The sequence below is a fragment of the Odocoileus virginianus genome, chromosome 23 (assembly GCF_023699985.2).
Source record: "Odocoileus virginianus isolate 20LAN1187 ecotype Illinois chromosome 23, Ovbor_1.2, whole genome shotgun sequence".
Classification (NCBI taxonomy): Eukaryota; Metazoa; Chordata; class Mammalia; order Artiodactyla; family Cervidae; genus Odocoileus; species Odocoileus virginianus.
The window spans coordinates 6,978,190-7,085,055 of NC_069696.1; the positions used below are offsets into that span (position 1 = coordinate 6,978,190).

Sequence of the window (106,866 nt, forward strand, 5' to 3'; positions counted from 1 at the left end):
GAATGAGCCCACCATTATGAACGAGGCCTGCAGTGTGATTCAGGCTGTGGCCTACAACCCCATTCCTCACTGGGGACGTGTGATCACAAATGTCTGCCCTGGGCAAGAGGGAATAGAGGGAGGGTGTGGCTTGGCCCATCACATACTGAGAGTATGCAGACATTATTACACAGCGAACAGTGCAAAGAGCACTGGACCAGGATTCTGATGATGAGTGTTCAGTGGACCATGAAGCCTGGCTGCTCTTCCCAGGTAGTGTCCCCTGCCCTCAAAGGCCTAAGTAAGCCTGCTGGAACTTGACCTAGGGGGTCATTAACTCCTATCCCAGAAAGGAGAAAGTCTAACCTTGTCCTCAGCTCCAGCTCCAAGGTTCTGACTGGAGGGATCCCAGCCCCCCAGCTCAGACCCCTGGGCCACTGAGTGAAAAGAACCTCCAGCAAATTCTAGTTCAAAGGGTTCACTGTAATATATATGTCTTTGCTTCTATGTGCATAGACTATCTCTTGAAGTTTCCAGAAGAAAAATGTTTATGATCACCCTTTCTTTAATATACAAAGAACACCTGGAAATCAGTAAGGAAAAAACCAAACAATATAACATAAAAATGACTAAGAATACGGAAAGACTGTTCACAGAAAAGGAAATGCAAAGATTTCAGAAACTTAGAAAAGATGGCGGCCTCATTCAAACTAAGAAAAATGCAAATTAAATCTACACAGAGATTCCACTCTCACCTATCAAGTTGAGAAAGATACTGAATTTTGTTAACACACTGATGACAAGGCTCTGGGGAAACAGACCCCTTCATCCCTAGGAGAGTAAACAAGTACAGTTCTAGAGGAGAGCAATGATGACACTCATCAAAATGATGACTGCACATTTCCCTTGCCCTCAGAATTCCAAATCCAGATATTTATCTTACTATTGTCACACAGGAGGGAATTAGCTTCCGAAAAGGGTTGTTAGGGGACTTTCCTGGTGGTCCAATGGTTAGAACTTCACCTTCCAGCGCAGGAGGTGGTGTGGGTTCCATCCCTGATTGGAGAGCTAAGATTCTACATACTTGGAGGCAAAAAAAAAAATCAAAACCTAAAACAGAAGCACTATTGTAACAAATTCAATTGTTATTGTTGTTGTTCAGTTGCTGAGTCGAACCTCACTCTTTGTGACCCCGTAAACTGCAGTACACCAGGCTCCCCTGTCCTTCACTATCTCCCAGAGTTTACTCAAATTCATGTCCCTTGAGTCAGTGATGTTATCTAACCATCTGATCCTCTGCCACCTCCTTCTCCTTTTGCCTTCAATCTTTCCCAGCATCAGGATCTTTTCCAATGAGTCGGTTCTTTGCATCAAGTGGCCGAAGTATTGGAGCTTCAACTTTGCATCAGTCCTTCCAAAGAATTCAATAAAGACTTTTTTAAAAAAATGGTCTATGTGAAAAAAAAAGGGAGTTATTTATAGCTGTGAATGTGTGTATGTTGGAAATTTATGTCCATCAATAAGGATCTGAGCCTGGCAGGCTGCAGTTCATAGGGTCGCAAGAGAGTCAGTCATGACTTAGCAACTCTAACAACAGAAAAGATCATAGAACATTCATCCAGTGGACCATAATGAGGTCACATAAATGAATGAGGAAGTATTTTTATGCACAAATGGGGAAAGATCTATTAATACATGAAGTATTGTTCAGTAGGGGAAAAAAAAACACAAGTTTCCGATTACAGTATGTAGTTTGTTATTATGTAAAAAGACAGCAAGGAGAAAGAATGTGCATTTGTCTTTTTCTATCTATCTATCCATCATCTTTTTTTTAGCCATGATTTGAGATGTTTGGGGTCTTAGTTCCTTAACCAGGGATCGAACCCATGCCCCCTTGCAGTGGGAGCACAGGATCTTAACCTCTGGACAGTCAGGGAAGTCCCTCTTTGTATATTATATGAGTATCTCTGGCTGGCAATATTTGAGGCTGATGCTGTCGGGGGCTTCTCCAGGAGAAGAAATGGTGACTGTGGGAAAAGACATGGGAAGGAGACTTTTACTGTATCTTCCTTGGTAACTTTAGAATTTTGATTCGTGTGAAAATATTTTCCATTTCAAAGACTACATTAAATTAAAAATTTAAGAGTCCATTTTACAGAAAGGGAAACTCCATGGGTCAACAGAGTTTGCAGGTTGCTCTCCTACGATGCCCCGGGTGAAGAAGGGAATGAGGGAAGAAGGGTGCTCTCGCCTTGGTTTCCTGTTTGAATCCTCACAGCTACCTCCCCATTTTTCAGATGTGAATACTGAGGCTCAGAGCTGGAGAAAGACTCCCTAAGGGCAGAAGGCTGGGGTGCAGGGGGCAGCCAACATCCCACTCACATCTATGACTCCTGCCCTCCCCCTGACCATCCCAACACCATGTCACCCCAGCTGGCCAGTAGGCGTGACAAATTTCTCATTTAACTGGCGCCGGCCATCTTCATCCTGAACTTTCTGGTTATTTGACCAAAGTGGACTATTGTTTGCCTGAATTACACTTTATTAAAAAAAAAAAAAGGAAAGAAAGAAAAGGATAAGCTGGTTGCTTGAGCAGTCATAGGACTGGAATGACTCCGGGCTAGATTTATCAGGGATTTGACTGGACTGGCCTGTTTATTAAATTATTTGAGAGTTTACTTTAAATTTAGCAGCATTTGGATTCACTGACTTTTTGAATAGGCCTGCATTTGGAAAGAAATTCAATTAAGTGGTTCTCTGACTCAATTAATGGGATTCTTTTTTCTGATTGAATTATGGCAGTTTCTTTCAAGACTTGATTTGCCTCCTCTCTGAGGCTTTTTGAGACCTTACCAGGGAGTTCTGGGGGAGATGGAGACTCTGACCACTTCAGGTTCACTCTGAGACCCCCTCTAGGACCCCCTCTACATCCCCCTCCCACTTGACAGCAGTCACGCCTCCTTGTTTGTCTCCCTGGTTCACACTGGTGATGGGGAAGGGTTTCTAGAACTGTTAGCCCATCAGGCTCTCAGCCCTTTGGGGACAGAGTCTGTGGATTCACCTGGTCCCAGTACTTGGCACCGGTCTTGGCCCAAAGCAGGGCCTCAGGCCAATCAGGAATGGATGATTCAACGGAAGGGACCGCAGGTCTTCTGACTCTAAGGCCACAGGACACAAGCCTCCCTCCCACTTAGGCCTTCTGAGAGAAGGGGGGGCTTTCTGACCCAACCTACGATGGGGTTATATCCCAAAGCGCCCCACCACTGCAATCACATTCCAGCCGGCATCTAATGTCCGTTAACACAGAGCTCTGAAGTGCACCAACCTTTCCAGTTTACAAAGAGCTCCCCACCCCCTCTTTTCAATCTCAGAGGAATGCACTGAGATGTGGGTTCTTCTCCTCCTTTTAGGCCTGCCATCCCAGGGACTCAGAGAGGGGCAGGGCCTTGCCTAAGGTCACACAGCCAGCGGGTAGGGGATGTCAGGACTCCAGGCTCCTGGAGGGTGGGGCTGAGGTCGGGAAGTGTGCAGGGCAGAGGAGAGACTGTAGGGACAGTCCCCCTCCTGTGCTTGAAGGGTGGAGGGAGGAGGGTTGGGGAGGTCTGCAGAGCCTAAGGCCTGAGCTGTGAGATGAGGCAGCAGAAGGTCAGGGAAGATTCCACAAAGTCCTGGGGGGTGAGGAGGTGGCTGGCAGTCGTGGGAGGAGGAAATGGATGTGGACTCACCCATTCTATCATCAGTAGACCTGCCAGTGTTAGCCCTGGGCTGGGCCTGGGAGGCGGGGAGGGCCCTGGCAGGACACTGCCACCCACCACGCTCAGGAGGGGCACGGGCTGCCATGAGGAGGTGCAGGGGGGTAACTGTCCCTCACCTTGGAGGATAAGAAAAGCTCCCAAGGAGGGAGAGAACAGCTTGGCCTGGGAGGGTAGTTGGCGAGGAGGAGGAAGAGGAGTTGGCCTGGCAGGGAAATGTTAATCCTGCTGGCCTAGGCTTATCAGTACCCTGCTCGGGCTCTGACCCGGAACTCACGCCAACGTGGGAGTGGGTGCTATTAGCATTGCCAGTTAATGGCTGGAGAACTCTGATGTTGAGGGCGGTGACATGCTCAAGGGCACATGGTTGGAAAGAGCCAGAGCTGGCTTTGAACGCGGGCAGGACAGCTCCTGAGCCTGGCTCCCAACACACTGCATAGGCTCGCAGCACATGGGATCGCCGGGCCGGGGGAATGAGCAAACTGCCGGTGAAAAGACTTGAGTCTGAGCACACCCCGCCTCATGCACTCATATCCCTGCAACCTCTGAGCCGCCGCTTCAGATGGGGAAAGAGTTCCGCCCTGACGCTTATGGAGCTAGAGCCCTGTGCCAAGCACACACCGGGTCCTCAGTAAAGTGGGGTCCCCTCCCTCCCTTGCACCCCTGAGGAGGTCAGGGACAAAGAGTCATGGGGACTTCCCTCCAGCCCCCCTCCCAGGGGTCTAAAGAAGCCTTCTGGTCCAGCCCATTGTGTGTACAGAGAGCAGGCTTGTCTCCAGCCAGAGATGGGCCCTCCAGAGAAGGAAATTCTTTCCACTTCTTGATGATGACAGGGATGATGGTGGTAATGAAGATGACGGTAGTGATGAAGAGCCTGATGGCGGCAGTGATGGAGCTCTGGCCCCTCCCTAGCACTCAGCCCAGGGCGGGTTCAGCTAAGTGCTGGGCATAGCTCGGGTAGGGGTGGGGTATGAGCATCCCCTCCGCCATGGGGATGACGGCCTTGGCCCTGTCAATAAGGTCATGGCCCTTGATGATTCTGCCTGCGCTGCCCTTATGGCTCTCAGACGGAGCGAGTTCCATGGAACTGACTTCCCAGGAGGCCACATTTCCTAAAAGGCTGTAACCAAAGTCCAGAGAGGAGACACACTTGCCTGGAGGTCACAAAGCAAGTCTCAGGGCAGGAACCCCAGGCTCCTGACACTTGACTCTCTACCAGTCCCACTCGCTCCCACTGAATTAAGAGGGTGGACAGGAAAGCTGCTTTAAACCAGTCCTTCAGCGCATTTCACCTGAGCCACTTCTGTGCGCTGGCTCCAGGAAGGGCCTGGAGTCGGTGGAGACTCAACCCTGCCCTGTGGCTCTCCAGGGAAGGTTCCCCAGCAAGCCAGACAGGAGGCACTCAGAAGATGAAGCCAGGTCACCCCTGGAGGATGAGGGGAGGACGTTCCCAGGGGAGCAGTGCCAGGGCAGGGGATGAGGGAGGGAGCAGGACTTCCAGAACGAGGGGCTCCTATGGGGCCACTCCAGGAGGTGGGTGCTGGGGCCCACAAGGTGGGTACAGGGTCCGGTGCATCACCCCAAGGAGTGATGGCAGAGGTCTCCTGGAACCGGGAGACTTGAGTGCCAGATCAAAGCTTCTGAATAGTATCTTGTAGATTGTGGGGGTCCCAGGAGGTTTTTAGAAGACCAACCTGAGGGTCTTCTCAGAGGGCATAGCTGTGTATGATAGCTGAGGCGGGAGGTCCATAAGATGCTAGGATTCCTTGAGTTCAGTTACACTTTTTTTTTTATGAAAATTAAAAAAAAAAACAAAAAGCTGTTCCCCTTGCTGGTTTCTGGGGTCACATGTGGAAGCAGCTTGCAGGGCCCCTGTGCAGGAGACAGGTCAGACCCTAGCCTCCATGCTAGGGGTGGGAGCCAAGCTGACCTGGCTTCAAACCCCAGCCTGTGCTCCCTCCTGTTGGCCGGGGCTCAGGGCTCACGTGTAAGCCAGGAGGTGCTATGGCGCCACTTCTCAGAGCAGCTGAAACATCCAGTGATGCAAAATCCGGGCCAGGCTCCAGGCAGAGTCTCAGCAGATATCCCCTCTGCCCTCCTTTCCTGAGGGGGGCAGGGGGCAGCTCAGAGGTATAGCCAGCCCAGAGAGAGGGAGGTTCGAGTCCTGGCCCCACCTCTGACCCACTCTGAACATCAGTATCTTCTTCAGCCTGTCCGGGCTGCTATCTGTGCTCGTGAGAAGGGCCATGCTCGGGGGCTGCGAAGGCCACCCCTGGCTTCCTCCTCCCTCTTGAGGGAGATGGAAGGGCCTGTGTGGGGTTGGCCCCGAAGCGACATTTCGAAGAGGGCCAAGTGGCAACAAGTCCTGGCAGCCGGGTCAGGCTCCTGGTGGCAGACCCTCAGGAGGCAGTGAGTGGGGGCGGTTCGCTGCGTCCGGGAGCTTCCACGGAGCCTCCCCTTCTCTGGCCGTACACAGGGAGGGAGCTGCCAGTTCTTGTTCTCTTTAATGTTTTTCAAGTCAAGGTGAGGGGTAGGAGTGGGGCCGCTGAGTTCTTAGGCCTCCAGGGAGTCAGCGGGGCGAGCGCTGGGCAGAGGGAGACTCAGTGCTGCCCTGTCCTGGCGATAGAGCAGGCAGGTCCCCTCCCCTCTGGGGGCCGACTGCACACGGGGATCCCACGGGTGGGGGGCCGCGCTTGGAGTCAGGAGGGACCTCAGGGCCCTCGCCTCCCTCTCCTGGCTCCTTTTCCCCACCTGGGCCTGAGGGGTTTCAGTCAGACCAAGGCCAGACTCTGTTCTGTGAGCAGGGATACCAGGCATAGAAGTCACTCTCCATTTGTTACTAAACCTTGCTCAGGGATTGAAAGTGAAAGTCTCTCAGTCGTGTCTGACTCTGCCACCCCCCTGACTATATAGTTCATGGAATTCTCCAGGCCAGATACTGGAGTGGGTAGTCTTCCCCTTCTGCAGGGGATCTTCCCAACCCAGGGATCCAACCCAGGTCTACCGCATCGCGGGCAGATTCTTTACCAGCTGAGACATCAGGCAAGCCCAAGAATACTGGAGTGGGTAGCCTATCCCTTCTCCAGGGGATCTTCCCAACCCAGGAATCGAACCGAGGTCTCCTGCATTGCAGGCGGATTCTTGACCAACTGAGCTACCAGGGGAGCCCTGAGCTCAGGGATTACCAGGGTCAAAAACGCCCTTGCAGGGACTTCCAGGGGGCACAATGGGTAAGACTCTGCTCCCAGTACAGGGCGTCTGGGTCCTATCCCTGGTCGGGGAACTAGATCCTGAATGAAAACCAACTAAGAAGCCCTCATGCTGCAACTAAGACCCAGGGCAGTCAAAGAAGTAAATAAATAGACAATATATAGTCACATTTTTTTTTTAAGGCCCTTGCAGATGGCATAGTCCATTAGCTTGATGGGAAAAGTGAGGCTCCGTAGGGGGGCGTCTAGGTCCGCGGGGGGAGTCATGGCCAGGCCAGACCCAGGTCCAGATCCCCTCCACCCCGCGACCCGCCTTTCCCCTCGCCCACCCCGGAAGCTTTTTCTCCCGCCTCATCCCAGGCTGCCTCCCGGCGCTAGAACTCGGGCGGCGGGTAGGAGCGCGGTACAGAGGGCGCTCACCTGCTGCCCCCAAGTGGCCACCACGGGCGCTGCAGGCGGGTTGCGGTGGGGCCGCTGGGTCTGGGTCAGGCGGAGAGCAGGTGCTCGTTGGGGCCAAGCATGGGGCGACGCGAGGGCCACGGGCAGAGAGAAAACAGGCCTTGACCGCCCTGAAACTCCCAGGCCTGAGACTGCGACCCCGAGAAGTGCCCTGAACGCGTTCACGTACAACTGGGAAATTAGGGATGCTTCTGGGAGTCGATGTCATTTGAACCGGTGGCCCTGAGGGCCGGTGCCCATTTTTCTGCCTTGGAGGGGTCCGCCAAGAATCTGCCTGAATGATGTGCTGGCCTGAAAATCGTGAGGCTTTGCAACCTGAAAGAGAGGGTTCCCGGAGCTCAGTGGCTCAGACTAAGGCTCTGGCTGGGGCACACTCTTGAAGAGCTTGCAACTTTGCAAGAGTGGAAGCCTCCTGAGCTCTTTGCTGGGAGAAGCTAGAATTTAGTGACTGTGTTTGAGGGCAAGGAAGAGGCAATGTCCAGGGACAGCTCAGGATTCTGGTCCGGGAGATGGGGGTTGTGGGACTGGGTGCCTGAGAGAAGGCCAGATCAGGGTGCTGAGCTTGTTGGGGCCTTCTGAGCTGGAGGAATTGGGGAAGGCAGGGGGAGGAGCCCAGGATGGACTGTAATCACAGACATCCTTCCCGTGACAGGTGAGGTAATCTACCCATTTGACAGATGAGATCATTGAGGCCTAGAGCAAGGAGGAGAGAGGTCAGATCAGCCAGGGTTGCTGGATGCTGAGTGTCTGAGCTACAGGAACTCAGCCATCTCAGCCCCTCCATAGTCCCTGGATCTTTACTTTCAGGAGGTTCAGGATCTTGGGGAAGAGTCCCAAGGAGAGTACAGGGGAGGTTCAGAGCCCCCATGGAGACAAATAGTTGGCTGCTGATTCCCTGTGTGGCCTTGAGTATGTCTCTTCACCTCCCCAAATCTCAGCTGTGTCTAGTTGTGTCAGACTCTGCAACCCCATGGACTGTGGCCTGCCAAGCTCCTCTGTCCATGGGACTCTCCAGGTAAGAATACTGGAGTGGGTTGCCATGCCCTTCTCCAGGGAATCTTCCCGACCCAGGGATCAAACCTTTGTCTCATACCTCTCCTGCATTTGCAGATGGGTAGGGCTTCCCTCATAGCTCAGTTGGTAAAGAATCTGCCTGCAATGCAGGAGATCCCGGTTTGATTCCTGGGTTGGGAAGATCCACTGGAGAAGGGATAGGCTACCCACTCCAGTATTTGGCTTCCCTTGTGGCTCAGCTGGTAAAGAATCCACCTGCAATGTGGGAGACCTGGGTTGGATCCTGGGGTTGGGAAGATCCCCTGGAGAAGGGAAAGGCTACCCACTCTAGTATTCTGGCCTGGAGAATTCCATGGACTGTATAGTCCATGGGGTCGCAGAGTCGGACATGACTGAGCGACCTTCACTTTCACTTCTTGACCACTAGTACCACCCGGGAAGCCCCAGTCTCAGCTGTTCATCTGTGAAATGATATGAAATAGCTTCCTTTAGAAGGGTTGGGAAGATTTAGATTTAAAGAAGTATGAAAGTGCCAGACCGAGCGGCAGGCGGCTTGTAAGCCTGGCAGGAAATGAGGACCCATTCCCTTTCCCCTTCTGATTGGAACAGCCTGGAGGAGGCATACCTTGAAGGTAAGGACTGATTCAGAGAGATCCAGAGTGAGTTGCTTGGCTCCCTTACCACCAGGGGTCCCTGAATACAAGACCAAAAGATGCTGTACTTACAGCTGCTCTCTCAGGCCCCAGAGCACCCCAAACCCCAGCCTGGAGAGATCTCTGCCTGAGACAGAAGAGAGATAACAAAGCCCCCTTCCCACTCTCAATTCCTTCCTATTGGCCCGGAGCCCGGCCTGTCTATGTTGGAAAAGTCTCCCTGTTCCCGTTGTGTCTGCTCCTGGCAAGGACTTGTCTTCTGGAAGGAAATGAGCATTTATTAAAGAGGCTGCTCTGTCCCCATCATTACTCTTTTTTTTTTTCCCCCTTTTTTAATCTTTTGGCCACACTACATGGCACATAGAATCCTATTTCCCCAACCAGGGATCAAACCCGCATGCCTGCATTGGAAGCGTGGGGTCTTCACGCCTGGACCACCAGGGAGGTCCCTCCCATCATTACTCTTGACACACAGCATCGCTGCCCTGAGTGCCAGGTACCGTTACTATCTGATACAGTTGGGGATATGGAGGCTCAGGGAGGGAGGATCTTGTTGAAACAGGCATCTTGACTCCCGAGGTGGGAGCTAACCGTTGGGCAGTGCTGCCTTGGCAAATGGCTCCCCATTTTGTCTGAGCTCCTGGGGGCAGGGCGGTGCCTGGCGTGGACCCTGCAGGTTCTTAGTGAAGTTTGAGTGCGTGAACAGAGATGCGAATGAGTGACAGTTTGGTCTGTGAATGACCCAGAGCCATCACCTTAAGACTCCAAGATGCAGATCTGAAAGGTCGGAGGGAATGACCTGAGAATGTGTGGACTAGCTTCCAGAAGGACACAGAGGAACAGGTACTGGTGCTTACCTCTTCGTAAGGGGGTGGAGAATGAGGAAAGGAGATTTACTTTTCTGTTTGAATGTTTATCTTCTCTATTATAATGTGTTATAATTATAATGCACTATGCACATGTTTAATACATGAGTTCAGAAATAATCACCAGGGAAGCCCCTTAAACATGTTAGATGCCTGGGCCGCAACTCCAAAGGATGGAAGCGGTGGGTCTGGAGGTGATGGGGGACTAGGATAAGTTCCCCAGGTGATTCTGTTACAGGTGGCCCTGGGCCACACCACGGGGACAAAATCACCAGCTGGGTCTTCTTCCACTGGCCACCAGCCAGGCTAATTTGCATGGTCTTTTGCATTTATTTGCATGATGGCTCTGGTTCCAAATGAAACCTGTGTCAGCCCTCATTCTGAGGGAAGCCTCTTCCCTCCCCACCTCATTCCCCCCTCGCTGCCCCCATCCTCAGACCTGGCCAGCCTGGACAGGCACCTTCCTCCTCATCCCCTATTCACTAGTCAAATATGTCATTCTTTTACCCCATCCCCACATTCTCCCCGTCCCCCAAGGCCTGGCACACACACATTCCCCAGAAGCCCTCCCCATCCCCAGCTGAGTGTTCCCAGCCCCACACTCTCTATCCCCCTCCTCTGGAATCCAAGACTCGTCCCTCTCTTATGTGCGTTTCTGCGTACCCAACACTCACGGTGGGCCCAGGCCTGAGTCAGGCCCTTCACCCGTCTCATCCCCACCCAGTCCTCCTGAGATCCTATGAGACCAGACCCCATGAGGCCCATCTTACAGATGAGGAAACTGAGCCTTGGGGAAATCGAATGACTCACCAGAAAGTGACCGCTCCTCCCATTCCATGGGCCTGCCTCCTGAAATGCGCTTGTGGCATATTCACTTTTCTCATGGCATGGCAACCCAGTCCAGCATTCTAGCCTGGAGAAACCCCAAGGACAGAGGAGCCTGTGAGGTTACAATCCATGGGGTCACAAAGAGTCGGACACAACTGCGCGACTAAGCACACATGTTAATTGCATTTGGGTATTGTCTTGTTTCCGTTGCTTTTTGTTGGGTCTTTAATATCACTTGGGTCATACACACTTACTGTAAAACCATGCAGACAACCAAGCAATATTTTTATAAAGTGTGAATCCCTCCCTACCCCACCCCAGCATGACACTGAGCTGCTGTGAACAGTCTGGCATCTCCTTCCAACTTTCATGTATTTCCATACAGATGTGATACAGGCAAATACATAGTGATAGCATTTTTATTGTAACATATACATGTGAAAGATATACAATTAAAGAAAAACAATACAGACACCCATGTGAAAGTGAAAGTCGGTCAGTCGTGTCCGTCTCTTTGCGAGCCCATGGACAGTGTAGTCCATGGAATCCTCCAGGCCAGATTACTGGAGTGGGTGGCCTATCCCTACTCCAGTGGATCTTCCCAACCCAGGAATCGAACTGGGTCTCCCACATTGCAGGCGGATTCTTTACCAACTGAGCTATGAGGGAAGCCCAGACACGCATGTACTCACCACCCATAAAAATTTCCGGCACCTTAGAAACACATCTTAGTGCCCCTTGGAAGCTGTACACGCCTTCCTCCTCTGACTTTCCTTACAGGTTGGTCACATATATATGTTCTCTTATATAACAAAATTAGGATGAGAACAGTTCAATTATTGTGTGTGCAACATGTTCAACTTTATCAGGCAAAGCTAAACTATTTTCCAAGGAGACTGAACCAAGTTTTACTCCCACCCAGAGGGAAAGAGAGTCCCCACTGAGCCATATCCTTGCCAAATGTGGAACTGTTCAACTTTGTAATTTTTGCCAAGCTAGTGGGAGTACACTTCCACCTTGTTATGGCTTTAATGTAATACCCCTGTTTGCTAATGGTATTTAATGTCTTCTTAGATGTCTTCCATATCCTTAGTGTTTCTTTTATCTTCTTGATATATCAGCCATTGAAAGAATTGTGATAAAAATCTCTAATTTTGATAATGGATTCATTTAATTCTCTTTGCCTTGTTTTATACGTTTTGAGGTGTGTTATCAGGTACATAAGAATTTAGAATTGTTACATCTTCTTGGAGTTAAATATTCCTTGTTTCTAATAATGCTTTCGTCTTAACTGTCTAAATAATAATAAATCTTTTGATTTTGATCTTTTTACAGGTAAAGAAGGACTATTCACTTTCCTTTTTCTTCTTACCTGAGCCAGATCACTTCCAAACTACCTCTCTCTTCTTAGTGAGAGGTGATTTGACTTCTTATTTTGAAAATATTTGTATTATGGAAACTTTTTGACATTTATACATAAGTACAGGATTTATAAAATGATCTCTCATGTAACCATCAACCAGTTTAGACATGTACCAAATCAACATAAATATTTATCCCCACCAGCTCTGCCACCCCATATTATTTTGAAGCAAGTCTCATATGTCATATAAATTAGTGCTTAAATATTTGTATATATATCTTTAAAAGAAAAGGACTTTAAAAAACACAAATCCCATTATCATCCTGTAACAAAAATTTCCTAAAATCATCAAATATGATTTTTTAGTTTGTTTGAGTCAAGACCTAAATACGGACTATGAGAGTGTATCATTGATCAATGTCTCCTAACTCTCATTCAATGTACAGGTTCCCACTGTCTTTTATTTTCCTTGCAACTTGTTTGTTGAAGAAATCAGGCACTTGTCCTTTATATAAAAATATTTTGTTTGATGGGGTTATATGGATAATGTTCTTTAGCAATATATATTGGCCATATTTTTTTTCAGACTATGTAAGTCAATTTTGAGTTTTTAACTGATATTTAGAACTCCATAGTTACTGTTTTTTGAAAACGTCTTATCTCCTCTACTTACCTACTGTATGTACTGGATGAGATAATGCACATGACAAACATTTTATGAGCACCTACTACATGTGAATATCAGGCCACCTTACCTGCCTCTTGAGAAATCTGTATGCAGGTCAAGAAGCAACAGTTAGAAGTGAATGTGGAACAACAGGCTGGTTCCAAATCGGGAAAGGAGTACATCAAGGCTGTATATTGTCACCATTCTTATTTAACTTATATGCAGAGTACACCAAGAGAAATACCAGGCTGGTGAAGCAGAAGCTGGAATCAAGATTGCCAGGAGAAATATCAATAACTTCAGACATGCAGATGACACCACCCTTATGGCAGAAAGTGAAAAGGAACTAAAGAGCCTCTTGATGAAAGTGAAAGAGGAGAGTGAAAAAGTTGGCTTAAAGCTCAACATTCAGAAAACTAAGATCATGGCATCTGGTCCCATCAATTCATGGCAAATAGATGGGAAAACAATGAAAACAGTGATAAACTTTATTTTTTGGGCTCCAAAATCACTGCAGATGGTGACTGCAGCCATGAACTTAAAAGACGCTTCCTCCTTGGAAGAAAAGCTATGACCAATCTAGACAGCATATTAAAACGCAGAGACATTACTTTGCAAATAAAGGTCCGTCTAGTCAAGGCTATGGTTTTTCCAGTTGTCATGTATGGATGTGAGAGTTGGACTATAAAGAAAGCTGAGCACTGAATAACTGATGCTTTAGAACTGTGGTGTTGGAGAAGACTCTTGAGAGTCCCTTGGACTGCAAGGAGACCAAACCAGTCAACCCTAAAGAAAATCAGTCCTGAATATTCATTGGAAGGACTGATGTTGAAGCTGAAACTCCTATACTTTGGCCACCTGATGCAAAGAACTGACTCATTGTAAAAGACCCTGATGCTGGGAAAGATTGAAGGCGAGAGGAGAAGGGGGCGGCAGGATGAGATGGTTGAATGTTATCACCGACTCAATGGACATGAGTTTGAGCAAGCTCTGGGAGTTGGTGATGGACGGGGAAGCCTGGCGTGCTGCAGTCCGTGGGGTCACAAAGAGTGGGACATGACTGAGAGACTGGACTGAACTGAACTCCATGTCATGCCCTATGCCAGATTCTGAGAAATATAACCACGGACAAGCTGGAAACTAAGCCTGGAGCTTCAACTAAAACGTTGGTGGTCTGCAGAACCCCTGAAGGGACTTTGTTAACATGCAGGTCCCTGGGTCCCATCCCAGACAGGGTGTCAGGGGTCTAACATGGGACACAGGAACGGGCACTTTTTGTCAAGTGCTATCCTATGGAAATAAGTGAAAGTATTCGTTGCTCAGTCCTGTCCCACTCTTGGTGACCCCATGGACTGCAGCACGCCAGGCTTCCCTGTTCATGGAACTCTCCAGGCAAGAATACTGGAGTGGGTACATAGGAGCCACAAATACAAGCCCATTTGTCAATTTAAATTTTCTAGTACTAATCATATAATAAGGTGAAAAGAAACAGGTGAAATATTCCTTACAGAAAATTTTAATTATTTTAATACATAAAATATATTTAATATAGAAATAAAATACTTTAATTACATATTTTATCTAACCCAATATAGTCAAGGTATAATTCTTAATATGTAATCAACCATAAAAAAATTATAAATGAGATATTTTGTTTTCTTTTTCTAGGTACTAAGTCCTCGAAAGCGGGTGTATGTTTCACAGTCACAGCGCTTCTCAGCTCCAAGTGTCAAGGGCTCGCTGTGGATCACGTCTACTACACCGGACAGGGCTGTCGTGGCCTAAGCTGGATGCCTGGGGCCACAGGGGGAGCAACGCTGGACTGGATAATGTCTGCGAAGAGCTCTTAGCAGACTCTGGTGCCCCAAATAAAACTTGCGGACAAAGACACCTGAGCTCAGATCCCGCCTCCAACCTTCTGCCCCCTCCTCGCTGCTTGACCTTGACAGTGGCTTCTCCTTCCGGGCTTAGATCTCTGAGCCTAGAATGGGCCAATAGTCCTTCCTCGCGGTGGTGGAGGAGGGCGTAAGCAGCCGGGGTGCGGCGCCCTCTCAGTGTTGGTGAAAGGGAGGCGTGAAGGATGTGGACAGGTTTGGGGATGGAGAAAGGGCGGAGCAGGACTCCAGGGAGAGACCCAGGGAGCGATGGGCGGGGACTCCCCCACCCTGGGGATTGGAGTGAGGGTTCAAGTTCGTCGGGTGCACTCAGACTGCAGTCCCTGAGGCCACCACGGGGCGGCGCTGTGGGACAGGGACCCTGGGGATGGCGCAGGGACCCCTGGGGCTGGCATGCGGCCAGCGAAGAGGAGGCGAGAACTAAGTTATTAGTAATCACTTCCCCGGGGAGGGGAGGATGGGATCATTCTGGTTCCCTCTGCAGCAGGAGGGGAAACTGAGGCAAGGACCAGTTCCTTCCCTCACCTTTTGAAAGTCAACCAGCAGCTGCTGTGATGGAAGGAACTCGGACTTGAGAGTATTGGTCTCAAGCCGACGTCCCGGCTCTGACTCGTCGAGGAACCTTGAATCGCAGGCTGTTCGAGCTGCCAGGACTGTTTTAACACCTGTAAGACCATAGAGGTGTTGTATTGTCACACCTGTATGGTCTTACAGGTGTGAAGCCAGTACCTCCCAGCGGAGGAGCAGGGCCACTGCAGGTGATGGCTAGAAAGGGGCTTTGCCAACTACCTGGTAGGGATCCAGGGTCAACACCTGCACAGGGGTTAAAAGGGGAACTTCAAAGGATGAGGGTAAAAAGAACCGCCATGAGCTAAATGCTTAATCTCCTTTCCTTTCTTTTAACAGCCCATGAGGTCGGTACCACTATAGCACCCATGTTACAGATGAGAAAGTTGAGTCTCAGAGACATGGTGTGATTTGTCTGGGGTCACACAGCCAGCAGAACCTGTCCCCTGACTCCTGGATTCTGTGCTCACATCTGACCAGACATTAGCTGAGGCTGGAGAGGGGGGATCTCTTCCTGCCCAGCTATTGTCCTTCATCTCTGGCTCCTGGCTTCCTTCCTCCCTTCTCAGCCTCTCTGGCCTTGCCTTACCCCTCCCCCGCCCCAGGTTACCTGTCCCCTGACTAAAGCAAGGAGCTTCTCTGTGCCCACAACTCATGTCTACAATCAGAGTGGTCCATGCCCCTGGCCGCAGTGGTGGGCTCAGAGGTGGGCATGTGTCTCAAGCCTGGCCAGTGAGGCTGGATTCTGGGAGGACTGGAACTATTGGAAGAGGGACTCCATGCTTTGCCTGCTGGGCAGTTGTGAGCCTGGGCTTCTGGAAAGGTTGCTTGAGCCTCTGATGTTACTTTTAACCCAGAGGAGCCGACTGACCCGTGGGCTCGTGCACTGGGATGCAGCTGAACCGTCTCCAGCCTTCTGCCCGCCCCACCCTGCCTCCACCTCCCACTTATCTCCACCGCCTCCCCACCACCGACTCACTAGACCTGGGACCTGAGGTGTGGGTCCCCCAACCCCCAACCTCCACAGGGAAAGTTCTCAGGGCCACACTGACAGGAGAGGCAGGTGTGCTGAGCGAAATATGCGAAGATGCACAGCGGGAGAGCAGGGGGCCCATGGGCTGGAATCCCATCAAGGCTTCCATTCTCTTCCGGTCTAACAAACCTCCTGAGCCTCTGCTCAGAGGCCAGTTAAGAGGGTTCAGTGTATGGCGCTGGGGACAGACTCCACACACACGCCTCCACCCCAGGCTCAGATTCCAGCTTCCTCACTTAAAAGTGATCCTGAGCAAATCATTTCACTTCTTTGTGCCTGTTGTCTGCCAAACAAGGGAAACAGTGAAGTTCCTTCGTGCCTCCAGAAACCCTTGCCCGTTGGCCACAGTCCCCTCTTTCATGAGACCATGCTTTGCTCCTGCCATCCCTCTGCTTAGATCTCCTTCCAGAGTGACCATGGTGGGGCTAAAATTGTGTCTTCTGGGCACAGGCCATCTGGCACCCAGTCCCATCTGAAGATGAAGGAGAAAGGCATTCTGGTCAGGGGAACGCAGGTACAAAGGCCCTGAGGTAGGAAACTGTGGCCCCACAGGATATTAGCCCCACACAAGAGTAAGCTGTGTGTCTGCACTGCTGACCCAGCATCCCGTCTCCCTCGTTTGCCTGCATGAGAACTTCTGCTCCCCCTAAGATAGGACTGTGGACACAGGGACCGGCCTGAGGGCCCTGGGGGGCCTCATTTGAAAAATGCAATGGAAAACAGAGAGGTCCTGATTTGCATGATGCGCCTCTGGGAGAAATGGCATTTAGGTGACACTGAGACCCTCAAATTGAACTGGAATAATTGGAACTGAGCCAGGAGGAGCAGACAGCCCAGCCTCAGGGGAGGGCCTTGGGTGCCCGGGACAGGGGGAAGTTAGCAGGAGGCAGGAGAGGCCCACCCAAGGGCACAGCTTGGCCGTGCCTGGCAGGATGGGGGAGGGGTGGGAGGTTGGTGCATGCCCTCGGCAGCCAAACACCCTCGCATGGCGCTCTGGGCCTCTCCACGGAGGAGCTGGAAGCTAAAATAGGACTCTATTTTGGGGGCCCGAGGCGAGCTGGAATCACTTCCCTGCCAGACGGGAGAGGTTGCCGCAGTCTCTCCGAGGCCAGGCTCTCTGCCCAGCAGGAGTGGCGAGGTGGTGGTGGGGGGCTCAGGCTGAGAAGAGGGAGAAGGCAGTGCTGTTCCGGAGCCTGAAGCATTCATTTTCTCTCTCTGTCCTCCCGGCTGCCTTGGGAGAGGGAGCTGGGGCGCTCCCCATTTCTCTGAAGAACAGACTGAGGTTCAAAGAGGCCACGTAGCTTGTGCCAGGTCACTCAGTGGCAGTGCCAGGGTCCCGGATGCCACCCAACGCTGTGTGCTAACCTCAGCGGTGTGCCCGAGCGTGACCTCAACACGCAGAAGGCGAAACCATGTCCTGAGCACCAACTGCGCGTCAACGCCTCTCGCATGCTAGCTCGGTGACCCCCTGAGCCACCCCCGGGGAAGGAAGCCCCTGTGACCCCCCACTTCACAGATAGACCTGAGGAGCAGAAGCAGGCCTGGGCTGCCCAGGCCCCAGCTGGGGTCTCTGAATGACTGCCCGACACGACACGACACGGCCAATCCCCTCTCCTGTCCTGGCCTCAGTCTCCCCATCTGTTCATTTGAAGAGATGGGCTCAAGGTCTGTGTCTCCCAGGGAGGCTGACAGGGAGCGGGGCTGGGGGGCTGGAGGCAGTTTTCCAAGCCTAGCCTCTGCTAGCCTCTGCCACTTCCCGTAAACCCAATTCCGGCCCTGCAGTTCAGGCCCACCTGTCTCTGAGGAGAGAGGAATACGGGGAATGATTTTTATCAGGTTGCTCTTACAGATGAAGCCCAGGGAGGGCGAGCAGATGGGCCAGGACAACCCAAAGAGGAAGGGGCACCGCTGGCCCCTCGCCAAGCCTGCCGGCTCCCATCCCTGCCCTCTCTGCCGCTCCTTCCTGATGCCACCGAGAGCCAGGGCCTTCCTCAGCCAAAGGCTGTGCCCTTGCCTGACCCCAGCCAGGGTTCTTGGTTGCCGGGGAGGGGGGTGGCAGCAAGGCCATTTGCGGGCCCCTTCTCACCCCCATCTCCCCTGCAGAGACCTGGCCAGAAATAGCCCTGTCCATCCTCGCCACGGGTTCCCACCTTGGCCGCCTGCCGTGCTCAATTGCGCGTGTCCTCTCCCCTCTCACCTGTCGGGGAGAGGGCCGGAGCCACGCACGCCATGTCTCCCATTTCCCCGTCAGTCACCTGTCCTGTCACCCCCCCCACCCCCCATCCCTTGCTGATACTCCTCCGGCAGCACCCAGGGTTCCTGCCCATCTCGTTGCTGAGCCCAGAAAGCTGCCGCATCAGGTCCCAATGCCCCGGACAGCTTCCTTCGCCAGCCCGAGGAGAAGCTGACAGGCTGCACCGAGGCCGGACCCCCTCAGGGCTGCCGCCCGTCCCCCCGGGCCTGCGGTGCCATCTCCCTGCCCACTTCCCACCCCGGGCACACTGGCATCCATGTTCAGCCCTCCAAAGGCCTCTTCCATCTCTCTCACTCCTCTGCTGCTGGACCACCCAGGTCTCCCCATTCCCTGCAGGGAGAGACCCCTCATCTGCTGAACTCTCCTCCTCGCCTGGCCCAGCCACCCCCCCAACCCCGAAGTAGCTGACTCCCCCCACGTGCACGCCCCCGCCCCATCTCGCCCTCCTCTCAGCCCGTGTCCACCATGTGCGGCTCAGGGCCTGAAACACCGTCAACTGTGAGGCCAGAAAGCCTGGGGTGAAGCCCCGAGTTGCTGCGTGACCATGGGTAAGACACGGGGCCTCCCTGAGCCACCTTATCTGTGAAAGGGGGATAATAATAGCATTGCCCTTCCAGGGCTGATGGGGGGGGGGTGGGTGTCTGTCAAATGAGAAATCAGAGGTTAAGAGGCTCTGTAACCTATAAAGCACAGGCATTTCATGGTGAGAGGTTGTTGAGATTAACTTCAAGTTGTGAAGGGTGTGTGTGTGTGCTGGGCATGACAGGCAGATTCATGGCTGGGAACGGAGTTGCCCCAACCCTAGCCACAGGCTTCAGGGACCAGCATCCGTGTTCCCTGTCTTGATGGTCAGGGAAGGGGCTGGAGGTCACACAGCTGCTAAACAGGGGTTGGCACCAGGCTTGTCCCCAGCACAGCAGCTGGGAGTGGGTTTCTTTGTCCCCTCTGGCCTTCTCCTCATCTCCAGCTTGGGTTTTACTGGCCTCATAGTCCAGCCCCTGCAGGCCCTCAGCAGGGAGTCCAGCGATACAGGGGACCCCAAACTGCCCCCTCACCGGTGCACAGGGCTCTTCATCAGCTGCTCTGTTGGTCAGGCTGCCTTGGTCTTTTCCATGGAACTGCCCCTCCAAGGCTTCTCCTTGAGAACGCCCTCGGGGAGGGGGTCTCCGCTGGCCTCTCTGCCTCACTGGATGCAGGCCTGGGGTTTCTCCATCTGGGGGCCCCAGAGCATCCAGTTCCTTCCCCGCAGACACACCAGGCCTCATGTGTGGGGGAGGCCACCGTCTGCGCCTCCCCTCCCCCAATATCTGTGCCCCCCACCCCCAACACATCCCTGCCCTCCACTCGGACTGAGTGAGGGTCTCTCCGCCAAGCTGGACTCCATGCGGCTCTCTGCTTGGTCGTCTGAGTTGCCCTCTGCCTCCCTTGGGCTTGCTCAGAACCCCCGTCCTCCCGCAAGCCACCTCCCTCGCCCGCCATCCCCGTGTTTCTCCGTCTCTGACTCTGTCACTGGCTCTGTCTGTCTCTCCACCTCCCCCACTGCTGTCAGAGCCGCTCTGACTGTGTCACCTGCTCCCACATTGCTGTATAATATGCCCTCCAAACTGTCCACACGCCCTGAGCCCTCCCCCACGTTCCTGGACCCCTCCTTTGGCCCCTTGGCCCAGGTGTTGGCAGGGAGGTCCAGGAGGAGGAGAGGAAGGAGAGGCTTAGACAGCCTGGAAAGAGTTGAGGAGGGAGACAGCCAGCTGAATCTCTGCTCTGCCAGGCAAGGAAGGTCCCGGAAGCACGAGGCACAGGTGCTGGCCTCCGGACCCTCATTCCAGGGAGGCCACCTCCCAGGAGGAGGTAATCCTAGTGACAGGTGGGGGGTCAGGGGTCTGATTCTGGATTTGGGGCTCTGCACCTGCCTCTCTGTATGACCTCTCAACCCCCACCCCCGGGGCCTGTCTTCCCCCGCCCTGGGGACCAGGGGTCCCTCTTGACTTCCTCCCCATCGTGGGCACTGTTAGAGCTGAAGCCAGCCCTCAGCCAGCAGGGGCTCTGGCCTACCTGCCCTGTTGCTATGGTACCTGCAGCGCAGTGGACAGCTATGGCGACTGTAACCAAGCATCCCTGGCTGGTGTCCCAAGCTTGAGCTTGGAGTGTCGGGAATTGCCCAAGGTCCCATTTGGCATTGGTAGCAGCGCCAAGGCTAGAGGCCTCAGGACTCCCAGCCCGGACCTCTCTTCCAGGGCCACAGCCCAAGACTGAAAGGCAGCGGGCCTGGGCCCCAGCACCATCTTTCCTGTTTGGTTCAGTGCTAAATCCCTTCTCCTAGATCAGGCTCTTCCATTCTCACAGCAGGTGCTCAACAAATGTTTGTTCCATGAAGAAACGGGTGAATGACACAGAAGCCCTCAGAAATCTGCAATGGGTGGGGCTGATGGCCAGGACCCGGGCAAATGCCTCTGGTTGGGATCCCAAAGGACTGATGTAGGGATCTTATAACAGATTTGAGGCAGTGAGTGGAGTGAGTTCGGGGGTGGGGGGCATTGGAGGTTACCAGTAATTGGAGGAGGGGGCCAAACTAGACTTGGGCATCCTCCCAATTTTGCCACGTGTCAGTTCTGTCCTTCCCCACCGTGTCCCCAAGACCTTCAGATGTTCTGAAGGATGTCGGAACAGAGCCCTAGGTTGTCAGACGTGTCAGGGCCCTGGAGGTCAATAAGTGCAGTGTTTAACTGTGAAGATGAGGGGAATGAGTTTCAGAAAATGGAAGAGATTAGCCAGGATCACACAGTAATTCGGAACCCAAACTCCCTCTCTAGCCTCCCAGTCCTCATATACCGAGAGCTAAGTGAGCTATCAGGCTTCCCTTTTGTTATGGCCGCCAGGAAGCTCAGAGATCAGTTTTGCAAACTGTGTCTCGTGTGGTCAGCCCATCAGAATCCTGACTGGAAGGCAGTTCACATGATTTGGATCCAACAATATGCCCAAGACCATGCTGGGCCTGGTCACGTATGAGATCTTATTTAATCCAAACTGCAAAGCATGTGACATAGATACGAATGGCCCTTTTTAACAGATGAGGAAACAGGTTCAGAGACATAAATCAACTTGACCAAAGTCACACAGCTGGTAACTGGTAGAGACAGAATTCAAAGCTAGGACCCCCTAGTTCTCATACTCACAATCTTCATAAATATTGGCATAAATGCCATGGCTCTTGGCTCTGTGCCCTGGTGCCAGCGCTGCATGCATTGCCAGTCAGTCTTCCTCATCTACTCCCAGCTTGTCCACAGGGAGCCCCTTGAGGAGCTTGTGGAGGTGGGGCTTGGTTTTGAAACTTCTCCCCTTTCCAATCCTGGGAGCCCCAGCCCTACACTGTCCTTGTGGAAAGATTCAGGTGCTGGGGGTTTGCATTTTTAGAAAGTCTGGCAAACACAGTCCAGAATTCTGTTAGTGCTTAGCCTAAGCAAACAGTCATAAGAAGGGCAAAAAAGTTAAAAATCAAACAAAAAAGGCACAAAGATGTTGATCACAGCGTTGTGTATCTTGGAGAAATACTGGAATTCACCCACGTACAGGAGGGAAAGGGAGCCTTGGAAGAAAAGCTGTTGACAAACCTAGACAGAGTATTAAAAAGCAGAGACATCACTTTGCCAACAAAGGTCCATATAGTTAAAGCTGGTTTTTCCAGTAGTCATGTATTAATGTGAGGGTTGGACCATAAAGAAGGCTGAGCACAAAAGAATTGATGCTTTTGAACTGCAGTGTTGGAGAAGATTCTTGAGAGTCCCTTGGACAGCAAGGAGATCAAACCAGTCAATCCTAAAGGAAATCAACCCTGTATATACATTGGAAGGACTGATGCTGAAGCTGAAGCTCCAATACTTTGGCCACCTGATGGGAAGAACTGACTCATTGGAAAAGACCCTGAAACTGGGAAAGACTGAAGACAGAAGATGGGGATGACAGAGGATGAGGTGGTTGGATGGCATCACCGACTCGATGGACATGACTTTGAGCACGCTCCATGAGCTGGTGATGGACAGGGAGGCCTGGCGTGCTGTAGTCCATGGGGTTGCCAAGGGTCAGACGCGACTGAGCGACTGAACAACAACAAAACCTGTGGTTAGGATTCTTCACTTTTGCTGCTGAGGCCCAACGTTCAATCCCTGGTCAAGGAACCAAGATCCTGTAGACTGCACATTGCAGTCGAAATAAATAGATAAAGAAATAAAACCACCAGTATCATCAACTACCCCCTCATCCCTGCTAGGGGTTTTCTCAGCAGTGCTGGGCCACAGGGACTCTGTATTAAAAAAAAAAAAAAAAGAAGGAAAATGTGTAGAATCCATCAATACCAATAAAAACCACAAAAAGCTACAGTGAGAAAAGCCAGATCCAGGAAGAAGGGGCCAGGGTCACAGCCGCAGGAGCTAACTAAGGCCTAACACAGATAGGGTGAGGATTTGATGGGGTGAAACAGCTGAGTTGAATGCCTTCTAGATTCTTTTCTATTTCTCTTTAAGCAGTGTGAGTTCATAAGGAAAATGAGGTTTTTTTTTTTTTTTTTTTGGAAGCTGGCAGGAAGGAAGCAAGCAAAGATGAACCTACAAGCCCCAGTGGTGGGGCTTTTATTTGGGATGCGGGCGGCTGTCAGCTGCATGAGTGGCACCCTCTTACACCTTGGCCCCCACCTTAGTCTCCCTTCCTCCCACTTGATGTCCCGCCGGGGCTGTGACTGAAAGAGGGTAAAGAGGGGAGAGGCAGGGTCCCCACTCCCTGGCCCCACAGGAGAGAGAGAGGGGTGGGAACCGAGGAAGGGCTTGACGGCTCCTCCAAGGCCCCTTCTGTGACTATGAGCTCGTGATATCTAATGTTCTTACACCCCCAGATTCAGTGATCTACCCCCCCACCCCCATTTCAGGGCTGCCAGGAGCCGGGAGTGAAGGAGTGAAGCGAGAGATCAGAGGAGCTGCCTGCCGGGGAGCAGGGGAGGGGAAGGCAGGTGGGAGGGCTGTGAAGGGAGCAGGTGGGAGAGCCAAGGTGAGTCAGCAGCGATGGAGCAGCAGGCTTGCAGCCTTGGAGCCTCCCTGCAGCTGTGTGCTCGCCTCTGAGCTCTGGGCTGGCTCCGCTGCGCGCCCCACCCCCCGCCACCAAGTCCTGGTGCTCCCCACCCCAGTGTCCTCCACTCTGATACCCCAGAAAGTCCTTGCTGAGGGCTCTTGTCAAAACTTGCCTACCCTGTATCACATGCACATCTCAACAGTGACAGAGACCTTTCTTAAGGAGCCGCTGTCACGAGTGTCTGAGCAAAGTGGCCAACCAGTGACGAGGAAGGTGTTTAGGAGGGATCTTGAGGTACCCCCGTATCACTCTGGATGGCAGGCCCGCTTAGGGTGGGCTGCACACTCTGTCCCCTGGTCCCTACGGGTGGAGGGCCGGACAACCTCTACCATGTGTTCCAGGCGGAAGGTACCTGAGTCTGAGGTCCTCTTTAGCTACTGCTGGCTGCCCTGGGTACCAGAGCATCACTGAGCTGAAGCAGGCAGGAGGGGATGAGGTCAGTGAGTCCTCCCAGGGGCCTGCAGGGCTGGATGGAGGGACGTCACTGGGGTGAGGGAATGAGACCCTGGGGTGCACCCATCCCAAGGCCCTTCTGAGAACATGGGCAGGTGAGCAGCCGCACTTGTGTCTGGCTGAGTGGCCCCTGTAGGCCCCTTCAAGGCCCCCAAAGGTCACAGGTGCACTCTGGGAAATCTGGATAGGGACAAAGGAGGAAGAGAGGAAGCCCCTTCCGCCCTTTCTTAGCCCCGACCTCAGGGAGAATGGAGTGAAGGGGAAGCCGGCCCCTGGGCCTCTGACTGTTCTCACCTTGGTTCAGGCCAGCCCCTTAGTTCTCTGGGCCTCCATTTCCTCTCTGAGACCAAATCCTTGTCCACCTACCTTGAAAGCTGTTATGCAAATAATAAGAGACATTGTGATGAGTTCTTGGGCGCTTGGCCCCCTTTCTCCAGGAAAGAGGCCTTGGGTTATTTTCTTAAACTGTTAGAGCATGTGTAATGCACCATGATTTACCCACATGGCCAATATGAAATGTGGACCTTCAGAAAGCAGCCAATGGCACTTCACAGCAGCTGAGCCTGCCTCCAGGTTCCCTGTGTTTCCTGAGAGGATGGGCATCTGTGTAGCAGATTCCTGGGAACAAGGAGGGTGTCCTCTGCTTCCTTGTACCCCGAATGTTGGGTACACTGTTGGCCCATACAATAGACTTAGAGCTGGAAGGAAACCCCAACTCAAAGATTCTGGGACAGACTAGTAAGGATGGCCACAGGTCCACCTGGTGTGTATACCCTTTGCCAAGGGACTTGACCATGCTCCCAGAGGATGGAGTCAACTTCCTGCCCTTTGAATCGTGACCTGGATTAGCGAATAAAATCCATGGAAGTGACGTTATACAAGTTCAAGTTTAGGCTCAGAGACCTTGCAGCTTCTGCCTTCAGCCTCTTTGACTGCTGCCCCAGACACTGTGAAGGGATCTGGTGTAGCCTGTTGGAGGAAGAGAGCCCAATGGAGGAGAACTGAGGCCCCCAGGCTGGCAGTGAGCCCTACTGCCCGACGTGCAAGTGAGTGAGGACCTTATGGCCTGGCTGACCTCCATGCTAAGCAAGGCTGCTAGAGTGAGCCCAGAGAAACCGGCGGGGAGCTCCCGCCAGGCCACCCACACAACCTTAGAAAGAATAAACCAGTGTTGTCTACGTTTAGGGTGGCCTGGTACACAGCACAAGCTAACTGAAGCCTGCAGAAGGGAAGAGACCCATCCAAGGACCCACAGAGAGGCAGAGACCAAGTCCAACTATGACCGCGTTTCCCAGCTGCCCCAGATCCCTTCCCACCGCAGTGTCCTGCGGTCAAGTTCATCACCCCGGCCCCGTGTGTGTGTGTGTTTGTGAGGGTGTAAACCAAGCAGGCCCTTGCCAATTCTCCCTGAGTTACAAAGGGTTGGCTGACCTCCACACAGGATGTCATCATCCCTGGAAAGGAGGTGTGGTTCATTCCATTCTACAGAGAGTGAAACTGAGGCCGGGAGTTGATGGGCGACTGGCTGACAGCCACACAGCCTGTTAACAGCAGAAGTCTGACTCAGACCCGCTCAGGCCTCCTGCGCCCATTTAGGGTCCTTTCCACTGACCCAGAAAGGAGACCAGCGGGTAATAAAGTTCTTTCCAAGGGTCAGTCTCTCAGAGAAGGGCACACACACACACAACAATACAATACGCACACACATACCACACACATACATACACACCATACATACACACATATCACACATATACAATACGCACACACATACCACACACATACATACACACCATACATACACACATATCACACATATACAATACACACACACATACACACCATACACACATACATACCACACATACACAATACACAGATACATACAACACACACACACATAGACCCCATATACACATACATAACACACACACCACGCTTACACACACACACGACACATACATGCACACACCCATACGCACATACATACCACACATATATACAACACACACATACATACACACCATACACACATGCATATCACACATACGTACACACATATACAGCGCACACACATACCACACTTACATACGCTTCATACACACCGACATACGACACATACATACACACACACCCCATACACACATACTTACCACACTTACACACACACATATACAATACACACATACATACCACACTTACATACACACATATATATGACATATACATACACACACACCCCATACACACATACATACCACACATACACAGTACACAGATACATACAACACACACATACATAGACCCCATATACACATACATAACACACACACCACGCTTACACACACACGACACATACATACGCACATACATACCACACATATATACAACACACACACACATACACACCATACACACATACATACCACACATACACAATACACAGACACATACAACACACACATACATAGACCCCATGTACACATACATAACACACACACCACGCTTACACACACACACGACACATACATGCACACACCCATATGCACATACATACCACACATATATACAACACACACACATACACACCATACACACATACATATCACACATACGTACACACATATACAGCGCGCACATACATACCACACTTACATATGCTTCATACACACCGACATACGACACATACATACACACACACCCCATACACACATACTTACCACACTTACACACACACACACATATGACACATACATACACACACCCCATACGCACATACATACCACACACAGACACACATCATGTTGGTCTCTCTGTCCCTCTTTTACTCTGTCTCTTCTTCCCAACCCTCCATCTTCAACCAGCCCACCCCTAACGGACCATATACTTTATTAAAAATATATAGTTACAATCTCCATTGTCAATCTGGGCTGGGCCGACGGGCCTAGAGGGACCGCAGGGAGGGACGACCCTTATCCTGCTCCTTGGGGCCCCACTTCTGCACCCACACCCAACACTATCCAAGGGCCAAGACAGCTGGCTCCAAGGGCCTCGAGGGACCAGCCGGCTGGATGGGGAGGGGGCGGGGTGCCCGGAGAGGGCCTGCACCGCCTGGTCCTGTGGGTACACATGGCAGAAGGTGGATTCGGTGCCTCCATCTTTCCATTTATAGATATTTACAAAAGAAAGTCATGAGCAACAGACCACAGTCATGCAGAAGAAACGCACCCCCCTCCCACCCTCCCAAACTAGCCACCGGCCCACCCCAGAACCCCGAGATGCCCACCCCCCCCAACAGTCCAGGCACCTTCCCCAAGGTTCTGAGAGCAAACGGGGAATGTCCTTGAAGGGTCGGTGGGGAAAGGGTGGGGGGGTCTGAGGCTCCTGAGCCCGCCAGTGGGTAGGTGCTGGGGAATCGGGCCGACCGGACCAAGGGTGTCCTGGCCCTGTCCCAGGCCTGGGTTCTGGAGTCAGTAGGAAGGGCTCTCCCAGTCGTTGAAGCCCCCACATCCCTCCAGAAGGTCCGGAGCCAGGGTGAGTTCTGTCCTGAGTGTGGAGGGGGTGTCCTGGCAGCCCACCCCCCAGCGAGGCTCCTGTGGGAAGCGAGAGGGCGGGCTCGGAGGTCAGATGGCAGACTCCCTGCGGTAGGAGATGTTGTCCAGCGGGAGGGTGGCTTGCATGCGCTCCAGATCCAGGTGGCTGCCAAACTCCAGCATCCGGATGATGCCCGCCTCCTCCTTGGAGCCCGCCTCCAGGCCCAGGCCCGCGGCCACGGCGGCAGCGGCCGCAGCCTCCTCCTCCATCTCCTCTTCCTCCTGGCTCATGAGGGCCAGCTCGTTCTCGTAGCAGAAGGCACTGGGCGGGGGCGGTGGGGCGGGCAGCACGGTGATCTTGCTCTCCTGCAGCTCCCGGGCAGAGCAGCAGGGTGTACCGGCCACCTCGTAGGTCTTGTGGAAGCGCGAGTAGTCCACCTTGTAGTGGCTCTTCTCCTCGAAGACCACGGGCTCGAAGCGGTGGCCCCACAGGATCTCGCTGGCCAGGTAGGAGCTGCGGGCCTGGGTGGTCATGGCCGTGGCCTCCACCATACCCTCCAGGATGACCACGATCTCAAAGTCCTCCGACTCCAGCTCCTCCTTGCCCATGCCATAGAGTGGGCTGTCCTCGTCGATCTCGTGGACAATGATGATGGGCGAGACCAGGAAGATGCGGTCCAGGCCGATGTCGTAGCCCACGTTGAGGTCCCGCTGATCCAGCGGCAGGTACTCGCCCTCCTGGGTCATGTAGGGCTTGATGAGCTGGGCCCGCACGTGGGCCTCCACGATGTGGCTCTTGCGTAGGTTGCCCACGCGCCACATGAGGCAGAGCTTGCCGTCGCGCACCGAGATGACGGCATGGTGACTGAACAGCAACGTCTGCGCCCGCTTCTTGGGCCGGGCCATCTTGGCCATGATGGTGCCAATCATGAAGGAGTCGATGACGCAGCCCACGATGGACTGGACCACTACGGCGATGACCGCCAGCGGGCACTCCTCCGTCACGCACCGGAATCCATAACCGATGGTCGTCTGCGTCTCCACTGAGAAGAGGAAGGCGCCCAGGAAGCCGTTCACGTGCATGATGCAGGGCTTGGGGGCCACCGGTGCCGCCCCCCCACCTCCTGCCGGGGCCCCCGCCGCGGCCCCCGCTGGGCCGGCCTCCAGGTCACCATGGAAGAAGGCGATGCACCAGAAGAGGAGGCCGAAAAAGAGCCAGGAGACAAGAAAGGCCGCAGAGAAGATCATGAGCATGTAGCGCCAGCGCGTGTCCACGCAGGTGGTGAAGATGTCCGCCATGTAGCGCTGCGACTTGTTGCTCAGGTTGGCGAAGTAGACGTTGCATTGGCCGTTCTTCTTGACAAAGCGGTTGCGGCGCTTCCGCCGGGGCACGTGGGCCTGCCCGTTTCGGCTGTGCCCGTGCATGTCCTGAAGCCGGCGTGGTCACCTGGGAAGACGCAGGGCCTGCGGGGGAGAAGCCAGACACGTGAGGTGCCAGGGAGCGAGTGGGTACTGTGGGGGACGGCGCTCCAAATGCCCCCAGGGACCCAGGTTCCAGGGTGGCAAGGAACCTGCCCAAAGATGCCCAGGAGGGGAAAAGCCTGGACTAGGACCCAAGGCTTCCTCCACCCCTCGGGCAGAATGTGAAGATGGTTCTGACAACAGCAAGGAAGTGCCTCTGTGGCCAGCCCAGCTCCAGGGTTGGGGCCTGCCAGACCAGGAGCTGAGGCCACTGGGATTCAGGTCCAAGTCCCAGCCCCTCATGCTGCACCCTCTGCCCATCATCCCCCCACCAGAACCTCCTTTGATTGCTCTTCCCTTCCCTCCCAGAAGCTTCCTGATGCCCATCTCAGCACCGCCCCCCACCGATCATCCCACTGGCCCTGAACAGAGGCTGTTGTGAATGCTCTGGGCCCCGCTCCCCTCCCTGTGTTCAGCCTCTGCCCTTTGGGTCTCTCGAGGGCTGGACATTCCCCTGTGCTGTCCAGGTCAGCAGCCACTGGCCACCTGTGCCTCTTACGTTCAGTTAAAATTAAATAAAATGTCAGCTTCAGTTCCCCAGTTGCACTAGCCACATTTCAAGGGCTCAGTAGCCACATGTGGCTAATGGCTCCCATGCCGTACAGAGCAGGTTCAGGACAGTCCCCTCATGGCAGAAGGTTCTGTTGGGCAGCACTGGGATCCACAGCCCCACCTCAGTTCCTGTCCTGTCCCCAGACTTGTCGGGAGCTGCGGTGGATGAAGACTCCAAAGTGGCAGTCAAGATGGAGGGAAGGGAAGCTCTGAGTTTTGACTCCCGGGTCGGCATCCCTACTTCCTATCACAGGTGAGGGAATGGGGGCTTAGAGAGGGAAAGTGATCTATCCAAGGCCTCACAGTGGGCCAGTGGGTCCAAATTCAGGAGTGTCTAGCTCTTAGCTCCCAGGTGCTGTCAGTATGACTGAGTTCACTGTGTGGAGACCTGGGGCGGGGTGGGGGGAGGCGGGAGGCAGACATACTACTACTATCTAGCTATGTATGTAAGTGCAAACAACTCATTTCTCCTCTCTGAGCCTCAGTTTCCTCATCTGTAAAATGGGGATGAAACCCCTACCTCACAGGAACCCAAGGAGACCATAGGTGCTCTGTGAAAGCCAGTGCCTCCTGCCTTCCTTCCTGCTTCCCAGGGAGCAGGAGGAATCTCATGAGAGGTAGGATTTGCCTGTCAGCATCCCCAGCTGTTTCAGTGGAGGTGGCCTCTCATCCTGCTGGGTGGCAGGTATACAAGCTGGGACCACAGAGGGCAGACCCCCCTATCACCCCTGCCTTCCATGGGGTCCCCAAGAGAGAGAGATGGTGCTGTCCAGGGCCCCAGCTGTCTGGCAGGGTTGGGGCTGGGCCCAGGCCCGGGTTCCTAGTAACGTTTTGGCCCAGAATTATATAAGGCTGGAAGTTTCTATTTTCTGTTCTATTCTTCTTCCTGATCTAATTGTGCATCTGTGGCAATGTTTATACACTTCCCCGGTTCAGGACAACTCGGTTGCCGCAGCAACCGGTGCGCGCCAACGCTGTAATTTAGAGATCAACGGCTTCAGCGCCTGCCTCTTCCCAGGAGAAACTCCCTCTCTCAGCCCAGGGAGAGCGAGCCCTGCCCACCCCCCTCCTCCCCCACAGTCACCCCACCCTGACTCTGGGTTCATCTCCCTTTCCCCCCTTAAAATGAGCTCCCTGGATGCCCCTAGTCCTGGAAGTCCCAGATCCACCATGTAACTTGGGCAAGTTACTTGATGGCTCTGAACCTCAGTTTCTTCATCTGTAAAATGGGACCAGTGAGACCCATTGGTCTGAAGATCTAACAGGTAATGAATGGGGGTGGACAATGCCAGCCCTTAAGAGGTCCTGTTCTTAGTTGCGAGTCAGGCCCTCTCTGCTACCTCCCCTAGCCTCCCAATGGCCAGGGCTCTGGGTGGTAGCTCTAAAGGGATTGGGGGCCAGATGTACCTTCTTGGCTATAAATGGCTTTCAGGGAGGTCTTCCTTCACTAAATAGGTCCCTTTTCGCTTTGTCTCATCATCACCAATGCCTCCGTGAGCACCACAGAAAGAACCAGTGCCTGAATGAAGGGTTTCAAGATGAGTGATTTCGAGTCCCTCATTTTGGGGTTTCCCTGGTGGCTCAGTGGTAGAGAATCCACCCGCCAGTGCAGGAAACTCAGGTTTGATCCTTGGTCCAGGAAGATCCCACATGCCTCGGAGCAACTAAGACCATGTACCTCAACTACTAAGCCTGTGCTCTGGAGCCCAGAAACTGCAGTTACTGAGCCCTCACGCCACAACTACTGGAGCCCGTGCACCCTGGAGCCCAGGCTCCGAAACAAGAGAAGCCACTGCAATGAGAAGCTGAGCACTGCAACTCAAAGTCGCCCCTGCTCATCACAACTAGAGAAAAGCTGGGTAGCGAGCAGCAATGAAGACCCAGCACAGCAACCCCCTCAAAAAAAGACCCTCATTTTACATCTGAGGCCAAGGAAGCTCAGAGCTGGGATGAACTTGCTAAGGGTCCCAGAGCAGCTGGGCCAGCCCTGGATGATCACCTCACTCCCACTCCTGGAAGGTCAAGGTGCTCCTGGAAAGAGGAGCGTCCTCCCTGGAGGGGGTTGGGGTAGGATATGGGGCGTGGGAAGAGAGGGCCCCAGTCCAGCCAGGCAGGCCCTGGACCTAATGGCCGCGGCTTTGCAGGATAGAGATAGAGGGGACTGAGTGCAGTGACCTGGGCCTTTGGTGGCTGAGGATGGTGAGGCCCAGAGAGAGTGAGAGCCCCGCCCAAGGCCACACAGGGGCCCGCGGAGCTGCGGGCCTTGTCTGCTGCCCAAGGGACTGGCCCTGACCCTGGGGGTTCCTCTGGTGCTGCAGGAGAGGGTTCTCCACGGTGCTCCCTGCACCAGCGCTGCCCGCTGTTTCCCATCCCTGATTGGAAGTGACAGGAGTGTCAGCCAAGCCTCAGGAAGAGGCTCCGCATGTCCCTGCCGCCCTGCTCCCCACCCTCTACACTCACACCGTCCACTTCAACGCTGCCCCAGCCCCGCCCTCCAATAAGCCCCGCCCTCCAACAAGCCCCGCCCTCCCATCAGCCTGGTCCCTCAGCCCCAGCCCCACACGGTAGCCCGGTGGGGACTCAGCTCATCTCCAGGCCTCACGCCTCCTCTCTCCGTTACAGCACCCCATTTCCCGAGCCCCTGCCCTGCGCCAGGCCCTGGGCCACCCCCACCGGGTGCATCAACTCGGGATCAGAAACTTCCACTCCTGGGCGGCTGGGAAAGCAGTCACCGAGCGCAGGTGCTGCCCCCGGGCCCGTCACCCTCCACCTCCGCGCGTGCCCCTGAAGACCCTGGGCTGGTGAAAGGCCCAGCCCCTCATCTGCTGTGACTCGTCCAGATACACCACTGCCCCATCACCGCAGCGAGGCGGGGCGGGGGCTCGGCTGCCGGCACCAGGATGACCGCAAAGTGAGGAGTCCGGCGCTCGCCGAGTGCTCCTGGGTCACTGCGGCCAGGAGATGGCCAGCTTTTCTGTCCCTCGCTTGTCACACGGGTCTTCCTGGCGAAGGCACAAGGGCCTGAGGGAAAAAGTATGAAAGAGAAAGGGCCACAGATCATGGGATAGAGGCGACGGACATTGACAATTGGGTACCAGCCCCCTCTGAATATAGATGCTTTATTAAAAGAGAGAGAGCAAGAGTGCCCTGTGTTCAGGTGCCTGCACCATGGCCACAGTTAAGTATACTTTTCTGGAAGGCAGGGAGCTGGTCTCACCCCGCTTGCACCAAATGTGCCTTGTTCGCCTGGAGAACAGGGTTTCCACGGTGGGGGGCGCTGAGGGCTGGCCCCCTGGCTGCCTCCCTGGGTGACCTGGGACAAGCCCATCCCCTCCCCGCTGGGTGCTCCCTGCTGTCCCTGTTCTTTATTCTAAGACTGCAGCCTGCAACATCTTTCATAGTGAATGTTCTTGATTCTGGGGAAATGATGGGGATGGGAGATGCCAGTTGCTTTTTTAAAAATGTAATGTCCTAAAAAAAAATAATAATAAAAATAAATAAATAAATAAAATTTTAAAAATGTAATGTCCTTTCTTGGTCAAGTGAAGCATCGACAATGCTGTGCAAGTTACTTTTTTTTTTGGTTTTTAATTTCGCTGTGCTGTGAACATCTGGATCCTAGACAACTAGGGAAACTGAGGCCGAGAACAGGGCAGCAGCACGCGAGTCGGCAGCGGGCGGACACCTGAACCTCTGGGAGGGAGTGAAGGTGACCAGCAGGGCTGTCGGCTTGCTCTCCTGCCCCTTCCTAGGGAGTTAAGGAGAGCTGGACCCTGCCTGCCAGGGGGTCCGGAGAGGCAGGAGAACCACATGTGTCCTTTTAGGCTTTCCTTATGATTTTATGACACTGAAGGCTCCCTCCTTGCCCACAACTCCTTTTGCAAAAAAAAAAGAAGCTGATAAAGCGGCAGCAGCTCCTGCAGGCTCCAGCACCCCGGGCGGGCTGTGGGGTGAGTCTCCCCACAAGCACCCTGTCCCTTGTGGGAGTCACAATGGTGTCTGTAAGCACATCACGCAGGACCTCTGGCTCCAGACAGCAGCAGCAGTGGGTCCTGAGACCCAGGGAGGGCAGGCGCACTCGGCCCAGAGATGCAGGATGGAGGTGGGGGACAGAAGCCCGGATATAGGGAGCTCTTAGCCCAGCGGCAGGCCTTCGGGCTTCCCTTTGGTGTCAGTGGGGCAACAGGGAGGTGAAGGCACCGGCCTGTGGTCACACAGCTCAGTGTGGGCCCTGCTCCACCTGCCATCCCTCTCGGTGGCCGCCCTCAGAGAAGGAACACTCTGGAAGTGCCAGCTCTATGCCAGGAGCTGCCTGGTCTCTCTCGCTGAAGCATCACTGCAACTCTTTGTTAATTTAACAAGTATTTATTAAGTACCTACCACAGCAACAAGCAGGGTTATTATTTCTCTTCCCAGCTGAAGAATCACAGGCTGGGGGTGGGGTGGGGGTGGGGGAGCAGAGATGGGGGTCACACAGCAGACGAGGCAAAAGCAGAATTCTGACTCAGGCCTGCTGGCTGCAGGCCCCGGCTCACCCTGGTTCCCAGCCTTCCCTTCACCTCTCACGATGCCCTATGCAACCCAGAACCCTCGCGCCTCTCCCCAGCCCTCCAGGCTCAGCCCGAGCCCCCCTGTTCTCTGAAGTCTTCCGAGGCTGCACTGCCAGCTGCCAGCCCTGCTTCCTCGCAGCCCCTTGCCCGTCACTCAACTCCTCTTCAACTCTATGAAAACATGGGCTGGTTAAAGCCTCACATTTGGGGCTTTAACCAGCACGTTAGGCTCTTGGGCTCAGTTCTGTCAACCTTCTAGCATGTCCTCTGTGGACCTCACTTTCCTCATCTGCAAAGTGGACATGATGCTAACAATGCCTACCTCACCTATATAATAGAAAAATAGGCTGAGAGGTCAACAGGGCATTGCAGGTAAAACGCAAAGAATGAGATGAGATGAAAATGGTGATGATGAAGATGAAGAGGATGAGATAAGAACACTGGCCTGGAAGTCCAGAAACCCAGCTTCAAGACCTGGCTCCACCACTAACAGTTCCAGCCAGGGGCTCCTTCTCGCCATCTCTAAGATGGGGGACCTTCATAGCTCTCTGGCAGGGGAGTGGGGAAGAAGGAAGTAGAATGAAAGAAGGGCCCAGCACAGTGTCTGTAATTAGGCAGGCGATCGGGTGGGTGCTTCTAAGTCTAAGCAGCCTCCCCCTGACATGAGCCCCTCTGGGGCCTGGAGGGGAGACTGACTTCTCCAGAGGGTGAACCCATGGGGCAATGTGGGTGGTGCAGGGCCGGGGTGGGAGGTATGATTTCCCTGGGCAGGTGGGAGGAATTAACACCACTGGCCCACTTTCCAGCCGTCTGAGGAGCACAGAGCCTCCTCTACCCCAGCTCTGACTGAGGCCTCTCAGGCTTGGACTATCTGGTTGGGGGACGGGGGGATTGTCCTTTCATCATATACACCCGGGGGTTTGGAGGAGGAAAAGGACTTAATGCAGGCAGCTGAGCTCAGCACCTCAAAAAGTAAGAGGCAGCTGGGGGTGGATCTAGCCACAAGGATGTCCCGTCCTGCCCACGGCCCTCTGCAGGCCCCTGTCCTGCTCTTCAGGCCCCCGAGAGGTTGAACTACCTTCTCTTGACAAGTCTCGAGATCCCACACCTTCCCCTTCCCAGGGCGGTGACTGATTCTGGAGTCTCTGCCATTTTCCAACTGTGTGACCTTGGGCAAGTTACTTAACCTCTCTGGTCCCTGCGAGCCACATCCTTAGGTGGGATGAATAGTATGCCTCACTGAGGAGTAAATGGGATCATGCACATGTGCCCAGCACAGAGTAAGAGGTTGATAAGTGATACAAACAGTCCTTTCCTGAAACTCCTTCCCTGGATTTCAGATGTCCTGCCCTGCAGCCCACCCTGCACCATCACGTGGCCCCATCCAACTTTTCTTCCACCAGCACGAGGGAGCAGGTGAGTAACAGCAGTGGCCTCAGACTCTCACAGAGCCGGGCAGGAAGCAGGCTCAGTCCTGTCTGGCACCAGCAGGATCCTTGACCTCTAAGCTTCAGTGTCTTCATTTGTAAAGGAACATAGTAACGCCTACCTTGCAGGGTGGTGTCGTACCTTGCAGGGTGGTGTCCTGAGGGCCAGAAGCAGATTGTCAACTGTCCTAAACGTTCAGGCCACACTGTGGGGACTCAAGAAACGCTCGTCCTCCCCCACACCTTCTTTGGTACCCCGAAATCCCACTGCACGCGCAGTCCCTCCCTCACTGGGCACGGTGTGACGGAGCAAAATGCACACAGCAGTTAGTATGCACTTGCTCTGGGCGGGCTCTGTTCTGAGTGCTTTACACTGATCAATTCCTGCCGTCCTCACCGTGACCTCAGAGGAAGTTTCCATTTTCAGCCCTACTTTATTTTTTAAATTTTTTTGTTTTGGCCACACCTTGTGGCTTGCGGGCTCATAGATCCCCAACTAGGAATCAAATCTGTGTCCCCTGCAGTGAAAGTGTGAGTCCTAACCACTGGGCCGCCAGGAAATTCCCGATCCCTGCTTTAGAAGAAAGAAAACCAAGGCACAGAAAGTTCCGCAAGTTGCCGAGGGTCACACAGCTCACAAGTAGTAGAGCCAGGATTTGGACCCAAGCACTTGATGCCAGCGCACATTGGTTAGGCAGTCTGCTCTCCTGGCCTTGGAGTAATGCTGTCACATCAAAAGTCTCTTCCACTTAGTAAGCATTTATCACGTCTGCCCTTCTACATGCTGAGTTCTATCCAGTTCAATCTTATTGGGAAAGGAGAAACTGAGTCAGAGGGCAAGCTGGAGCCAAGATCTGGGTCCCTGACTTCAGGCCTGGCCAGGTCTGAGCAGTGTGGGGTGAACTGGCTCCTTCCTCCAGCTCCACACCCCACATTTCCCTCCAACCATTCAGCCAACCAGTGAGCAGGTTTTGAAAGTGAATTCCCCAGAAAGTCCAGATGGGCCTTCCGGTCATGGCCAAGTGGCAGGAGGACCCAAGGGCCCAGCTCTAACCTTCAGGGATGCCCTCTGCTGAACTGCCGAGGCCTGGCCCCTGCCTTGACTGATGGCAGGTCCTTACCCCCAAAGGAACCCCTTCTATTGGCCAGACAGCCCCACTAAAGAGGCCCCCTCAAACACTTTGTCCTCTTCCTTATAGGAATTTGAAGGCAGATCCCCAAAGGCTTCTCCTTCCCAGAACAACCTCAGCTCCCTCACTAGTTGGGGAGCCACAGTCGTGCTGTGGTTTCTAGGGACCCTCACTGCCGTGTGCTCGTCCCTCAAGGGCACTCACTCAGCGCCTACTGCACACTTGCCTTGGGTCGGGCACCAGTGTGGACTCACCCAGCTTCTACGTAACACATAACAAGCATTTCCTAGGCAGCAGTCATGGACTGTAGCGAGCTGCTTGAAGGAAAAGTATGGGGTGATGTGAAAGAGAAGACAACGGGCCCTGGTTTGATGGGGGTCCCCGCAGGTCTCGTTGAGAAAATGGCGTTTAAAACTGAAAGCTGAGCAATAGGTGGGAGTCAAGACAATCCGGAGAGTTGTGTGTCTATGTGAAAGGTGGGTGTAGAACATTCCAGAAAGAGAATCTACAGCAAGACCAGAGAGTAGGAATGAAGTGAGCCAGAGGGAGGAGAGTTGCCCCAGAGGAGGCCCTGGGGAGGGGGCGCAGGGTTGTGGAATTCACCCTCATGGTTATGGGAAGCGGCATGTGGTCAGGTTCTGCCTGGTTTGATCCTTTAAATTTCCACATGACATCTTTAAGATAACTAGGAATAAGCAGTCATTATAATAGATCCTTGTGTATCCAGCACTGGGCTTCAGAAATAAAACATCCTCAATATGGCCCCAGTGGTATCCCTGCCCTTGTCTGGCCTCAGAGGCCACCGCTGCCTGAGCGTGCCTGCTTACTGGGGGATGAGATGTGCCAGGATGCTGTGTGGGGCACAGCAGAAGCTAGAGGTTGGCAAGAGGGCTACTGCTGCTGCCCAGGCGGGCGATGATGGGCGGTTTGGAGCTGCCAGGGTGGTGGCAGTGTTGTTCAAGAGAAGTAAAGAGACTGGGGACACATTCTGGACAAAGAGCCCCCAGGCTGTGGGGGTGGGCTAGGTGGAGGGTAGGGAAGAGGGGTGTCAGGAATAGGTGATGGTGAGATGCTGAAAGAGGACCAGGTCTAAGGAACAGCAGTTCCCAGTGTGCAGTGGCCTTGGAATGGCCACATGGGGAAGTCCAGGAGACTCATCTGATGGGCACCCCTGGGGGAGGTTGTAAGGTGTGAAAGTGGATGAGATCTCCCGGGCAGGAATGCTGGATGAGAAGAGAGAGGGGCCTGAGACCCAGCCCCGAGCATCTCCTGCATGTCCATGAGAACCTGGCTCAGCAGATGGCGGCCAAGCAGCAGGGGGAGGGGATTGTGAGGACAGTGGGGCCCCTGAAGCTGGAAGAAGGGGGGAGGTGAGCAGAGTTAACCAGTTGACCAGATCAGCCCAGCCGACCAAAGCCAGTGGCCCTATATGACTTCCCTATTGGGACACATTCTCTCTCCCCAACCAAAAATGGGTGAAGACTCCTCATGGGTAGCGGAGAAGGCAAGGTGCTGGGCAGAGCTGGGGGAGGAGGGGAAGGCAGGGGGCAGGAGCAGAGGTGACCTTAGGACAGCCCACAACTGCCCTCCCCACCCCAGCTCCCCAGCCAGGGGTGGCAGTGGAGATCCTGGCCAGCCCCTCCCTGCATTGTCCCCATGACCAGCCCCTTTCCCATTGTCCCATCCTTGGCTGCTTAACAAACACATCTCCAGGAGCTGGGGCTGGGCAGGTAGGTCTCTCAGACTTGGGGGAGTCGGGGCTGAGGCCTCTGGCTCACACAGGATTCCCTGGATTCTCCACGGGGCTCACAGGCCAAACCTGAAAAGAGTTGTGGGTAGTGGGGGTGGATAAGGGGGTCAGAGTTGAGTGCCAAGGGTAATTCAGCAGTGGGCACCCCGGGTGGCTTCAGAGAGCCATGGGTCTGCCTCTGACACTTGTGTGGGCTCCTGGGACCGGGGCCTGCAGACAGTCACGCACTCGAGGAACCAGAGGCCGGGTGTGCCCGACCCAGACTGGAAGCAGCCCAAACAGGATGGTGCGCCACGGAGCCAGGGAAAAAGGAGGGGGAGGCCGGTCAGGAGCCGTGTGGGTCTCCAAGATGTGTTTTTAAGTGAAAAGAAAAGGCAGCCGTGGGGAACACTGAGTATAGTATCTACCGTTTGTACAAAAAAGGAGACGGAAGAAATTTATAGATACACATATTTGCTTGTCTGGGCTTGTCTGTGGATGGAGACCCAGGAAACTGGTGACACGGGATGCCTCCGGGGAGGGGAAGCAGCTGGCTGGGGAAGGGGTGGGAGGAAGAACTCTCACTGTATTCCCATTTGTGCCTTTTTAATTTTAGAACCATTTGAATATATCACCTACAACAACAACAACAACAACAAAAGACACATAGAAAAGTTTCAAATTAGTGTGTACATATGTGTATTTTCTGACAAGGGTCATAGCATTCATAAGGTCCTCAAAAGGGACTGTGATCCCGGAAGGGAAGCAAACAAACAATTCACTTAGGTGCTGACTGGCCGTGGAAAAATGTCTTAACCTCTCTGAATTGCTTCCATGGAAAGGGGAGGGATAACATCCACTTCAGGGGCATGTTGCAAAGATGAAAAGTGACCTTGGGGGAGGGGGGTTCAGGATGGGGAACACATGCAAATCCATGGCTGATTCATGTCAATGTATGGCAAAAACCACTACAATATTGTAAAGTAATTAGCCTCCAACTAATAAAAATAAATGGAAAAAAAAGAAAAGTGACCTTGGAGGGTAAAGGGTTATTAACTGTGCATAGACGCTTCTTGAAGGGGATGACTTGTCATCCAGCTCTCTCCACAGCCCCTCCAAGGCTCCTGTGAGCCCACGGTCCTCCCAGCAGTTCTCACGGAGGCCGCTGGCTCGCCCCTGCCTCCCTCCTCGAGTCCTCCAGGTCTGAGGGCCTCTCTCCGGGTCACCCCTCTCCCAGCCTCTCTGTTCAGAACGCACTCAGTGTCCAGGCTCAGCCTCCACTTAAGATACCACCCGGCCCCGATCGCCCTCCCAAGACAAGCAGATTCAGCTCCCGCTCCGGGGTCGGCTGGGCATCTAAGAGGCATCGTGAACCCAGCCCAGCCAAGATGGGAGGATCACCCCTCCCCTGCCTTCCCTATCTCAGTATGTGACCCCCCGGGGGCCGCTCAGGCATCACACCTTCAACCCTCCCCAAACCCAAGCATCAGGATAACAGCACAATAACCAACATTTAGTGTTTACTCTCCCTGGAGAAGAAAACCATGGACAGAGGGGCCTGGCGGACTGCAGTCCCTGGGGTTGCAAAGAGTTGGACACAACTGAGCGATTAAAACAAGTGTTTACTCTGGGCCAAGCTCCGGAGGCTCCTTTGACCCTCATGATATCCCAGAGTTGGGTGCTGTTATTTTCATTCCCCACTGCCCCCGCCGGGAGTTCAGGATCTTCCCCCAGCGGGTGAACCGAGGGACTGAGACCTGGACTCAGGCCCCACGCTGAGTCCATCCAGCCTGCAGCGCCCTCCCTGCTGCCAGCCACACCCCCGCCAGCAACTCCGAGGGGTCCTCGCTGAGCCTCCTGCCTCCATCCCCCATGCAGTCCAGTCTCCGCAAAGGCTGAGGACCCACGTCACTCCTCAGCGTGGAGCTCTGCTTCCCACCGAGCCCTCCTGCCCTCTGACCTCCCCTCTCCACTCCCACCCTGACCCCCCGGCCATGCGGCCTTCCTTCTTGCCCCTCTGGGTCTGTACATCGGCCGCCCCTCCTGGATAAGATCCTCTGAGACTGCCCGGCTCGTACCTTCCTACCATGCCAGTCTTGACTCAAAGGCTGCCTCCTCCCAGAGGCCCCCCAGGTGCTCTCTGTCTGCGTCCCGATCTTCCACACAGCGGTTGACTGATCCAAACCTATTTCACCCACAATCTCTGCAAGTGCCGGGACCTCCACCCTCAGCTTCACCCCGAACCCCAGTGCCTAGCACACAGGGACACTTTATAAACATCCAACGACTGCCAAAACCAAGATAATTTCAGCTCGTCATAATTCCCGTAAAGGACCTAAGGAGGGTGATGTGACAGAACGTGACCAGGAGGAGCTATTTTTGTCACCAGAGTCAGGGAGAACCTCTCAGTGGAGGTGGCCTCTGAGCGGGGACCAGAAGGAGACCTTCTGCGGTGCTGGAGCGGGCAGGACTTTTGGGGCCTTGGGCCTGCACCTCATGCTCTCATGGAGCACTGGCTTCTTCGCAGGTGTCCCCAGGTGTCTCCCAGTGAGGTGCCCAAGGTCCTAGGCCCAGAAGAGAAGCTCTAAGAACAGGAGGGGGCAGTGGTAGTGTGGGCCACAGGCAGGGCCAGCAGGAGAAAGCGGCAGACAGGCCTCAGAAGGGCCAGAGACAGCAGTAGGAACAGTCCTGCTCACCCACGGCTGTGAGGGACTGTCGTTATCAGAATGCCTACTATGTGCAGGCAAAGAGCTACAAGCTCACGCGTCATCTTTGACCATCTGAGCTGGCTCCTGAGGCCAGACTCTCAGACTCCATTCAGTCATTCCTTCATGACCCTAAAAACATGCTGAGCTGGAATGGCAACTGCCTTCCTGCCTGATGCTAAAGCTGAAGCTCCAATACTTTGGCCACCTGATATAAGAGCCAACTCATTGGAAAAGACCTTGATGCTGGGAAAGATTGAAGGCAGGAGAAGGAGACAGTTGGATGGCATCATTGACTCAATGGACCTGAGTTTGGGCAAGCTCTGGGAGATGGTGAAGGACGGGGAAACCTGGCGTGCTGCAGTCCATGGGGTCACAAAGAGTCGGACACGACTCAGTGACTCAACAACAACTCCTGCCTGGTGTGTGTTCAACACAGTTCAGTGCCTTCCCTCGGAGGGCACTCTGTAGATTACTGTGGAGTGGATAAACATTTATTGAGCACCTACTGTGTGCGGAGAGAAAAAAATGAATACGACAGCACTCTCCTTTGCTGAGTTCTCTGTACAAGTATCTGCAGACAGGAGGAAAGGGTCCTCACGGCCAGAGGGCTTAGAAAGAAGGTCCTCAGAAAGACATGGAGCAAAAGACATTCCCCAAAGGGGAAGCACGGCTGGGCAGGGCAGCAAGTGGGACCTAGGCCCCAGGGTGGAGTGGTTGACCAGGAGGCTCAGGGGCCTGGAGCTAAGTGGGCAAAGTCAGTGAGGTCTGAGGAGAGAAAAGCAGCAATTCTCGGCACTTACATTCCCAGAAACCAAACATCCCAGAAAAAAAGAATCTGGACACTCAGGCCTCTCTCAGTGGCGCCTCCAAAACGTCTTCATGGAGGAGAAGCTTCCCAACTTTCTGATCAGACCCAGAGTAAAAGCAAACATACTGTACATTGGTACTTGTTATACAATATGGTCCACATACTTTAAAAGCTGAAATAGGAGCCTCATTCTTTTCACTCAGTCGGTGAAGAGTCTGACTGCAATGCAGGAGACCTGGGTTTGATCTCTGGGTAGGGATGATCCCCTGGAGAAGGAAATGGTAACCCACTCTGGTATTCTTGCCTGGAGAATCCCATGGACAGAGGAGCCTGGAGGGCTATAGTCTATGGGGTCGCAAGACTCAGACAAGGCTGAGTGACTAAGCGCGCGCACAGGAGCATCACAAAGTAAAATTTTTTGTTTCATTATAAAGAAAAAAACGTAAGTAGTGGACCCACAAACTCAATTTCATAACCACTAATGGGTCAGGACCGGGACGCAGGTTGAAAAGCACAGACCTTCGTGGTGCTTAGGAGCTGTGAATGGTTTGAGATGGGATCTAGGGCTTATTTTGAAGCTGCGAGTGACTGTTCTTGGATTGTGGGCTTTTTTGGGGGGGGGCACAAATGTGGGGTGAGTTGTTGGAGGCCAAGGGGGAATATTTGGACCAGACTGTCAGATCCTCAGGGTCATAGGACCACCACGCTGTGGCCCAGACAGGAGGGACTTGAGGTTCTGGGTTAGAACCCACTGCTGTCCCCTACAACAGATGCCAGAGCAGTTGCTTGCCCACCTCCCATGATAGGGATCTCAGCCCCTTATCAGCAGCTCTCTCGAGTATGGGGAGTGAGGCTGTGCCAAGCTATTAAGGCAGCTGATGACTGGAAGTCCTTCCCAGGGCTGACTGTCTGTTCTCGCTATCCCCTTGCCTGTTATCTCGGGGATTCGGGCCAGCTTGAGCACGAGGCCATGGCCTGCTCTCTGCCCCACTTGGGTCCCTCTCCTCCCTGTGACCCGGCTCCTGCCCCGTGTCTAGGGGGTGGCCCTGGGGCCCAGCCAGAGAGAGGCTCTTTCCAAGGTCAGCTGGCCTCAGGATCTGCAGCTGCACAGCCCGGCCCTGGTGCTCAGCCAGCCCTGCACCCCCGCCCAGCAGGTCTGGAGGGCTCAGCAGAGAGGTCAGGTGCCGACACTCAACACAGCCAGAGCAGCAGAGCCTGAAGGTGATGGCCGAGGACCTGGAAGTCTGCCAAGAGTGGCCGCTGAGTGGCCGGGACACACAGAAGCCCATGTCTACAACAGGCCAGGTTACACTCCCAGGCTCACGAGATCTCCCCAGCGACCCGCAGGCACAGGGGCACTAGCCACCCAACGGGTCAGGGGATGGAGGCTTGGAGGGGTGGAAAGGCTGCTTAAGGCCACACAGCTGCTCAGGGGTGCAGTTGGACTCAAACCCAGATTTTCTGTCCCTCACTCACAGGGACCACGGAGGCCAAAGGAACACAGCCTCGGGGGAGCAGGGGAGAGCTGGTCTGCCTCTGGGAGGGGAACAGGCTGGAGTCCTCGGGCCCCAGAGTCAGAGCTAAGGCCATAGGGCCAGACAGGTAGCAATTAGCTGAACCTTCCAGACACAAGTGGGCTGCCCCAGGAGGTGGGGAGCTCCCCCTGAAAAGGGTGCGGGGGAGGGAGGGCTCTGATGCCCATGGGTGAGTGACTGCAGCCGTGCCTGCCCACCTCCACGTTGCCCACAGCAGGGCCCCTCTAGCTCTGGGCCTGCCACCTCCCTTGGGTGGCCTCATGGAGTTCCCAAATTTCTGACCCCGATCCCATCTGTGCCCCAGGCTGAGTGGCACCTTAGCGCTTCCAGGCTGGGGAGGGAGGGCTAAACTTCTGAGGGCTGCAGTGGAGAAGGGAGGCTTCTACAGGAATGTGGAGGGGGGAGGTGGTTAGAGAGGAGTTTCCGGGTGGGGTGGGGAAAAGACTTCACTGGGGCGTCCCAGACGCCAGACAGTAAAACTTGGCGCCGATTCTGCCTCCGAGACAAGGTTGGGTGAATGCCCCTCGGGGGGCCTCAATCTCCCCATCAGTAAAATGGGGTCATCCCCTCATGGTGGACGTAGCCCTGCCTCCTTGGCCTCGCGAAGGTCCTCTCCCATCCTAGGAGCCCAGGTGGGGCTGGGATGGGCTCTGAGAACGGATGCGGGAGCAAAAGGAAAAAGCCAGGCTCTTCCCCCCACCCCGAACCCCATCACCATAAGTTGTCCCTTTACACAGAGGAGCAAAGAGAGGTTCCCAGGGGACGTTGACCTGGTGAATGTCACTGGGAACAAGTAAGTGATCCAATCCCAGGCCTACCTGACTTGGGCAAACTTCTTCACTCAGCTGCACCCACTGTGACAAGGGGGGCTACTGCCCCTGCCCCTCTCTCCCAGCTAGGGGTTTTCCCAAAAGATCAGCTCATCCCCCGTGTAGATACAGGGAGCATGTCACGAGACAGGGGGTGTCGGCAGCCCTGGGGGGGGACAGGCAAAGGAATCAGAAGGAGTCCTGGGCTTTGGTCTAGCCCCAACTCTGTCACCCTCGCTGTGTGACCTTGGGCAAATCACTGTGGTCTCTGGGCTTCCAGCAGAGTGCTAGAGAAAAAGCAGACACAGGAGCAGACCAAGGCTTCAGGGTGAAGGTGGGGAGAGTGGCCTCCATTGTCCAGGGGCTGTTTCTGCCCAGTTGCACCCATACTCCACCGCATCTTGCCCCTGCCCTTCTGAAGTCCCTCCGACCCCACACCAGGCCCACCCAAGCAGGCCTCCACCCAAGCTGCTGGGTGATGGGTCACCATGGCAACACCGACTCCCCACACAGCTCCAGCTGGGGTCTGGACCACCGAGGCCCACCTTTCTTGGTAGCCCCGTTCCTTGACCTGCCAGTGCCCCTCATGGGTGCCTCCCCCTGCTCATGGACCAGATGTTCCAGCATCTGGAGTAGGGCTGATCAACAACTGGCCAGGTAGCCACAGGCGCAGAGTGGGGAGGGGATGGGCGCAAGGAGAGGAAGGAGAGCCCTGGCTGGACGGGGTGCACCGTCCTTCCCTCAGGGGGCCAAATGGAGGGGTGAAGGATGCCTAGAACTGGGGCTGGGTGCATTCCCAGCAGGACAAATGACACATGACTCTCTCTACCTGTCGGACCTGGAGCAGACTCTTCCTTCTAACTGAGCCTCAGTTTTCTCATCTGGGAAGTGGGAAGTGGTAGCCTTCACGGGGTGCTGCAGAGGATTAAGTGAGATCACGAACATAAAGTCCAGTGTAGAGCCTGGCACATCAGACCGTGTCCCACTCCTGCAACTAGACCTCTGGGAAAACCTCTGTCGCCCCAGCCGCCATCCATCAGAGCCATTCACATGTATGAGTGTGTGAGTGAATGGATGTGAGTGTGTGCAAGTGTGTGAGAGAAAGTGTGTGTGACAGTGGGCCAGAGAGCGCAGGAGTTAGAGGGGGTGTGTGTTTGTTGGGAGGAGGTGAGACTGGAGAGGCATGGCCCCTGGGGGCCGCACCCCAGCACTGCTCCCACCCATTTGCCTGGCCTGCGAGTCCTGAACAGAAGCGGTGGTCTTGGAGCCTGGCAAACCTCTTCGGTCTCAAACCGAGTCTGGTCACTTTCCATTTGTGTCCAGTCGGCCCCGGCCCCTCCCCCTCGCCGAACCCTAGTTTCCCCCTCTGTGAATAGACAGAATCATCGACGCCCAAGTCAGGTTCAGCATGGGGACCAGACGGCGGGCTTTGGGAAGGGAGGGTTGGGGCGGGGGGGGGGTGGGGGGGGGTGGGGGGGGCGGCGAGAACCAGTGCTAGCTGGAGCGTGAGCTCTCCCGCCCCCTGGCTGCACCCCACCCACCACCCCGGCAGTCCCTTGTGCGCGCGCCTGCAGGAGCGCGCGCACGCGCGCGCGCGCGTGTGTGACTCAAGGTCTATTCATAGCTGAGCTCCACCAGCTGCAGCGTCACAAGCAGAGGGGCCTCAGCCCATATTATTATTTCAATTACCATCTGAATTAAAAGTTTGAGCAGCGATCAGCCCACGTAGCGAGGAGAAGAGGGAGCAGGAGAAAAATAAAGATGAAAAAGAGAAGAAGGGCTGTGCTCCGAGATCCCCCCCAACACCCTAAGGAGGACTGAGTTGCTGAGGAGGCTTAAAGGTTATGCCAGCCCCCAGGATTCCTGCCTGCCCCTCGCCCCGGGGCCCAGGGTCCTCGTGGGAATGGGAGGAGCACTTCGAGAGGACAGCCCAACCGCAGCTACGCTGTGGACACAAATCGCTCAGTCCAGATTCTTGACCACACGGATGGGCATACCAAGCTCAGAGAGGGTGAGGAACTGATCTAATGTCACACAGGGAACCACACCCGCGGCTCCTGGCTCCCAGACCCTCTCTCTTACCAGACAGGTCCCACCCACGGTCTTTCCAGACCTCACGTGTTGTATGACAGTGACACCTGTGGGCGGCCCTAGGGCAGGACCAGGGAGGACAGAGGTGGACCTGACATCCTCATTGGTTTCTCTTCCTGCTCCCTTCTCCCTGTTCCCAAAGCTGGCTCCCCTAGCCCAGAACCACGCACGCAGCTCTCTGCCAAACCACCCGCAGTCTGCACCCCCTGCCCCAGACCTAACTCTACCATCAGCCCAAAGACCCCTCCTTGCCACCAGTGCAGAGGACGGAGCCCTGGCCCAAATCTAACCGTCCAGTCACATTTGGGCAGGCCATTTGTTGTCTCTGAGCCTCCGTCTTCCCCTTTGTAAAATGAGTTTTCCTCCTAGGTGCATGTCTATTTCTATGTCTTCAGAACGGAGCTCTCAGAGGATCTCTGAGGGGGTGTCATGTTATGGGGGCGACACGCCATCTCTTGCCAAGCCCCAGCCCAGGGGAGGGACATTTTCCACTCTTCCTCAAGGAAGTCCCAGGGACAGCCCCAGAGAATCGGACTGGCCCGCACTCAAATCCAGGCTCCTCCACTTCCCTGCTGTGTGACCTTGGACAAATCACAGAGACTCTCTGAGCCGTGGCTCCCCCATCTGTAACACGGGGACCTCAGTTCGACAATGTGGGGTTGCTGGGAGGGTTAAATGAGAAGGCTTTTTACAAAGGCTCCTAGCCTGATGTCTGGTGCGACGCTGTTTCTTTCTGAAAGTCGGTAAGTGACAGGGTTGCCTCCCAGCCCCTCCTGGGGACAGCAGAGACCCTGGAGATCTTGGAGATGAGGATGTTATCAACCTCATCCAAAAAGCAGGAGTCACCAGCTCAGGCCCCTGGCAGGTACTCATCTGGTTCTGTCTGAATAACTCCTGGAATGAAGAGCTCATTACTTCACAAAACATCCACAGAAGCACCTCCAGCTCTGGGAATCTTCTAGAAGGGGCCAGAATCTTCTATCTTAACCCCCAATCCAGCCTGTCTCTGACAGGGACTGCCTGAAACTGGCTTGAAAATGAGCCTGAAAGACAGCGCTTCAAATAGACTAAGCAAGGGATGAGATTAATGGTCAGGGAGGTGGGGGGTGGGGCAACCAAGAAGCAAACAGGGAGGTGGGAGGGACCAAGGGTCTCTCAGAGCCCCTCAGAGCTCCTGGGTCCTGTCTGGGCTGGGCTCAGCCTTCCACAGGAGGCGTGTGTGTGCCTGTCTGTCTCTCTGCTTGCAGCTGGGGCTGGGAGCCAGGAGCTCTGGGTTCAGGTCCCAGCTCTGCTTCTTCCAACTCCAAACCATCACTGTGACCTTGGCGGAGGGTCTACTTCCCTCTCTGGGCTTAAGCTTCCACTTTTGCAAAATAAATAAATAAATAAATCAGACCATCAGATCCGTGAGGTAAGTGCCAACCCTTCTGTCTGAATTGAAACCCGGTTTTGTCAGTGGCTGCTCAGCTTGCACCCCACCTCCAGGCCGGCGTGCCAGGAGCCACGGGGTCTCTGAGTGTCTGCTTTCAAGCCAGAGACCTGTCTCTTCCCCCATACTCCTCTTTCGTGTCTAGTACCTTTTCCACATCTAGTGCTTTTGAGGGCTCTATCAGCCAGCCCTATTTTACAGGTGAGGAGATGGAGGCCTAGGGAAGTGAAATCACTTGCTCAAGGTCACAGAGAGCCAAAGTTCAGAACTCCTACTCTGTGACCAAGAATGCAGCAGGACTCAAGGGCATCTGTCTTCAGGAGAGTCACCAAGATGTCGAATGGCCGACTGTTCTCTATCCAGATGTAGGCTCTGCCTGGGGTGGGGGTGTCAGGGGGCTGCCCAAGGTCACACGGGCCAGGCAATGACAGATTGGGGTCCAGAACCCAGGCTCCCTGCCTCCCGGGCCTCATCCTGCCAGGGGGACAGCAACATGGTCTTGACCTCCTGCCCTGTCCTGGGATCGCCACGATTAGACCCTCATCCTGCCTCGAAGCCTGGCTTGGCGGCTTCCAGAAGCCCTCAACACCTGAGACTGAGGAGGAAGAGTGAGCAGGAAGACAGGAAAGAAAGTTGAGGGTTGGCCGCTTGCCCCCCAGCCCTCTGTCCCTCCCTCTCCTTCTCTCCTCGTGCAGGGGGAGCGGCGCTGATGTAATGCACTCAGCTTTGGTCCCAGTGCCAATCTCAGAAGAGAGACGACAGATTGCGTGAGCCAAATTTGGCATCCTAGGGGGAGAGGCATGAAAAGTGGAGATGTGGAGGAGAGGAGCGAGGAGCCTGGGAGGTGCGGGAGAAGGCCCCCTGCCCAGCAGACCCCCAAATGCCTCCCTCCTTCGACTCTGGCCCCCAACTCCTCCCTAGCTCAACCTGGGCTCGGAGCCTCCCCTCCTTACTCTGAGAGGCCAGCCTAGCTGCTCCCCGGACCCTCCAGGCCCAGTGCTGCCGGTCCTGCCCCCCCCCACCCCCCCCACAACACACCGCTCCAGCTCCGTTTCCCACCGCCGCTAGTCTCCTGGTTACCATGTTGCTGGTTGTCATGTCGCTTACATGTCCTCGTGACTCAGTGGTCCCCGCAGAGGGGCCCCCTCCTCCTCACACCCCCCACAGCACACGCCCCCGCCTCCCCCAGATCCACATTAAGAACCAGCCTGCCCTGTAAGCCTACACGGTTCCTCCTCCCCTTCCCTCTTAGATCCTAAGCTGAGAAATTTTTTCACAGCATCTCCTGAAGCGACTTCATTCTCAGCTCTGCAAATGTTTGTTAAGAACCTACTATGCTCTGGGCTTGTGTCTGCTGCTTCCCGAGACCTGACATAATCTATAAATCACTCAGCAACCCAGTGAAGGCAGTACCATCAGTACCACTCTCCAGTTGGAGAAACTGAGGTTCAGAGAGGTCAAGCAAGAGGCCCAAGGTCACCCAGCAGAAATTCAAGGCCAGCTCTGTCTATTCCAAGTCATCCCCAAAACTTTTTATGGGAGAGAAGCTTCTCATTCAAGGGTGACCCAAAGATTCCCGAGGACTAGCTCCCAAGCCCCAAGTCCCTCCTCTAATTCTGAACACTCCTCTTCTTGGTCAGCCCTATTTCAGGCCATATTCCCATCTCCCCATTAGCTCTTCATCTTCCCAAAGGTAAAAGGAATCCTCACTCCCTACTGCTCAGTGCGTTCCCCAGCCTGTGAATAGCTCTCAGCTCACGTGAGCCAAGGCCCCCCCACCCCGACTTGGAGGTCAGTGGGACACACAGTCGTGTCCTCATTCCACAGATATGGAGGCTGAGGGTCAGGGAGGAGAGGGACTTGTCCACCGTGCTGGCTCCTCAGCTAGCTGAGCTGATTCCTAGGAGCCTGAATGGAGGATATACAAGGCCCACTGCCTGGCATGGAAAACCCCAGAGAAAGCCCCTCCTCTCGGTGGAGAACAGGGTAGAATGTTCTAGGTTCAGCCTTCTGATTTGGCTATGGGTCAGCTCAACAGCCAATAGCCTTGGCTCCTGCCATGTTGCACGCCCTCTTCTAAATTTTGTTCCCTTCATCCTTGTCCAAGCTGGGGCCACAGTTTGGCTCTCAGGTCCCCCAAATACTGTCAAGGGCTCCCCAAAGTCCCAAAGCCCTGGAGGTCACAAGACTGGATGTGGGGGAGAAGCAGAATAAAGATATTACACACACACACACACACACACACACACACACACGTACACACACTCAGCGGTCCAGCTCCTCTCTGAACCTTGCATGGATGGCTCTTGGGCCTCCCTCTCTTAGTTCCCCAATACCTCAACCTGCTTCTTGACACCCTACTGCTCTTGAGGCCCTCACCTGCCAACTTAGCCAGGCTACCCTCCACCTGTCTCTCCCCCAGCCCCAGCCTGTCCTCATCGTAGAGCCTGGGGGCAGAAGGGTGATGGAGATGCTGGTGGGGGGAACGCTGGTCACCTTTGCAGTTGCAGGGAAGTTTCCCTACTCCAGGGCTCATTCAGACCTCTTTCCTGGGGGTTCTCCGTCTGGTTAGGGAAAAGCAGTCTAGCCTCTCTCCACAGCCTGCCTCCCACACTGTGAAACGTGAACTGCCTTCTTCCCTGGATACCCGTCCACCCACCCTAGGGTCTTGGGATCCAAAGTAGGTGCTCAAAACACAGGTGGGATTTTGTTCTGTCAGGGCCCTCTGCCAACAGGCTGCAGTTGGGGAGATGGAAAGGAGACGGACCCTTCCCCCCTCCCCCCTTGCCACAAGTCACCTGCCTCGAAACTCCTCCAACCCAGTGTGACAACTGGAGGTGGGTGGAGGCAGGGAAGGTCATGGCCGGGACAGGAGGTCAAGGCGCCTTTCCCTCACCTCTACCCCGGTTTTCTGGCAAAAACCCAGACCTCGATGCTTCCGACGACGACAGATAGAGGACAAAACTCACCAGATCCCAGGGAGTCGCCTGACCGCGCTGAACGCGCGCCTGGCAGCGGGAACCCGGGTTAGAGATCAGGTTCAGAGTGAGCGGGGCCTGAGCCGCCAGGTCCCGGGACACACAGACACGCACGACGCCGGACAGACGGAAGGACAGCGCCAGCGGCGAGCGCGGGCCCGGCTTACCGCGGGGCGCAGGGTCCGACGAGTCTCCGGGAGGCGGCGAGCCGGCTCTACATCCCAGGCGCGATCCGGCGGGCGGCGTCCCGGGCGGGGAGAGGGGAGTCCCGGCGCCCCCTCCCCGCGAACTCGGCGGGCCGGCCCCGCCGCCCCTCCCCGGCTGTCTGTGGGTCTGTCCGTCGGTCCCCTGGTCTCCCGGTCTCCGGGCCGTCCCGCGCCGCTCCCCGCGGGCCGCCCAACTTTTCAGCGCTGCCCTGTGCCGCACCCTCGGCGCCGCCTCGGCTTCAGCATCGTCGGGCCCCGGGGCCGGGGCTCAGAGCGCGGGGGTCCGGGGACCCATGGCGGTGGCGCGCCCCCCCCCCCGCCCCCGCCTCGGGCGCCTTCCCTTCGCCGCCCCCACCGTTCTCTCGCTGTCCCCTCCGCGCTGTCCCCCGCCTTGCGCTCCGATCCCTGTCCCGCGGCGCTCGCCTCCGGCCCCTAGACCCCCGCGGCCGGCCGACCTGGGTTCCGCCGCCACCTCCCCGCCGCGCGCTAGGCTGTTTCTCCCGATCTCTGCCGCCCCCTGGGTCTCTCTCCCCGCGGGTCCCGGTCTTCGTCTCCGTCACCCTCCCAGTCTGCTCCCTGCCGTCCTCCACCCCTGCCCGGTCTCTCCCTTGCGTGTCTCTCTCTCTCTCTGTCTCGCTCGGGGTCTCTGTCTGTCTCTTTCTCTCCCTCCCACTCTTGTTGCGGCCCCCGCGCTCTCGGACCCAGGCCCCCGTCGCCTGCGCCGCGTCCCCGGCCAGCCCGCCCGGGAGCCCGAGCTCCCGCCGCCCGCGGCGCGACGAGAACTCCCAACTCGCGGCACCCGCTCCGCTTTGCGAGACTTTCGCCCCTCCTCACACGTGACCCGCGCCCCACTGCGGAGGCCGCGCCCCCCACCCTCCCAGCCCCGGAGCCCCGGGCGGCCCGCGGGGCCCAGCCCTGCCCCTTTCCCCTCCGCTTAACCGGGCATCACAACCCGGTCCCAACCGCCCGCCGGCCGGGGCCGAGCCCGGGCTGGGGGGCCGCACGGTCCGCTCCTGCCCGAGATCCTGTCCGGGTTTTCCTCCTCGCTCCAGGAGCGCTCCTCCCGGAGCCCATTCCGAGAATCCGCTCCCGGGTTTTCTCGCCCCCCTCACCCCCCCGCCAGGGGCAGGTGGAGAGGGTTCATCCGTGCAGCGAAGGGACTGTGGGTGGGAGAGGGTTGGTACCCGGCTCGGTGGCGCCGGGCCGCCCCCCTCTGCGGTCCCCTTCCCCTCCTGAAGGATGGGCAGTTAAGGACCCTACACACGCCGCTCCAGTCGACGGAGGTGTGGCCCTGCTGAAACGACCCTCACAATCAGTTAGGTAGCACCGCCCCGTTTTACAGACGTGGAGAATGAGGATCAGAAAGGGTCACAAGTTTGCCCAAGGTCACCCAGAGGTGGACCAAACCCCAGGGTCTCTTTGTCTGCATCCCCATTACTCCAGAGTGTCTCTAAAAGGGAAGATCTCACCTTCTCGCCCTGAGTAGCGCCCAGGTTTGGGCCCTACACTCTGGACGTGGGGTGAAGACCCCAGCGCTTCGTAGTCTCTGGCTAGTCAGCCACTTCCATGGCCTTTCTGTCACCTCACTCCAACACTCCCAGGATGCGGAAGGTTGCAAGAGGCAGGGTAGGAGGATGAGAGAATGCCTGCAGTTAGACAGCCAGAAGGACTTCCCTGGGAGCCTGGACATCTCTGACTGGCCCCAATTAAGAGAGAGAGACTGAGGCACCCCGAAGCCAGACTGAGAACTTATCGAATACGAAATCTCTGGCTCCTCCTTCAAGCCGATTCTCTGAAGTTGCGCCAGCCACAGGAACCAGAGCACGTGAACCACCGTTATGGTTTCCAATCCCTGCAGACCCTCCCCACCCTAAGGGATCCAGTCCTGACTCCTCCATGTGGTGTAGAGTCAGGTCCCACCTATCCCACACCCCAGATACCCACACATACACTCTGGTTCCTATGGATTCCAGAATGCACCAGATGCCTCCACACCTCTCTGCCTTTGCACATGCTGTTCTTCCTGCCTGAAATGCCCTGAGAATTCCTGTAGTTGCCCAGTGCAGCCTCCACTCCACCTCCCCTAGGAAGGCCTCCTGAGGTCCTCAGCAGAAGTCACCCATCACCTCTTCATTCACTCATCCAGCACTGGGCACAGGTTTGGTTCTTGTTAAATGGGCTTGGGAGTCAGGCCAGCCTGGGCTCAACAGCATGAGCTGTTGAGCAGCTAGGAGCTGCATGAGCTTGAGCAAATTTTTGTATTTAATCTGTCTATAAAATGAGCACCCTCACCATTGTGAGGACCTCACAGGCGCAGATCAAGTGAGGTGGATGCACTAGAAACGCACAGCTCATAGTAGGTGCTCAATAAACAGGACCATCCCTTCTCGGTCCTCCCTTCAGCCCTGTGCAGAGCTCCATAGCGCATGGCCCATCCCATGCCCCGCTTCCTCATTACCCTGCTGTGCCCTCCCAGGCAGGCAACTAGGACCAATGTCCCGATGTCGCATGCAATGAGTCTGTCATGTGTGAATGGTGGGGAACTCAGGCAGCCTGAATGCTGGGTCAACGGCCATGTGTGCCTGGTAGCTATCATACCTCTCCATGAATTGAAAGTGGGAGACGACGCAGGTGAGGCAAATGGCCTGTGGTCTCTTCACCTGGCCAGAGGCTTGGCCTGGTGGCTGCCTTGGGAGCGAGGGGTTCAGGGGAAGGAGGAGGAGTGGGAAGAAGGGGGAGATGGGGATAGGGGTATCTTGAGACCTAGAGAGTTTGTTTTCCTGGGATCGAACCCAATGCTAGGTCTCTGGGTGGCAGCTTAAGGAGAGAGTAGGGACTCAGGGGTAGTGACTTTAGCAAGAGGGGAGGAGGAGGCCTGGCGGCTGTGAGTTGCAAGGGTTGAGAGGAAACCTCTGGCGATGGTCCACTTGCTAGACCTGGGGCTGCAGTCTGTGACTTCCACTGCTCATCTCCTGTAAGGAGCGGCGTCCTGTGGAGGCTAAGGGCGGGCTGAGGGGAAGTGTGGACAGGCCGAAAGGGGACCTCCGGACAGGGAGAGCTTTACGGACCCCAGAGAAAAGAGTCTTTCTGGTATCACCCACTCCTGTGTGACTCTGAAGGACTCACCTCTCCTCTTTGGGCCTCAATTTCCTCACATGTAAAGAAGGGAGGATAATATCCACTTGAAGGGGCTGTTCTGAGGATGATTAAAGACTAAAGAAGAATTTGCCGTTTTTGAGTAGAGGGCCAGGGCAGGGGTGGGGAGTTGGGGGGAGGCTTGAGAGACAAAGGCTGCAGGGGGTAGGCTTGGGTGTCAGAAGCTGGCTGACCCTGGGCAAGTTGCTTGTCCTCACTGGACCTCAGAGGCCTCAATCTGTCATGGAGCAATCCGGCCTGGGGTCCCAAAGGGTTAATAGGCTTTGTCATGATGCTGGGAAAGATTGAAGGCAGGAGGAGAAGGGGACAACAGAAGATGAGATGGTTGGATAGCATCACCGACTCTATGGACATGAGTTTGAACAAGCTCCGGCAGTTGTTGATGGACAGGGAAGCCTAGCGTGCTGCAATCCATGGGGTGGCAAAGAGTCTGACACGACTGAGTGACTGAACTGAACTGAACGCAGAAGCAAGCCTCCTTTTTTGTGCCTGTCATCAGCCAGCCCTGCTCTAGGCCTTCACGAGTGTTGTCTCATTTAACCTTTATAGGAGCTCTACGACACAGCACTTGTTACCGGTGGGGAAACTGAGGCATGTGGCCTGGCCCTGGGTGGCCTGGAACCTCTCTCTGCAAGGGTGAGACTTGCTCTGAAGTCTGATGAGGATGATAGTAAAAACCTTCATTCATCTGTATGTTTTGCCAAAGCTTCCTGCCGATTCTCCATTCTCCCATTTGACCCTGATAACAGCTTGCTGAGGTGGAGACTCTGACTACCCCGAGTTCACAGGTAAGAAACCTGGAAAGAGGAAGTGCCTTGCCTGAGATTGCTCAGGGTGTTAGCAAGTGTCTGAGCCACGATTTGAACCTTCTCCTATTTTCTGGGGAAAGGTCACCCCAGGCCAGCAGAGCACCCACTAGCAGACTCACTCTGAGAGCCCAACCAGGCCTCCCTGCTTCAACAGGAGCCCTGAGAGCTTGTGCAGAGAGCTAGGAGGACTGGAGGGGAAGGGAACTTGGGCCAGGCAGCTGGGACAGCTGGGGAAGGGAGGGAAAAGTCTACCTCAAAATAGCAGAGTCACAGAGTCCAGAAATTTTCACCTAGAGAGTTTCTTAGTCAGACACGCCCATTCTACAGATGGGGCAAACTGAGGAAGCCCAGCTGCTTAGATTAAAAATCACCTCAGGACACAGCTGGCCTGTCTCGGGGCTCTAGAGCCCCAGATATCCTGAGGGGTGAGGACCAGAGGTGGGGAAAGGGACATTGGGGGTTCATCCTAGCAAGCTGTGTCCTGGGAACAGAGGACTGCAGGGGTCTCTGCCGCCCTCTGCTCCCACCCTCACCCACCCCCCAGCACTCACTAGTCACCAGGGTGGAATATTTTAGCACCTATAGAAAAACCGCCACAGACGGCCGTGGCAGCTGTTGCTAAGGAGACGCTCCCAAAATAGCCCCCCTCCGCCAACCTTTCCCGCTGCTGCTCCTGCTGTGGGGAGGGGAGGAGGCCAGGCAGAGAGGGGGTGGCACACGAGTCCTGGCCCTAGGTTCACCCACCTACTCTTTGCCCCCGGTGCCCACAGTGGTTAGACCTGGGCAAGCTCAAGACCTGGGCAGCCACAGGTCTAAAGCGAGGGCAAGAGCAAGCAGAAGCATGCCTGTGGTCTCAGCCACAGTCCTTAGCTAGGAGAAGGTCACCCAGAGGAAGGGAGATGGGACAGAAAGAGTCCCTGCACCCAGGACCCCCAGCACACTTGCACAATCACAGACCTCACAGCTTCACACACCCACTTGTGCACACCACAAGTACAAATCCCACAAATGTCCACCTAAATATGCATATACAGCATCAAAGACACAAATAGATGCATGGGTAAACACATATGCCACAAATATACAACACACACCTGCAAGCACATACCACACAGCCCTAAATACACACATTTACATACACACACTCAAATACACATCCCAAGTACACACACACACACACCCCAACATATGCATGCCGGGCACATGTGTACACATAGACACATATACACCAATATATATATTTATAGCCTCACAGCACTTGCATACACAACTGTCCAAACACACCCGGCATGAGGCATTCAAGGGCACTGAGGAGTGTTAGTCCTGGGTTCTGGTCTGGGACCTCAAATGTTCTGGAACCTCCAGATGTCCTCTTGTAGTGGAGAACCCCTGTGATCCAGCCGCAGGGTGGAAGATTAGGAGGGTGGGTGGAGGGTGATGTCTCTGTAAACACCTTTAAATGGACAGTCTGGGGACCAAAGGATCCCTGGTATCTGGGAGAGATCTCAGAGCCCATTTCTTAGGAAGCAGAAAATGGGGGCAGGGAACTCTCACCTGCACAGAGTTCCGGGCCCCAAGTTCATGTGCAGCTGACTGTCCCCCAGGCTGTGGTTGGGGCTAGGGTGATGATAAGCAGAAGGCAGTGGGTTAGCGATGGTCATGGTCCTTGACACACACAAAGCACTTAACAGTTTATAAGCCACCTTTCCACCCCTTATTTCACATACTTGGTAGCAGCTATGCTGAGATGGTGGTGATATTGTCCCCATCTCCGAGACCCAGACAAGAGAGGGAACCACAGAGCAGGTCACTACCAGAGTTGGAACCAGACTCCAAGAAGATGCCGGCACACAGCCCTATGTGCCATCCATTTGGCTGCCAGACACAAGCTGGAAAGCAGGCCACCAGGGTGTCGCGCTTGACTTTGCCCCTAATTTGCTCTATGATATAGGGGAGTAGTCAAACCCTCCATCTCCCCACCTGGAAAGCCGAGAAGGAATCCCTAGGGATGGGTGGGTTCAAGCAGCAGTTTATGGCCACGGCCAGGGCTGGGGATTGGAGCTTGCCGGATGCCCTCGGGATGCCAGTGCAAGGACAAAGGGCCGGAGTCTCTCCCCTCCGCCCTTGGCCAGCCGCCCTCTCCCTCCAGCCTCGCTCCGTGGCTCCCATTCCGTGATCCGGGCTCCGGGGCTTCGGCGGCGCCTAGTCACTCGGGAGACGCGGCAAGAGCGGCTTGCGGTTGCCTTGGGAACCTCGCCCAGGCCCGGGTGCGCGGTGCCCGACTCCCGGCTCAGAGCGTTTTGCCTGCGCCGGGCGGAGATTGGCCTTAGGACTCACCGAAAGACACCTGTCGCCAGAGGCGAAGGAAGTGGGCATCGCGGCCAGGGTTGGTTTCTTTTACTTTTACTTCTAATTTAGGTGTAATTAACAAACGGTAATACATGCATCTCAAGTGTACAGCTCAATGCATTTTTTACATTTGTTAAAAACCCATGTAACCATCACTCGGATCTAGATACAGAACATTTCCAGCACCCCAGAAGGCGTCCTCGGGCGAGAGGTTACCAATAATAATCTTTTTTGCACTTCTCGGGGAATAAACCATCAAGGGAGTGATCGCTTCCCAAGGACATGAAATTTCCGTGTTTTGTCCTAGCTTTATTTTGTCTCGTTGGGCTTCGATGTCCTGTAAACGGGACCCGGGGCTGGCGTTTGTTGCGGGGTTTATTCCTTGCAAGGCGCTTTAGAAACCCAGGTTTCTAAACTTTGACCCTGACATTTACCCTCTGAAATTAGTACTTGGTTTACATTCAAATGACCGATGAGAACACTACGACTAGGAGAGATTAAACAAATTGCCCAAATTCAGACAGCTCATAAATAGTGGAGCTTGAAAAATCTTAGTTCCCCCACCAGGGATTGAATCCCGTGCCCCCTGCAGTGAAAGCATGGAGTCTTAACCACTTGACCTCTGAGGAAGTCCCATGCCCTCTCCCTCTTCCCACGCCCTGCCCCAACCGACTCACTGACCTTTTAAAGATTGCTACAAATAAAATATGCTGGGAGAGTCAGTGGTATCATACACATGTCTGCACCTTTGCACCTGTAGTTCTTTCTACTTGGGACTGTACACTCTTCCCCCTGGCTTTGTCCTAAAGGCAAGCTCCTACTCATCCTTCAGAGCCCACTCTGGCATTCTCTGAAAGCCTTCCTAACTGCGGTTCTCCCTCCTGACTCCCCCCAACCCAGGGTAATTACTCTCTCCTCTGCACCATATCCTTGCCCCGGCACCTGTCCCCCATGGCGCCCCAAGGCTCCTTAAGTCTACACCTACAACAGCTTTCAAGGCACCTGGCACACAGCTGGTCATCAATAAATGTGCCTGGGACTGAAAGTTGAGGAGAGGTTTTGGAACCTTGGTTTCCTGCCCCGTGAAAATGGGGCGAACACTAGTTCCTACAGAACATCACTCAAAATACATTGAGCAGAGTGGGAAGGGGGGAGCTTCTGAAACACCTGCCTCGGAAAAGCTCATTCTTTCCATGGCGGGTGGAGGAGTGTCCACTAGTTGCCAAGAACAGAAAAAGCCTTAGTGGCCCCCAGGAACTCAAGAGTCCCAGGAGCCCAGGTCCATAGCTTCCTCTTCTTTCCAGGGTCCTGCCCAGCCAGAGACGGCTGATTAGGTGACCGGACGTCCACGTGATCATGATATTCACCTTACATCCACACAGAATTTGAGACAGTTGGCAGGATATTCAATACAGTGGTGCAATGTAACAAAAGGTTAGGACCAGGAAGGAAAAAAAAAAATCTGTATATACATTTTTGCCTCTATCATTAAACAACTCCCCCATTCTCTCTCCCATAAATCTGACTTTGAAAGCATACAATCTGCTTTCTTAATGAGGAAAAAAGAATCCTTGTCCTTTGAACTGAAGGAAATTTCCCTCTTGGCTTCCCCTCCATTTTATTCCTAGAGCACACAAATTTCAGATGTCAGGAGAAGTGAGGCTTAGAGGGGTGAGGGACTTGTCAGGAACCCCTAGCATCCAGGAGAGATAGGTCTGACAGTGCAGGTGGTTGGAGTGCCGGCATGGACTAGAGACAGAGGGGGTAAAATGAGGAGGGAGTTTCCCCTGTGCTTCATGGGGAGCTTTGAAAAATGCTCCACCTTGAAGATGGGATAGGTATGAAAAAGGTGGGGATGATTACTAAGGCCAGAGTGATAGAACTTTGGGGAAAAGAGGTCTATGTGACCTGCAGGAGCAAGAGACAAGTTTTTGAGCCTCATCTGTAAAATGGGAGCGATGAGCTCCCTGTCCTGAGACACAGGAAGTACCAATTTCATAGGGAAACTGGGAAGACTAGCTGTAAGGAGGACCAAGTAACCAGTTAGCAATACTTCTTCCTCTTCTTCTTTTTAATATTTTATTTATTTGGTTGTGCTGAGTTTTAGTTGCGGCATGTGGGATCTAGATCCCAGACCAGGAATGGAACCCAGGCTCCCTGCATTGGGAGTGTGGAGCCTTAGCCACTGGACCACCAGGGAATCAATCCCCAGTCAGCAATACTTCTATCTTCATTATCCCCATTAACAGATGGGAAAGTGAAGGCCCAAGAAGGAGACATCAAGGCCACTCTGGCCGGCCCAGGACAAGCCCTTAGCCCTGGGACCACCCAGCTGAGTTCTTCTCCTTCCACCACAATGATGGTCCCTTCTCAGACTTCCTCTGGCTGGGACCAGTTCCCCTGTGGTCCCCCTGGAGAAAGAGAGAGGATTCAAGCCTGTTCTAGCCCCCGCTGGCAGTTGGGGCTGCTTCTCAGGAGGACAGATGTTTCACCAAATGGCAAATGCACGTGCTTTTCCCTGGCTTGGGGAGGAGGTGGGTGCCTAGAAGGAGATGCCAGCTGGTTGGGCAGAGACAACCGTAGCCACACCTGAGGGATTTAAATAGCCGCCGCCTTCTCTGGGAGGGGAGGCATTTGGGCAGGATTTGGGGGGAGCAGGGAACACAGCAGTCCATTCAGAACCCGTCACAGCCCTGGAATGAGTGCCTGGTTCTTCCTCCCACAGGAACTTGGACCACACAGCTCACTTCGCTGGGTCTCACTAGCCTTCACCTGCAAAGCAAAGCTTTAAAACTTGCTTCAGAAGCTGACTGTTGAGGCCAAACTAAGAGAACCTAATATGCCTGACCCACGCCTGGTACCCAGTACTCAGTAGGTGCTCAATACTTGATGGTTATCCTCACCAGGGCAGGAGTCCCCACAGAGCATCCTAGACAAATGGGCACCCCTACCCCACTCTGCTCACCTACCTCTCATGACAGGGAGCTCATCCCCTCCAGTGACAACCCATAGTGTAATGTAATGATTTAATTGCATGAACACTGGAATCAGACTGTGTGGGAATCCAGGCTCCACCATTTAGTGTCTGTGTGATATTAAACAAATTACTTTACCTCTCTGGGCCTCAGTGTTCCCGGTGTAGCGTGGGAATTATAGTACCTCCCTCTTAGTTTTGCTTAGATCGGTGCTTCTCGAACTTTCGTGTGCACACACATCACCCAGGGATGCTGTTTACCAGCAGATTCTGACTCAGTGGGTCTGAGGTGGGGCTGGAGATTCCACAGTCCCAACAGGCAATACAGCTGCTCCTGGTCCTTGGACCACATTTCGAGTCTCGAAGGACGGCCATGCCCTGGGAGGCATGGTGAAGGGGTCACCAGTAGAGGGGTCATAGATTTAATCAGGGCAGAGCCTCTCTGGCTGTCTGTGATGGGGGAGGGGGCAGAGAGGAAGTCAGTAATTAGGGAGAGGTCGAGGTCCTGAGTAGGAAAACGGATTACAGGGGTCAAAAGCGGGGAGCACATGTGATCCACTAGTACAGATGCAGAGACCAAGGTCCAGAGAGGGTGGCCGGTCTGCTCAGGCCACACAGCACTGACAGGACTCCTTCCCTCCATTGGTCCTTCACCCTCCCAACTTGCTGGCCCACTGCCCTCTGGAGTCTCTCCTGGCCTGTGCTCCTGTTTGACATCTTGTCACACCAAGAAGAGGGAGATGCTAGTGAGGATCCTGCATCTCCCTGACAGACCTGACCTCTTCCATGCCCACCGTCATCCCATTTTACAGATGAAACAACTGAGGCCAAGAGAAGGAAAGTCTCTCAGCACCCTGGCTGGAACCGAGGCCCACCTGACTCCAATCCAGAGAGTCTTTGGTTACTGTTGTCCAACAGGTCAGGTCAGGTGGCTCCTGAAAGGAACAGGTGAGAGGAAGGGGAAACTGGCTCCAGCTCTTCCCGCGGGAAGAGGAAGGAGTTCAAACCCCAGGCTGGTGACAACAGCAGTGGGTCACCCGTTTCTGGGGGCTTCCAACCTGCTAAGCCCATGCCAAGCAGTGGCACGCAGGACCCCACTTCACCCCAGAAAGGGTCTTCTTAGCTCTGTGTATAGATGAAGGAACCAAGGCAGAAAGAGGGGCCCAGTAGCTCGCCCACGGTCACCCTCGGTTCCGAGCAGGGGAGGCAGGGGCCCGGACTCCGGGGGGACCCCTCTCAGGGGTATCGGCGGGGTGGGACGTGGCAGGCTCCCCGTGGGCACAGAGTGGCCCCGGGCGGCAGTCGGCGAGCCCAGGCCGGAAGCCCCCGGGCCCGCGGGACGGCCCCGCCCCGGGAGCCGCGGCGCTGGGCTGGACCGGGAGGCGGGATCTCGGGCGGCGGCGCTTCCTGGCTCCCTGGCACGGCCGCCGGCCCGGCCACGTCACCGCCCGGCCAAGAGCGCGCTGGCGGAGCGGCGGCGCCCGGACGGGAGCGCGGAGCTCGGGGGCTCAGGACCCACAGGCCGGGGCCGGGGCCGGGGACGTGGCAGCCGCCTCGCCCGCCAGAAAAGTTTCCCAGGAGTTGGCTGCGCGCGGGCCGGACCATGAACGTGTTTCGGATCCTCGGCGACCTGAGCCATCTCCTGGCCATGATCTTGCTTCTGGGGAAGATTTGGAGGTCCAAGTGCTGCGCGGGTGAGGGCGCGCGTCCTGGGCGGGAGGTGGGGGCGCCCCGGACGGGAGGTGGGGACCGGGGGCGGAGGAGGGAGCGATAGCCCCACGCCCCTGCTGCGGGGCTGGAGGGGGAGAGGCTCCTGAAAGTCTCTGCAGGGTGGGGACTTCGGCTTTGGGGTGCTTGAAACTGTCTTCGCACAGCTTAGCTTCCAAAGAAAATGTACAATTGTACCGTATCAGAGGAAACGGACCCGTGGAGATGACGAAGGGAGGATTCCGCCCCTTGGCATGGCCACTGGTGGTTGGAGTGGGGGGGATAGAGAGGAGGTGACACCCCCTTTGCTGCCCAGGAGCAGCACCGCTTGGGGCCTCTTGTGCCCTCTACCCTCACTCAGGCCCGAGGTGGGGAATGGGAGGTGGAGGCGAAGGAGGTGTACACACGGGAAGTGGCTCCAGACTCTCAGGGTCTTCTCTTGCCCTCCCCCCACCCCTCTCCCCTGCCCCCTGCCTGACATCCCCCCACCCCACCCCACCCCCGCAGCTGGGCCCTCTTTCCTTGTGATGTGGCAGGAGAGGCATCAGCTAGGCCCACGTGGGCAGGGAGCTGCCCATGAGCAGAAGCCCAGAGAGGGTGGGAGGGGGTCCCCCTTTTGCCCAGCAGTCTGGCGGCCCGCTAGAGGGTCGGAGATGTCTCAGGGCTGGACCAGTGGTGGCCAAACAGGCCCAGTGCATTAAGAGGCTGCCCGAGCGGCCTGCAGCCATCTTTGTCCACTGGTGTCCTGGAGGCGCCTGCCCTGTGCTTGGCGCTGGGGTGAGGGCCCACAGAGAGGGGCACGGACTCCTCGTGGGGGCCAGCGAGGCAGGGAGGGGACCCCTGAAGACTTCACGGAGGGGGCAGCTCTGGGCCACTCTGTCCTGGAAGACAGGCACTGTGTCACACAGGAAGGCCTTGTGGTGTCACAGATGTCAGGGCATGTCCTGGACACGGGGAGCAGCCTGTCTTCAGGGCGGTCCTGGGGGGAGACCAGTCCACAGGCGCAGGAGGCCGGTCGGATGTGAAGGGGCCTTGTCTGACGGGCTAGGGAGTTGGGACTGGGAGCCAAGGAAAGTTTGGAGCAGGGGAGGGGGCTCGGAAGGGGACTCTGGAAGCTGTGGGAGAGGCTCAGAGAGCATCACAGAAGCTACTGGCGGGAGGGAAGGGGCTGGGGGTAAGAGGTGGGTGCTGTGAGCGTCATGGCAGAGAGAGCGCGTGATTCCAGACCTGGAGGCCTTTTGGGTTTGGGGTCTCCAGGGAGACAGGCTCTCACAGGTTGGTTCTCGGGATCCCACTTAGGGGAAGTGGGCCAGGAACGCTGAGAGAGGCTCCAGTGAGGGGCAGAATCTAGCCTGGACCTGTCCCTGCGGGGAAGGGTCCTGGACAGGGTGAGCCGCTGTGACCAGGAGAGGGCGCTGTTCCCCACCCGCTCTGCCGGGCACCTGGGGTAGAAGCCGGCCACACAGGCAGAGATCCTGGCCTGATGGGGCTGAATTTAGAGGTGGGAGACGGTCAGCCAGCAGCGGTGGTAGGAACCAACTAAATTATATGGTTTGTCAGAGATGCTGACTGGCTCAGTGGTAAAGAATCTGCCTACAATGCAGGAGATCCCTGGGTCGGGAAGATCCCCTGGAGAAGGAAATGGCAACCCACTCCAGTATTCTTGCCTGGAGAGGAGCCTGGTGGGCTACAGTTCATCGATTCACAAAGAGTCAGACACAACTGAGCAACTAAACAACAGCAATGGGGAAAGCAAAGGGCGGATGAGTGGGAGGGCCCTTCTGTGTGTGGAGAGGGATTGGCACAGGTCTGGTTGAGGACAGATGGAGGTGAGTGCCTCCCCCAGGAGCAGGCCTGGTATGACGCCCCAGCGACCCAGCCCCAAAGGCAGGAGACTGGCGCTCCTGCCACTGACTCCTTGTGTGACCTGGGGCCTCAGTTTTCTTTATCTGTCAAAGGGTAGGAGGTCTTTACCTGGTCAATGGGTCCCCCAAGGGACTCTGGCCAGGTTCAGGCTTCTGTTCTCCTCTCCGTCCTGAGGTCTCCGTGTGTGGCTTGCTTTGGTGGAAATTACTCACTGGTTTTTAAAGAGTGTGGAAAAACAATGTGCTCAAGACTGCCAGGGCTCCCAAAACACTAGGGAAAATGTGAGTGAAGCCCAGGGGCCTGGCAGGCTGGGGATGGAAAGAGGGGAGGTGTGGAAAGAAGCTATGTGGGGAGATAGCCTTGTGACGCCCACTAGAGCCTCCTACTGGACCCTCCTGAATGGGGTTGAGGCCCCCTGAGCCGGCCAGACCTAACTGCAGGCTCTGGGAGGTGGTGTAGACAGTCACAGCCCAACCTGGCCTAGTTACTGCCTCCTGGACTCCACCTCCTCCCCCAGAGGGCTCCTTCCCCCGCAGCCAGGCCCCTTGCCAACCCCGAAAGGAGACACTTGTATTCCACACTGAATCCTAGTTAGGCCTCATGTCAGTCCATTTTACAGATGCCAAGTGTGAGACTCAGGCTTGCCATGCTGGTAGGAAAGCTGACGCATGGACCCAGAGCCCTCCAAAATGTGAGGGGCTTCAGCAGTGTTCATCCTCAGGCATTAAAATTGTCCCCCTCTCCCCAGAATGAATGTCCCCCACCAGAGGGATCATTAGAAAAGGTACCAATCAGGTGTATAAAGGAATCAAACCCTGAATCAGGTAATGTCACTTCTGGGTGTCCAGCTACCCAGTCGACCCATCACATTTAGAGTGAAGTCCAGGGATGAGGGGACAGAGGTGAAAGAGACTCAAGGATGGCTCTTGGTTTTCTGGCCTGAACATGGAGCGAATGGTGGTGGCATTTATGAAGCATGGAAGACAGGAGCAGGGGATTCAGGGGGAGATGGTGGGCTCCGCCAGGCAGGAATATGTAGGTCAGAGAGCCAAGGAGAGTCTGGAGGGTCCCTCGTGTGTGGGATGGGATGAAGGGACAGAGGGAGAAGAGAGCTCGCCCTCTGAGGATTAGGGTTTGAGGAGGACAGGAGCAGCCAGGGGAGGTGAGAAGCTGGCAGTGTGGGCTGTGGCAGAAACCTGGAGAAGGGTGTGGTTGGAATGGATGGAGTGCTCCACTGACTCTTGAAGAGTTGGGTGAGTGAGGACAGAGTTGATGTGTGGTTGCAGAAACGTGGGCATCATGGACCATAGGAGTGGGTTGGTGATGGATCCAGACCACTGTGGGTTTAACGGGGTGAGAGAAACAGAAAGCAGGGCAGCTGCTCGCTTCACCCTGGAACCACCTCCTTGACCATGTATCAAAAGTGGCCAAAAGTTGACCAAGGAGCATGATGGCTAAATGCAGCCTCGTTCCTGGATCGGCGTCTGGAACAGAAAAGGGGCATCAGTGGGCAAACATGAGATCTGAATAAAGTCTGGAGTTTAGTCAACGGTGCTCTGTGCTGTGCTTAGTCGCTCAGTCGTGTCCGACTCTTTATGACTCCATGGACTGCAGCCCGCCAGGCAATCTTCCCAACCCAGAGATTGAACCCAGGTCTCCCACCTTGCAGGCAGATTCTTTACTGTCTGAGCCGCCAGAGAAGCCCAAGAATACAGGAGTGGGTAGTCTGTCCTTTCTCCAGGGGATCTTTCCGTCCCAGGAATCGAACTGGGGTCTCCTGCACTGAAGGTGGATTATTTACCAGCTGAGCCACCCAGCTCACTATTGGGAGCTATCCACTATGGGGATGCCCCAACAGTGCTCTACTGATGTTAGGTTCTTAGAAAATGTTCGGTTAGAATAGGAAACAGGAGTCCAGAATGGCAGTGGCTAAAAGATAAGGAAGGGAAAAGCCCAGGAAAATAGAACAAAGGAAGGTCCGAGGACCAGAATGAGGACCTCAGGTAGAACAACACTCCTGGCTAGCCCAGTTTACAAAGGGCAGGCCCAGGGGGAGGAAGAAGCATATAAAAAGAGGAGCCAAATGGCTGGGGGTCTCTCTCTCTCTCTTGTGCGCTGGGGCGCTCTTCTCTTTGCGTCTTTGGGTCGACATGCCCTCAAGCCTCGAGGATGGTTTTTCCTGCTGTTTTCTAAATAAAATAGAGCTGTAACATGGAGCTGTAACACTGATTTGTCTAAGAGCTATAACACAGTCTGTTCGCGACCTGAGAGCTATAACACGGTCTGTCCAAGACCCAAGAGCTGTGACACGCCGATGGCTTTAATGTCTGTCACTCCAAATCTTTGTTAGGACCGAGAAAGAACCAAGGACCATACGCTCGCCTGACATCATGCAAGGTGTTAACATTAGGGGAAGCCAGGTGAAGGGTGTATGGGGCCTCTCTTACTGTCTACAACTCTTCTGTAAATCTGAAATTATTTCAAATAAAAAGTTCAAAAAGAAAGAGACCAAAGCGGATGAGGAAATAGCATGGTAAGTAGGAACCCAGTTTTGTCAACTTGAGTGTCCATTATGTGTTGTATATGCACATGTGTGTGGTGTTTATGTGTGCGCCAACAAGGATCTAGAAGGTCGTACATGCAGGCTTTGTGATTCAGGTGACTGCTGTTTTTTAATTTACATCTCTGTGTATAGTTCCCCAGGTGGCTCACTGGTAAAGAATCTGCCTGCCAAGCAGGAGACTCGGCTCGGGCTTAGTCCCAGGGTCAGGAAGATCCTCTGGAGAAGGAAATGGTAGCCTACTCCAGTTTTCTTGCCTGGGAAATCCTATGGATGGAGGAGATTGGCAGGCTACAGTCCATAGGGTCGCAGAGTCAGACACAACTTAGCGACTAAACATGTATTACCTGGTTTTTGTTTTACAAAGAGTAAAAATAGTTGTAACTTTTATAACTAGAAAAAAAAAAACCTTTTTTACTCATTAAAATTTGGAAACATGAAATAGAATGCTCCCCTGGCCCTGTGCCTTCCTCCACCTGCTGTGGTCTCCCTGATGAATCAACACCTTGTAGAGCCAGTGAGCTGTTCCAAAAAAATGGAGCTTTGGGGACCGTCAATGGAATGATGGAGGTGGAATGAAGAGAAGCCTTGACACCTCTCCTCTCAAGCCCAACTCCCACCACCCCTACACCCTCCCCAGAGCAAGAACTGAGGCAGGCACGTGCAGGGGCCCTGGGAACTCGGTATCCATGTCTTTATTTGGAGACTGGGTGACAGATTACAGTCTGGTGAGAGGAATAGATTCAAGTGATCCAATAGGAAGGAGTGTTTCCTGACCCTCGGGGGTGACAGTGCCCTGGACAGGGTGTCACCACTAAGCGGGCACTCTGGAGGCCTTTCCTGGGCTTCTGGAGTGTGTGTGAGCCTGGGAGCTTGTATTCTTATTGTCTCTTGTCCCTATCCAACCGCAGGCATCTCTGGGAAGAGCCAGATCCTTTTCGCTCTCGTCTTTACCACCAGGTACCTGGACCTGTTAACCAACTTCATCTCCATCTACAACACAGTAATGAAGGTGAGGGGGATGGGCAGCCATGGTGGGGGGCCTGCTGAGCACCCCCAGATGGTGAAACAGTTTATTTATGCTTGGGGACTCGGGCTGGGGAACCAGCCAGACGTAGGTTTGATTCCTGGCTTTGCTGTTAGTAGCTGTGGGGCCTGGGCTTGGGCAGGCCTGGGCCTGGCCTCTGTGTACCTTGGTTTCCTCCTCTGCAAAATGAAGATCATTGTACTTTCCTCAGAAGGTTTTGTTGTGAAAATTAAACAAGGTAATACATGTAAATTTACAAAACCTGTCGTATATTAAAAACTCAATAAAAACTATTACAATGGTTAAAAAATAAGCAAAAAAGGAAACACAATGCCCTGAGCTTTCAGAGAGCTTATTGGTCCATTTATCTGACAAATATTTATTGAGTACCTACTATGAGCTAAGAGGGCTTCTCAGGTGGCCCAGTGGTGAAAAATCCTCCTGTCAGTGCAGGAGAAGGAAGAGCCCCTGGAGTTGGAAATGGCAACCTACTCCGGTATTCTTACCTAGAGAATCCCATGAACAGAGGAGCCTGGTGGGCTACAATCCATAGGGTAAAAGGGCACACAGCTGAGCAACTGAGCATGCATGTGAGCTAGGAACCTGAAGGAGAAATACAAGACACCCATACTCATGGGACCTACAATGTAACTGGGGAGACAGATAATGAAACAAGTAAGAAAAACTGGCTAGGGAGAAGGCTATGCAAATAATTAAAATGGGATGCTGTTTCCTTTTAATTATAAAGACAAAAAGTTTTAAAAGCAGAGTTACTCGTTATCAGAGAAATGCAAATCAAAACCACAATGAGGTACCATTACACGCCAGTCAGGATGGCTGCTATCCAAAAGTCTACAAGCAATAAATGCTGGAGAGGGTGTGGAGAAAAGGAAACCCTCTTACACTGTTGGTGGGAATGCAAACTAGTACAGCCACTATGGAAAACAGTGTGGAGATTTCTTAAAAAGCTGGAAATAGAACTGCCATATGACCCAGCAATCCCACTTCTGGGCATACACACCAAGGAAACCAGATCTGAAAGAGACACGTGCACCCCAATGTTCATCGCAGCACTGTTTATAATAGCCAGGACATGGAAGCAACCCAGATGCCCATCAGCAGACGAATGGATGAGGAAGCTGTGGTACATATACACCATGGAATATTACTCAGCCATTAAAAAGAATTCATTTGAATCAGTTCTAATGAGATGGATGAAACTGGAGCCCATTATACAGAGTGAAGTAAGCCAGAAAGATAAAGACCATTACAGTATACTAACACATATATATGGAATATAGAAAGATGGTAACGATAACCCTATATGCAAAACAGAAAAAGAGACTCAGATGTATAGAACAGACTTGTGGACTCTGGGAGAAGGCGAGGGTGGGATGTTTCAAGAGAACAGCATTGAAACATGTATATTATCTAGGGTGAAACAGATCACCAGCCCAGGTTGGGTGCATGAGACAAGTGCTCGGGCCTGGTGCACTGGGAAGACCCAGAGGGATCAGGTGGAGAGGGAGGTGGGAGGGGGGACCGGGATGGGGAATACATGTAAATCCATGGCTAATTCATTTCAATGTATGACAAAAACTACTGTAATGATGTAATGTAATTAGCCTCCAAGTAATTAAAAAAGAAAAAAGCAGAGTTACATGGTAGAGAATGACTATGAAGCTATTTGGAAAAGACCCTGCTGCTGGGAAAGATTGAAGGCAGGAGGAGAAGAGGATGACAGAGGATGAGATGGTTGGATGGCATCACCGACTCAATGGACATGAGTTTGAGCAAGCTCTGGGAGTTGGTGATGGACAGGGAAGCCTGGCATGCTGCAGTCCATGGGGTTGCAAAGAGTCGGACACAACTGAGTGACTGCACCGAGGGAGCTATTTAGAGAGTGTGGTCAAGAAGGGCCTCTCCAAAGAGGGGATGTGTAAACTGAGATTCGAATGACACAGGAAACAAAGCTCAGAGGAAGACATTTCCAAGTAGAAGGAATAGCTGGTGCAAAGACCCCCCCCCAAGACAGGAACAAGCTTGATGTATTCAAAAGGCAGACAGAAGGCAGACTCAGTGGGAGATCAGCAGGTCAGGGCTGCCTGCTGGTGGTGGGGATGCGGACAGAGGGCTGGGTGAAGGCAGATGGTGCAGGTGAACCATTTGGATTCAGTTTTGCAGTGGGAAGCTGTTGCTTTGAAGTTTGGTCCTATTTTACAGAAGGAGAAACTGAACATCTTTCAGCCCTGGGTCATAGCTGTGAGGATGTGTTGGAGTGAGACATTTTCTGAGGCTTTAACCAATCATCCAACACAATTTAGTGGAAAGAGTCCACAGATTTCAGAGTCAGTAAAATGGTATGTAACTGGATGCTAGTAGCAGAGATGTGGGTTATTTTAATAATGTTAGGATTTATTTTTACCTTACTCATAAAACAAAATCTGGAAGGGGGTAGTCTAAGTCTGGAATGGCAGCTCCTTTTAACTTTCTGCTCTGCCGGCTTTAGTGTGATCAGTACTTGTGTTTGTTACCCATGCAGTTGCTCAGAAGGGCCCTATGCTTGGTTTAATGCTTTGCTGTTGCCATTTTGAAATTCTTATTTTTTTAACAAGCCCTGAAAATGATATAGCTAGCCTGAATGTGATATCTATCCTTAAGGTTGCCTCAGGGTCACAAAATAGGTGCTAGAGCTCCTACCATCACATCACATTTGGGATAGGAAGGAGGAGGAAGGGGAGAAAGAGCAATAGGGTGCCTGCCAGCTGGGTAAACCCTTTTCATAGAGCTTTCCAGTGACTTCCATCTGCACATCACTGACCATCCTTATCTGCAAAGGAGGCTGAAATAATGTAGTTTTTAGTTGGGCACATTGTCTAATAGGAGGCCCGTTTTTAAGGTAAAAAAGCTACATGGGCAGAATCCTATCTTGCCGGGCTATTGTGAAGATAACATGGGAATCTATGTAATGTACCTAGCTCCCAGAAGGTATTTAACTAAAAGTGAGTTCTCTTTCTCCATATCAGAGATGTCCTTTTGGGATTCTGGGCATCTTGTTCCTAGAATTGGTAGAATGGAGGATGCTCTTCCTTACGGTGTGTTGAACTCAGTGTGAACTTCAATCTGAGGTCCTGAAATCGCTGTCTACTTAAATCCAACACAGAAGTAGCAAACACTGCCTGCTTAGTTAATTTCTCTCCCCAAGGGTTTGGCTTGGGCAGTCCTGGCGGGAACTGTAGACCCAGCCCTGGGAACTGTAGACCCAGCCCTTGCCATGGCTGAATGAGGTCTAGGATATTCAAAGAGGCCAGTTTCCAAATATGTGAAATGAAGAAGTGATCTCCATTTCATTGATTCATTCACTCATTCCAGCATTTGTTATGTGCTGGGCCCTGAGTTAGATTCAGAGGCAGACAGGGCATGGACCCTCTTAGGGAATCTCCTCTCCGCAAGGGGAGACAGGATGGTCCATAGACATTTAAAGAACATATGATCACAAGCAGCAATGAGTATTGTTACATGGGGGTATGGTGACACAGAGCACGTGTGCCTCATTCTGGTGAGAAAAAGGCTTTGAGGAAATAATCTGAGTTTTGAAGTGCAAACACTTTTCTAGGCCAGTGTGGTCCTGGACCACCACCAGCAATATCACATAGGAACGTGCTAGAAATGCAAAATTCTCAGGCCTACTCAGACCCACTAAGTGAAATCCCCCTGCCCCTGAGGGTAGGGGCAGGGGCAGCCCTCTATATTTTGATGCACATTCAGGTTTGAGAGCCTCTGGCCTAGGTTAGAGGCCAGTTATAAAACCGTTATATGCTGGAGGACAGCTACTCTAGTTAGGAAAAGAGCACTTTTCTGAAGGATTGATTATCACCTGAGTCAAGGAATTTTAGTCTTTGTGGAAGTATGCTCTCAATTCACTGGTGCAGACACAAGAACTTGAGGCTTTAAAAGAGCCCTGGAATGCTACTGCTAAATCAGTAGACAAAGACTTGTTCTTTTTTTTCTTTTTGCCTAATGCTCCACAGTGAGAGGACACCTGGGCACCTCTGGGTCATCATAATAGTGCTACCTATCAGTCCCAGTTAGAAGCATGGAGTCACTTAACAAAAAGACCATTAGCTTCAGATTCTGTCATTGACCCAAGAGAAATTGCAAACACACCTTTTCCAACTGAAGGCAGAATACTCGCCCTCAGGTTTGGTAGGTCCCAACTCAGGCAATACTACATGAACCGTGAACTTCCAGGTGTTCAAGCTGGATTAAGAAAAGGCAGAGGAACCGGAGATCAAATTGCTAATATCCGTTGGATCATCGAAAAAGCAACAGAATTCCAGAAAAACACCTACTTCTGCTTTATTGACTATGCCAAAGCCTTTGACTGTGTAGATCACAACTGTGGAAAATTCTGAAAGAGACGGGAATACCAGACTACCTGACCTGCCTCCTGAAAAATCTGTATGCAGGTCAAGAAGCAACAGTTAGAACTGGATATGAAACAACAGACTGGTTCCAAATTGGGAAGAGTATGTCAAGGCTATATATTGTCACCCTGCTTATTTAACTTATATACAGAGTACATCATGCGAAATGTCGGGCTGGATGAAGCACAAGCTGGAATCAAGATTGCTGGGAGAACTATCAGTAACCTCAGATATGCAGATGACACCACCCTTATGGCAGAAAGTGAAGAACTAAAGAGCCTCTTGATGAAAGTGAGAGGAGAGTGAAAAAGTTGGCTTAAAACTCAGCATTCAGAAAACTAAGATCACAGCATCTGGTCCCATCACTTCATGGCAAATAGATGGGGAAACAATGGAAACAATAAGAGACTATCTTTTGGGGCTCCAAAATCATTGCAGATGGTGACTGTAGCCATGAAATTAAAAGACACTTGCTCCTTGGAAGAAAAGCTATGACCAACCTAGACAGCATATTAAAAAGCAGAGACATTACTTTGCCAACAAAGGTCCGTCTAGTCTGTTACGGTTTTTCCAGTAGTCATGTATAGATGTAAGAGTTGGACTGTAAAGAAAGCTGAGTGCCAAAGAATTGATGCTTTTGAACTGTGGTGTTGGAGAAGACTCTTCGAGTCCCCAGCGAGGAGATCCAACCAGTCCACCCTAAAGGAAATCAGTCCTGAATATTCATTGGAAGGACTGACGTTGAAGCTGAAACTCCAATACTTTGGCCACCTGATGTGAAGAACTGACTCATTGGAAAAGACCTGGATGCTGGAAAAGATTGAAGGCTGGAGAAGGGGACGACAGAGATGAGATGACTAGATGGCATCACTGACTCAATGGACATGAGTTTGAGTAGACTCCGGGAGCTGGTGATGGACAGGGAGGCCTGGCTTGATGTAGTCCATGGGGTCGCAAAGTCAGACACAACTGAACGACTGAACTGTATTTAGGGTAATTTTGAAGCCCCCAAAATAGGTTGGGAAATGACTTGATTCCTGTGCCTGTCTCCCTTTTCAGGTGGTTTTTCTCCTCTGTGCCTATGTCACAGTGTACATGATCTATGGGAAATTTCGGAAAACGTTCGACAGTGAGAATGACACATTCCGCCTGGAGTTTCTTCTGGTCCCTGTCATTGGCCTCTCCTTCCTTGAGAACTACAGTTTCACTCCTCTGGAGGTAAGGGAGGGGACCCAGAGTACTCATTTCCAAAGGTAAACACATTCCCTAAAACCCTCACCTTGGTAATGTCAGGGCTAGCTTTCTACCACAACTGTGGCCATTACTTGTTGAGTTTAGAAATTACCAATAAGCTATCCACAGTGCTCTTCTTAAAAATGGGCACATCTAAATAGTTGTGTTCATAAACAAAGCAGGCATCACAGCACCACATAAAGCCGAGACCCTCTGTTCAACAGGTGATTTAATGGATACTAAAGCACAGTCCAGACCGTTTTCAACTCGGTAGGTCTGGCCCCCCGACTCAAGAATCTGTGGGGCAATGAGCATCTGAGGAGATTCTGATGCTGATGTTCATGGATTGTATTTTGAGAAACCATAGCCTCAATTAAGGCGAGTTTATATGATAGAATTCTGCAACAATTAAAAATTGTCCCCCCCCAAAAAATTGTTCCATAGCAACATTCATACTGTTCTGGAAAAAGCAGTACACTTTACTCTTTTAAAATAGTTTTTTACTTACAAAGAAAGGGGTAGAATGATACACTGATGACAACATTTAAAATTTTCAAGAACATGATTCTGGAGTTCCCTGACCATCTGGTGGTTGGGGTTTCAGGCTTTCACTGCCTGTGGCCTTGGTTCCATCTCTGGTCCTGTAAGCTGTGTGGAGTGGCTATTAAGTAAATAAAACCTGAAAAAGTGGTGAAATAGTTTATCTTTAAAAAAATTGGTTTTGTTTCACTATATTCTCACCAAATGGACATTGTTTTGGTAACTAAAGGTGGCCCATTCTTGATCAGCCTCCTCTGGAACCTTCTCTTTGGCTCAGATCCTCTGGACTTTCTCCATCTACCTGGAATCAGTGGCCATCCTGCCCCAGCTCTTCATGATCAGCAAGACTGGAGAGGCTGAGACCATTACTACTCACTATCTGTTCTTTCTTGGGCTATACCGGGCACTCTACCTGGCTAACTGGATCAGGCGGTACCAGACTGAGAATTTCTATGACCAAATTGCAGTGGTGTCTGGGGTAGTACAAACCATCTTCTACTGTGACTTCTTCTACTTGTATGTGACCAAAGGTAGGTGCTGGGAGAAAAGTGTCACTGGCACCAGGTCAGAATAATAATCCACTCAGTATTTGAGGGGATATGGAAGTGAACACAGGCAAGTCTGTGCTTTATAGTGCTTACATTCTAACACAGAAGACAAATGTTTTCAGGAAACTAAGTGCTATGAAAAAATACAGACCAATAATCCTATTTTTATGTACAGTGTGCAGGGAGACAGCTGTGATGACATTTGACACTTGGGTTAGGGCAATAAAGGTTGTCATGTTTAAGCCCCAAGGCAGAATACCAGCCTTGCATGATAACAAGACAAAAAGGCTAGTATGGTCAGTCTATAATCCTAGTGAAGTCGCTCAGTCATGTCCGACTTTGCCACTCCATGGACTGTAGCCTACCATGCTTCTCCATCCATGGGATTCCAGGCAAGAGTACTGGAGTGGGTTGCCATTTCCTTCTCCAGAGGATCTTCCCAACCCAGGGATTGAACCTGGGTCTCCCACATTGTAGGCAGATGCTTTACCGTCTGAGCCACCAGCCCTATAATCCTAGAGATAACAATCAATCCAGATTTATCACCTAGAGTCTCCAACTTGGTCGTAAGAAAACCAGTCCAACTGCTGTGTGGGAGAAAAGGCAGCCAGAGTAAGGAGATATGGGGCAGTTGTAACTGCCCAGCAGGTGGTCATCAGTGGAGAGATGGGGACATCAGTGTAGCTGATGAAAACTGTTGATGTGCTGTGAGATGGGAAACAGAATTAAGGACAACTGCTAAAAAAAAAAAAAAAAAAAAAAAACTGCTAGATTCATGGCCTACCAAAAGAGGGAGTGGTGGCATGTGTCCAACGTGGAGTCAGTGTATCTGTAGTTAACCTGCAGTGGCATCTTCCCTTAACATCTAAGTGAACACCTGTGAAAAGGGCATTAGATACTAAGATCAGACAAAGTTGTAAAGGAGTCCTTTCATGAAAAATTCTAATTTCAGCTTCATTTTCTTCTAGTCCTTAAAGGAAAGAAGTTAAGTCTTCCAATGCCAATTTGAAGGCCATCAGAGATGTTCTACACCCTAACAAGGACACAAAGCAAGCCATCCGACGTGTTCTCCTGGGTGATTTAACTAACCAAATGTTTAAACTGAAGTCAGAGAAATACTTCATGTGAAATTTAGCAAAGCACTGATCCTTCTATTTTCTCATCACTATCTCCCTTAAATTATAGAGCTAATTAAAATGGGCCAATCATGCAAGTATGGTGCACCCTCACAATGTCAACTGAACCATCAAGCAAACCTTAGAATGGATGGAGTCAACTCTTGTTCTCTTAAAAGGCCCTGGTGTGAGACTCATGAAAATGAACAGCCAATCCCAATCTGGAAATACACCCTACTGTGTATGAGACAAAAGCCCCAAATGAGTATACTGTTGTGGTTAATTTTTACTTTCCAGGTAGGAGACCATCATGTTTAGGGAGTCAAGATACAAAGGTGTCACGAACAGGTGGGAAATGTTATGAGGAAACACAGGCTTTTTACCTACTAGGTATTGTCTTGATGCTTTGTGACTCAAATTTTTTCCACATTAAGACCAATTAAATCCCACCTCTCTTTCACAGTTTTAGGTGCTAAGGTGTCAAGTCAATCAAACATGGTCTTGAAGCAAATAAAAATAAGAGACTATCATTAGATTACACCTTTTTTTTAAGCAATAAAAATCCCACACCTTATTGTCAAGTGTTTTATTTATACCTACAAAAGAAACAAGATGGTATCAAAAGGACAATTTACAAACTAAGAATAGTAACATAAGCTCTTAGCATCCTGTGCCTGAACATCACACATCTACAAATCTTTCAAGTCTTAACGCAACAGGAATGTGTTCAGAGACCAGCAAGGACATAAATAGAGAGCACTGATCCCAAGCAAAAGCCACCAACCTTTTAGATGAGAGAAGTCCACACAATGAATTGTTAGGGAGCAATGGGGAGAAGCAGCCCCACAGCTTAATATAGAACTCCTTCCCCTAAACGAGTTTGTCATAACTGCAATTATTAGCATCAAATGAGAATTCTTCTGCTCATGCTCTGAAGCAAAGGCAGAACCTGAATGAGTGGCAGACACAAAGGCAGAAGACTTCATTCTGGAGCTATATAGGAAAAGCTCAGTAACACTAAGATTTTAGCTGTGCTCAGGCCACAGCAGCTTTTGAGTTTCGGGATATGCTGTTATTTTGACTTCATCGTAACCACCCCTGGTCAAAAAGGGAAGCAAGCAGACCCAATACTTAACTGCTTGTTTGCCCCAAGACCTTTCTCACAAAGTGATGCTTTCAGGCTTACAAGAGGACACCCCCATGGTGGCACCTTTGTGTTAAAATCAGATTTTGGTGTATAAAAAAATATCTACAGTGGACTAATCAGTGCTGAGACACACTTTTTTCGTGCGGGAGACACTTTGGTTTGAAAGCACAGAGAAGTGCTGCCGTATTTCTCCTGTGCCTACCATCCTCCCTCAGCCTCAACTTCTACGAGGAGAAAAAAAAGAGTAGTTAAGAAAGAAGAAAGTGGGGGGGGGAAAGATGTCAAAGTTCTCACATGCATATTATTTCAGCTTATGCTGACAACCTACCTGTATGTTGCACATTCAACCACACTTTTCAGTACCCCTCAGAAACAATCCCTTCTCTCTCCCTGAAGAATTTTAAGAGGGAAACAAAGACCTCAAACATTTAGATAGTTTGATCTTACAAACCAGTAAGCACTCTCAGGCCTAAGCCAAAGAATGCAATGAAGCCTTCCCCCTTTAACTACACCATCAACAATACTGATAACACCAATAAAAAAGTAACAGTTTCGCACTGGATATGAAGAGATTTCTGAGGCTGTCTCATCTCCTTGTCCTCTTACAGTGAACACAAGAGCAGAATTTTCTTTCCAGGCCCATCTGCTATAGGAAGTCTCAGTAAAACAGCTGGTATTACTAGAAAAGGGACAATCTCACCTACCTTTCAGGTGGAGGAAAAGTAAAAGGACTTGGGCGTTAGTCCTCTGTAACTTTTCTTAAGCACTACCTACCTGTAAAAAGCTGAGTGTGAAAGGATGCTGAGGAAAATGTGCATCCAAAAGCTGTTACAAAGCACTGAAGAGAACACAGTATGAAGACTTATAAGAGTTCTTTCTCAATAAACCCTTTAGACCCTTCAAGATAACTTGGCCCAAAGGGCTGAGTAGCCAGTAAAGAGTTGCTGTTATTCTAGCTCTACCAATACTGAGTTTAAAAAGAAAATTTGCCCACCGACTATATTATTTATAATTAGACATAGTTCCTACACTGCAGTGAATGCATATTTAACCGGTTAATAAATTTCCAGTGAGCATTTGTGTTCCTTCTGCTCACAGCAGCTGTCTGGTTAGGAAGATATATTTCAGATGGTCCCTGGTCATGGGGGAGAAAAATAGGCAGCTTCCACCCAGATGCTGAGATACTACATTTAACCATTGCAATAAACATTTGGGTTTTTAAAGATACACTTAAAAAAACTCTTATCTCAGCAATTTAATTTCTAACCTGACAATTAGAAATGGTTGTTTCAGTACTTGGGAAGGGGGAAGGCAGAATGTAAAGGAGACAAAGCCAATTAGGATTTTTCTTTTTAAACTATCAAATGCACTTAAGAAGCAATGAGCCACAATGACAATGGCAAAGCTCTGTCTTAAAAACTCATCAGGCCTAAGGAACCCTGTTCCAGCTTGAAAAAGATCAAAGAAAAAAAAAATACAGAAAATGTATAGGGAACTCCCTCTTGGTTTTCTATCCCAGTACGAGAGCAATTTAAAGCACAGGCGCCATCTTCTGCAGAGTTCAACCCTCCACCCCCTACCCAAACTCAGGAGGAAAAAGAAAAAAAAAAAAAAAGGGCTCCCACAAAAGGGCCTAATACCTTACTTTTTCGTTTAAGATGAAAAATAGCTCAAATATCCTCAACATGCAAGAAGTCGGGGGGAAAATCTCTTCCAGTCGGCTATACATACATATATATACTTTTACAAAATCTGTTATTACAGACTGGATCATTTTGGCAGGCAGAAGAAACCTGGCAGTGAATCCTAACTAATCTGCATGAAAGACAATTCACAATGGTTGGGGAAAAATTATAAAAGAGAAAGAAAAAGGGAAGAGAAAAAAAGGAAAAGATAGCGTTCCTTTAAATGTAGTTAAGTCTGCACAAGTCACTACCACTTGAGTGGCTTCATTTACGTGAAGGAGGAGGGGGAGGAGGAGGAGGGGGGTATTGGTAGGCAGTCTGCCCCATGTAACCTATCATATTAGTAGCTCCTGGAGGTTGTGCAAACTGCTGTGACATCAGTGGCTGTGGCTGCTGCCCAGACCGGCCTATCCCACTAAACTGCTGGCTAGAGCTCTGTGAACTTCTCCCAGTTGAGGTGGTGCTACTGGCCCCGTAAGTGCCGGCGCCATATTCTTGGGCTGTGTAACCACTGGTGCCATAAGCAGCTGCCCCATAGGTGCCTTGACCATAGGTGTATTGGCCTGCTTGTGCTCCAAAGGCAGAATTTGGACTTCCATAGCCACTGCCGTTAGCATAACCAGCTCTATCGGTTTCACCACGATCCCGATAGCTTGCAGAGTCTCTCCGGCCACCATCTTTGACCCCTCGAAGCCTCCGGTCACACTCATCCTGATACATCAAATTGGGATTGTTGGCTGAAGAAGTGGTCCGGTATCGAGAACGGCCGCCTAATGAAGACACAAGAATTTTCAACACCAGATATATGATCCAAACATAACCACATATAAAAATGTTACTAGATATGAAAGTATTCAATATTCTTTCTTGATCTTTATCTAAGTCAGCTTCCAAATCACTACTTTAAAAATATACTCATAATTTGGTTCTTTAAGAAGATACCTTCGAAGAATGGTAAACATTAAAGGATATTCAACTTTTCATCTTTTGCCTTTTCTTTGAGGATTACCAAGAAACACACTCTTAAAAATGTAGGAAAAATGGTAAGGATGATTTAAACACAAAAAACCCCCAAGCAGCTAGGTTCATATGACCACAAAGGAATCCTCTACTAGTGCACACTGGTTCTCAAATGTTACTTTGCAGACCTTAATTGCATCAGAGTAATCTCTCAAGCTTTAGGGTTTTGAAAAGTTCAGGTTCCTAGTTCAATTCCAAGCCCACTTAAAAAAAAGTCTGTACTTTCAAAAACTTCTAAGGGAATCGTGATGTAGAGTTTCAACATATAGTAAGCTGAGGGAAAGGGCATGAAACACAGATCCTAGCTAGTATATTTCACAACTGTCCAATTCAGATCCAGTAACTATGCCTATAACATTACTGATTTCCCCTTATGGAAAACTCAAAACATACTACCTAAGGCTATGATAGTCACTCAAACCTCTTACTGTCTTACTCAAAAGACATTATGAACAATCACTAAGCAACGTTAACATTAACCTCCACTGGATCAACAACAAACAGGGCACAATGAACACACAAAAAGATACCTTGGCAGTACCTGGAAAACTCCAGGACTTACCCTTACCCCCTCCTCCGCCGCCTCCTCTGTGGTCCACCAGCTGCATCAGTTTTGGATTGATAGCCTGATTAGCCTCTTCTAGCACTTTGATCAACTCTCGGGCCTGCTTTAGGTTCCCTGGGGTAAAGAAGGTGTAGGCAGTGCCCTTGTTGGTGCTACGGGCTGTTCGGCCAATACGGTGCACATAATCCTCTGAGCTGTTTGGATAGTCATAGTTGATCACAAACTTGACATCTTCCACATCTTCAAAGCCAATGATGAGTCAGTGTGTAGGTTGATGTGGCAGGGAAAGAGAAGGTAAAGGACATGCCAACAACAGGTGGGAAGCACGAATGCAGATGACAGCAAGAGGAGAGAAGACTAAGTTAGTAACCACTCTGAACAGGAACAAAAAAGACTCATCCCAACAGAGTAAAAGAGGATTAATGATGCTTGGGACATGCAGAGAAAGCATCAGCTGTAAAATCCTAAGGGAATCCCATTCAACCATTCAAACTCCTGCCCCTTTCATGTTTTAACCAACATACTGACAGGAGTTGTACCAAATTCCAGTTCCATCTTTTTAAAAACTGGAATGTTTAAGGTGATACCACCATTAAGCTACAAGGCCAAATCACTTCTACTCTGTTGGGAGAGCCTGGCAAAATCTACCAGTAATATAACAAACTTACCTTTAAACCAGTCACAGAGCAAAATGAAAACAAAAAACAAAAACAAAACAAAAACACAAAAACTTCATATACTTTATTACTACATTTACATGGAGACTTAAGATACTTAGATTAAGAAATTTTTGCTTATATTAAAAAAAGACAAAACTGATCAGAGCCAAAGTTAAATACACTTATTTTCCTTTGCAGAAACATCCAAATTATCTTTCTTCTTTCAATTACCACAAGAGCACATTACACTAAAATTTCACTGTACTATACCAAGCCCAGCTCTGCCAAATGAGTTTTTTTCTCAACTCAAGGTTACTTCAACTCAGTCCTTACTTCAATTATCAAAGATTATCTACATAACCTGGAAAATTAAATAGCCAAAGAGTGTGGGAAAACATCATGAAACCTTGAGACACAAGTTTAATGTTCTATCCACTGCTGGGAATTGAATTGAACAACCTCCTAAAGCTTTTAAGTATGTAAATGTTAGTGTAATGCTTCCAACTAAATGTATATTTTTACCTACTTAAACAAACAAATTTAAGAATATAACAAAGAATCCTAATGTTTTGTGGAAAAAAAATCTGCATTTTACAAAGAATATTCAGAAAATATCCTAGATAAAACACAGATTTTTGTGATATAAATAATTAAAAAACATTCTCTGTTTGTTACCAGACCGATGCACACTCCCTCCTCCTTTGGGAAACCGCTGCAGCCGATCCCGTCTCTTTGCCTTTTATTTTTGGCGGCCTCCTTTCGAAAACTCCGCCTTCTGACACGGGACCACTGGAGCGCGGGGAGCATGCATCAAGGGTCCGTGGCAGTGAGAAGTCCCCACACACGCTCGCTCTGTGAACTGGCTTAGATGCTTCTCTGTAGCCCCATTTGGTTGCCAAGCGCCGGAGAACCTGGGTTCGGGTAAAAATTTCAGGTCCTCCAACGCCTCCCCCAAGGATAATTGGGGTGATTGTAGAAAAAAATAATTAATAAAAAAATGTAAGTTACATCCAAAGGGTCAGACTGCATCTATTGCCCAGACTGGATTAATTTCAGGGGAAAGGGGAGATGATTAAAAAAAAAAATTCAGCTGTTGTTAAAGGGCCTGTGAAGAAAGGGGCATTATGTCTGTTTCTTATTACAATAAAGGCTCCTCAGTCTTTACTGACCCCTAAAGTCCTGAAATCACACCAGAAAGACGAGAAGGCAGTTATCACAGGGGGCAGCGTGAGTCTCCGGCTAGGGGTGATGATGTAACAAAAGGAAAACAAAAATTTACAGGGCCAGGATGGATGTGAGATGGGGAAAGTAGGGAATTATGCTCCATGATCGCATCTTCAGAGCTAGAATGCTCCTTAGTCAGTCTCATTGTGTATGACCACAGGCAGCAGAGCAGGCTGAATTATTGCACTGGATGAAGATTTGTGCTTTCCTACTAGAAAGCACTGGGGACTGGAGTCAACAGTTCAGGTACTAATACTTGGGAGTATTTTTGGAGGTTCAATAGGGGACAGACATGGTGCAAGTTCTTCAGACTAGAAAGGTTTCTTGTATGTGCACATATAGCAGGCTAAGGGCATATAAGAGCAAGTGCAGAATTTGGTTTTCTCCAGTCTAGCCTGCCCTGATGTTATTTGTGCACTGTCACAATATTACCTTGGTGGCTTTAGAGAAGATGCTGTTGCAGAGTAAGCAATCAGAAAGTTACTGTTTTAGCCAGCTGCCTAGGTAAGAACTTTTTGTCTGACAAGCCCTATGACATGGCCTGAATCCCCAATCACTAACTGGGAGGGGCTGAGACTAGCCAATAGGCTCATCTAGAGCTGCTTCCGGCCAATGTAGATTTGCCTCGGCCATGTACTGAGTGATCTGCAGCTGCTATCAAAGCTTCTGTTAAAAAACAAAACAAAATAAATTCAATACTTTTAGCTTAACAGTGTGCAGTTTAAACCAAAAAAAAGGAAAAATTAAAAATATCCCATTGGAAGGGGAATAAACAGGATGACTATTATAAAGATGACTAGGATGACTATTATTTCCTGAGGACAACTATTATAAAGTTATGGGAATCAGAGAACTTACCTGAAGGGAATATTTAAGAGGCCATCGTTCGACAGGAAGTGAAAAAAGGCCTGGTGACTCAGCTGAAAATTGCACCCCTGTCTATGAGGTAGAAGCCTTCACTTTCCAGGATCTTGTAGGACCTTGGTCAGCATTCTGCCATTTTGGTGGGTTTCCCCTTTCCTTTTGATTTTTACAAGGCAGCAAACAAAGGGGCCCAAAACAAGCACTGATGTTGAGTAACAAGAAACAGACTCAGATACGTTCCCTCTCCCCTCTCTTGGATGAGTGGGGGTGGGATGAAGAGTCTAAGTTATTCTAATGGCAGCCAATTGATTTGGTTTAGAAATGCAGGGGGACATGGAACAAATATTTTAAATTGTCTAGGCAAGATGCACAAAGAAGCTACCAGCACATAGCAAGCCTGTTTAAAAACCACCATCACTGAAAGCTTTATGTAAACTGCTTTCAGGCTTCAGCCTCTTCTCCCAACAGGCCCAAGTTCTAACCGCACAGATCCAGACATGACCTCAGAGGGTAGAGACAATCTTTCAGTCATGGCTGCAAGTCACCACCTCTGAAGGAGGGAATACGTTGAGTGCAATGTATAAAAAGCCTTCATTACTTTTGTAATCCAGTTCAAACACTTGCTTTCTTTATGTTGAGTATCACAGGGAATACAGTTGCTTCTCGCCTTACTCAGCAAGAAAGATGTCAATTTAAAAGTATCTTTGTAATAGAAATACTCTTGTCGTTTTTTTAAAATTAAGTTTTGAATTACACCTATTTTTCTCAGAATGGGCTAAAGTACCACATCTCTGCATAAAATCATAATGGGTTTAAACTCCAGAACATCAGCTTCAGATTAAGATCTTAAATTGGAAGACAGCACATCAATAATGAGTATGGGTGGGAAGAAGGGATAACTGAGTGCTCATGATAATTTTACTTCAGTAAATTAAGTTGGGCAAAGCAGATTTAATTGCTGAAAGGTATCATATTTATAGACTTACTAAATCCCAAGAATATATTGGCATTCATGGAATTGTACCTCCACAGATATGTTCATAGACGGGGAAAAAAGTAACTGAAGAAACTAGCTTCTAATAGCTAGGTTCAATCAAGCTCATTCTATTCACCCAGAAAATAGAATAAAACCAGGAAGTTGAGCTGTTCAACTGAATGTCTCCTCTCCCTCCAACTGTTTAAATAGTCATGCCTAGGCCTTGCTGCAGACCAAAGCCTGTTTGTTAGGAGCAGGAAGAGACTTTGAAAATAAAAAGAAAATAAAAAACAAACAAAAAAACCCACCAAGGTTTTAAAAAAAAATGTGGGGGGTTGGGGGAAATCACGTACTTTGTATGTAATTCTTCTCTTTTAAATATTTATCTAAACACATGTATATGCAACTCTAATGTGAAATGACAAGCAAATCTTTAAACCAAAAGATACATATACCATTGACAGAGACACCTATCTATACAAACCTAGCCCACGGGAGGCTACATCTGTGGCAATGAGAATGGGAGCCTTTCCAGAACGGAACTCTGCAAAACAAGGATGATACCATGAAAACCAAGTTATAAAACCAAAGCTATGTGATATATCTTAAAAAGTGACCAAATAAAACATCCCCAGCTCTCTGACCTTTTCTACCACGTTAAAATTTCAAGTAATGGTGTCAGAACATACCAAGCTCTTTCAAATTTAAAGGTAGTAGTAATTCTTTTGAAAATATTTATTATATTGACCGTTATCAGAGAAGCAATAGATTAAAAAGTTACCTAACAATGAGTAACATTAAAATGGTGGAGCAGTTTGTAACAAAATCAACATGAGTTGGAATTTTTCTTCTCTTAAATTGTGACAGCAAAGTAATCTCCCAAATAAAACCAAAAGTCGAGGTGGGGGAAGGGATAGGGAAAGGGAGAGGAAGTTTAAAAGATGTGAAATGAAAGGGGAAACCATAGCTTTGCCCTGTGAAATAATAGAATAAATATATATAAAACATACGTTTCATATATATAATTTCACACATTATTTAGTAATATATATTTCACATATATATTAATTTCACACACACACATATATATGAAATAGAGACCTATCTATAGGTCTCTACCCTCAGTTCCTGGCACTGAGCTCCTAAAACCCTTGTGAAACACAGATGTTAAGAGAAACTTTTATTCTAATACTTAAAAGCCTTTGACCCTGGTACCTGAACAAGAGTTCTTAAATCCCTCAATTTCCTGGATGATAAGAGGTTTCTTATTCTAACGAAATGACAAGATGGGCTCCAGAATAGCTCCTGGACAGAGGCTGGTCACCAGAAAGACCAAGCCGTGATAGGAGAAGTTTGGAACTTTGAGCTCCACTCTCAATCCTCAGAGGAGATGAGAGGAGATGGAGACCGAGTTAACATGATGAAGCCTCCATTAAAATTTCTGGGAGCTTCTGGGCCACTGTACGTTATCTATAAAGGTAAGAACTTATTAGATAAAGTGGTTTAAGTGGTGAAAAAGTAGTATTAAAGGCCCATCATTACTGACATTAAGAGTACAGTGGAGATGACAAAAATGCCCCCAATATTCAAAAAACCAGAGCAGAGCTAGGCAAACTCTGGTCTACAGATCAAATGTGGCACAAAGCCCATTTTTACAGTGAAGTTTTGCTGGAACACAGTCAGGCTCTCTTTACATAATGTCTATGGCTGTATTTGTGCTGCAATAGCAGCTGAACAGTTATGACACAAACCACTATAAAATCTGCAAAGCTGAAAATATTTACTACCTGGCTCTTTACAGAATGTTGGTCTATCCCTGAAATACACTGTAAGGACAATGCTTAATTTTGAACTCACCATTAAGTACCCAATCTCTTTCTGGTTGACTCTTGTCTCCATGGATACACATAGCTGGCCAACTGTCAGAAAAAAAAGCCAAGTACATATTAGGAATTATTCATATATTATACAACATTAAGAGTACCAATTTAGAAATTTCTACTGAATTATAAAATCCAAGGCAAATTAATTACATCATTGCTGCACTTACCCATCTCTGCGCATCCTTCGAGTGAGGTCATCACAGCGTCTTTTTGTCTCTACAAATATTATGGTTTTATTTTCCTTTTCAGCCATTATTTCCTCCATAAGTTGGATTAACCTGAAAAAAGACAAAACAATGAAGTCATCTAGAGAAGACCTCCTTATATATTATGTTTCCAGTATCAACTCTTCAAAGTTTTAGTATTTTTTTTTCAAATTACTTTCAATACAGCTAGGAATTATCAGAGCTGGTCAAATTCAAGAATCCAGAATTCTTGCTTTAACCTCAATGATCTGATAACATAAAGAAATGGACCGTTGGAAAACAATGCTTTTAATGTGTTCAAGGCTAGGAAATACTGGCTTCTATGCATAGCACTTTAATTTTAGAAGATTATTAGAGGAAAAGTTTTATCAGCATTATCAAAACAGTGAAATCTCTCATACTTGTGGTCTTTTTCACTTTCCATGCAGACATCCACAATCTGGAGGATGTTGTGGTTGGCACTCAACTCCAGATTGCCTACGTTGATCTGGGTGTAATCACGAAGGAAATCCTCTGCCAGCTGTCTTACTTCTTTTGGCCAGGTGGCACTCCACATTAATGTCTGCCTATCAGGCTATCAGGAAAAGAAAGACTTTCTTTTAGATTAAGGAACCACTATAGGCAAAGGGTATAAAAAAACATAAGCTTTACACACCCTGATTTGGTCAACAATTTTACGAATTTGGGGTTCAAAGCCCATATCAAGCATTCTGTCAGCTTCATCCAGTACAAGGTAAGTACATCGGCGAAGATTTGTCTTTCCTGACTCCAGGAAATCTATCAGGCGTCCAGGAGTAGCTATACAGATCTCAACACCTGTAAAACAAAACCAAAAATCTTTTCAACTAAGAATTCTTTAAATGCTGTTTAAGCTTCAGCAAGTACCTGGAAAAAACATGATGTAACAAGAATTTATGTATAAATATTTGAAATCCCGTTAAAGTCTCTAGCCACACTGGACTTTCCTAAAATAGCATTTTAACCACATTTGAGAATTTCTAAGCTACTGAAACACTGATTCCCCCCACCCCACCAGAAATCCACTATTTTCCTCTTCAATTTCATTTACAAAACCTGGTAAAATGAAACTAAAAATTCTTAAATGCTCTTTTTTTCTTACCTCTCTCTAAATCTCGAATCTGGGGACCTTTAGGAGCACCTCCATAAATGCAAGTGCTCTTCAATCTGGAACATTTGCCATAGTCATCGGCCACTTGCTGTACTTGCTGGGCAAGCTCTCTGGTAGGAGCCAGAACTAGACACTAAAACAAACAAATCATTTGAGACACCACCCCAAGTTTAAGGGGAACAAAAAAAAGTACAAAAAGGTTATTTAATTCTCTATTGTCTAATCTGGGGTGAGGGCTTGGGAAGGCAGCAGGTGTTAAGATATTGCACTGTAATTGTGGCTAAAAATTATATCCCTAACATCTTACAGAAAAACCTGAATGAATCTTTTGGTCAATCCAATTTGAGAACTAGTATTTGCCATGTAGTATGATGGCTGACTTTTGACACGATTCATTAATGTGTGCTACATAAGTAGATTTATAGACTGTATTACCTAGTTTTAACTAAACAAGTCACAACATGAGTAAGTAGCTACAATATTCCTGTAACAAAACCAGGTTAAATCCCAAATTTTACTTAGATATCAGAACAAGAAAAGAGCAGAGCTGATATTTTTCTGACATCTAGTTTAAGGTCTTGGCTAGGCAAAGCTGGCAAAAACAAGGATGATTTATACACATTGTGACAAGAAGTTGGTCAAATAAAATTAAGACACCTTGAAACTGCAATCATATATAGGTAACAATAACTCTCACTTGGTGTATCAATCCATTAGACATTAGTTAATGATAATATAGCTAATTCCATTAGCCATATGAAATACATTACATATTATGTAATGAAAATTTAATGTACTACTTATTGTTGTGCATCATTAAGACATACTGTATAATGTACATATTTACATACAGTGAGTGCAAGCTCTATTAAAAAAATGTTAAGTACATTCAAAATGTTTGAAGACCACTACTGAAATTTTACAGTAAATAGTAAATAGCATTAACTGAAAATGATCAAACCAGAAAACGGTGCTGCTCTATAAACATTTACAAAAGCATTACTTAAACACAAAAAATAACACATCCCAAACCTGACTTATCCACAGATCAAGAATCTCATTTTATACGTTTGTATCCCTCATAGTATCGATGGGCAACTAAGCAGTGCATCTGTATTTAATACACAGAAAATGACTACATGTGAGGCTAACAGGCACAGTAGTTAAGAGTAAGACTGAGGGACTTCCCTGGTGGTCTTCCCAGGGAAGTCTTAACAGTGGTTAAGACTGTGCTTCCAATGCAGCAGGGCATGGGTTCAATCCCGGGTCGGGGAACTAAGATTCCACAAGCCATGTGGCCATAAATAAATAAATATTTAAAAAATAATAATAAATAAATAAAAGCAAGACTGATTCAAATTCGAGCAAGCAATTTAATTACTGCCTGACCCTGGGCAAGTCACTTAATTGCTTTGTACCTAAGATTTACCAATAAGACAATAATTCCTCCAGATATGCAAGGTAGGGTTGAGAATGAAATCTGAGAACACATGTAAAGTACAGTGCCTGAAACATAATAATAAATTGTAGTTATTTTTAGAAGTATAAACAAACTGAAACACACTTACAATTGGGCCATCTCCTCTTTCCAAGTAAGGCTGGTGGTTAATATGAACAATTGCAGGTAGCAAATACTGGAGGAGGAAAGGAGGACAGTCTTATACCAAAACTAAGCCATTATATCAACTGTTCTAAGTTATCACAGTAATTGATAATGTCTAAGTAACTAGGAAAAGGAAAACAGAATTCACATCTCTTACACATATATGCAGTGCAAATGTGAACATAAAATGCTTCCACATATTTCAGATAGCTAAAAAAGCTACAACATTACTTCCACTATCTGAATTAGAATTTTAAGCATTGAGAATACATGTAATATTTACAACAGCAAAATAAGTTACCACAATATGAAAAGTCTTCCCTTGCAGGTACATACCGCCAACGTCTTCCCAGAGCCAGTCTGAGCAATGCCCACCATATCCCGGCCACTAAGAGCCAAGGGAAATCCCTGGCACTGAATTGGAGTTGGTTCTGTGAAGTGCTGATCCATCAACACATCCATTACATATTCTGTACAAGAACAGATATTACTGTTTTTAAGTAAAACTAAAAAGTGAAAAAAAAAGTGGAAAAAAAAAACTAAAAAGTGAAACCTACAGCCAAAAGAAATTATAAAAACTTCTTAAGCTCACCAAAGGCAAAAATTATCCAGCTTTACATCTCTCCAAGAGAAGCAGTAGTTTTGTCTTCAGTTACTGAAGTTCAGTTCTTTGACCTGCTATTTCTCAAGAAGGCTACTGCCATAGCCATCCACCCTTATTCTCGAAAACTTGAAAACCATTGCTCTAAAGTATCTAAGGTACAAGGCATAGGTACCTAGCAGCCACCTACTGTTTATCTAATCCAAATTTTATCCAGGTAGAAAGCAATTTTATTTTGCTATTTTTCTAAAACGTAGAGACAATACCCCAAGGAAAGATGAAAACCAAACAAATTAAAAAAACCCCTGCAAAAGACCCAAAAAAGTTCTAAATTGAGAACACATGAGCATTAAAAAGATAAACTCACCCAAAAAACTCGAGGAACTTTTGTGAAAGATTTCTATTTGTCTTTTCAACAAAATCCTGAGCTGGGTCAAAACCTTTAAATAACTTACGACCATAGTGACCATTCAAGCTAAATTAACAATTAATATCCCCGACTGAAAAGCACTTACGTGGGAAGTTAGCATGATGGAAGGCAAACACGGGTTTAGGACAAACATCTCCCCCTCTCACTGTAATCTCTTTCTTTCGGCGTAATTCATCAACCTCATACTTAAGAAACAAAGTAAGACAAATCAGTAACCAATTTATTCTAAACGTGCAAAACTTTATGTTCCAATAAAGCATAACAATGATCAAATTCACAATTACAATGGAAAATATGTTTAACACTTCCTTACAGCGCTTCTCATGTATGTTCAACTTCACCCAACTTTCTAAGTCAAGGAAGCAGGCAGTGAGTTTCGTTTTCCACATGAGAACAGTTAACTTAGAAAGATGAAATATAACCAACATATGAGAATCAAGTGCCTTCTCTTACGAGTATCAGCTTTCCTGCTTTCCTAACAAGAACCAAAGGAAAAGTCCCACCACACCAGAATAAAAAATACAAGAGTAAACTTTGTATATATATGAGTAAACTTTCTATATATGAGTAAACTCTGGCTAATTTATCTCCTTGGTTCATTACCGCATGTGAAGAAAAGGTAAATAAATACTGCCCCTCAAACTTACTGGAGTCAGTCTTGCCACTTCTGGATGTTCAACATAAAAATTCTTCTCAAACTTGGGGAGCTCACTCAAATCCCACTTCTTTTTACGTAGACGCTCCCCAGGATTACCAAATTTCTTTGGGGGAAGACCACCACCACCTCTTGCTCCAAATCTAGAAACATCAAAATTTTTAGTTTGTTAGTATTTTTAAAGCAAAATATCTCAGGTGCCATAAAAACATGCAAAAAGTTGCAACTCTTAAGATACTACCAGCCCCCTCCAAAAAAATATTTGTGTAAAGTACTTAAAACAGTATCTGACATAGTAAACACTCAGTACAAACTGGCAGTAATTGTATTCATTCAGCAAATAGTTACGGGGTATCAACCATAAACCAGGTATTGTTTTAAGTGGTGCTAGAGATACTGAAGCGAACAGAAATCACTACTCTTATGGAATACTCTGAAATGAAGCTAAGTGAGGACATTAAGTTTAAATTAGGGCAAAACTGTGGACAGGTAGAAAGTTATCTAAGGTCTTTAAAACAATTTAAAAATCATTCTTTTTGCTTTACCTTGCTTTCACAACAGACAAGTTCAACTGGAATACAAATATGGCCATTAGCCAAATTTGAAATGTTCTGTTTCCTAAGAAGTATCCTAAGACTAAGATGGTCTTCATTTCTGTATTTCAACCTATTAAAGTGCAGGACATTGCTTTGGTGTACAAATAACAATGTTTTCATCCCATTTCCTTACTCCTGAAAACACTACACCAAATTTAATTCTCCAAATTTAATTCTCCTTTTCTACTCTAACTCATTCATAACATCATCTTGCAAGTGGTTCCACGAGTTTACTAATCAACAGGCAGTAGATGTACTAACCATTCTAAAGCACATCAATTTCCTGGAACTTAAAATTTCTTGGCTTAAAGAGCCAGCTAGATATTTCTCTAAATACAAATTTACAAAGATTGATGGCAGGAAATTTTATTGGGACCATTAAGTATTTACATTCAAAAAGAACCTGGCAGATTCCATTTATATTACTGTTGATCAATACCAATCAACACCTTCAATACGTCCTCAGGCTTCTTAAGACCAAACAGGAGACTGACCCCTCCTCCCTCCCTTTTAGGTGAAGCAACTAACAATTCTATCAATAACTAAGGTTCTCTACAAATAAAAAAGCCAAGTCTTTAAACTGTCAGTCTTGCAAAGAAAAATGACCAAACACTAATTTTCAGAGACTGGCTGCCTAATTAATGTGGTTCTTCACAAAATACCCTAATGCTGGGAAAGAGCCCAGGCAGGAGAGAAGGGAGGGAGAGGATGAGATGGTTGGATAGCACCACTTATTCAGTGGACGCGAATTTGAGCAAACTCTGGGAGACAGGACAGGGAAGCATGGTGTGCTGCAGTCCACAGGGTTGCAAAGAGTCGGACACAATTTAGTGACTGAACAACAAATGTCGTTCCTAAAAAAATGCCATTTCAATGCTGCTGCTGTGCTCCAATATTACTCAGACCTTAAAATAACAACCTAGAAGAAAACAGAACTTTTGAAAACAATGTTCAAGACTTATTCAAAATAGCCTTTATTTTTCAAAGTTTTTCCTTTTCCTCTATTGCACTGGCTATTTAACCAAGATATATCACCCTTCTCTAAAGATTTACTGTAATTTGAAACATGGGATTCTTAAAAATACGCTTTCTACCACCTGTATAAGGTTGAGTACAATATCCAAGAGAGCCTTTCCTCTTGTAGAACCTGAGTGTATTTGCATCATCATTTAAATATCTACATACCCTAACTCCCTGCATACTATGCTGCTCATTGTTTCTGAGTATTAATTTTAATTTAGATTTGCAATAAACACCAGTTTCGAAGATTTACACATTAACATGCAGAATCATCTACAATGCACGTTTGGACTGTACATGTACATACACTACCTCACTCATTCCCCTTTCAAAATAATCCATTTCAGCTCTGTACAGTTAAGAACAAAACAATAGCAATTCAAATAATGAAAGAAATTTCATAGTAAAGGTGGAGTTAGGGCACAGACCTTATGAAAGGCCATTTTGTTTGAAACATTATTTCTTAAGTCTTTTCTTAATATCTGATACTTAAGAGTCAATATGGGATAAACTAAGTATGGATCAGCAACTCAATTTTTTGGCTTTTCAAATAATAAACCTTTTCTTATTAAAGCATATATATAAAACATCCATGGTAAAGAAATAATGTTATCAGTACTTCGGCAGCTTCTATGTGCCTACTTCAAGGTTAGAATCCCCATCATACTAATGAGTACCTCAAATTTTAACCATTACCTTGTATTCTGGTCTTGTCATCTGTTACTTAGCTTATCCTTCTAGGACACCTTGTATTTACTTAATATTTATGTTTGTGAATCATACATCCTGATATAAGTTTTTCTTTTTCACCACTGTACTGTATTCTATGGGATGAATTTATCCAGACATTTGAACTGTCTTAATATTCGGTCATAAACATGGATATCTAAGTACATGTACAAGGGTTTTTCTAGGCCTATGAGTCTAGGGTATAAGGCTTGAGAGAAATTGAGTCATTTTCATTTTACTAGGAAACATCAAGTTCTCTTCCCTAAGTGGTTGTGTTGAAATTCACTATAAATTTGGCTATACTGTGAAACACTAAGCAAACATTTCACTTATAGTCTTTTGAATTTAAAGCTAAAATCAAGTATTTCCTTTCCGAACAAAGTATAAGTCAAAACAGTCCTTTTTATTTAGTAAGTTAAAGTCGCTCAGTCGTGTCCGACTCTTTGCGATCCCATGGACTATATACAGTCCACGAAATTCTCCAGGCCAGAATACTGGAGTGCGTAGCCTTTCCCTTCTCCAGGGAACCTTCCCAAGCCAGGGATCGAACCCAGGTTTCCCGCATTGCAGGCGGATTCTTTACCAGCTGAGCCACAGTAAAACAAATAATAAATGAGGAGCGTGTGACTATTAGGTCTGGTAGTTGTGCATTTGAACCACAGAAGACAAAAATGTTTGGAGAAAACAGCTTTAAAAGAATGCCTACTACAGAGACAATTACACACACTATCTCAATTCCGGGGAACAATGCAATTACCATCCCCATCTTCGGACGAGAAAATCTGCTCACAAAGGTTCAGGATCTCGCCCAAGGTCACACACACACACAATCTATATATATTAAGACGTGGCGTCCCAAAAATTTTTATCCATAGATGAAACTTTTTTAAAGCGACTTTTTCGATTAACAGGAACCTTAAGATTTGAATCTCCTCTGGGAAGACTTCACGTTTAATCCTGTTAACTTCCAACCCAGTAACCTTGGCATTACTAGATCAAAAAATTTCAAGTTAGACCAAGACATTAATGCTTCAGGCCAATTAGAGAAGAAAAAAGAAACGTTAAAACAAAAAACTCCTCCCTCCCGCCAAACAACAGTTTTAGACAGCAAATAATGCCAGCAAATGTCGCTGGCATGCCAATGTGCTTCCTTCGAGTTAAAGTACAACTAAACGTAATTTTAAAATATTTTAAAATCTGCAAGTCCGCTTCTTAAAAGTCTCTAGTTTCGAACCATGTTTCCAGTTCCACAAACAGGGAAGCCATTTGCCGTTAAAAGACTTTCCCAGGGTGAACTCGGAGACCTCATCCTTCTCTCTCAGCAAGAACATCCGCGTTTCACGGATGAACACTAGCCCTGCAGAGATCAAATGACTCGCTCAAACCCGCCGGGCTCGAAAGCCGGGAAACTGAGGAGGCCCGGGCTGAGTCGGCGGCGGCCAGAGCTTCCCTCCTGCTGCCTGTGGGGCCGAGGCCCGGCCGCGCCGCGCCACGACGACCATCCGCAAACAGGGGCTGGGGCGTCGCCAAGCCGCCGCCCCCCTCCCCCCATCGCCCCGCCAGCGACCCAGGGGCCCAGGCCCACCAGGGGCCCCCGCACTAAACTGCTATTAAGTCCCGGGTCACCTCGCCTCCCAGTCGGAAGCTTCGCTCCTAGGCCTGCAGTCGGCTCCCCAGTCTTCCGCTTGACCGCAGGTTGCGGTCTCCTTAGGAAGCAACCTCCTCCCCGCCCCCCGCGCACACAAGGCCTTTCCTCTCCTCCTCCCCCCTTACCCTCCACGGTCACGATCCCGGTCCCGGTCCCCAAAGCCGCCTCCGCGCATGGTCCCAAACGGATAGAGATCTGGGAGCGGGGCACGGATGGCCGGGCTCGGGATGGCCTGCGGCTCCGGTCTGGTGACGACCGATGGCGGCGGCGCCTCCGCTGTTGGGGCGGCGGCAGGCGCGGCGCTCTCTCGCTCCGACGCGCTGTCTCCCGTCGCAGACGCCACCGTCGCCGCCTCTCTCGTCGGAGACGGGAGCAAAACACAGAGAATCGGGGTTATAAAAGCAGTGGGTAGGTTTGGCTACGCTCAAACCCGGCAGTGCCGCGGCTTAGGCGTCTCCTTCCTTCCCAGCGACTGCACAAAATGGCGGCCAGCGCTGAGACTGCTCCAGCTTAACGCTACGTACGTCGGAACCGATACGTAAACAGCGTCTCGGAATAGCCCGAGGGCTTCGCGGAGCACTACGGGTATTCTTGGAAGTGGTTTACATCAGTTGCGGAGACGGGCGCACTTCGCGGTCTGTAGCAGAAAAACAAAGTACGGATTGGGCGTAGAGTTCTCGCGCCTCCTGAACCCGAACTAGGGGTGGGGAGGGGAGGGGGAGAGCGACGTAACATTCTTGGCGTCGTTAGCCGGCCCACTATTGCGAAGATGCGCAGTGTGCGTAACGCATTCTGTTTAGAGAATAGAGGATTTTGCCGGGTTCCGACGCGGGACGGAATCAGGGCCTGCTCGTACAAATAGCTCGGTAGAGACAATAACCGTCCTCCATATTGCAGGCGTCAAATTTCAGGGTTTCTAGGTGTTAAAATCCGAGGACCGTCTTCAGGGACCCTGGCTGGCGCTCCTAGACGGTCTTGCCAGCCCTGTGGCCCCGTCGCCCTGGACCTGGCGAGATTGGCCGCGCGCCCCGGCGCCATTTCCTATCAGTTGCCTTTCAGCGCTGTCGCCGGCGGCCATGATGGAGGCGCGTGGTTCGTTCTTAGGGGAGTTGGTCAGGCGCCGAGGTCCCAGCTGAATTAGACCGCTATCCGTACGCTTCGTTCACAGTGAAATGCATTTTGTGAACAGAATATTTACATTGTTCCCGGTTGGGCACGGTTGACTAACAAAGACCTGAAATGTGGGTGGAGCCCCTCTTAAGGTAGACGCTGAGGCCCCTGGGCTGACTTTAAATGGCGCTGCCTCGGGAGACCTGTTACTGGCTCTTCGCGCTCTCCCCAGAGGAAAAGATTTAGTTTAAAAGCGGTGGTCTTCAGACGCTGAAAAGGTGAAGGCATAAGTGCATGTTTTTAAACAGGCTAGACTGCCTTCTCTCTTAATTTCATCTAAGCTGACTTCCTTCTCCCTGCTTCCTTCTCTTTCCAATTTCAAAGTCTCACAAGCTTGGCCAGACGGCGTCACAGGATTGTCAGCTGCTAGGGCCCTTGCGGAGTAGCTTGTTGAACGATTCTTATTTCTACAGGTCGTGAAGCCCCCATTTGGGGGTTGAGTGGGGTCTCCTACTCTTCTGAGTGATTTCCCAAATTGTTAGAGAAGTAGCGTATGAAAAGGGCTTCCCAGGTGGCACTAGTGGTAAAGAACCCGCCTGCCAATGCAGGAGACATAAGGAATGTGGGTTGGATCCCTGGCTTGGGAAGATCACCTGGAGAAGGCAATCCACTCCACTATTCTTGCTTGGAGAATCCCATGGACAGAGTGGCCTAATGGGCTACAGTCCATGGGGCTTCAAAGACTTGGACCCAGCTTGAAGCGACTTAGCAGGTAGCAGCAAGCAGCATGAGGGAAGGAGTTTCCTGACCTGAGAGATGTCATTTAGGCTGTAAGGAAGATGGACAATCATGGATTTACTGGACCAAGTGTTGAAGGTCTGATGGTCCACACAATGTGCCAGCTACTGTGGCACAGCAGTGAACAAATGAGTTCCTGCACCTGTGGCGTTAACACTCTAGTGGAGAGATAGACAAATATCAGGCAATTGCTAACTAAAACAAAAATTTAAAGCATAGAAAAGGGATAGTGTTGGGGGCGGGGGAGAGGTGGAGCAATGTATACTTGTAAGATAGTGTTTACATGGGCTATCTTGAGAAGGCCTTCGTGATCAAATGACATTTTAAAAGAATTTATTTTTATTTTTGACTGCACTGGGTCTTCATTGTTGTACGTGGGCTTTCTCTAGTTGACTCAAGTGGAGCTACTCTCTAGTTGCCCTGGGAGGGCTTACTTGCTCTATTAAGCGTGTGGTATGTGGGATGTTAGTGTCCCCTGCATTGCAAGGAGGATCCTTAACCACTGGGCCACCAGGAAAGTCCCATCATATATAGTCTTTTCTAAAATTGATATGACTGAGAAATTTTTTAAAAATTGCACCCTTCCACTTTACAAACAAAAATATTTCTCTTCTACTCGAAATCTCAGGATGGGCTTTGCCATGAATGTTAAAAATCTCAGAGGTGACAAATAGAAGGACAATTAGAAACCCTAACATTGTGAAAAGAGTAATGACTTGGCAACATATCCTTTTGCAAATCATTAAGAATTCTGGTTCTTAGTTTTCAACAAAAGAGAAGGAGGACTACATGGAACTTTCAGCTGATCCTTTACTTCCTTAAGATAGATTACTGGATTTCTGCCATATAACTTGGAAGATCAAATAATTGAGGGACATTACCATAACAAAACTCTTTCCAGTCCCACCTACTAAATTGTGTGATCAAAGTTTCTCAGCACTTAATGGCTATAGAAAGGAAGAAAAAAATTGTCCAGGTAATATTTTTCCAAGGATACAGGAGCTACTATTTTTAGTCTCTATCTTATTAAAAGAGGCATTTCCATTAAAATTTTTATTTCCTGTTTGATAGTTATTAAGGTTGTAATATATTGCTTTGCTTGTTTCAATAATTGCAATGACAATCCAAAAGAAATTTTAATACACATAGAAAATGATGAATAAGACATTTGATATGAAAATACAGTATAAAATTCTAGAAAGAAAATAGGATTTCAAAGAGAAAAAGGAACCATATATTAATAAAATGTTCAACTCAAAAAAATTTTTTTTCTTTTGTCACGTGGCATGCAGGATGCTGGTTTCCCAGTTGTCCCCTGCAGGCTGGAATCAACCACTGGACCACCAGTTCAGTTCAGTTCAGTCACTCAGTTGTGTCCCACTCTTTTCAACCCCATGGACTGTAGCACTCCAGGCCTGTCTGTCCATCACCAACTCCCAGAGTCCACTTAAACTCACGTACATTAAGTCAGTGATGCCGTCTAACCATCTCATCCTCTGTCATCCCCTTCTCCTCCTGCCCCCAATCCTTCCCAGCATCAGGGTCTTTTCAAATGAGTCAGCTCTTCACATCAGGTGGCCAAAGTATTGGGGTTTCAGCTTCAGCATCAGTCCTTCCAATGAACATTCATTCAGGACTGTTCTCCTTTAGGATGGACTGGTTGGATCTCCTTGCAGTAAGGGATTCTCAAGAGTCTTCTCCAACACCACAGTTCAAAAGCATCAATTCTTCGGCACTCAGCTTTTTTTTTTTTTTTTTTTCATTTATTTTTATTAGTTGGAGGCTAATTACTTTACATCATTACAGTAGTTTTTGTCATACATTGAAATGAATTAGCCATGGATTTACATGTATTCCCCATCCCGGTCCCCCCTCCCACCTCCCTCTCCACCCGATCCCTCTGGGTCTTCCCAGTGCACCAGGCCCGAGCACTTGTCTCATGCACCCAACCTGGGCTGGTGATCTGTTTCACCCTAGATAATATACATGTTTCAATGCTGTTCTCTTGAAACATCCCACCCTCGCCTTCTCCCAGAGTCCACAAGTCTGTTCTATACATCTGAGTCTCTTTTTCTGTTTTGCATATAGGGTTATCGTTACCATCTTTCTAAATTCCATATATATGTGTTAGTATACTGTAATGGTCTTTATCTTTCTGGCTTACTTTGCTCTGTATAATGGGCTCCAGTTTCATCCATCTCATTAGAACTGATTCAAATGAATTCTTTTTAATGGCTGGGCACTCAGCTTTCTTTATAGTCCAACTCTCACATCCATACATGACTACTAGAAAAACCATAGCCTTGACTAGACGGACCTTTGTTGACAAAGTAATGTCCCTGCTTTCTAGGTTGCTTTCTAAAATGCCGTCTAGGTTGGTCATAACTTTCCTTCCAAGGAGTAAGTGTCTTTTAATTTCATGGCTGCAGTCACCATCTGCAGTGACTTTGGAGCCCCCCAAAATAAAGTCAGCCACTGTTTCCCCATCTATTTGCCATGAAATGATGGGACCAGATGCTATGATCTTAGTTTTCTGAATGTTGAGCTTTAAGCCAACTTTTTCACTCTCCTCCTTCACTTTCATCAAGAGGTTTTTTAGTTCCTCTTCACTTTCTGCCGTAAGGGTGGTGTCGTCTGCATATCTGAGGTTATTGATATTTCTCCTGGCAATCTGATTCCAGCTTGTGCTTCCTCCAGCCCAGCATTCCTCATGATGTACTCTGCATATAAGTTAAATAAGCAGGGTGACAATATACAGCCTTGACATATTCCTTTTCCTATTTGGAACCAGTCTGTTGGTCCATGTCCAGTTCTAATGTCCATGTTGCTTCCTGACCTGCATACAGGTTTCTCAAGAGGCAGGTCAGGTGGTCTGGTATTCCCATCTCTTTCAGAATTTTCCGCAGTTTACTGTGATCCACACAGTCAAAGGATTTGGCATAGTCAGTAAAGCAGAAATAGATGTTTTTCTGGAACTCTCTTGTTTCTTCGATGATCCAACAGATGTTGGCAATTTGATCTCTGGTTCCTTTGCCTTTTCTAAAACAAGCTTGAACATCTGGAAGTTCACGGTTCACATTCCGCTGAAGCCTGGCTTGGAGAATTTTGATCATTGCTTTACTAGCGTGTGAGATGAGTGCAATTGTGCGATAGTTTGAGCATTCTTTAGCATTGCCTTTCTTTGGGACTGGAATGAAAACTGACTTTTTCCAGTCCCGTGGCCACTGCTGAGTTTTCCAAATTTGCTGGTATATTGAGTGCAGCACTTTCACAGCATCATCTTTTAGGATTTGAATTAGCTCAACTGGAATTCCATCACCTCCACTAACTTGTTTTTAGTGATGCTTCCTCAGGCCCAATTGACTTCACATTTCAGGATGTCTGGCTCTAGGTGAGTGATCACACCATTGTGATTATTTGGGTTGTGAAGATCTTTTTTGTACAGTTCTTCTGTGTATTCTTGCCACCTGTTCTTAATATCTCCTTGCTTCTGTTAGGTCCATACCATTTCTATCCTTTATTGAGTCCATTTTTGCATGAAATGTTCCCTTGGTATTGCTAATTTTCTTGAAGAGATCTCTAGTCCCTCCCATTCTATTGTTTTCCTCTTATTTCTTTGCACTGATCACTGAGGAAGGCTTTCTTATCTCTCCTTGCTATTCTTTGAAACTCTGCATTTAAATGGATATATCTTTTCCTTTTCTCCTTTGCTTCTCTTCTTTTCAGTTATTTGTAAGGCCTCCTCAGACAGCCATTTTGCTTTTTTGCATTTCTTTTTCTTGGGGATGGTCTCGATCCCTGTCTCCTGTACAATGTCACGAACCTCTGTCCATGGTTCATCAGGCACTCTGTCTATCGCGACTGGAGGTCTCAGTGCTGCCTGAGTTTCTGTCTTTCTAGTCAGACCTCCATGTCACAGTCTCCTTTCTGGTGTATCGGGATCTGAGGGTCAGCTACTGACTAAATAGCAGGAAGGGAACACAGCTCCACCCATCAACAGAAAATTGGATTAAAGATTTACTGAGCATGGCCCCACCCATCAGAACAAGACCCAGTTTTCCCCTCAGTCAATCTCTCCCATTAGGAAGCTTCCATAAGCCTCTTATCCTTCTCCATCAGAGGGCAGACAGACTGAAAACCACAATCACAGAAAACTAATCAAACTAATCACATGGACCACAGCCTTGTCTAACTCAATGAAACTATGAGCCATGCCGTGTAGGGCCACCCAAGATGGACGGGTCATGGTGGAGAGTTCTGACAAAATGTGGTCCACCGGAGAAGGGAATGGCAAACCACTTCAGTATTCTTGCCTTGAGAACCCCATGGACAGTATGAAAAGGACCACTAGGGAAGTTCCTTATTCATGTACTTTTAAAGGATGATGTTGGTATCAAACTGCAATGGTATTTAAATTACACTGGCCACCTGATGCAAAGAACTGACTCATTGGAAAATACCCTGATGATGGGAAAGATTGAAGGCAGGAGGAGAAGGGGACAACAGAAGATGAGATGGTTGGATGGCATCACCGACTCGATGGACATGAGTTTGAGCAAGCTCTGGGAGATGGTGATGGACAGGGAAGCCTTGGCGTAATGCAGTCCATGGGGTTGCAAAGAGTGGGACATGACTGAGCGACTGAACTGAACTGGGATGCATTTAAAAGAGTGATAATGACAGCTTCACTTTAAAATGTTAATGTTAAAAAAAATAAATAAAAAATAAAATGTTAATGTTTCAGCATATCATAAATTACATCCTTTAAAACAATTTAAACTGATAATTTTAAAAGTTCAGGCAGCAACCTATGTTTTCAGAATTTTTTTAATGAGTATGATTTGAAGGCCATTAATCTAAAAAAGTGAACACAGACCAGGTAGGGCCTGAGGGAGCTGGAGAGCCATGCTCCATCTAAAGCAGCTGCTTTACTATCCAGCCAGTTATTGCCAAGCAGCAATTTAGGCACAGAGTTTTGATTATTAACTAATTGAATGTGTGTGTTAGTGAATTCTGTATTAGAGGGGCATAGAAGAATGGAATCCCAGGTGTTTTACAGACTAGCAAAACTGCTAGTCTGTAAGTGTCTTGTTTCCTATGACCTAAAGACCCAGCTTTAGCTCCACAGTCTGACATTCAGGGCTTCGAAATTCTGCCTCCAACTTCTCATCACCTCCCTGCTTTAACAAATCTCTATTCTCTACTCCCCACCCTACCCCCGCATTTCCCCCCAACCTCTGTGATTATTTTTTTGTTAATCCCTCTAGAGGCATGCAAATAGGAAAACTCAATGTTCACTTCTGCGCCCCCCCCCTCCCCCGACCTTGGAATCTTAGCGACGTGATCTCCTGTCCTGTGGCACTTAGACACTTTAATCACCACCTGAAAATGTTTTTTTTCTTTTTCTTTTTTTTCTGTTCTCTTTATAGATAATGGGGGCAGCTGTTCAGTTCCTCCCCTCAACACACAGCACGCACGCTAGCTGAAAGAGATTATACAGATTGTACAGTCAGCTCACTAGGGGTGAAACAGAATTAAAGCGAATGACTCAGAGAATAACAGTATTAATACATCTTGAAAGCTCTAAATGAGAAAGGGGGATTATAATTAACAAGGTGTGACAAATACTACATTCACACACAAATGTTTGGCACTTATCTTTGGGAAAGCACAGGATGATACATCCACAGTGCCCTTTGCCAGCACATGGACCTTTCTAATTAGTGTGGGAGAAGAAAATATTATTTGATGACAAAAAATTGTTATAGTTCCCTAGCAGCCTTCTAAGTTAGGGACTCCTAATGACTGATGCCTCTTTGGTTTGTTGAATATAAATGAATTTAAAGACAGTGTTGCCTTTTGCCTTCTGAGATGGCCCACACTCTGTCTGTGGGGCATGTTTCTCCCAAGGCCATTCTTGCCTTTTGACATGGATCCATTCTATCTATGGAATGTCTATCTCTCTAACTAAATACACAGATACATTTCTTACCTCTCACTTTGCACCTCACTGATTCTTTATGAGATGAGACATATACCTACTGAGCTTCAGTCCTGAGACCAAATGGTTCTTATTTTAATTTCTTAAAGACAGGTTTTGATGAACTTCAGACTCCAGGTGGATGGTGTTCTTCTCATCTCTTGGTTCTGGAATCTGATCCTGGTTTGAAACTGAGCAGGACCCTGTACGGCTCCCAGGAACTAAGGCCCCCACCCAGATGGAGGATGGCAACTTCAAGTTGAGCACAAAATTCCTGGAACATGATCCTGCTACCTCCTCACCAGTCAGAAGAAAGTCACCCACCCTGCAGTCCTCACCTCAAATTTTGCCTAAAAACTTCTCCCCCAAAACCACCAGGGAGTTTGGAGTTTTTGAACATGAGCCACCTGTTCTCCTTGCTTGGGCCTGAAATAAAGCTTTCTATGCTCCAAAAATATAAAGCAAAATAAAAGACAGTGTTAAATGATGGGAATGGGAGAGTAAAATCTGAGAAGCCAGAAAAGGTCAAAAAGTTTTGTATGGGCAAAGTGGGGGAAGAAACAACAAGATAATGATTTCACCTTCAATAATTGTTGTTTAGTTGCTCAGCTGTGTCCGACTCTTTGCAACCCCATGGACTGCAATACGCCAGGCTTCCCTGTCCTTCACTATCTCTCGGAGTTTGCTCAAACTCATATCCATTGAGTCAGCAATGCCATCCAACCATCTCATCTTCTGTCATCCCCTTCTCCTCCTGCCTTCGATCTTTCCCAGCATCAGAGTCTTTTCTAATGAGTCGGCTCTTCGCATCAGGTTGCCAGAGTATTGGAGCTTCAGCCTCAGTCTTTCCAATGAATATTCAGGATTGATTTTCTTCAGGATTGACAGATTTGATCTCCTTGCTGTCCAAGGGACTCTCAAGAGTCTTCTCCAGCACCAGTTTGAAAACATCAATTCTTTGGTGCTCAGCTTTCCTTATGGTCCAACTCCCACATCCATACATGACTACTGGAAAAACCAGAGCTTTGACTATACAGACCTTTGTCAGCAAAGTGATGTCTCTGCTTTTACTGTCTAAATTTGTCATAGCTTTCCTTCCAAGGAGCAAGTGTCTTAATTTCATGGCTGATAACAGCATCAACAGTGATTTTGGAACCCAAGAAAATAAAGCCTTTCACTGTTTCCATTGTTTCCCCATCTATTTGCCATGAAGTAATGGGACCGGATGACATGATCTTAGTTTTTTTGAGTTTTACGCTAGCTTTTTCACTCTCTTGTTTCACCCTCCTCAGGAGGTTCTTTAGTTCTTCTTCACTTTCTGCCATTAAAGTGGTATCATCTGCATATCTGAGGTTGTTGGTATTTCTCCTGGAAATCTTGATTGCAGCTTGTGATTCATCCAGCCTTGCATTTCACATGAAATGGGTTCAAAAGGGCTCAAGAGCTAAAGATCAGACCTGCCAGTTAGACTATGCCTGCTGGTGCTTGGGAGGCCCTGGGAGTCTCTTGAACTATATAGCAGGGCCTCATTTTTGCTGGGAAATACAGACAAGTATTTCTTTTCCTTGAAGAAAACCAAGGTGATAGAGATTCTTGGTTTGCTTCTGACAAGCATAAGGAGGAAAGTCAGTCCTCAAAAACTGGAGGGAGGGAGGCATGCTAAGTTGCTTCAGTCTTGGCTGACTTTTTGCAACCCTGACTGTAGCCTGTCAGGGTCTTCTGTCCATGGGATTCTCCAGGCAAGAATACTGGAGTGGGTTGCCATGCCCTCCTCCAGGGGATCTTCCCCACTCAGGGATTGAACCTGCATCTCTTGTATCTCCTTCATTGGCAGGCAGGTTGTTTACCACTAGCGCCACCTGGGAAACCTAGAGGGAGGGAGTAGGTAAATGCCAAAATACAGACCAAACTCAGTAGCTGAGCAAGAGTGAAGAGAGGTGGGTTCATGTTTTTTAATAGATTACTCTGTGTTGCCAAGACAGATACAGCAGTGTCGAAAAGATATGGAGCTGAGTGGAGAGTCAGAGAGGAAAGTTGGCAACATCCTTCTAAGAAATAGAATAGAAAGGAGGAGAATTGACCCCAAAGTATATAATTATGTTACACTCAATTCTATTCTAGAAATAGACTTAATAATGTGAAGAAAAACAAACTGGCATCAACAATTAGAACAGAGAGACAAAGACAGTGAAAACATCAATAGGTCAGTTAAACACCAACTGGTGTCTAAGATATTAAAGAGAAGGAAAGCTCTGGTATTTACATAATTTTGATCACAAAGGCAAAATATAATTTGCATACACTTAGAGGAAAACCAACTAGCATTAGGGTTATCTTTGATAAAAGACTGTACCAAACAAGGACATCAATCCCAAATAAACACACACCCCTACCTGATTTGGAGGTGGTTCATATTGGCACTGGGTGGAAATCAGTTGGAGTCGAAAGAGGCTTTTGCTTTTGTATACATATGTAATTCTAGACATGTATGTTTGAGAATTTATGGAAGTGCTGCAGCCCTGTTTCCCCTTAAAATTACTCCTGCTCAGAGTAATTAAAGGGACTTTGCTGGTAGCTCAGTGGTAAAGAACCCGCCTGCCAATGCAGGAGACTCGAATTCGATCCCTGGGTCAGGAAGATCCCCTGGAGAAGGAAATGGCAATCCATTCCAGTACTCCTGCCTGGAGAATCCCATGAACAGAGGAGCCTGGTGGGCTACAGTCCATGGGGTCACAAAGAGTCGGACATCACCGAGTGAGCACACACTCACGCACTTCATAATACATTGAAAATATACATATGAATGAATGAAGATCAATGTAATGGGCTACCAGAACCCTTTAATAATTCAAATTTTATGTCCAAGCAGCCTTATTCTGAATCTGTGTTCATCAAGCATATTTAGCTTCAAATGAACTTGCTCACTGAGGCAATGGGCTGGCTGTTCAGGTCAATCTTCACATCTGGTCTGCTTGACATTATATTCTACTCTTCAGTGTCACTGGCATCCTGGTATACTCTCCCTAGCAGCTTGCGTGTTTAGTCAGACTGAAGTTAATTTCTCTAGAAATTAACCAGTACTAGGGCACTAAATGGGCTTCCCTGGTAGCTCAGCTGGTAAAGAATCTGCCTGCAATGCAAGAGACCCCAGTTTGATTCCTGAGTCGGGAAGATCCCCTGGAGAAGGGATGGGCTCCCCACTCCAGGATTCTTGGGTTTCCCTCGTGGCTCAGACAGTAAAGAAACTGCCTGCAATGCTGGAGACCTGGGTTTGATCCCTGGGTTGGGAAGATCCCCTGGGGGAGGGCATGGCAACCCACTGCAGTATTCTTGCCTGGAGAATCCCCATGAACAGAGGAGCCTGGCAGGCTGCAGTCCGTGGGGTAGTAAAGAGTTGGATACAACTGAAGCGACTCAGCATGCATGCACCCAGGGCACTAAACATACTGAAGATGAACACTGAAGGCCTGACCCTGAGGCATGGAACATTCACCACCATATGAAATCTCCTGGGAAAAAAATCCAACTAGCTTTTCCAGGTTGAAACCTCTCTCTCTGGGCCTGCCTTCAGACTTCCATAGTCTTTAAAATGTTATTAAAATATTGAAGTCATGAGTTTCTATTTAACTTTCCAAGAGTTTGTCTCACATCCCTGAACAATATTTTAAGTTCTTGAAGACAAACTCCCCACCCCAAAGGGCTCAAAACCGTACCCTGTAGAAGACTGTTGTACTGATGACCTCCAAGAAAGCACATTTCCTGGTATTCAAGCCCTGGTGTAATCCTCTCCCACAATGATTCTGGACTTCTTGTGTAATTTGCTTTGGCCAATGAGACACTAACAAGCATGAGGCAAGTAGAGGCTTGCTAAGCATTTGCCCTTTTGGAACCCAGCTACCATGTAAAGCAGCTCAGGCTAGACTACTGAATGATGACAGAAGTCTCACTTTTTCAGCTATCCCCACCAAGATACCAGGTATACAGGCAAAGCCATCTTAGACCCTCCAGCCAAACCACAAACTGAATGCAACTGTATGGGTGAGCGATCTCCTTGCTCCTGAAAGAATACCTTGTCTTTTTCTAGGTGTTTTCAATGTTTACATAGTCATCTTCTGACCAAAGTGGGGCTTTTAGAGACCTATAACCAGACGAGGGGAAGTGAAAAGAAAGAACACGAACCCTTGATGATATTATAGAGTTGCTGAATTAACTAACATAGCAATTGGTTGACTTCTGCACTTTTTATTATATGAGATGACATATTTCCTCATTGTTTAGGCTACTTTCAGTTGAGTTTTCTGTCACTTGCAGCTGAGGGCATTCTAACTGATGTACTCCTCAACCAGCTTTACTGGTGTAAGTATAAAACTCCTGAAGTGCTCTGCCTTGTATATAGTAATAGACATTTGAGAAGTTTGTCATTGCTGAGAAAGTAAAAGAAGATTTTGTGGTAGAAACTGGTAATTGCTTACCAAGAGCCATTTTCTTTTCTCCTTAATTATAGAACTACGATTTTCAGCTGGGCATACTGCTGCTTACAACAAAAGAGTATTTCCCTACGTCTTTGTATATTGATAGAGCCATATGACTGAGTTCAGGCCAATAAAATGTAAGCAAAAGTGTTGTGTTGGTAGAGGGCATCATAGGAGCTGACTCGGCTGGAAAGGAGCCTTTTTGGCTCTTTTGCCTTTCATTTTTATTTCCCCAACTTGATTTCTCTGACCATAGCTCCAGTATCATCTTAGGCTATGAGCTGACCCTGAAAATGGAAGCCAAGGGCAGGATGGAAGCAGAAAACCTGGAGTCCTGATTACAAAGTAGAACCACTGTAATAGTTTTAGACTTGCCTGGCTTCAGATTTCTGTCTACGAGAGAAAAATAAACCTTGATTTTGTTTAAGATACTATTATTTTG

General features: G+C 49.9%; 3 protein-coding genes across 5 annotated transcripts; 1 reads left to right on the plus strand and 2 right to left on the minus strand.

Moving 5' to 3' along the window:
* Nucleotides 1-26,979: 26,979 nt before the first annotated feature.
* Nucleotides 26,980-51,970, minus strand: KCNJ4 (potassium inwardly rectifying channel subfamily J member 4). Of its 2 annotated transcripts, none has more exons than XM_070453327.1 (2): nt 51,075-51,970; nt 26,980-29,104 (listed from the first exon to the last, which is right to left on the minus strand). In XM_070453327.1, the coding sequence occupies exon 2, from the start codon at nt 29,063-29,065 to the stop codon at nt 27,731-27,733; it is 1,335 nt and encodes a 444-aa protein (XP_070309428.1). In that variant the 5' UTR covers nt 29,066-29,104; nt 51,075-51,970; the 3' UTR covers nt 26,980-27,730. The 2 variants fall into 2 exon arrangements, with proteins under 2 accessions (XP_070309428.1, XP_070309429.1); XM_070453328.1 differs by lacking the exon at nt 51,075-51,970 and adding an exon at nt 50,899-50,920.
* A 9,864-nt stretch (nt 51,971-61,834) lies between these two features.
* Nucleotides 61,835-75,998, plus strand: KDELR3 (KDEL endoplasmic reticulum protein retention receptor 3). Its single transcript, XM_020896469.2, has 5 exons — nt 61,835-62,095; nt 67,446-67,546; nt 73,048-73,206; nt 74,039-74,291; nt 75,278-75,998. The coding sequence occupies exons 1-5, from the start codon at nt 62,005-62,007 to the stop codon at nt 75,316-75,318; spliced, it is 645 nt and encodes a 214-aa protein (XP_020752128.1). The 5' UTR covers nt 61,835-62,004; the 3' UTR covers nt 75,319-75,998.
* Nucleotides 75,999-78,458: 2,460 nt separating this feature from the next.
* DDX17 (DEAD-box helicase 17) lies at nt 78,459-94,480 on the minus strand. 2 transcript variants are annotated; one of them, XM_020896468.2, is made up of 13 exons: nt 94,190-94,480; nt 90,064-90,214; nt 89,502-89,601; nt 88,722-88,855; nt 88,351-88,416; nt 86,774-86,915; nt 86,309-86,469; nt 86,055-86,227; nt 85,615-85,725; nt 85,422-85,483; nt 84,049-84,108; nt 79,845-80,081; nt 78,459-79,026 (listed from the first exon to the last, which is right to left on the minus strand). In XM_020896468.2, the coding sequence occupies exons 1-13, from the start codon at nt 94,237-94,239 to the stop codon at nt 78,521-78,523; spliced, it is 1,953 nt and encodes a 650-aa protein (XP_020752127.1). In that variant the 5' UTR covers nt 94,240-94,480; the 3' UTR covers nt 78,459-78,520. The 2 variants fall into 2 exon arrangements, with proteins under 2 accessions (XP_020752127.1, XP_020752126.1); XM_020896467.2 differs by having other exon boundaries at nt 79,839-80,081.
* Nucleotides 94,481-106,866: the final 12,386 nt, after the last annotated feature.

Excerpts from the sequence above, each read along its gene's own strand:
- KDELR3 (XM_020896469.2), top strand. The coding sequence starts at position 62,005 with ATGAACGTGTTTCGGATCCTCGGCGACCTGAGCCATCTCCTGGCCATG. Across the intron at positions 62,096-67,445 it reads GAGGTCCAAGTGCTGCGCGG|GCATCTCTGGGAAGAGCCAG; the intron begins GTGAGGGCGCGC and ends ATCCAACCGCAG. Across the intron at positions 74,292-75,277 it reads CTACTTGTATGTGACCAAAG|TCCTTAAAGGAAAGAAGTTA; the intron begins GTAGGTGCTGGG and ends ATTTTCTTCTAG.
- KCNJ4 (XM_070453327.1), bottom strand. The coding sequence starts at position 29,065 with ATGCACGGGCACAGCCGAAACGGGCAGGCCCACGTGCCCCGGCGGAAG.
- DDX17 (XM_020896467.2), bottom strand. The coding sequence starts at position 94,239 with ATGCGCGGAGGCGGCTTTGGGGACCGGGACCGGGATCGTGACCGTGGA. Across the intron at positions 90,215-94,189 it reads CGGGATCGTGACCGTGGAGG|ATTTGGAGCAAGAGGTGGTG; the intron begins GTAAGGGGGGAG and ends TGATGTTTCTAG. Across the intron at positions 88,856-89,501 it reads CCATCATGCTAACTTCCCAC|AATATGTAATGGATGTGTTG; the intron begins GTAAGTGCTTTT and ends GTTCTTGTACAG.